General features: G+C 43.7%; 2 protein-coding genes across 7 annotated transcripts; one reads left to right on the forward strand and one right to left on the reverse strand.

The window, feature by feature from the left end:
* Window positions 1-999: 999 nt before the first annotated feature.
* On the reverse strand, window positions 1,000-37,020 carry Csnk1a1 (casein kinase 1 alpha 1). Of its 5 annotated transcripts, XR_005973364.1 has the most exons (12): window positions 36,890-37,020; window positions 36,166-36,272; window positions 24,337-24,463; window positions 23,263-23,361; window positions 20,801-20,884; window positions 17,356-17,495; window positions 15,495-15,573; window positions 14,766-14,840; window positions 13,347-13,453; window positions 11,434-11,546; window positions 6,808-9,572; window positions 5,787-6,074 (listed from the first exon to the last, which is right to left on the reverse strand). XR_005973364.1 is itself a non-coding variant. In XM_041641337.1 (11 exons), exons 1-11 carry the CDS (start codon window positions 37,010-37,012, stop codon window positions 3,529-3,531), a joined length of 1,062 nt encoding a protein of 353 aa, XP_041497271.1. In that variant the 5' UTR covers window positions 37,013-37,020; the 3' UTR covers window positions 1,000-3,528. The 5 variants fall into 5 exon arrangements, 3 of the variants coding, with proteins under 3 accessions (XP_041497271.1, XP_041497270.1, XP_041497272.1); XM_041641337.1 differs by lacking the exons at window positions 5,787-6,074; window positions 6,808-9,572 and adding an exon at window positions 1,000-3,536; XM_041641336.1 differs by lacking the exons at window positions 5,787-6,074; window positions 6,808-9,572 and adding an exon at window positions 1,000-3,536 and having other exon boundaries at window positions 11,398-11,546.
* Window positions 37,021-55,965: 18,945 nt separating this feature from the next.
* Window positions 55,966-96,786, forward strand: Arhgef37 (Rho guanine nucleotide exchange factor 37). 2 transcript variants are annotated; one of them, XM_041641447.1, is made up of 14 exons: window positions 55,966-56,082; window positions 61,716-61,832; window positions 67,198-67,394; window positions 68,340-68,463; window positions 71,585-71,732; window positions 78,766-78,965; window positions 80,471-80,601; window positions 81,057-81,161; window positions 82,069-82,179; window positions 83,665-83,994; window positions 86,169-86,297; window positions 88,804-88,999; window positions 90,473-90,633; window positions 92,199-96,786. In XM_041641447.1, the coding sequence occupies exons 3-14, from the start codon at window positions 67,209-67,211 to the stop codon at window positions 92,406-92,408; spliced, it is 2,031 nt and encodes a 676-aa protein (XP_041497381.1). In that variant the 5' UTR covers window positions 55,966-56,082; window positions 61,716-61,832; window positions 67,198-67,208; the 3' UTR covers window positions 92,409-96,786. The 2 variants fall into 2 exon arrangements, with proteins under 2 accessions (XP_041497381.1, XP_041497382.1); XM_041641448.1 differs by lacking the exon at window positions 55,966-56,082 and adding an exon at window positions 56,165-56,294.
* Window positions 96,787-121,732: the final 24,946 nt, after the last annotated feature.

A 121,732-nucleotide genomic window follows, 5' to 3' on the forward strand; every position in this document is an offset into this window, starting at 1 on the left:
AGTACCCATGTGAAAAGCAGGTGTCAATGTTGGGAAAGTGGAGACCCTGCCTGCACCAGAAAAAAAAAAAAATAGACAAGCTCATATCTACAGTGTGCAGGGAGGGGGGGAGGACTGCTGAGCCTAAGAGGTCAAAACCAGCCCAAAGAAACCAAAATCAAAGAAAGGGATTAAGAATCTGAGAAGCAGCCAGGTGGTGGTGGTAGACACTTTTAGTCCCAACACTTGGGAGGCAGAAGCAAGTAGATCTCAGAGTTTGAGGCCAGCCTGGTCTACAGAGTGAGAGCAAGTTCCAGAACAGGTTCCTAAGCTACAGAGAGACCTGTCTTGAAAAAGAAAAATCGAGCAGGGCGATGGTGGCGCACGCCTTTAATCCCAGCACTCGGGAGGCAGAGGCAGGCGGATCTCTGTGAGTTCGAGACCAGCCCTGGTCTACAGAGCTAGTTCCAGGACAGGCTCCAAAGCCACAGTGAAACCCTTTCTCGAAAAACCAAAAAAAAAAAAAAAAAAAATCGAGCCCTGGACACCCACACCACACAAATTCAATGAAACTGCACGTCTGGATCATATTTCTGATATTTGCCACGTCATGCACCCTCACATCTTGGTCATCACCGTACAGATTTTTTGTCACAGAAAGACCAAAAAAACAAAACCACAAAGACTAGTTGGAAGAGGGGTCACTTCTTACACACCTATATTGGATGTTGCAAATCTTCATGTGAGCTAAAGATGCTTTGATGGCCCCTTTTGCAATCCTCATGGCTCATTCTAGTTACAATAAACAATTCTTTATTGTCCCAGCAATTTTCAGGGAAAACAGCCTACCAGCTTAGACTCCACCGTCTTTGTGGTTCATAACTCAGAACAATCCATGCCCTGTCACAGTACACTGAGTATTTACAACAGACTCAGCAGAGATCACAGCAAAGGCAGACTATGTCACTTATGCGTTCTAAGAGCATATGCACAACCACATGGGAGACAACCAGCCTCCCCTTCATATATATTCTTTTTTTATTTTCTTATTTATACCTTCCCCAAACAGAGACATTCAACAGTAGTTAGAATGGCCATCTCCCAACATTTTAAAAAGCTGCATCACCCAGTGGGTGAACAAAGAAAAGAGTGGCAACCTAGAGTTCAGCCAAGTCAGCCACTGTGGAGCCTTTAGTGGTGAGGTCTTCCAACTTCAAAGTGATGTGTCTTCAACATATACCATCATTTTAGTGGAAAAACATAATTAATTTTGGTGAAATGAGATTCACTTCCAGACAGGATTAGTAACAGCATTCACTGAGCTTCTGCTCTTCTTGGTGAACTGTGAGGAAAATGAAAGGTAGCTAGAAGATCAGTGGGATTCCAGCTCCAGCTGCGGAAGGACAAAACACCGGAAACAAAAACATTTCTGCTCTGATTCACAAAGCTGACAGCAGTTTCCAACCTGCAACTTAGTTACAGACCAATGACACACCTTTTCAAATGGCAAAAATACAAAAAAGTGTTACAAAAATATTTCAGAAAAAGTGCATAGTCTAAGTGCATAGTAAATAAAAGCACTGAAAAATATCTCGCTAGAGAGGGAGCTCAGCCTGGAAATTTATAGCCAAAGCTGAACAGTTTTATCTTACACAAACTATACTCAAAAATAGCTTTATGAGACTGATTTCTGGCTAAAAGTATCAAAGGGTTTATTAGTCAAGAAACAAACACCTTAACTGACAAGCATGGTTAGAAAAGAAACAGAAGCTGCCACCCACCAGTCCCAACTCACTAAGCCTTCCTTTAGCTTTATGGTACGAATACATCTCTTCATAACAGAATATGGCAATCATGGAATTAGTTATTGCTGTTCAAATAAAAAAACCACAACAAATCAATCCCAATAATCTTCTCAAACACGTGTCAATTTACAATTCAGAGTATTTTACACAATAGGCTCCTGGCAGCATTTTCAGACAAATGAACTTTTAATTTATCCTGACATGCTGTAATGAATAAATTACACCATTTGAAAAATTATGGTCAATAAGTTTCCCCTTCATTTGGATCAAAGGGAAAAAGGAAAGCGGCCAAAAGAGACCATGAGGAAGCGTGCACAGGTACCTACAGAGAAGCAGGGCTAGAGGGTCAAGATCACTAACTTCACACTGTGTTGATACTCTTAGAGCCATTTCACAAGGATTTTTAAGAAAAATATCTTGTAATATAGTTATTAAACCCTTAACACTTTCACTCATATTCAAAATCAGTCCATCTGCTTGCTAGTCAGTGGCCACAGGAGTCAATGCCAAAGTTATGGCAGCTGCAGTACTGGGTATTGTGTCTGTGAGTCATTGGAAGAAAACGGAAAGGATGCTCTTCTCTTTAAGACAAAAAAAAAAAATGTTTCGCAGCAGAGGAATATAACGATGACTTGCAGTAATCTATAAAAAAAAAATTAGGGAAAGCTGGGCATGGTGGCTCGTGTTTTTAGTCCCAGGACTCTAGGGAGGCAGAGAGGGAATAAGATCTCTGAGAGTTTAGGGCCAGCCTGGTCTATATAGTGATTCCAGGCTAGCCAGAGCCACAAAATGAGACCCTGTCTCAAAACATAAAACAAAAAATTGAGATATACTTCATGTTGAGTCAGCAAGGCATTTTGTTTAAAAAAATTTCACTTCCTTACAGAAACAGTTTTTAGTTTTTAATGAACTTGTAAACAAAAAGCTCCCATTTCAAAATAAAAACCAAATCCCAGATCATACAGATGTTTACAGTGATTACATTTATCTAAGCACACACATACATGTTCAGTTGTAAGACAGTAACTAAATTTGTGACAAATATGCTTTTATAGTAGCAAGAACATTATAGAGTTAATGCAGAGTCCTAAGGATAATCTAGTAGTCGCTATGTTTTTTTTCTTAAGTCTTCACTTTAGATGCTGTTATTTCTAGCACAGGTAAGCAGGCAGAGTCTTTCAAATGCTCAAACACTGGAATCTTTGGTTGCTACCATATCAGCTGGCTTGCAAACAAGAAGCCAGCCTTTTAAAGAATGTTTTAAGTTAACAACTTGCAAACCCCAGGGATGGAAAGCCCTAAGAACACACAATTGTGAACATTCACAACCATCACAACTGTGGCTGAAGACTGTTCATGCCGTTCTTCTGAAAAGAGATCTCAAAAGCAGTATAGTTCAAAATAAAAGGTTTTAAACAAAAAAATTGGCATATGCACAATTTCTCCACCAATTCGTGTGTCAACCATTTAGTTAACTTTTCCACTTGAAAAAAAAATGCAATAGAAAACCGGACACCATGTTTCACTACCTCAGTTAATATTCACAATTACAGCGGCTACAGCTCAGGGTCAGCACCAGCAATGCTGCCCAGGGCCAGTTTATACTGAAATTAAGTTCTTTACACCAAGTAAATGGTTGTCCACAACCACTGGCTAGTGTACATATGAACTAAAAGTCTAGTTTGGGGAGAAACAAATGCTGCTCCAATCATCTGCTCTGCTGCTTCTCTTCCTCAATTCATGCCTAGAAACCTATTAAAAAACAAAACAGAAAAAGGTTGTTACAAGTTTTAAATTTTTACAAACTCCCTAAATTAGAGAACTAGGACAATAATCACATTTTAGTGGCTGTTCTTAACGTGAAAATCATCAAACCTGACCTTTCAAAATAGAGTACACAACTTTCTAATTAAAGCCATTTCCCGCTGATTTGAATGACCCAGGAAGAAATCTATAGTCAGTTACAGCCTCAGCATCCAACTTTCAGCTATAGTAGTGAATGGCTAGCTATCCAAGAGGATGTCCACTTCTTTGGGACCCAGAACACAAGCTATTTCAGAAACTCAACTGAAATGAGAAACTGGTGACATTACTGCAACAACTAGAGGATGGTTCTAACTAGATCAGAAGCCAACTTTTGTGTATACCATTTCTGGCAGAATTTTCACAACAGTAACAGTTATTCCACTTTTTAAAGCACAACTTTACTTTGTTATACCTCTAAGAAATATGTAATCTGCATACAAAAACTTTACACTGATCTTCATACTTGTTTAACTTCCACTGTTGCATTAAAAAGAAGTGTCCCTGGGCACATGCCTTTAATCCCAGCACTCGGGAGGCAGACCCAGGCATAATCTCTGTGAGTTTGAGGCCAGCCTGATCTACAAGAACTAGTTCCAGGACAGGCTCCAAAGCTAGAGAAACCCTGTCTCAAAAAACCAAACCAACCAAGCCCCCCCCCCCCCCCCAACCCCGACTCTATTCACTGACTTGTGAACTAGAAATAAGCAATGCAATGCTTTGGCACTGTTTACTTCCTGTCCTATCTTGTTGTACAGTTCCTTCTCCCATAAGCCAGGGCTTCTGCATTAAGGATGCTGGTTCTAAACGGTTCTTTATGGCTAGAGACAGAATAAACACGCCCACCTATTGATACCCTTAATAACCTGGATATCAAATAATAAGAGCCATTTTGTCTATTCCCTTCTAATCCCCCAGATGACTGAATTACATTTCTGACTATTTAACTTCAACAAAAATCAAAACCAAGCCTACCACATCACAGAAAAACCATGCTTTGGCCAGTATGTATTTCTTCCCCAGCCCACCCGCCAACACTGGTGGGACTTCCTTTGGGTTTGGTGAGATTTAGAATCTAACCCTACTACTTCTTATTACAGATGTTTTTAAGACTAAAACTGGAAAGTCAGTATCAAACATTTATAATCATCATTTTTTTTAATAAGCATTCCTTCACCAGTTAACTAGGAACTTTTCATTGGGAGGAAAACCAGACATCCTCACGTATTTGGTAAATACAATTAAGCTTTGAAGGCAATGATGTGCTTTACTCCTCCTTCCCATTGTCAACCAGGAGCAGCTACTTAACAAACCCAATTCCATCATCCTAAGAGCATAGAAAACAAACACTAAGATTATGAAATAGCACCAGCAAACTTAAAACCAAAAAATCCGTTGTGCACATGCACTCTTGTGTGTGTGTATATATACTTGAGTGTAGGCACACTTGTATTCAGGCTAGAGGTTGAAATTCGGGTGGTATCTTTCCCGATGGTTCATCACCTTGAATATACCGATGCAGGACCTTTTGCTGAACCTGGAGCTCACAATCGGGCCAGCTTTCTTTGGGGACGCTGTCTCTTACTTCCAGGTGTTGGGATTCCAAGTAGACAACCATATCTACCCAACTTAAGAGTTTTGGAGGAGCTGAAGGCTGGTCCTCATATTCTGTGCTAAGTGCTTTATCTATTGGGCCACCTCCCCAGGCACAGTAAGGCCTACTTTAAAAGGCTACTAAACCAAACCCTAATTCATCTGTAAACTGACCAGACCGCAATCTAATTCCAATTCATGGAGTAATTAATAAGTTAAAAATTTAAAATCTAGATAGAAACTATGGACTAGCTAAATACAAAGGATCTTTATCCCCATCAGTATTTGGCTTTAACTATGAAAGTTATTCATAAATTGTAAAAATGACTTTCCTGGCTACAAAAACTATGGCTCCTCTCCTTTATAATAATTTGCTGTAATCATGTGATTATATTTTAGTATTTCGTTACACTCAGTATCCCTCTACACGATCAGGTATGAAGTGGAAAACCAGCCACTAACAAACTATAAGCCAAATATAAAACAACTTAGTTTTTAATAACAGGGAAGTTCTAGGTCAAAAGTCTTTGTGGAACAGTTAGTTCAGTCTCTGGTTACAACTGTTTAGGGCTTGGTTGAAGATTAGCCTAACAATATTCCTGGTAGAATAAAGTAGTCAAATCCAGTTTGAGTTCTTCAGCTAGACAGGTCAATGGTAGGATGTTCTTTCTACCCAGGTGACATCCCTCAAATGAGCGGTTCTTGGATGGTAATCAAGAAGGAAAAACACAATAGCAGGCCTCCAACATTCAGTCTTCAACCACCACTAAGCACAGTCTCTTCCACTGTGCTTTGGTTTTTGTTTTAAAAATCTTGCAGCCTGGGTAGCACTTGTGGATCCAGAGTAAATCTTCACTGACATCAGTTAAAATGAGGAATGAACCTCTTCTTTTCCTAAAAGAGAGGGAGAGTGAAGACTATTACCAAAGTTGCAGGGTTAGTGTGACTACCCAGGAATTAAGCTACTCTTTAAACAGGAAAAAAGTGCTTATTTTATCTAACAATCATACTTTACCCCCTCAAAAAGTAATCTACAAGAAATGTATCTTTATTAAGGAATTCACTGCCAACATGTCTAATAAAAAAAATAGCCAGAATCCATTTTAAACAGGTATAGTTATGTTTTGAGACAGGTTCCTCCTGTCTCTACATACGTCTGTGTTAATGAGATTATAATTAAGGTCTACCATCCAGTTAAAGGATGTTCATACAGTAATAAAGTTTATATATTTGTGGTGGGTGTTTGAAATTTAGACTCCTTCCACAGTATAATAAGAACGAAACCATTTATTATCATCATTTATAATCAACATACATAACCATTTATAATCAACATACAATGTCATTTGTATTAAGTAACTTTTTCTACAATATTCTCCTAGGGTCTTCTGGTTATACAAGATTAAGCTAGGTGAATTAAGCTGCCAGTATGTACGAAACTAACAAATTCTGCTCTACAAAATGAACACTGAAAGATGAAAGTATTTTTGATTGCACACCGGCAATTTATGTGACAGGTTCAATTCCTCCTTAAATTGGACCAGCAGACTAAAAACAATCTGAATGACTGTCTTCTCTACCCAGATTCATTTTCTAATAGTTTCCATAGTCGCTAAGCTGAACATACCTGTTACAAAGGAATTTGTCCCAACTGGCAGATGGTGGGCATTACACAGCGCTCTCCCAGGCCTTCTGACAGCCATCACAGAACCTGAGCTGAGAGTTAACAGGCCCAGGGAGCCTTGAAGGTCTCTTGCACTTTCTTCATTTCTTTTGTCGCTCTCTTCAGTTTTACTGTCCACAATGAGAAAAGCTGACGAAAATCCCAGGTTTCAGCAAAGATTCAGTTCCCAGGTCTTCTTTGGACTGAGTGTATTGAGGGTAAGTCAGTTTCTCCAGGCATCGCTAGGTCTTCCCTTTCCTGTTTTGGGTTAAGTTGCTGAATTATCAGCTGTGTTCCTGGCAGCAGTTGGTGAAGTCAGAAAATGTTAAACTACACATGGTAAAGCCCTTTAGGCTTCTAGGGATCACTGACAGAGGTAGGTTAGTGTGAGAGAAAACACTTAAGTCTTAGAAGGTCAAGGCCACTCTCAAACTTGTTCTACTGCATCAGCTACTTGTGGGTTATCAGAACTAACTGAATTATTTAAATGTTCATAAAATATGTCTCTTCTAGGTCATAAACAAGTACCTTTCTGACAATCATCAACAGTAGAAGAACACTTATTAAATGATTGTCAAATGTTCAGAGGGAGAAGTTTTTCATCTTTTCTTTACTATACAAAGAGAAGCAAAAAATTCAATCTTAGGGGCACTTCAGCACTATAAGAAAAAGCCTAAGAGACATTAGGGGAAATCCTTTCTCTTGGTCTTGATTGGCTTTGGAATGCAGTAACTGAAAGGCCTAATGCAAAGTTATCAGAGCAGAGAATCCACCTATGATATAAGAAGCATACACTAGCTAAATGAGCACACACACACACATATATATATATTACACACACATATATATATAATATATATTTTACATATTTTGAGACAGGGTTTCTCTGTAGCTTTGGAGTCTGTCCTGGAACTAGCTCTTGTAGACCACGCTGGCCTCGAACTCACAGAGATTCACTCTGCCTCCAAAGTGCTGGGATTAAAGGTGTGCGCCCAGCATGATCAAGATTTTTAAGAACACTTAAACACTCTAAGTGGCTAGAAATTTCTGTAATATCTATGAAAGAAACATACGCTTAAAAAAATAACTGCCGAGTAGTCAAAAAAACAGAAACCCTCACAAAACCCTAAAGAACTTATAAAAAATAATGCCAACATTTAGAAGATCTTTCCAGAAGAGAACTTTTAGAGGCCTGATTGCTAAAGATTTATGAACTGAATTCATTGATATATACAAGCATATGAGATTATCATCAAAAGGGGAGGAAGCTGTATGTCTTAAGGGGTATCTTTTACTCATTTTATTTTGGTCTTTGAGAGTCTCACTATATAGCCCGAGTGATCCTCAACCAGATCCATCCTTCTACTCCCAAGTCTCGGATTAAAGGTTATGAGTCACCACCTGCTATAATTTTTTGTTTCATTTTGTATTTTTCAAGACAGAGTTTCTCTGTGTAACAGTTCTAGCTGTCCTAGAACTCACTGAGCTCCACCTGCCTTTGCCTCCTAAGTGCTGGGACTACAGGTAGTACCACCACTGCCTGGCTACTTTCTATAATTTTTGAGCTGAGAAATAATATGATGATACCATTATTGGAAGATTCCATGAGATCAAAAGCTAAAGTAGCAGAAACTAAGTATTGTTTTATACATCCTATTTTGGAACTACCTATATAATGTGAGTAGCAGAGGGTCTAAGACTAATTTTCTCATGCTTATTTCATACCACTCTTAGGGCATGTGCATTTTTCTTAGCTTTCTGTATGAACACTAAATTCACGAATGTTAAGGAGTCGAAAGTCCACCTCTTTTACTGAATATTCTGGGTAGTGGCACAGCTTGTTGTACATCTCTGTGCGGGGTCATGGTCAGGAGTCAAGTCTGGTGGTGGTCCCTCTGATGTCTTTTATTTTTTGGAGTTGGGGTCTTCCACTAGGTCAGAGCTTATTGATTAGGCTTTATAGGTAGGGCCAGCCAGAAAGTCCCAAGGTTTTGCCTGTCTCCACCCTGCTAGCCGGAGCTGGACGGATAAGCAAACCTCGTAACAGCTTGCTAGCTTTGTTGCTGAGACAGGGTCTCCGGTCTCACCATTTTGAGGTTGGCCTCAAACTCACAGAAATCTGCTTGCTCTATGCCAAGTGCTGGGATTTAGGGTGTGTGTGCCAAACACTTCCCAGTCCTTGCTGGCTTTTAAAATGGAGGTTCTAGAAACCTGAACTCAGGTCCACATTCATACAAAGCAAGCACTTTCCAACTTAGCTAACTTTCTAGCCCCAGACTGACGTATTTTAGTGGCGAGCAGTATTTTGCTCAAGGTAAAAAATAAAAATAAAACAAACCCCCAAAAAACAACAAAAACCCTCTTAGTAACCCATCCCCCCCACCTTTGAGAAGGAACACTGGTCATTAACTTAAGCAATCCTCATCTCAACCTCCCAGTAGCTAAGACTATAAGCATTCATGTCACTGAACCTCGTCTTAGAAATGTACCTTCTGAAAGCAGTCATTAAGGTATTTACTGAAAATTTCATATTTCAGAACACTGTAGGTTCATGTACATGTCATAATTTGCACGACCACTGTGTCTATTGATGTTGTAACTGTTTTATGATTTAAGTTACTTTTATGAAAAAGTTACGATACAGAAGGCAGCTTAAACTTAAGTTTAATCACTTTTCTTTTCCAAGGAAACATACTAACTCAGTGGATCCAACTTCTCGTCTTTAATACCTGGATAAAGCAGGACAAAAATTCTGCTTTTATATTGAGTAAGAAACACATAGGAAATTAGAACAATTAAACTAGGTCAAAATGAAAATACTTCTTTCTGAAGGCTGCTGAATGCCTGAAGAAAAATGTTCTAGGCCAGATGAGATTTCAATTTCAGTTCTAGAAGCTACAATTTGTGATGGATCCTATTATCCCAGCCAGCTTTCGGCAATAAATAAATAAAAGGCTTCATTTCATGAAAAAGGCAAACATAGGCATTGCTTAGTATCTTAGTTAAGAGACTCTCCACTTCTCACAAATACTTGCCACCTACTTCAACGGAAGATTACTTACACAGTATTAAGAGACAAAGGAGGCATCCAAGTCCCAACTAAAGTACAGAGGCTAAAAACACCCTGAGCAACCGCTTAGCTCAGGCCTCATCATCGAAACCCCTCCTCTGCCAAATGTTCAACTCAATCCTTCCCAAATACAGAAACACAGAAAGGAAGCCCCTCAACTTTACTGAGCTGCTGGGACAAGGATGGACATCAGTTCATTCCATTTCTTCAAATGTTCCTCAGATACTAAAAGCTGTTCTTAAAGTCAGGGTCTTATGTAGCTCTGGATGCCCTGAAATTCACTCTGTAGACCAGGCAGGCCTCGAACTCACAGAGATCCACCTGCCTCTGCCTCCCAAATGCTTGGATTAAAGCATTTGCAACCACACCCAGCCTAAAATCTATTTTCAAGTTTAAAAAAATTATTTAAATGCAACACTAAAAATACAGAATATTACTAATATTAACAAATACTAATATTTGAAAACCACATTCAGACTAGAGCAGTCTTTCAGAAATAAAGTAACAAGAAACCAAAAACCAAAGCTTACCTACCCACCACGTGCACAAAGCAGGCAGGCATCAATAGGTAAGCCCCAGAAGGGGAGACAACATTGAAGCAGGAGTTGAACTCTAAGGCACCGGGATTAGGAAGTGAGGGTGTGCTCTGACAGTTCTACTCCTTAGAAGCACTCAAAGTGCCAGAAAGAGACAGACAGACTAGCAGTTTAATGGCATTTGCCTCAGTTATCTTCAATTGGCAAGGTCTAACTGCAGGCTTCAATTTCACACTGAATGAACCCTAGTACCTAAAGTTCCTTCGCATTTCAATAAAGCACTCCTTTAAAGGATCATCATGAAATTAAGATCTGCCATAGTTCATTAGCAGAGAGAGAATTTCTGATTTAGGAAGATATGCGGAGCTTTGCAGTTAACAAGGTGCTCTGCAATTGAGAAGACAGACATGCTGAAGGCAATGCCAAGACTCACCTCTTAAAATCAGATCATGTTCACATTTTCCCATTAAATGCTAAAGCATTAGCATGCAAACAAACAATGTATAAATATCTTAACACTGTTAGTCTGAAAGTAAGTCAAAATACCATGGCTAACCAGATTCTGTATTAAAAATCAACAAGTGTTAGGTCTAGGATTTTGGATTGATTGGCAATACCATATTCCCAACACCGAATGTTTATTTTGGAAAAGGGTTAATGAATGAGTAAAAAAGATGCAGTTGTTAAAAATGACCCAAAATCCCAAGAGAAATGATATAAATACACACATATATGTATATACAAATACATATACATATATATGAATAAGGACATTTGGGTTTAAAGTTAGTAGTCAAATTTTCCAAGGACGTCTTTTTTTTTTAATACAAGCCAAATTTTATGTGTTTTAAAACCACCTCCTTGATCTAACACTGTTAGAAATGAATGAATTACCCAATTTGTATTTAATTTTTTCCCTGTAACGTCACTTGGTTCTTGGCTACTAACCTTTCATGTTACTCTTGGTTTTGTCAGTTTGCTTGCCTGTGGGGGTTTGGGCCTGCTGACCCTGCCCACTGGAAGAGGCTGCCTGCTGTGCTGCTTTCTGCTTTAACATCGTCCAATCAAATGTATAGTCGTATTGGTGGTTCAGGGTCCTGAAAAATAAAATGCCATGTTAACCTTTCAATACTGTCCAGCTTACTCACTTCTCAAGACAGTCGACGGCATTTCTTTTCCTACTATGTAGCTCCAGTTGGCCTAGAACTCTCCAAGCTCAGATCTGTTTGCCTATTTCCAGAAGGCTAAGATTAAGGGAAAGCATCACTGGGTCCAGCTCCAAGGATCCTCTTTAGAGTATTTTGTCATAAGCATGGTAACCTCTAAGATTTTTCTTCTTGTAAATAACTTTAAGTAATTATTTACTTCTCACATGTCACAACTGAAAGGAAAACATTAGCCAATCTGGTCTGGTGAATTAAATTAAAAAAAAAATTTTCAAAAAGAAAACTGCCTTTTAAATTTTCAGTGACACAAGCCTTTAACTCCAGTGTTCAGTAAGACAGTTATCTACTGAGTTCAAGGTCAGCCTGGTCTACATAGTGAGACCCTGTCCTAAAAAACAAAATCAAAGCAGAAACTTCCATAGGGGCATACTAGAAATAGAAAAACAAAACAGAACAATAAGAACAAAAAAACCCAGAATAAGCAACTACAGTGAGTCAGGTGTCAATTACCTAGAAAGATTCATTTAGCACCTCCTTGGGGAGCATGCACACGCACACAACTGGCAGCTCTGTGAGGGAGTGGTGTTAGTATCTCAGGACATCATTTCTGGAACTAATGATAACCCTGAACTCCCAATCCTACCTCTATCTTCTAAGTGCTGGAGTCTCTGTAGCCCTCTGGCAGATTCTATATTTTAATGCCCCTTTCTTTTTCTTGGGAGAAGGAACACATAATTTCAAGACAAAGTTTCTCTGTGTAGCCCTGGCTGGCCTGGAACTCTGCCCTAAGAGCTGAGATTAAACACATGTACCACCATTCCTGGCTTTTAACACTTTATTTGGTACTGAATAGGTTTCTGTATGATTGAAATTACTGTTTAACAATTTTTAAAAAACCATTTACTTCTAAAATTATTTTGAGATTAATGTAATTACATAACTTCTCCCTTCCCTTCCTCTCTCCAAAAGTCTATATAACCCTCTTTCAAATAAACAAATAATAAATAAATAAATAAATAAATGATAAACCAGACAGGCCACGCCTTTAATCCCAGCACTTGGGAGGCAGAGACAGGTGGATCTCTGTGAGTTAGAGGCCAGCCTGGTTTAGAGTGAGTTCCAAGACAGGCACCAAAGATAAACCCTGTTTTGAAGAAAAAAGAAACCATAACCATTTTTCATGAACCGCTGTTACTCTCTTTCTCTCCCTCTTCCTCCCCCCCACATCCATGAGTACAACCTGCTCAGTATGTGTAACGTTCTGTATGTTTTCAGGGCTGACTACTTGGTATCGCATAACCACCTAGTGTACTCTTCTCTGGGGAAGACAATTTCTCCTGCTCTCAGCAATCCTTAATTTAAGCTGTCATGCTGGTGAGATTTTATGGGTGCAGCTTCTGATGTTCCGAGGTTATACAATCTCATAGCCTGTGACCATTAGCCTTAGATTAGGGATTTGTTATTCTGTATATGCAGCCACTAGGATGGGGCAAAAATTATTCCTAATTATGCATATGTAAAACACACACTGGGGGTGGGAGGAGGAGCAATTGTACACGAGCAAATACCCATGAAGGCCAGAGGTTATGTGATCCTGTGAAGCTTACAGGTAGGTGGTTATGAGCTGCCCAACGTGTGTGGTGGGAACCAAATCTGAGTTGCCTACAAGATCACTATGCTCTCCTTAAGCCATCTTTCAGCCTCTGCAGCCACTAGGGATTAACAACTGACCTGAAAAGGATGCGGAATAGCTGCCTCAGATACATGTAATCCGGAGCTTCCTCAAAGCGCAGCCCACGACAGTAATTTAAGTACATGGCAAATTCTGCAGGAAACCCCTATTGAGTCAACATTTAAAAAAGTGAAAAACAAAAACACCAAGTTAGGAAAATCAAAGGAAAATACATGTCCTGGCTAGTTTCTTTTAACTTGAGAAAATGCCCCCAGCAGATTGAATCATTTTCTTGATTTAACGATTGCTGTAGGAGTGCCCTTTCTCACTGGGGAGTAAGCCATTGAGCAGCAGCCCTCCACTGGCTGCTTTAGCTCCTTAGTCCAGGTTCCAGACTTAAACTCCCGCTGACTTCCCTTAGAGATGAGTACGGCCTGAGAGTTCTAAAATGAAACAAAAGCCTTCTCCCCAAGCTGCTTTTGGTCACAGTGCTTGTTACATAACAGCAATAGAAACCCTATGACAATAGTGAAAGAAACCACCTTTTTCTATAGCACAATTCAGAATTTTTTTTCTGCAGGTAATAACAAAAACAACTGATTTTTTTGTCTAAGAAAATTACTAGGGTAATTTTTCCCCTACGCTGAGATCGGATGTCTGTTAATGTAGGATTTGCTTCTTTTGCCAGGCGGTGGTGCACACCTTTAATCCCAGCACTTGGGAGGCAGAGGCAGGTGGATCTGAATTCAAGGCCAGCCTGGTCTACAGACTGAATTCTAGAACTGGCTCCATCACTACTGAGAAACCCTGCTTTTTTTTATTTTATTAAAGTGATTACTTTTTACTTTATGTGTGCACTACATATGTGTATGGATACATGTGCTATAGCATGCATGTGGAACAGAACTTGTGGGAGTTGGTTTTTTCCACCACTTATCTCAAATATCAAACTGAGGCTATCGGGCTTGATGGCAGGTATCTTCTCACTGTGCCATTCCACTGAACTTTATACGAATTATTTTTAAGACTTATTTATATATGCACACTGTACCTGCTTCATATGTGTTTGGTGCCCAAAGAGGATAAAAGCAAGAAAAGTCTGGAGCCTGAGTTACTAGTGATTATAAACCACTCAATGTGGATGCTGGCAACTTAACTTGTACCTCCTGTAAGAGCAGCAAATACTACTTTTGTTTTTTTGAGACAGGATCTCTCTACACAGCCCTGAACTCCTGACTCTTGAGTCTGGAATGCTGGGATAAAGGCACAACTATGACACCACACCTAGCATGGCACATGCCTTTGAGCATGGCGGGGTGTCTCTCCAGTTTTTATTTACTGAGACAAGTCTTACTATTCAAACTCTGGCTGTCTAGACAGATCAGACTGGCTCTGCCTCCCAAGTGCTGTGATTAAAGGTGTGTACCCCCACACCTGACCGTGTGAATTATTTTTGAATATTCATTATGTACACTTACCTTACACAAAACTTCAACAGGAGTGGACATCTTCTTTTCACTAATCTTTTCATATTTCTGTTTCTTTGTTGCAGCCTGTAAAAGGTAGTTCACAGACAGATTTAATCTTAAAGAAATGCAGTTGAACTCACTAGACAGAATATATAGATTCAGCATGTGAGAGCCAAGAAAAGAACACATGGAATCAAGTCCATAACGGATAAAGTTACTCACTAAAGAACTGAGCACTGCACTATTTTCCTTTAAAGGTTTAAAATAGCCATTAAAAATTCTACATTTATTCTACACACTCTCAAAAGCACACTTCAACATCACAAGCCCTATGCTTATGATGCTTTTATCTAGATTAAGGCAGGCTGTCACCAATTAGTACCAGCACAAGAACACTAGCCTTCAGGTTTAACAATTGCTCTTAACTAATTTCTTACTGAAATGGTTAATTTATTCCCCCAAATTAGAGGCAACAGCAAATTAACTTTGGCTGAAACTCAGATCTGGAAAACACTTTAAAGGACACTTCCACAGTATTTACTTTCTTTTTACTCTCCCCTTTCAACGGTCCTTCCCCTGAGATGGAAGGGTTGGTTCTTTACTTATGAATGCCGTCTAAGGTTGCTCTTAATCTTCTGGGCCCAATACCACTCCCCAAGTTCTGGGATCACCTGTCTCATATTTTTCCTTCAGAAAAGATACACAAAAACAATCCCCAGTAATTTGAGTCTGATTTACCTTTAGCCCTTGCCAGGGCAGACTGGTTCTATTAAAATACATCAAAACATATCCTAAAGATTCCATGTCATCTCGGCGACTAGAAAAGAGAATGTTATTTTATGAACCAGATAGTGAAAAATATAAAAACTAAGTTCTGTACATATAAGAAACAATGTTCACAAATGACAATAAAGACTACTGAGTGTCTTACAAAATTAGGTAATTAGAGTATTAAAATCCAAAATGGACTGGTTAATTACACAAGGTTGTCAGAGAATTTAAAGAACAAAAATATAGCTAGCTAACTCTCTAAAAGCTAATGACTAATGAAAAACAAGTAGTATGAGATATCTTAAAGTTTAACTCCTAAAGATCTTCTACAGATGCTGAAACAAAAAAAAGCTAAGCTCACAGGTGTATACACACTTAATGCACATGCGCCAAGAGAAATAAATCCAGTGACAGGAAATACCCTTTCCTGGGCTATTTGGATAGGTAATATTTTAAGATCCACAAAGTGAATGTAATCAATCCCTGTACATCTCAGAGTATTCAGAAATTTACTACTTCTCTTCCCACATTTCAACCCAAAGACAGCACTTTTTGCGTTGTTTCTGTTAGTGAGGAAACACTAACCAAAAATTAAAAGGAACTCAAAAACACCACCACCACAAAACAAAAACAGGAAGACAGATCATGGTCTACCAATCACATTTTTGGTTTATTACAAATTTTTATTTGTCCTGAGATTGACTTCAAACTTAGACCTAATCCTGTCAGACTACCAAAGCGCTGGGATTACAGGCATGAGCCACAAAGCTCAGTACTGTTACAGTACTTTCCTTGTGAAAGTGACCCATGGATCATCCCCACCCCTTGGAACTCAAGTTATTGGAATACGGTAGAAGAATGGAGTCATGTAAGGAGAATTCAAGTGTTTTTAAGTAAACAGGAGTACTGCAATCTCAGTTTTCTTCAAAGACATGGAACTGTTCTTGGAATGCACTTTTGTCATCCCTCCCCACCCCTCCTGGGTAGGGGACAGGAGTTTATTCAGATTATTCATCACAACTGGCTATTGTTTGTTTATATGCCTCCATGGAAAAACATTTTTGCCATGTGCCGCTTGTGCGGTTTGTGTCGCTGTGACTGGATACTTATGTGACTTATCTTAAACCTCAGAGTATCAATTGTCCGATGCCTCTGTATAAAGCTAGCTACTGCATGAAAATTTAGTCTACCCCATTTTTAGGCTCCATTCTCCCAGGTTCACACTGCCAACTCCAGTGATAAGCACAAATCATAACACTAAAATACACAACGCTGAAGATCAGTACTTAAAAAAGTAGGTATATGTGAAACCGCAGATGTCAATACTAATTATGTTTCCAACTTCCATGTTTAACAGGCTTTTGTTTTTTCATTTTTTTTTTTTAGATAAGGTCTCACAATGTGGACCCTGCTTAGCTAGTACCCGTCATATAATCAAGAATGGCCTTGAATTCTTTTTTTTAATATTGTTATATTTATATATTATTATTTATTTATTCATGATTCTTTAAGGCAAACACCCACTTGTTTGTCCTGGCCTTGAATTCTTAACAGTCATCCTGCTTCAGTCTCCTACAGTTAAGACGGCAGGCATGTGTCACCATACTAGACATTTAACTCTCTAGCCCAGAGACAACTTTCAAGAAAGAAAATAAAAGGTGCCATTAATTTAGCTGGCTTTTCTGCACTAGTTAAAAGCAAAAGGTACAACAATAAGCAATTTCTTAATCCTCAGCCAAGAAGCATCCTTAAGACACTGAAAAACTTTAATACAAACTTAAGAAAAGCCATCAACTGCTTGTTCCCACGATGGATTTGATAGACTCACCTCTGTTCAATACCCAGATGTGCATTGATGCTAGCGTATCGGGCAGTGCCAGTCAGATTTTTATCTTCTCTGTATGGTATGTGTTGCCTTGTCCTGTTGTCTCTGTACTTTTTGGCCAAACCAAAATCAATAAGGAATAACTTTAAAAGAAAAACAAAGAGAAATTAGGCCTCTAGCCTTTTTTTTATTAAACAAGTATATCCAAATATCAAAATGAAATATAAAATGAACAGATAATAGATTTAACAGCCCAGTAAGACTTTACTATTCTTCACAAGTAACCCCCAACCATTATCCTTATTTATGTAACTTGACGTGCCCAGTTCTTATACACATAGCAGCCTGTCTTCACACAGTGAGTATGTGTGTGTGTATATATGCGTACACACACATGTCCCAAGGCAGAGTTGTCAAGAACGTTGTTTAACCACATGAAATTTGAAAGCCCGTTTTTAATGGGTAAAAAAAAAAGCATGTTCCAAAATTTTTATGTACAAGCTTTCTGGACTCTTTTCTCTCAGAGGTCACTCTTCAGTATGCTAATAAAAGGCTATTTATTTAAAGGACATAATCCTCGAAGTCTGATAAAAATAAACCATTTTTAAGATAATAAAAAACAAGAGCACGCACTACATTGTTTCGTAAGATATCTAAAAAGTATAGTATGTTCACCCGAATAAAAGTACAGCATTTAAATTAAAGTGGCTTTCAAATCATCTGTTTAAACGAGTTAACCCAAAGCCACAGTCGCATTTTAGGAGAAAATGTTTACTTGTATATAATCTATATGGTAGCCAGGGAGGAAAAACAGCACATTTTTTTCTAAGTAATTCAAATTTGATCTACAAAACTGAATTTTTAAAAAGGAAAACTTATTTTTTGATGAAAGGCAACAAAATTCATTCTTTTACCAATGTATCTGAAACTAACTTTTATACAAAAAAACCCTACTTGCCATAATATACTAAAATCCTATCATCATTATCAAGCTTGACATATCTGTGTGCAATGAGACTACTGTGTCTCTTCTAATTACACCCACATTTTATTATTTTTGTTAAACCATTATATTGGTCTCTTTCACCAATACAGAATCTGATGTTTTAGAAAACTGCTATGGTAATCTTTTAAAATTCATGTTACAAGTAAACAAATCATCTATTCATGTTAAGATCAGTGAGGCCTGGTGGCACATGCCTTTAATCCCAGCATTTGGAAGACAAAGGCAGGCAGATCTCTTCTTTCAAGGCCAGCCTGGTCTACAAGGAAGGTTCCAGGCTAGCCAGGGATACATTAAAAAAAAAAAAAAAAGCCTGTTTCAACAAACAAAAACCCTGCTTCTGCCAGCTATTATGCCTATACTTTCATCTGGTTTACTATAAAAACCAAATTACTAGTGATAATATAGGTGGACAACAAAAGCCCTGTAACTCTAATATTAAACTCTCTAGCAATCAAGTTGTTTAGAAATACAGGAAAGTATTTTAATGCATTTAGCTCACACTGCACATTGCTCTTAATATGAAAACCAGTTATCAGTAAACAAGCACATAGTTCTGCAGAATAACACTGAAAACAAAAAAACAACAGAGAATATTAAGTGTGAAGGCACTGAAAACAATTCCTAGGTCATGGAATTGGATTACTCCCTTCAGTTCTTCAAAGAGAAGGGGAAGTGTGCTAATGTGGATTATATCTGGCAGCTGCTACTCAAAGCTAAATCCCCATTCACAACTCAATTAGTGGATTCTGTGTAAACAACCAAAGTTTCAAGAAGCTCAGTACTCAAAAATGAGGAAACAGTATTAAAAAACAAAACCAAAAAACCCAAGCAAAATACTAACTCCTCAAATGCTCCAATCTTTAAACAAACTACAGAAAGAAAAAGAACCAAACAAGGAAAGTCAGTGCCAGTTAAGCAGAAGGGTTGCATCTGCAGAGACTCGGGCAATTTTCATGACTGGGACAAACTACCTTTCTGAGAACTTGCATTAATTATTTGCAACCTAACTAGCTCGTATAATATAAACAGAATAGTAAAGCATTTTAGATTATCAAGCTGTTATGCTACAAAATGTAAGCAAAATATACAGATGAATGGGTAAAACTGAGGCTATTAAGTTTTTAAAGTTTCTTCCTCTAACGACCAATTTAACTTATGCACTCTTACTCCACCAAGATTTAGCCATAGCAGTAAGCTCTGTTTGGAATTATTTTTAGAGAAGGTCTCAGTATGCCTGGGTTACCTGGAACTCCCTGTGTAACTAGTCCTGGCCTTGAATTTGCTGTGATCCTCCTCCTCCTACCAAATTACAGACATATGCCACCACACTCAGTCCAATGGTTGGCATTTCTTTTCTGGGATAAAGTAACTCTTGAGTACTTGAAAACCTTTGTGCAGGAGGAGCTTGCCCCCTGGAGAGTACTGAAAACAACAAAATGCAAAACCAAAGCAGAGGCAGTGCAGAAAATAAATGAAAGGTAATTTAGGCGATTAAGCCAGATTGCTTATTTCTTCAATTTTGGTTATTTATGCCAATATTGTCTTCTCAAGGTACGTGGTATCAAATTATAGACTTGTGGGTTCCAGAAGCACCAAAATTCCCATCCTAAAGTAAATGTTCCTTTGTCTATAAAAACTCATTGGATCAAGCTTGATGGCATACACCTTTAATTGGAGGCAGAGGTAGGATGACTCTGAGTTTGAGAGCAACCTGATCTACTTATCAAGTTTCAGGCCAACGTAGGGCTAGAGACCAGGCCTCAAAATAAAACCAAAAACAAATTCACATGGAGGGCACAGCTACAATTTCTAGAAAAGTAAAAGAAAATGTGATTAAATTACTGGGTGGTTTAGCCTGCCCAAATCTAAATCGGGTTATACATTCAGGTAGTTTGTTTTTTCCTTCAACTCTCACTATTCTGTTATAAATACACTGTCTTCTAGTCTAGAGTGTATAATCCTCTTTAAGCAACCACTGAGAAATCCTAGATGTGAACTCTGACTTCTACTTACCTGAGGCTCTTAAGGAAGGAGAGAAAAGTACAGCAGAGCAGTCAATATAGCACATGAGACTTAACTGTGGAGTAAGCTCTCCAACTCCAAACACATTTTTAAAGCTAGTCTATCTCGTCTATTTTTAAAGTAAAGGTTCCAATACTAAACTAACAGCATTTCCTCATATCAATGCTGTCAATCTAAAACAAAGACAATCTTATTTTCATTTAAGTTTTCTCTAAGCTTTTTAAAGTTTTAAGCAAAAGCCACAAAAATATCTTAGTAATGTTACATGTTTGCCAAGTATGTCTGAATAATGCCAACGTAAGAGGTGCTTGAGCAAGATCTATATTTTCCAGAATTAAATAAAAGTAATTCAAACGAAACAATAAGAAAGAAAAGCACATGACTTTGGGGTTGAGGTTGGAATAGGAGACAGTTTCAGACCTGGTTTAATCCTGAGAAAGATGGGTCCTGAGAAGGACTAACAGTCATGCTTCTTTTCCTCTTCCCCACTGGAGATTCTAAACACTGAACAGACAATAGAGGTGGCAGTGCATCAAACAGTATTGCGTACATTGCAACAATGGCCGGCGCAGACAGGCAACACCGAGGCATTAGAGAAAGAACAGGGTAGCCAAATGCCATCCTTCTTCCACCAAGCACTGTAGCTTCTCAGTTTCCAAATAAAAATCATGAGCTCAACAACATGAATTCTAGAATACTTATGTTTTTAATGCCACTAGGACTGTGTCACTGCCTGAAACAGGGAGAGCAATGGTGACATTTGGCGTTTTCATTTTTAAATAAAAAATGGGGAATTTGGATCTGCAATCTTTATCACATTCTGCCCTTCCCCCAAAAAAGAATGAATGGGGGAAAAATCTTCAGTAAGGAAGAGGTAGAAGGCATTTAGTCACCTTAAAATTTATTTTTAAAAGCATGCAGGGCCGATTACTGGACGAGATGAGCAAATTCACTAAGATTGGAGTGGCTACTCCTAAATATCAAATTCAGAACAATTTTCAAGTAAGAAATTTTAACTTCAAAAGCCAAACTCGGAAGCTGCTCCCACCCCATCAAACCTGATCCCCCGTGGGTATAAACTACTGGTACAAGCTGACTGAAGGAACCAGTCTTACACAATGGGCAATTTCAAACTACAGTACAGAAAACACCAAAAACAAAAACAAAAAAAAAAACAAAACCAAAAACAAACAAACAAAAAGCTACAGAAACAAAACACTAAAGTGTTCAAGAGAAACATTTACATTTGAATCTTATATAAAAGACTACACTTCTCTCCAATAATCTCTCTGAAAACAGCTCCAGATAAGCAGTGCCACAAAAATCATTTGACTAACTGTACGGAGTACACAGATTCTAAAAAAGGAACATGGAATCCAAGACATGTATGTGATTAAGACAACTATTCATAAGGGGGGAGAGGAAGAGCGTGAAGTGTTACTACCTAGGCCACTGTTTAAAGTGAAGGCAAAAACCATGTACTTACTGCTCTGTCACTATGCAGGACAGGGACCACATAGGGGTAATGGGTGTTTAGGGTAAGAAAACAGGAAGGAGAGGGCCGGGAAATGGCTAAAAGAAGAGTCAAACTGCCAAAACTGTAGGAGAAAAATATAAGGCCAAATTTTTCTTCTAACCCATTACCAGGTTTTAGAATTTATAACTAAGAACCTGGCTGCTTCAAAGAGAGAAGCCACATTTCTTTAAATGAAATCTGGGAATGCAAGACAAATTACATGGCTGTAAACCCTTCAATATATTGAAGTTCAGTGAAAAATCTAATCTAAAACTTGGTCAGACCAACATTAACAAGCAACACCAGTTCTAATATAATGGCTCCAAGTTGGCATTCATACAGGCAAACAAAGGTAAACATTTACAGCTGGACCTAAAACACCACATTCCCTAACTGGTTAACAAATGGGAAGTTTCCTTCCAAAAAAACCACAAAAGAACAAAAAGAAAAAGAAAAGAAAAACAAAAACAAAAAAAGCCCCCTCCCTCCCCACAGTTGTCCTGAAGTTGAGAATTTCTGAGATCATCCGATTGGAACATGCTTCGTGCATTGCCAATGCTGCCTGTCTGCCCGAGCTCAACATTGAATGAATAAAGAAAGCAATTCACTCAATAAAACTAAGCATTGCAGACAAAAGTTCAATATCATTAGTTTCTAACTGCAATCATGCGTCACTACAACCTAATCACCCCGTATACAGAACCCATTGTCAGAAATCCCCAATAAGCACTCATTTAGCTATATGAATATTCAATCACTCGTCACTATTTTCCTGTAACAGCATGGAGGGTGGAGAACTCACCCAACTGGGAACCCAATTAATAAAGTGTAAGCTACTTTTGAAGCAGGCTCAAAAGTTATTCTTTTAAATACTCCAATCCAAGGACTAAAGAATTCTCAGTATCAACCATGCTCAGCCAGCAAGGATTAACGCCATAGTGACAGATGGGTCAATGGTTGCCATACTGGCACAAGCACGTATATTACAAACCCACACTACTTTATAAAGTCTATAAAGTTAGAATCTGATTTATACCACTCAAGAAGGATTAAAGGTAAACGTTTTCACTATTTAAGTGAATGAAAACTAGATACAATTGTCCAAGTTAAGTACAGATGATTAAAGCCCTTGGAATTTCATATTTTCACATAAATAAGCTAACCTCAGTGGGCTAAGTTGGAGAGACTATATATATTTCAAGTCACTAAGTTAATAGAGTTAGCTGATTATCCTTCTAGCACAATCTCTTAAGCAGATTACAGCAAATACAATTACTATGGCTTTTTAAAGATTCAAAAATTTATCAAAGTAATTCATATCAATATTTTACTCTTTGTTCTTTCATGCCAAGAGCAGTTAACTAACCTTATTACAGTGACGCCCAATACCCATTAGGAAGTTATCTGGTTTAATGTCTCTGTGTATAAAATTCTTTGTGTGCACATATTCAATCCTACTGATCATCTGAAAAAGAAAAGGGATAAAAACAGTTAAGTGACAAAAGCAGCAACTCAATTTCTCAAGTACTCCAGTCTTTCAATTAATGACAGCACTAGAAAAACAAAAAGAACAAAGCCCCTTATTTCAAGCATGCTGGCTACCAAGGCCTAAACTTTTGTGGTGTTTGACTTGTTCTGTTAGTTTGTAATGATTTTAAACGGGCTGCTGAATGTGGTGATACTCACCTTTAAAAGCCCAGCACTCAGGAGGCAAAGGCAAGTGGATCTCTATGGGTTCAAGACCAGCCTGTTCTACATAGTAAAAAAGAATAATTGCTATATTGCAAGAAAGCCTTATAGTCCTTAGCAATTTTTTGCTAATGATACCACAGAACCTCGACTAGATATTTTCTTTCTCTTTTTGACTTTCAGTTCCTAGAAAGGACTATTCTACTCTATTTTTCTCAGTGGTAAACCTAGGGAATTTGAAGCCAGGTTGGGCCACAAAACAAGGCAAACTTAGGCATTTCTAAAATGCCCTAGTGCTGCTTCAATGCTATTATTCATGCTTCAGACTTTTATTACTTCAAGCATTAGTTTGGCTAAAGCTTCATCTTTAGTTACTCTGGTACTTTATTTTAAAAAAACAAATAAAAAATTAAGCTCTTTGTTCATCTGAGTAGGATCTTATATAATACCCAGGATGGCCCTGAATCCAAAACCCCTCTTCAGTCTCCTGAATGCTGGGACTCTAAGAGTCTGTGCTACCACGTACAGTAAAAATACAGAATGCTGCAAGTAATAGTCTATTGCCTGAGGAACACATTTCTAAAGCACACCTGAACAAATATCCTACACTACTGTAAGACAACAAACAATCCTTTTATAATTTTTTTAAGAGAAATAGTGACACATGGGCTTACAACAATGTGGTCTGTGAAATGCTGACCATTATACAAATAACTTTGCAGTTTTTTTATTTCTGTCAAAGTTCACACACCTGGTCAGCTAACATAAGTACAGTCTTCATAGTGAACCTTCTTGAACAGAAATTGAAGAGATCTTCAAGGCTGGGCCCCAGAAGATCCATGACTAGCACGTTATAGTCTTTTTCTTGTCCATACCACCTAATAAAAACAAGAAATGGGAGAGTCAATGCAAAAACATTATCACTTAATACTTCTAAGATTACAACGTATTCCTTAGGCATGGAAGCACACACCTATAATTTCAGAGCTTGGGACATTAAGAGTTGCTAAATTTTAAGTCATAGTTAGCTAGGGAGATTCTGGCTCCAACAAGGAAATTTACATTTTTTAAAAAGGGAACCTTTGCACTATTTACAAGACAAATCCAGTGGTTAAATATACTGCTCAAGAGTAACAAGACCCTTTCCCTCCCACACGGCCACTTCCTAACTACTCTCACCATCATAGCAATTTTAAGCCATCTGCATCATGTCCTGACCTTGGACTAACTTTGTAATGGAAGAACTGACTCCACCAGCTGTACCACACCTCAGAAAGGCCTCTTGTCATGTCATTACCTCCCAACTCCCTCCACATCAAACTCCCCTTCAATTATTTGTCCTTCTTTGAAAAGGAATCACGTTTTGCTTAGTTTAGTTCTTCAAAAATAGCATAGACACACGATTCTATTTATCTGTTAGAGAAAAATTACTTTAACTATGTTATACTGTACATATATAAAAATTTTCCTCAATAACTCAAAATATTAACTTTTCTTGTGAGGACTAGAAATAATCACCATAAATTTTTTCACATTTTGATGTCTATAAAATTCTTCCCAAACAATATGAGGCCAACCTGGTTATATACAGCAAGTCTGTTTCCAGAACAACTAAAACTGGAGTAAATTACTTAAAAGCCTAAACTGGCTTAGTTTCTTTGTTAACACCAATAGAAGCTAAAGCCAAGAAGTTACCATATTTGGAAATATGTATTAAAAAAACTCAAAAGGAGGGAAGAGGCTTTTTTTTTTTTTTTAAATCTGTGTTAAAGGTAAAACATCAGAATGTTGGCCAAGCCTATAACCTTAGTGTTCAGGAGCCTGAGGCAAAGCTTAAGGTCAGCCTAAACTATAGGGTGAGTTGAGAGCCAGTCTCAAAAGACCAAATCTCTAGGAAACTACTTAAGTGTTTTAATGCTATTTCTTCTCTACAATTTTGCTCTATTATGTTGTTTTACTGATAAATAGCTTTTTTTTTTTTTTTTTTGGTTTTTCAAGACAGGGTTTCTCTGTGGCTTCGGAGCCTGTCCTGAAACTAGCTCTTTTTTTAAAAAAATATTTATTTATTGTGGATACAATATTCTGTTTGCATATATGCCCGCAGGCTAGAAGAGGACACCAGATCTCTTTACAGATGGTTGTGAGCCACCATGTGGTTGCTGGGAATCGAACTCGGGTCCTTTAGAAGAGCACGCAATGCTCTTAATGGCTGAGCCATCTCTCCAGCCCCCTGAAACTAGCTCTTGTAGACCAGGCTGGCCTCGAGCTCAGAGATCCACCTACCTCTGCCTCCCAAGTGCTGGGATTAAAGAAAGGCATGCACTACCACTGCCCAGCAATAGCATTGGTTTTAAAACATCAGTATTAACAAAAGAACATGAACATTTTCCTAGAAAATATAGTTTACTATATATATATATTTGTCCTGTTTTGGAGATAAGGTTTCTCTTTGTAGCCCTGGCTGTCCTTGAAGATCCACCTTCTGACTGAGATTAAAGGTGTGCACTACAGCTGTCCAGCTGGAATCTTTTCTTTCCTTTTTTTAAAAAAAGTTGCTTAACTAGTGGTCCAGATACTCAATGCTATTATCCCTTTAATGCCATCCATCAGAACTGCAGGAGATTCCAAAAGTGACATTCAAGAGAAATATAGATAAAACCTCAAATCGGCTGGCTCTAACTTCTGACCTTTACTAACAAGAGTCCACATTCAGGTACCTTAGTTAATCTAAGTAAGAGAGCATTAAACATATAGTATACACTTGTATGAAAATGAGATCCAGCAGTGGCAGTTCTGTTAAGGGGCTAATTATTCCTGTCTAGATTTGAAGTTAACTCCACAGTAAAGAATTCACATCTGGTACTGTAAGCTTGGGTAAAAGTCTGTGGCTTGGGAAGGCACGGGCCCTACCTAGTGGGGAAGCTTCCACGTATATTGCTAACTGGAGACTCTGTGCCTATCTAATGCCTTCTAAATATTTTTGTTTATGTCCACTCACCAGCGCTGCTGTCAGCTGTGGTTAGAGGATTCTTTAGGCAGTAGATTATGTGCTTACTATAGAAACTTCTAACAGTCAAAGCACTGAGATAACAGAACTGTTGAAAGGCAAGCCTTAACTGGGATTTCTATATCCTGCTCTGCAAGGCTTGGGGAGCATTCCAAAAGAATGGAGGAAAGGGTAGAAGGGCAGAGTGCTGTGAAACATTTTCTTCTGGGCGTAATGTGTCTATTGTACCCTCAAATTCTCATTAGTTGTGACTATCAGCATAAAGTCTGTACACCACTCAAGCTACTGCAGTTATTAATCTGACGTTTATAGTCGCTAACAAGACAATCAAGTAATATCTTCTTTCATGATCATCTGTTTACTATGCAACAAGAATGCCAAATAAGAAACACATGTTTAAGAAAGCAAACATTTCAAGGATCCAAACTTTAGAAATAAGGTGATCATTAAAGCATAGTTAGAGAGTCTGGTGAAAGGACGAAAGATTACAATAAACTAAGTAACCAGTGTGGTTGGTATACACACTGCTACCTCATTTTCTTCACAGGTTAATTCACTGAAAACCCATTTTATACCGGCTACTTTTCCCATTTTTGTTTCTTGGCTGGAATAATAGATTCTAACCATACTATTTAGTTTGTCGTTTGTCAAAAATGACAATGACTGAATTTTTTTTGCCAGTTTTTGTCATTACTTTAAATATTGCTAAGTGCTACTATGGGACAGAATGTAGACAACTGAACATCAAGAAAATTCAAGCAAGTATTCAAAACAAAGCAAAAAAAATACACATCTTCATTGGGAAGTGGAAAATCTAGCAATCCTCTGCACACCAATCAAAAGTGATTAATAATCACTTTCTTGGTGCTGTAGGTCAAACCCTGGGACTCCCAGAAGCCAAGCAAACACCCTACCTTGCATAATACTGAATTCTGATCCCCTGAAAGAGCAACATGTACTCTTGAGCTATCTCTCCAGTCCACGTGGTAAAGATCTGAGGAAAGGCTTACTTACTTCACTAGATTCAAACAACTTTAACAGGGTTTATCCTTGAATCTGACTGTGCTAGCTAGTGTTTTTTGTTGTTTTTGTTTATTTTACACAAGCTAGAGTCATAAGGAAAAAGGAACCTCACTTGTAAAATGTCCCCACTAGACTGGCTTGTGGGCAAGCCTGGGGCACAGTTTCTTAATGTAAGAAGGCCCAGTACAACCCAGCTGGTGGTCCTAGCTACAATAAAGCAGCCTGAGCAAGACAGCATTCCTCAACGGTCTCTGCATCAGATTCTGCCTCTAAGTTCCTACACTGACTTCCCTCAACTGTGCTATGGAACTGTAAATAAAATAAACCCCTTCCTCCCCAAAGGGTTTACTGGTCGCGGCGCTTTGTAATAGAAATAGAAATAGAAACCCCTAACTTATTAGATGAAAGTAGCTGAGGGCTTTTCTGGTAGTCTTACACATTATCCTCTTACTTTGTGCCCTTATGTTCAATTTCAGTTTGAGATCTAGACACTGTTCTCTTTGTTTTCAGAGGAAGACAAACTTACTGGTACCACTTGCCTGGCTCGTGACACAAGTTCAAAAAAAAAAAAACCCACAAATTTTGAAGTGTGCCTATTTTAAACTTCGTACACAGTAAGCACTCATACAGGAAAAAGCCTTTTATTATCTATAATTTATTATAAATTAGTGATGTAAGTACGCTTATAAGTTCAAGTGTGTTACGTTAACCAAGACAGTTTCAGTCACTAGAGATTGAATAGCAGTTAATAGTCATTTAACTGGAACACTGATTTCACTAAGTGGAACTTGGTGTCAGGAACAATTTAAATCCAGTGTCAACAGATCCCACACAAACAATCCAATCAATTAAATACTAAAAGGCATAAAAAGAACAGAAAAGAGAAGACTGGCATGGTAGCACACACCTTTAATTCCAGAACTAGGAAAGTTCTGTGAGTTCAATACCCTATACTACATGATCCTTGTTCTCAGTGAATGTGAAGAACATAAAATGGAGAGACATTCATATAAAAGCATGCACCCCACTCCAGGTTCTTCCAACATTTTTACCAAGCACAATGTATGAGACACTTGTAATATAACTACTCAAGTTTTTCAATTTCAGATAAGAGCTGACAAGACACCATCTTAGAAGTTCTCCTGTAAACGTTTTTCTTCTACATTTAAATACAACACAAACATGGGGCTAATTTATACTACCTCTACTTCATCCACTGTCGACATTTTCTTAAAGAAAAAAAAACAGGTAGCGATGGCGCACACCTTTAATCTCAGCACTCGGGAAGCAGAGGCAGGTGGATTTCTGTGAGTTTGAGACCAGTGTGGGCCCCGTCTCCAAAAACAAAAATAAAAGCATGCACTACACTAATACTGAAAGCAGCAAACACTCTTCGTGTTAGCCTAGAAAATTAAAATGCCCAACATAGTAGTAAAACCTTGGGATTAAGTTAAAGAACCTATAAGTTTTAAAGAAAAGGTCTCACTACATATGGCCTGGAGTTCTGGTATTACATGTGCGTGCCACCACACCTGGCTCTAGAAAACTAAATTTCAGTGAGACAATGGATTCTTTCTAACTGTATTCAAAGCAAAAAGAGCACAGCTACATTTTACTTTGTAAATAAATCAGCAATTAGCTTTCGTCCTGTCTTAGTCTAATACATATTGGAACCGAAGACCATTAAGAAACTCAAGAACTTAACTCTATACACAAATACTTCTAAGATTTATTTCTACAGCTGGATTAAAAAGTTAACACATACAATGAAGGCAGAGTAAGTACCTTTATAGTCACAAACCATGCTAAGAACCTATTAAGACCTAGTTCTTTCCCTCACAGCACTGTAGGAATGCACAAAAGTGTTTGTGTTTTTTACATGTTTTAGATACTTTCCCCCAAGCCCCTCCAAACGATTTGGTTGCATGAGGTTACAGTGTAGTTTCTAGCACTTCACTGCCTAATACTACATCTTGTGAGCACATAAATTTAAAGAATCCATTGATTTTGTGAGACGGAGTTTCTCTGTGTAGCTGTTTGTCCTGGAACTGGTTCTGAAGATCAGGCTAGCCTCAAACCCAGAGATCCACCTGCCACAGCCTCCCAGGTGCTGAGATTAAAGGAATGAGCCATTATGAGAGACTGAGAGATACAGGTCCAGAAAACATGTGGATAAATTAGCTGAGCAGAGAGGCAGCAGCTATTAAAACCCTACATAGTATAGTAGGGTTGATCCTGTATTTTGACACCAGAATCACCCTAGAAGGCCTTAAATATCTGTCATATACCAGGTGTTATTTTCATATGAAACTTCCAACTTACAGGATTGTTATAATAATTAAAAGAGATGAGTATATAATGCCTGGATACTGTTTGACTCTTGTTCTTCCTTTTATTTACTTCTCCATTATGTTCATGGATGTAGTGAGTGCTAGGGACCACAGAGGAGGGTTGCACTCCCTGGAGCTAGAGTGAGTTATCAGCCAACAACATATGTGCTGGGAATATAATTCAGATTTTTTTTTTTTTTTTACAAAAGTCAGTCTTAACTAATCAGCAATTGGGGGGGCCTTTCATATAGCTCAGGTTGTCTTTGAACCTCCTGTCCCAACCTTCCAAGTATTTAAATTACAAGCATGTGCTACCATGCCTGGTTCTTTTAACTTCTTGCACATAAAAGGAAAAATATGCAGCCACAGTGAAGTTTATCAACTATTCCCTTATTTCTTTTCTTTTAAATATTTATTTACTATGTATACAACATTCCTTCCATGTGTGCCTACAGGCCAGAAGAGGGCACCAGATCTCATTATAGATGGCTGCGAGCCACTGTGATTGTTGGGAACTGAATTCAAGACCTCTGGAAAAGCAGCCAGTGAGTGCTCTTAACCACTGAGCCATCTCTCCAGCATCACATTCCCTATTTCAACAGTGCTTATCAATCCTATAAATAAAAAGGAATTACACCTCAAAACAAATCACTGTATGGTATACATCAAAGGTGAGAAGCAGTATCTTTTATCATAATCCTATCAACTTATATAAAACACGTAAAAGCTGGAACCCATTTGGAAGCCAGGAGTGGCCATGGCCTTTCAAGTTAGCTGCCAGGCAGAAGCCAGGTTTTGCCAGCCAGGACTACATGAAATTCTGTATCAAAAACAAGATAAAACTATTTGGTCTAACAAAATCTTTTATCTGAAAAGCAGCTAACATTAAAAAATTATGGAATTCTAGGTTCAGATACAGTTTGGTTTTTGCCTTTTCCATTTTCTTTAGAAACACTCTTCAACCAATCCTTTACGTACAGTACTTTCAAAGTCCTTATTAAAACAGCCACAACAAAAATTTAGAAACAAATCTAAAATTTGTTGCATGCCTTTAATTCCAGCACTTGGGAGGCAGAGGCAGACAGATCTCGAGTTTGTGGCCAGCCTGGTCTACAAAGCGAGTTCCAAGGCAGCCAAGAAAAACCTTAAAAACCAGCCACAACACATCTCATTCTCACTAGTCATAAGACTAGGGAATGGCGATATTCTGGGTCCTCCATGGGAGAAAACAAGCTAGAGATGTCAACCAGCAGCTGTCCTAACTACATCAACTATGCTGTTAGGTAACTTCTACAGGGTATCTACCAACCCGAAGGCTTTGCTATTACTTTGTTTTGAACAGTCTTTCATTAAATTTAGAAGAAATGACACACAACTACCACAAAAAACATTGTCACAAATTAAGTAATATGCATATGTTAATTCTTTCATCTCAGTAAAAAAGTACATTTGTCAAAACTAATCCAGCCACACATTAGCATTTGGACATTTCACTATATAAATTATACCTAAGATTTCAAAAATTCCATTAAACCACAAATCAGTTTACAACTAGCTAACACTGGCGGTCACAACTATTAGGAGCCACTGAGGTTGCATTATAAACAAAACAGTAAGCAGGGAACATCACTTTAAGTATACATTCATTCACTGGAAACTATGAAAACATATTCATGTAACCTACTTAATAACCCGTTTTAAAGATTCAATAGTAGGCAGCGGTGGGGGAACACCTTTAATCCCACCACTCAAGAGGCAGAAGGATATGAGTTCAAGGCCAGCCTAGTATATAGTGATTTCCACACCACACGGTGAGTCTCAAAGATTCAAATTCATTTTAGTTACAACAAATTCTAGATTTCTTTTTTTTTCTTTCCAGACAGGTCTGCTGTTACCCAGGCTGGCCTCAGCTAATGTTCAAGTGCTTAGATTATTGGTATGAGCCACCAAGCCTAGCTATATTGTTCTTTGGGATGCTTGTACTTAATTTAGTCTCCCATATGTTAAGCATGTGTTTCATCAACGACTCTTCACCTCGAAGCCAATTTTTGTTTTTTTGCTAAACACTATGTGGATGGAGGAGACAGGAGAATTGTGGATAGTGAATGAAGCGAAAATATGGCTTTCTTAGTATCAACTAGAAAGGTGTGGTGAGTTTGAGCAGGCCGGGTATGACCTTGACATCAAGGTGATCATGGCCCTCGGGACAACTAGGAGCCAGAGAAGACTCTTCAGAGACCCAAGGTTTAACTTATGAGTAAATGTTCCTTATTCATCCCTCAGATTTTGTTCAGCTCAAAAACACCGTCTACTATCCCATAAATGCACAATACAAAGCATTTCTAGAACATTGGTAAATTTAGTTACACTCTGAAGGAAGCTAACGCAACAGTTTCCTTTTACAACATCTCAACTTTACTCACAAAGACTTCAGCTGTGAAAAGGATTAACTAATACTTTGTAAATACTTTCTAAAATGGTGGTGGTGCACGCCTTTAGTCCCAGCACTCTGGAGGCAGAGGCAGGCGGATCTCTGAAAGCTCAAGGCCAGTCTGGTCTTGAGTGAGTTTGAGGACAAGCTCCTAAGCTACAGAGAAACCCTGTCTTGAAAAAGGGAGGGGATCAAACATAGGAGGCAAGAACATTTCCCCATACCCAACTACCTTCTTACCATTGTATGTTTTTCTATAGTTAATCTAAAAGTTGCCAGAGACAGATGTGTACATTTTGTGAGGTACTGTTTCATAAAATACCACGTAAATATAAGACTTGGACATAAGTACCAAACTCTGGGGGAGGGGGGAATGCTTTGCAACTATCATCTGGATACAGGCCTTAAAAGTCCAAACCTGAAAGGTCGAAGAATAACTAAGCAAAAGACTTTAAGTAGAGAAGAATCCTGTTCACACCAAAAGTTCTGTCCTAAAAAGCAGGTGGCAATGAGTTCTTTTCCCAGCAGAATAAATTTCCCAAACATTTCTTCTGGGGGGGTGGGGGGTGTAGATCTGTGTGAATGTATGTCATATAGGAGTGCAAATGCCTAGACAACAAAGAGGGCACCAGATTCCCTGAGCTGGAGTTAGAGGCAGTTATGGAAAACCCCTGATGGGTAGTGGAAACTGAACTGTCCAGCTCTCTGGCCTTCCCCAACATTTCTATTGAACATTCTTCCAACCCCAACAAAACTTAAACATTAGTCACATTCTTTTTCAACTGTAGAGACGGAAAGTTGATGAACCTCAAAGAGGTTTAAAAAAAAAAAGCAACTGGCGATGGTGGCGCACGCCTTTAATCCCAGCACTTGGGAAGCAGAGGCAGGCGGATCTCTGTGAGTTCGAGACCAGCCTGTTCTACAGAGCTAGTTCCAGGACAGGCTCCAAAAGCCAGAGAAACCCTGTCTCGAAAAAACAAAAACAAAACAAAACAAAAAACAAAAACCTGTAGATCACCCTAGGTTCAAGTACTCAAGCATTCAATCTAATTGTTCCGCTAAAGAGCTCTAGTTTATATAAATTGTTTTTCCTTTGCAGAGTTAATTCAATTCAGAGCTGCACGTAGAAAAGGAATGTAAAGGCCATGGTAATTCTAGGTGAGCTTCCAGATGTCCTGGAAGCCAAAAGGATTAAGTTTCTTTTTACACCATACAACCAGATGACATACTTCACTCTTGGTTATATCTCTTTCTAGGCGGCTGTAAGACCCTCAAACTACACAGGAAGAGGGAAGCCACCCACCTGTGGAGGCCCAGTAATTTTGATCCTGTCTTTTAAGATATACCAGAATATCTTAAAGCTAATCTTATAAACAGTATTGTGTGTATATAAACTCTTAAGTATGAAACGGGGATGTGTACGATAGGTAAAAATTTGAGCTTTTAAATTACTATTAACTAATGGACAAAACATTATTCTAGTTACCTAAAACTAGCCAGCCAACTTGCCTGAATATTTTCCAAGTAAATATTTTAAACATTCTATGCATAAGTGACACAGAAATGCTGACAAATATACAAGAATGGGAAAATGTTAGCACAAAAAAAGTACTTTGGAAATCTTTATCTTTTGGTGCAAAAAGTGTCCTTTTATACTTTTGTTTAAAACCAACAAAATAGCCTGTCATAGTGGCCAGCATTAGAAGGAATGACAGTAGAATCTTGAGTTCTTGATACCAGCCAGAAATATACAGTGAGATCCATTTCAAAATAAAAAGGAAAAACTACAACACACTGTGTTTCTATGTACCTGTTCTCCCATTGCTAACAAGTGTACACTTTCCCCACCCCTCCCTAATTACATTCTGTCTTAGGAACCACTCCCAGAAGCCACTCTATTCTTGGATGCCCTCCCCAACCAGTCCACCAAGCTTGCTTCCTGAAATCATCTCCTTTCCCAGGAAGCCTTATTTAAAAGCCAGGTTAATCTATTTAGCCCCACCCACAGAAAGCTTACAAAGGCCATAACTCTCTCTGCATTCACCATTGTATAATGGGCACCTACTAGTCTGTTCCCCTGTTGATTTATTCATCTGCTTATTTAGTAAACTACTCATTGCCCTTAATGATGGTCTTTAAGGCTACCTGACTAAAGAACACATTAGCATTGGTTTTGCATTGAAAATGCAGTGATGAATTTTTAAATTTATGAACTTCCCAGCACAGGGTTATCCTAAAAGCATGACCAATATGTGAAATGAGCCAAACACAAATAACCTGACACAAACTGATTCTACTTGTTAAAAAAAAACAAAAAACAAACAGGAAAAACAATAGTAATGGAAGCAAATCAGTGGAGGTCAAGGGCCCTATTTCCTCCCATCATATTGTATTTCAGGGACCAAAAACCATTCAAAAACTCAAACCTCCTCCAATTTCACTTTAATCTTTGCAATAAATCTGGAATTTTCTTTGAAAGAGCTCACTTACAAATGACCAGTGGAGTATTTCTCACACAGCGTCTATATTAAAATGTCTGTCCTTTAAATGTATTGTTATTTAGATTGAAGGTAATTCATCACTCAATTCAGGATTTAGGAAAAAGAAGCTGGGTATGACAGTGTACTCCTTTATTCCCCGTATTTGGGAAGAGGCAGGCAGATCTCTGCGTTCAAGGCCCAGGCTGGTCTATTTAACCCACACTAGGCAGAGAACAGGGAAGAGGAGAGAAAACATCATGTAGCAGTCCACTTAATCCTCAACTATGACTTTTTCTGTAAATGTTATCTTTGACCACTGCTGGAAACAGTGAGGTTTAATTTTAAAAATAACATTAATAAAATTAAATACTCGAAAGAGCAGTTTTTATCATTATTTCTATTTACCAGTCACCCCCCAAATTTTCCTTAAATGTTACAGACAAAATAACTCAACAGGTTGAAGCTACTCAAACTGCTACTAAGTGAAGCTTTCTTTCATAAAGCTGACCAGATTTCAACAGTTGGTGCTGTTCTGAACTGCCTTTGCCATAGCCCCATAAAGTTTTTAAGAACCGAAATATTTCAGACATTACCATTCACAAAAGCAAAAACTAACGAACACATTGGCAGGGATATTAAGAATTTTAGGTCAGCATAATTTAACAAGTTATGTCGCATCAACTAGAGATCATACTCTGTTATGACATCTTCTTCCCAGAGTCTCATGGCCTTATGGAACTTAATTCTTGGCTTTTCAAGGGTTTATCCATTTAAGGCTGCTAAAGGGAAATCAAGGAAGCTTAATATGTGAATCCAAGCGAAGAAAAAGGCAGGAATATGGGGGTTGAGTCACGTCGTTCCGCCATTTTCTAAGCGGAGGAGGAAGACATGTTGGAACAAAAACACAACAAAAGAGCAGCCATTTCCCAAACCAGTTCCGATAGCAACCCCAACAGACGAAACTCGGTCACATCCGCACCTTCAAAACCACTTCAGTGGACAAACGTACGAATTACAAAAGTGTCGCCTTAAAGACAGCAAGATCCCTTCCGCGTAGGGATCAAAGATGACCTGCATAGTTAACTGAAAATGAGAGCCACGGGAAGCGGAGAAATGACAGAAACTAAATGCAGTAGCACACAAAATTTCAACTAAGTCGGAGAACTAAAATTTATTCAACGATTATGGTTAACTGTGGAACCTGGGGAACTCAGCACCACAACCGATTCAGCCGGTTTCATTATCAGCCTCAACCCCTTTCACCATTTCGCAATTCCCTCTGTGATCAACTGCGCTCAAAGGTGCTTACCGTATGTGAGGGATGCCAACCCCACCTTGAAGAATCTTATACAATTTGCTCTCGTACAGCAACTGGGGATGCCTGGCCTTCTGGGATTCTAGCTTCACTGCCACTTCCTGCAGAGGAAAGGGGATGATGGCATCAACATCCCTACGGATTCAAACTCACTTGGGAAACGAGAAGAGACATTAGCAATGTTTGCTTCTAGTCGCCACTACAAGGACGTGAGAGGATGGGGAAAGCAACCTTCACTAATTACAAAACAAGCCAACCAGCTTCAAAGGCTTTTTCCTGGGGACAATGGCGAACCTTCCATGTCCTCTCAATCTAAAGTGAATGAAAGGATTCGTCCAGAAAACAGGCAACCTTGAAACGTAAGGCGAGATTTTTTAAAGAAGGAAACTGTTCTAACTGGAACAAGAATCCCAAACTAAAAAAATACAAAGACTACCATGGCGATTACACGACTTCGCCCTACTTCTTAATTAACGTTAAAAAGAGACATTTTGGACAAGTTGGGAAACCTCAGAGTTTATCCAGCCCTTCTATCGCGTTTTTCCTTTTTAGGGAAATAGTGGGGGAGGTTGCTAAGCCAGGAAAGCTGGCTCGCTCTAGACTCCCCAGTGCGTGCGTGCGTGCGTGCAGTGGGATGAGGCTTGGAGTACTTAGGGGGGTTGGGGGGGGGGGACAACAGCCCAGCGTTATCGTCTCCCTCCCCTCACCGGGTGATTACCTCGCCATTGGTGATGTTGATCGCCAGATAAATGTCCCCGAAGGAGCCAGATCCGATCTTCCGCACCAGTTTGTATTTCCCTCCGACGATAAATTCGGCTTTAGAGCCGCTGCTGCTCGCCATCCTGAGACGCGAAGATGGAGGCGGGGGCGAAGCCCCGACACCTCTGGGGAGAGGATGGAGGCCTCCGGGTCTGTTCCGCCCGGTACAACTGCGGAGCGCGGCGGGCAAGCGAAAAGCGAGGCTTTGTTGGCGTTACAGGGGCGCGGAGTCGGCTGCGAGAAGCCGGATCGCCGCCGCTCGCTGAGGGGCCGGTTCGTGAAGAGTGGTCGCGGCGGCTGACGCTCGGCCGGTTGCTTTGGGGCGGCCGCCGCTGTCTCGCGTCCGTGGCGACGTTGCGGGCTGGGAAAGGGGCGCGGTGAGGTAGGGCGGCGGTACCGATGCCACCACTGCCGCCGGCTCCGGCCCGGACGGACCCCGTCACTCCGCCAATGCCGCCATCTTGTTCCTCCAGCTCCAGCCAACACAAAATGCCCCCAGTCCCTGGGAGCCGCTTCTTCACGGCGCAGAGCACTCTGGGAAAGGGAGCTCGGGCGCTCTTTCGGTAGGGTGGGCTGCGAGACGGAGGGCGGAACCGGATCCGCGAGAGTCGCAGCCCACGCTCCAAGCGTCACCCCGGCACCGCCCAGCTGCGCCTGCGCGCTGCAATGCCTGCGGACCGCGCAAGCCCGGTACGGCCTGCCGTCTTTCCCCAGCCCGGGCTCACTTCCACTTCCGGCCGGCTGCGGGTCCACTCTAGCTACCTGTTAGTCACTTCTGGCCCCGAGGCTTGTCTTGGGCTGTGCGTCTAGGGAGAGCGTTAAGGAGTCACCTTTTTTCTTTTTCTTTTTTTTTTAAATTTCAAATGTGGCCATGGAAGCTTCTGATCTCCTTGGGAGTTGAGTGTTGACCATTATTCCGCGTTTGAGGTGGTTTATAACCTTTGATCCTTCTTCAAGTCCCTCTCTGGCGCCGTCCTTTTCCAGCCTAGCTTCTGCTTGGAAAGAGAAAAGCTGCGCTGGGCGAGCTGGGTTCAGGAAGTGGCTCAGGTTTTTATCTGGCCTAGTTGATTACTAATAATTAGAGTTCGGGGCTCCGTGGAATGTTGCGAACTTCCCTCCCCTACTCAGAACCTGGAATTGGTCTCCCCCTATGAATACACTTGGTCTGAAAGGAACAAATCTAGTAGGTGCTTCATAATATTATTACTAACATATGATGAAGAGAAAAACAATAACAAGCCGGGAGATAATGGTGCACATGCCTTTAATCCCAGTACTTGGGAGGCAGAAGCAGGTGAATCCGAGTTTGAGGCCAGCCTGGCCAACAAGCTAGTTCCAGGAAAGCCATGGATACGCAAAGAAACTCTGTCTCCAACCCCTCTCCTCAAAATAAATAAATAAATAAATATAAAAATGCGCACAGTAAAAATTGTTGTACCCATCCCCCAAAGAAAGTCGCGTTTTAGTATGTAAACGGCACAGATTAACTATTAAAAAATAAAAGTGGGGCCTGGAGAGAGGCTCAGTGGTTAAGAGCCCTGACTCCTCTGTCAGAGGTCCTGAGTTTAATTCCCAGTAACAACATGATGGTGGTTCACAACCACCTATAATGTGATCCAAAGCCCTTTTCTGTCATGCAGGTATACATGTAAGTAGAGCGCTCACATACATAAAACGCATAAATCTGAAAAAGAAAAACAAAATTGACGGCATATAAACTTAACAAGGTATTTGTTTAAAGTAAAAACTGATAAGACAAGCAGGACTTGACCTTATTTTCAATTACAAAATTTGACTGAAAATTGAACGTGAAATTATAAAGTTTACAAAAGCCCTGTCGATTGCAAGGAAGCATGATGATAGCCCTAGGTTGTAAAAATGTTAAGTCAACCCTAAAATGAACTCATCAAAATGAAAAAAAAAGATGTATTTTTTTTATTTTGTGTGTGTGTGTGTTTGCATGTTTATGTGCACCACATACGTGGGTGCCAGAGAGAACTGCATCGCCTGAACTGGAGTCACATGTGCCTGAAAGCCACCTAATATGGGTGACAAAAACTGATTTCCGGGTCCTCTGCAAGAGTAGTAAGTGCTCTAAACCACTGAGCTGTCATTCCAAACCAAGGGAAAACGGGAAAGAAAAAAAAAAGCCTTAAATGCCATGTTGAAAGCTGGTACAGTAGTGAGAAACAGAATCCATCTAGGATTTAACAAGGAGTTCTGAAGTATAAGAAAACCAGGGTTGGTCATAGCTTCCATGGAAGCTGAGAAAAAAGGAGTCTTGCTGGCAGTACATAAATGCTCAGTTGATGTAATAGGGAGAGGACAAAGTGGCCCGAGTTAGTGATTTTTTTTTTTTAAGGTATGTGTGTGGATAGGTACAAGTCTAGCAAAGCATTGTGTAAACTTACAGAAGTGCAGTTCTCCACTTCCTAATCTAATTTCACATTGTACTTTATTGAAATTCTTCCTGCCGGGCAGTGGTGGTGCACACTGTGGGGGGGACAGGCAGATCTCTGAGTTCGAGGCCAGCATGGTCTACAAGAGCTAGTTCCAGGAAACAAAGAAACCCTGTCTCGAAAAACCACACACACACACACAAATTCTTCCTACATTTGTGTCAATAGCATACATTTTTATAAAATGATGCTGATGGGGGTTGGAGAGGTGGCTCAACCTCTTGCAGCTGTTTTAGCAGACCCAGGTTTGGCTCCCAGCATCCATATGGTGGCTCACAACCATCCATAACTCCGGTTCCAGAGAATCGGATGTTCTCTGGGCTCTGGGTGCTGCATACACGCAGATACCCACAGGGTGCACAGGTATACATGCAGTCAAAACACCCATACACATAAAGTAAATCTTCAGAAATGGTCCCGATGACACCATTTTTTGATTGTTTTTTAAACCCTTTATTTGGAAAAGTTTTTTTTAAAAAATGTCAACATATTTTCTCAAAAAGGAATTGTTATAAGCCTAAAAAAAAACTCACTTCTGGACCTGCTAGTCTAAATAACTTTTAGAAATGCTTCTGAGGCTCTATGATTTTTACACAGACACGTGTAAAATAAAGCTTATATATGTGATTTAGCATGTGTTATTTGTTTCCAGAATATTGTAGCCACTATTTCAGGACTGACTAGGTACTAAGTATTGTGAAATGAATGAGTGGCCACAACCTTTGCAGCTGGGATTTCTATTGTATCTAATAATTTTCATTTATAAGACACAGGAAGGCCGGGTGGTGGTGGCGCACGCCTTTAATCCCAGCACTCGGGAGGCAGAGACAGGCGGATCTCTGTGAGTTCGAGGCCAGCCTGGTCTACAAGAGCTAGTGCCAGGACAAGCTCCAAAGCTACAGAGAAACCCTGTCTCGAAAAACTAAAAAAAAAAAAAAAAAAAAAAGACACAGGAAGGGCAAATTTGGGGGGTTTTGGTTTGTTTTGGTTTTATGAGACAAGGTTTCTCTATGTAGCCCCGACTGTCCTGGAACTTTATAGACCCTGCTGGCCTTAAACTCAGAGACCCACTTTATTCTGCCTTCCAAGTGCTGGGATTAAAGGCTTATGCCACCACTGAGGCTGGTTGTGTTTATTTTTAGTGTGGAAACTGTTTTTTTAGGTGTGACTCAATGTATTTTTTTATTTATTTATTTGTTTTTATTTTTTTTCAATGTATTTTTTTTTTAACTCCTGTATCATTCTGCGGAAACTTTCATCCTAAGTTACTGAAGACTTGACTTTATTGGGGGGGGGCTGTTATTTAAACTCAGCATACTCTTTAAATGGACAGCAGCTTTGTGATTGATGGAGTTCATATGTGCCAAAATATAATTGCTGGCACTTATCAGATGAATTCACTATCATTACTTTGAAAATGAATAAAAATTTTAGGCTCTGGGGAAATTTACAGACCAAGTTTGATAACTACTATTTCAAGTACAATTTCCAGAATGCTTTCCTACATATTATTTGTGCCCTCCTATGATGAACTGTCTTGCCACAGGTTACACAACGCTTAGTGGCAAAGACAGGACTGGAACCTCAACTTAGCCAAAACAGAGAACTTTTGGGAACAGTAGAACACAAGTTTGGACAATTGTGTCCCAGTAATTACATCTGTGTGTATTGACCATTCTAGAGCAAGTGGTTACAAATTTTTAAAGCCAGCGTTAAGAAAAGTTCTCTGGTGATCAGAGTGTGTTTTGGGTAAAATAAAGAACCACAAAAAGCTCAGGTGGGTTCCAAAAGGCACAAGCCACCTGTTCATGTCTAGGCTCGCAAACCTACACATCAGTAGGAAAACGCAACACTTTTCCATCGAGCACTGTCCCAGGTGTTGACTATTAAACACCCCTGAGTGCGGTCAATATCAGATGCAGGAGTCAGAGGAGTGATGAGAATCATGAGGGAACCAGAAATGCGCTTTAGGGTCAGTCACAACCCTTTCTGCTGGTTTCCCAGTGTTGGACGCTGATAAACAATTTTATATTTCTTCCTTTTCTCAGTTCTTGTTCTTTCCACTACACTGTTCATGGGGTTCTGTTAAAAGTGGATTGCTATGAGATACTGTCTTCTGTATATGACAGGAAGTCGCTTCCACAAAATCTTAACAATATGCTCACTTACACAAGAGCAGCCCAACGACAACACCGGTTCACACCCAACGTGGATGTGGAAATCTCAAGTCCCAGTGTCTAGATGAAAGGCAATTCATGGCTACTGAAAGAGAGGGACAATCAGTATTCTCTGAGGTCATGCTCCCTGATAGGTTATTATCCAGTCCCAAATTGTGGTCAACCCTAAACACATAAGAGCAACACTAAGTAGGTACAACAGGTGGTGTGTGTGTGTGTGTGTGTGTGTGTGTGTGTGTGTGTGTGTGTGTTTATATAAGAAATCATAGCCGGGTGGTGGTGCATGCCTTTAATCCCAGCACTCGGGAGGCAGAGACAGGCGGATCTTTGTGAGTTCTAGACCAGCCTGGTCTACAAGAGCTAGTTCCGGGACAGGCTCCAAAACTACAGAGAAACCCTGTCTCGAAAAACCAAAAAAAGAAAAAAAAATCATAAAGTTGAGAGGGAGTGTGGGTGATGGGGGTGAAGTTGGAGACGGAGATGGGTAGAAATAATGTAAGCGCAGTACACAGTACTAAAAAAAAAAGTTTCAGAATTATATTGAATAGTCCTTTACACTTAGACTATTTTTGTAGTTCATGAGGTCCTTACTTGCCAGAGGGCGCTGAGCTTGGCAAGAGCGCCTAAAAGTTCTTCTCACTTATATCCATTGGGCAAATGGCACAGATGTCAGACCCTCCTATTGCCCTGCTAACCCTTTCAGCTCATATACAACTCACAATTTGATATTTTTAAAGATTGTTTAGCATTTCAAGGATATATGTGTGTACACATGTTCAATTTTCTTTCTTAAAACTATAACCATTTTGTTAATTTTATCTTGAGACCTGTGTAGTTTTCCTCTTAATGATTCGTTGTGTGATAAGGCCCCATATACCTGGGTTTCTGCAGTGTCACTTCTAATGTCTATGGAAATACATATAGTATTGATGGAACATTGAACCAATCCCTATTGAGCGACTTTTGTACGAACAATGCTATAGTGATTATTACTGTAGCTAAGTATTATCACGCAACATCAATTGGTGAGAACATATTTCTAGAAATACTGCTGGCCTAAAAACTCTTGGTAGCATAATCAAACAGGTTCAGCAAACTGATTTTTTTGATACCATCTGCACTGATTCAGTTCACTCGAGCTATTCTAGCTGCTCGCTTAAATTTATAGTCACACATTTAAATTCAAATCTTTTCATTTTATCTCTGAAAGGGAATGTTAGGTCTTCTTTTCTGACTAACGCGTTGGTAGAAAAACCTAATGGATTTTAATTTTGTAACCCCTTTCTTCACCTGGTTTACGAATGTGCTAGTGTAAATGTCCCCTTTAACACAAATGAGAAGACTAAGAAGGCATTTGCTCTCCTTTCGAGAAGCAACTGAGTTCTACAACGATTTTGGCTCACTTGAACAGGACAGGAAAATGAGTTTGCTGGGAAGGAATGCAGATCAAAGAACCTCAGTAAAGGGCGAGGATGGTGGCTAGTGTGAAGCACACCTTTTATCCCAGGGGCAGGCAGATTGCTGAGTTCAAGGCCAGCCTGCTCTGTCGAGAGAGTTCCAGTTCCAGGATAGCTAGGGATATACAGAGAAACCAGCTCTGACTCTTTTTTGTTGTTGTTTTTGGTTTTGGTTTTTGAGACAGGGTTTCTTTGTGTCACAGCTCTAGCTGTCCTAAAACTAGCTCTGTAGAGCAGACTGACCTTGAACTCATAGAGCTCTGCCTGCCTCTGCCTCCCAAGTGCGGGTATTAAAGGCTTAAAGGCGTGTGCCACTTCCGCCCAGCTCAACTCTGACTCTTTTTTTTTTTTTTGGTTTTTTTTTCAAGACAGGGTTTCTCTGTGGCTTTGGAGCCTGTCCTGGAACTAGCTCTGTAGACCAGGCTGTTCTCGAACTCACAGAGATCCGCCTGCCTCTGCCTCCCGAGTGCTGGGATTAAAGGCATGCGCCACCATCGCCCGGCTCAACTCTGACTCTTAAAAACAAAATCAATCAAACAAAAGAACCTCAGTAAAGACTTATAATGATGGCCTTTACTTGTGATGGACACATTCAGGAGTTGAGGCAAAGATGTTGCAAGTTTAAGATGTGGGAAACATAATAAGACCCTATCTAAGTATATATATTTAATTGTAAAAAAGAATACACTCATGTAATCTCTCACATTTTGCGTGAGTTCATCTTCCTGTAAAAATAAATGTATAGCTAGTTCAGTAAATATATTTATATAGATAGTAGTATGAGGAGCAGAGTTCAAACTCATAGTTCAAAACTTCTGTAAAAGCCAGGCAGTATGACAGGCATCTGTAATCCCGGTGCTTTGGAGGCAGGGAGACAGGATCTCTGAGGCAAGACAGCAAATCAAACTACTCAAATTGGCAAGCTTTGGTTGCAAGTGACCCTGCCTCAGGAAATAAAAGTAGAAGGCCAGGCAGTCAGGGTGCTTGGCTTTAATCCCTGCATTTGGGAGGCAGATCTCCTCCCTTATCTACACAGCTAGTTACAGGACAGCTAGGGCTAGAGAAACTCCGTCTCAAAAAACAAAGACAAAATTCAGGTGGCTAGATCTTCATCCATGATTTTCAACCCTAAACCGTTGGAAAACCGGATCCTCCATCAGGAGCTACAGCAGCAAGTAGAAATTAGAAGGGATAATGAAATATGCTTCTTTCATGATGTTTAAGAAAGACTGCAATTATAACTTAGTTTTCTGTATAGTTTTCTCTGGGTGTAGAAGAGGGACCTCTAAAAATCCATTTTTTTTTGCCTACAAATATTGCTTAATATAGAGGGAAAGGAGAAAATGACTTATACTGCTCAACACAATAAAATAATAAAATTCAACAATGAAGGTTCAGTCAAGTCTCTCCCTTCCTTCTCAGGACTATGAAACAATGCCAGAGGCTTTGGCTTGTTTGTCTGAAATGAATGTCCTGCAGTACACAAAAGCTGGAAATACACACTGACAACAAGAAGGTGAACCGCATTTCATCCCCACTGACTAAAGCCAGGACTGGAGCCTCGGGATAGTAAGACAATGTGTTGTCATTGGCTAACTTTCTCTACCCTATTCCCATAACTCTGCTTACACCGACCTGACAATATTTAGATTACCAAATTATATTTTAATATTTATATGGACCATTAATCCCTGAAAATGTACTACCCGGCACTTTGGGATGTTTGCTAGCTATTTCTTATCGGGAAGACTATTCTATATTCTAGAGTTTCTGCAATTTCTAGGTGCCTTTCTTTTCTCAGTCCCTCTTCTCTTCCGCTGCATTGTTCACCAGCAAGGGCATGAGGCTGTGTTCCCGTGACTCACAGTTAACTCTCGCAATCCACTCTTCTTTGTGAGACCACATTTGGAGATGCTTGAGTTACCATTCCTGAGAAGAGCTGGTCCTAAAGCCACATCCTGTTAACTCCCAACTCTCCCTGCTAGTCAGGAGGCATTGATGTTTATTCACAGGAAATGGAATAATGGGTCCATTTGGTGCCAGCAAAGATCAACAGGGCTACCATAAGACTGTGCAGTGAGCAGAGCCAACATGGTACTCTGTGTGTGTGTGTGTGTGTGTGTGTGTGTGTGTGTGTGTGTGTGTGTGGTGGTTTGGGTTGTAGGACCCTAATCCACCAAGAAAAAATATCCAATCATATTGAATTAGTCCTTTATACTTAAAAGTGGTTTGTACTTGACTAACTCCTCACTTCCTGTTGTGAGTTTATGACCTTGCTCATAATTCCTAAAAGTGATTCTTACCTATGCTGTCTCTGAGGACAAATGAGAGACTTTCTGCTTACCTGGTTAGACTGTTTAGCCCACGGGGAACTCACATTTTAGTATTTATTAAAGGTTACTCAGAACTCCAGGTTCTGTTATCTTTCTTTCTTATTTTACTATTGGTCCCCCTCACTGTGTCAAGGACCCCAGCCCTCTGTATTTGTTGAACTAGGAGATGTGAGAGCACTATGTCTCGTCCATAAGCCTCACAGAAATACATGCTGTTGTGGCTATTATTAGACAATTCAGCAAACCAAAGGTGACATTCTCTAACCCCCTAGTGGGAGGAGATAGGCTGCCAGCTCAAAAAGGGAATGCGCAATTATCGTTTGATGTCTGAAGTGAGAAAAAGCAGCATTTCCACAACTCATTTTTCATGTGGACAATTCCTGTTGCCAAGGTTCTTGTCGGTGCTTAAGTATGTCACAGGAAAGAGAAATAAGTCTTTTCCAGTCTCTTCTGAAGGCCTCTCAGCCTTTCTTCTACTCAGTGTGATAATACCGGGTGTTCACACGGCATTTACGAGGACTGATTTTTTTTTTTTGTGCATGCTGCAAAGTAAACCATTACTTACAATACTGCATTCATTTTTTTTGTAATATTTACAGAACTTCATACTATATATATTTTTTTCTTTTTGGCAAGGTCTCACTAGGTAGTGGCTGACTTGGAATTTACTATGTAGGTCAGGCTGGCCTCACACTCACAGAGATGCTCTTGCCTTTGCCTCTGGAGTGCTAGGATTAAAGGCATTTGCCACTGCATCCAATCTATGTATAATATTATTTTTTGTACATATTATCTTATGCCATAAATAGTGTATGTTATTTTAAACAGCATATTATTTATGGCGCTATTATTACTCTCATACACATCATTCTATGCCCTAGGAAAATACTTTTTTTTTTTTTTTCGAGACAGGGTTTCTCTGTGGCTTTGGAGCCTGTCCTGGAACTAGCTCTGTAGACCAGGCTGTTCTCGAACTCACAGAGATCCGCCTGCCTCTGCCTCCCAAGTGCTGGGATTAAAGGCGTGCGCCACCACTGCCCGGCAGGAAAATACTTTCAATGTATCAAATTTTCTGATCGGACTCTTGAGGTGCATCTTCTATTTGAATTCAATTATTTTTTCACATCAAAGAATATGCTTTTCATTACTCAAGCACCTCCATTTCAGAACATACAAAGGACTGCAGAACATACAAAGGAAGGAAACTGCAAATTATGCAATAATTGAGAGAAACTACAAAAATAGACATCTAAAGAGATTCTCGAAATAAATACAAAAGGGAATCAAGAACCCACGCAACGTCTTGGTTTTCAACATTATACAATACTGCCATCTTGTGGGTATTTAATATAGCCAGCCTTCTAGGACATGCACAATTAGGTTGCCTAGCTTTATCCAAAGTCAAATATTAAATGCACAGATATGGCCATTTACAGTCACAGCGAAGAAAATAACCGCTGAGGATCTATCTGCATAGTGTTGAACTCACTTTGGATTCAAAACCAATGTTTATAAAACAGGGAGGATGAAAAATACTTGAGAGCACAAAGCAGGGCAGTGCCTACCCCAAAGAACCCTCTCTTCCTCTGAACGCATTGCCATCCCACTGTATCATAATCACTGTGCAGTGCATTCTGTCTCTCAGGACACCATGATCGATGAGAATGGCTATCAAGTCTGTTTGTGTTTTGGGACTTAAATGGATGGACAGAGAGCAGAGGACCAAGTCAAAGCCACTGCTGAGCCAGTTTTCTAGGTTTCCAGACCAGCCGGTACTCTTCCCCCTCTATTGCAACTACTCATGAGTAACAAAAGCGTACTGGTGACTGAGAGAAGCTAACACATACTTGACCTTCTCGGTGTCCACTCAGAAGGGTAGCCAGTGGGCATGTGTATGGGGCGGCAAGCACTGGGTTTACGGAGTACCACTCTGGGCCAGCCATGATACCAAGTGATAAAGCTCTAATCTCCCTGCATTTAGGAGGTTTCCAGTCTAGACTTAGACTCTACTACCAACTAAATGGAGGCTTTTATTAATTGATGAGGACATCTTATCCCAGGATAAGGCCTAAGATATGTCATTTTGTCTGCAGCTTCAGAATTAATAAATAATAATAAACTCAATTCCACAAAATACTACGAGGCAGCTACATGACCACTCCACTCTGCAGCATTCTGAAGTTTATACTTTTCTTATACATTTTATTTTTTTAAAAAATATTTATTATGTATACAATATTATTCTACATGTATGCCTGCAGGCCAGAAGAGGGCACCAGACCTCATTACAGATGGTTGTGAGCCACCATGTGGTTGCTGGAAATTGAACTCAGGACCTCTGGAAGAGCAGCCAGTGCTCTTAACCACTGAGCCATCTCTCCAGCCCCTATACTTTTCTTATACATTTTATTTTTTAAAAAACATTTATTGTGTATACAATATTCTGTCTACATGTATGCCTGCAGGCCAGAAGAGGGCACCAGACCTCATTACAGATGGTTGTGAGGCACCATGTGGTAGCTGGGAATTGAATTCAGGACCTTTGGAAGAGCAGGCAATGCTCTTAACTGCTGAGCCATCTCTCCAGTCCCTCATTTTTTTTTTTTTGTCAGTTAGGAAAGACAGATTTAGCAGGGTATAGTGCTGCATGCCTTAATACCAGCATTCAGGAAGCAGGCTGGTGGATCTCTGAGTTTGATGCCAGCCTGGTTTATATAGTAAGTTCTAGACAAGTCGTGGCTATATAGTGAGACCCTATCTCAAAAAAAAAAAAAGACATATATGTTTTATACTGGATTCACACAAAGAAACTGATGGGGAATCTTTGCCAACCAGTTATCTTTAAGTGCTGGGACCAAGTTAGGGGGTGGCTTTCTGGGCCCAGGTGCCTGCTCTCTGTGTGGCTCCCTTGTAGCACAGCTATGCTTGGACTTCTCGTTCCTCTTTTGTGAGTTTTCCCCTTGCAGTAAATAAAAATATAATTGGTTATTTCCTGAATCGAGTTAACTTCTACAGGAAACTGTGTCCCAGAAGAAATACTAATGAATATGTCCATAATCAGAAAGATAATTAAAGGGGCCAATTGATGAAATTTTGAGATCCGTTGCCCTGTCACATGGCAAGGGCCACTTTACTCACTACTAGGTTCCAACAGGACTATTTGCTGAGAATGGGATAGCATTCTACTTCTTTTATGAATATGTGTACACATATACACATAACTTCCAATTATGTATAGCCATGTGCCTGCATCTTATGTATGTTTTAATTACAATGACATCTTTTTATAACTCTAAGTTGGTTTGTGTGTGTGTGTGTTTTGGCTGCATGTATGTCTGTGTGAGGATGTCAGGGCCCCTAGAGCTGGAGCTACAGACAACTGTGAGCCACCATGTGGGTACTGAGAATTGAACCCGGGTTCTCTGGAAGAGCAGTCAGTGCTCTTAATCACTTGAGCAGTCTCTCCAGCCCCAAATAACACTAGTTTTTTAAGATTTTTTTAAAATTCATCATATAGTGTTCCGTCTGCATGTATGCCTGCAGGCCAGAAGAGGGCGCCAGATGTCATTACAGGTGGTTGTGAGCCACCATGTGGGTGCTGGGAATTGAACTCTTGAGCTCTGGAAGAACAGCCAGTGCTCCTAACTGCTGAGCCATTTCTCCAGCCCTTAAAATTTGTTTTTTATTTAGGAGAGAGAGAGAGAGAGAGAGAGAGAGAGAGAGAGAGAGAGAGAATGTGTCTATGTTTTTGTGTGTCTAAGTGAATAAATATTACATGTACACGGCCCAAGAGGGCCAGAGAAAATCACCAGAGACCCTAGAGCTGCAGTTAAAGGCAGCTGTCAATCACCTGACCAGAAGCAGAGAACCAAATAAGGTCCTCTGGGAGAACAGAAAATGCTCTTAACCCCCGCCTGGTTTGACCACTGTTTGATTGCAACAATAGGACAACAAACTAGAACAAGCTGTTTCAGGTTTACCAGCCCCTTCTTCAAAGAGCTGTGTCTCTTTTTATTTTATTTTATTTTATTTTATTTTATTTTTGGTTTTTTGAGACAGGGTTTCTCTGTGGCTTTGGAGCCTGTCCTGGAACTAGCTCTTGTAGACCAGGCTGGTCTCTAACTCACAGAGATCCGCCTGCCTCTGCCTCCTGAGTGCTGGGATTAAAGGCGTGCGCCACCACCGCCCGGGTTTTTTTTTTTTAATATTTATTTATTTATTTATTTATTTATTATGTATACAACACTCTGTGTGTATGCCTGCAGGCCAGAAGAGGGCACCAGACCCCATTACAGATGGTCGCCGGGAACTGAACTCAGGACCCTTGGAAGAGCAGGCAACGCTCTTAACCTCTGAGCCATCTCTCCAGCCCCCCCTGTGTCTCTTTTTAGGGGGAAGAGTATTCAGATGCCAAGATCTAGGTGCTGGCTGTGCTCATTGTCCCTGCTTTGTCTCTATTTCTATGAATTTAAATAACATTTTTTTTTCCTTTTTCCCTTCCTCTCCCTCCTCAATGGATATACTCCTAATTCCTGTGCCCTGTTCCTTCTTAACAATCAGAAGTTTGGCCGGGCAGTGATGACATATGCCTCTAATCCTAGCATTCGCGAGGCAGAGGCAGGTAGATAGATCTCTGTGAGTTCGAGATCAGCCTGGTCTACAAAGTGTGTTCCATGACAGCCAGGTCTACACAGAGAAACCTTGTCTCAAGAAAACAAACAAACGAACAAAAGACAAAACAAAAAGTCAGAAGTTTGGCTCTCTTCATCCTTAGTGTATTCAGTTGTTTGCTCAATGATTAAATGCCCAAAGAGTAGTTTCAGAACTGCTAATTTATACTACTGAGAAAAACAAACCTACTGATTAGCATTTATTGAAAATGTTTTAAAAAGATCTGCTTATTTTATTGGATGTCTGTGAGTATTTTGCCTGCATGGATGTATGGCTGTGCATCATGCACATGCCCAGTGCCTGAGGAGGTCAAAAGAGGTCACCAGGTGCCAGAAACTGGAGGTACAGATGGTTGTGAGCGCCCTGTGGGTGCTGGGAATAGACTGGGGTCCTCGGAAGAGCAGCTAGTACTCCAGTACTCTTAATCTTTGTGGCCATTTCTCTAGTCCCTCACATTGAATTCTTTATGTAAAATAAGAGTATCCAGTTTTCTTTTTTTCTTTTTTTGGTTTCTCTGTAGCTTTGGAGCCTGTCCTGGAACTAGCTCTTGTAGACCAGGCTGGCCTCAAACTCACAGAGATCCGCCTGCCTCTGCCTCCCAAGTGCTGGGATTAAAGGCGTGTGCCACCACCTCCCGGCTATGACTTGGGTGCCACAATCCACAGTGACTGGGGCCTCTGGCTGTGGTAGTATCTTCCGGGGCCCCAGTGATGAAGTTCACCCCTATGCTATCCTCTTTAGAAGTCGGTGTCACAGCCACACTTGGGGTGGGAACCATCTACCAAAAGCAAGGATCTACACAACGGTGTGCTGTGAGCTTTGCCAGGGATCCAAAGATCTGGGAAACAGTTCAAAGAGTGGGCCTATCACAAGCAGAGGGACCTGCTCAACCCTTTCCTGGCTCCTCAGATTATCTGCGCCCCTCTGATTGGCACCAACTGAGTGTTTATTGTTGTTGCCATTGTTATTATTTGTTTTTGTTTGTTTGTTTGGGTTTTGTGGGTTTTTTGGGGGGGGTTGGAACTATTTTATATCTCTATATATCTGATATTTTAGGAGGAAAGGGCTGCAAATGGGGAAATTGGAGAAACTCTGTTTAAGATTCAGGCTTTGAGTCACAGACCCTTAATCCCTGAACTCCAGAGGCGGGGAGGCAGGCTGACATCTACTAGTTCAAGTTCCAGCCCAGATGAAGAGGACTGTAGCTAATAAATTTTTTCTTTCTTTCTTTCTTTCTTTCTTTCTTTCTTCCTTCCTTCCTTCCTTCCTTCCTTTCTTTTTTTCTTTTCTCTTTTTTTTTGAAACAGGGTTTTTCTGTGTAGTTGTGGCTGTCCTGGAACTTCCTTTATAGACCTCAAACTCACAGAGTGAGTTCCCAAGTGCTAGAATTAAAGGCAGGCGCCACCACCGCCCAGCTTTCTTTTTATCTCTTGCAGGTCACTGATAAAATGCTTTCTCCTTAGAAACACTCTCCCTAACGAGATGCTTGGCCTTGATCATTAGTTTGACAGGTTCCCAGTTGCCTAGGAAGCATGCCTTTTAGGTGTGTCTGTGAGAGTGTTTCTAAAGATGAACAGTTGACAGGGAAAGACCTGCCCTCCTCGTGAGTGGCACCCTTTAAGATGTGGCCCAGATATAAAGAAGTCTAAGGAAAGAGCAGTGTGAGCCTGCCTGTCTGTCTTTGCTGCCGCCTTCCTTTGCTAACATCAGAATCCAGCATTGTCAGCCTTCCGAAGTGGGTTTGTTACCAGCGCCTCTCTAGGGTACTTTCAGGCTTTTTTTTTTTTTTTTTTTTTTTGGTTTTTCGAGACAGGGTTTCTCTGTGGTTTTGGAGCCTGTCCTGGAACTAGCTCTTGTAGAACAGGCTGGTCTCGAACTCACAGAGATCCGTACTTTCAGGCTTTTAACCCTAGATAGGGACTTCTGAGACACCCAGCTTTGTGTACAGAAACCTTTCATTAAAGGGATGTGTTGTATACATGATCAGGCTCAAGTCCATGCTGCAGGCATGAGCGGGTTCCACAAAGTGGCCCAGATGCTTACTGTTCCTCTTCCTGCTGTAGCATCTTCTACCCCCAAGCATGTGCCTTCATCCTCAAGAGATGTGCGGTGTCGATTACTGAGGAAGAGAAGACTGGGCCTGGTCTATAGATGGTCCTGAACACCATGCAGGCACTGCCTGGACATGGACAGCTGCCGTATCATGGTGTGTGCTGTGGCTCCCATACAAAAAGCTCCCGTACCATAAGGGCTCATGTTTGAACCCTTGCAGCATCCCCCACCACCCGTGGTGCTGTTTGGGAAGTTATAGAACTTTTAGGAAGTGAGGCCTTGTTGGAGGGCTGGGGAGTTACCGTGGACCTTGGGGCTTCGTAGCCTGGTCCCACTTCCTGTTCACACTTTGGTCTCTGAGTGTCACCTTGCTTCCCTGCCTGCTGCCCTGCCTTTTCAGACAAGATGGACTGTATCTCTCCAAAACTGTAAGCCACAAACAAACAAAACCCTTTCTCCCATGAGTTGCTCTCGTCAGACTATTTTTATCATAGTTACTATAAAGACATCATGAAACCACACTTTTGTTTTTATTAGGGAGGCAAATGGACCCTAGAACACTGATCTCCTCTGTGGATTAATACACTGAGTTCAGAGAAGGGGCTATTGGGGTGGGGTCTAGCTGGAGGGATGGGTCTCTGTTCTCTCCCTCCCCCTCTCCCTCCCCAACTCCCTTTTCCTTTCTCTCCTGGTTTCTTGGAGGTAAACCGCTTTCCTTTACCATGAACTTCCTCCATGACGCTTCTGCCTTGCCATGGGCCTAAAACTAATGCACTGGACAGCCATTGACTTAAACCTATGAGACCATAAACAAATCCGATTTCCTCTCTTGAGCTTTTTGTCACAGCATCATCAACAACAACAAAACCTTAACACCCAGTTTATCTTAGAGTGTGATGCAAGAGAGAGGGGGCAGCCGGGCGGTGGTGGCGCACGCCTTTAATCCCAGCACTCGGTAGGCAGAGGCAGGCGGATCTCTGTGAGTTCGAGGCCAGCCTGGTCTACAAGAGCTAGTTCCAGGACAGGAACCAAAAGCTACGGAGAAACCCTGTCTCGAAAAATAAAAAAAAAAAAAAAAAAAAAAAAAGAGAGAGAGAGAGGGGGCAGTGAAGAGAGGCAGGCAAATTCATAGAAGTATCAGTTGACTGTAGTGAATTCGGTGCTTGTTTGCAGGATGGCAACTGAGTCAGCTCTGACAGCTCCTCCCCAGAGTCAGAGACTGGCGATGGGAGAGCCACACTGCCAGAGTTCAGCAGAAGAGCAGAAGCATCCTTTCTGTGGTGTGGCTTCTTTGTGGGTCTGATCCCCTACCTCGTGGTTCTCAACCTTCCTAATGCTACAACCTTTTCTTTTTTTTTTTTAAATGTTTTTTTTTAAAATTATTTATTTATTATGTATACAATATTCTGTCTGTATGCCTGAAGGCCAGAAGAGGGCGCCAGACCTCTTTACAGATGGTTGTGAGCCACCATGTGGTTGCTGGGAATTGAACTCAGGACCTTTGGAAGAGCAGGCAATGCTCTTAACCACTGAGCCATCTCTCCAGCCCGCTACAACCTTTTCATACAGTTTCTTGTGTTATGTTATGAACCATAAAATTGATTCATTGCTAACTCATAGCTGTAATTTTGCTACTGTTATGACTCTTTAAGGTAAATATCTGATATGCAGGATATCTCATATAGGATCCCCAAATGGGGTCATGGCCCACAGGTTGAGAACCACTGATCTAGCCTGCTTTCATGGCCTGCCTATGTTTCTAACTTGATTCTTTACCCTTTCCTTTAAGATGCATTATTATTTTTAAACCCTGTGTGTGTGTGTGTGTATGTGTGTGTGTGTGCGCGTGCGCACGTGCATGCACAAGAATATATGTGTGCACACTCACCTACCTGTATGACTCTGAACCTGTACACAGTAGCATGTGGATGCCAGAAGAGGGCAGCAGATCCACCTGGAGCTCGAGTTCTAGATGGTTGTAAGCTGCCAATGTGGGTGCTGGGAACTGGAAGAGTTGCATGCACTCTTAACTGCTGAGTCACTCAAGCCTTCTCTTTAGACTTTTCTAGAGATTCAGTGAACTCCCCGAGGAGTTTTTTAAATTCCATTAGCCGGGCAATGGTGGCGCATGCCTTTAATCCCAGCACTTGGGAGGCAGAGACAGGTGGATCTCTGTGAGTTCGAGACCAGCCTGGTCTACAGAGCTAGTTCCAGGACAGGCTCCAAAGCCACAGAGAAACCCTGTCTCGAAAAACCAAAAAAAAAAAAAAAATGTATTCCATTTCTGCTTCTGTTAGCCAGTATCAGTTTTTGCTACTACTGAAGACCATAGCAGCCTAACTATTCCATCATTTCTAGATATACTTAACCCCAAAGAGCATGATCTTGCAGTGTATAGTATCTCTAAATAAATCCATGATTATTTTGCAACTGGTTTTGGAGTTCTGTCTGGGTTCCGTGTCAGTCTTGCGTGCCTCAGGAAAAAGGAGAAACAGCAGCAGATAGGGTAACTGTCCTTTGATTCTCAAAATACGTGTTGTCCCTATCCAAATTGCATCTCTCTCTCTGACTTTCACAATTCTTAGTTTGTACTCTTATCCACCCACTCAACAAACACTAGTTCAGTGCGAACTGTATCTATGGCAGTATGCCAGCTACTGAAGAAATCCAAAGATCAATGAAAAACAATCTTGAGAATACGCTTTTGAATTTTAAATGAGACAAATGCATTTTTTTTTCCAGTAGGTAAAGTTTAAAGATTGATTGCTCTTGGAGAAAGAAGTACAGGAGAATCCTTTTTATCTTTGGGTTTTATCTTTGTACGAGGGGGGAAGTGATGTTTATGTCTTTGTAAATGTTCGAGAAATCATTATTTAAAAAACAAAAACCCAGGCCAGGTGTAGTTTGCCTGCCTTTAATCCCAGCACTTGGGAGAGGCTGGCAGGTTTCTGTGAGTCCGGGACCAGGCTGGTCTACATAGTGAGTTCCAGGTCATGGCTACCTAGTGAGATGCTGTCTTTGGATAAATAATTCTAGATAGAGCCGTCCCCACACACAAGCTTAGGTTATCCGGATAAAAAATGTTTTGTCAATTTCACAGTAATTTGCATTTCCAACTATGAGTTCGATGTCTAGCACAGGAGGCTATGGTTACTGGGGACCCTGTCTGTAGAATTAACCTCTGAGTTTTCGGTGCCCGGAAGGGACCCTCGTTCACTGTAATATGAAATAAAATATCAGCATGGCCAAGAAGAAACCACTGGCAGCTTTGTGTGCTCCACGGATGGAATTCACAAGTCCCAGCTAAGGTTAGGTTTTAGTCAACTTGACACCAGCTAAGGTTATCTGGGAAGAGGGAGCCTCAGTTGAGAAAGTGCGTCTATCGGATTGACCTATAGGTAAGTCTGTGGGGTTATTTTCTTGATTAACGATTGCTGTGGGCGGTCCCAGCCCTGTGGGTGGTGACACACTTGAAGCCCTGGGAGAAGGCAAGCCAACAGCATTCCTCTATGGTCTTTGCTTCAGTTCCTGCCACCAACTTCCTGCCCTGCTTGAGTTCCTGCCTTTGTGTACTGTGATCATGATACTGAAGTCCTCTCCCCAAATTGCTTTTGGTCATGGTGTTAAAAACAGCAATAGAAAACAAACTAAGACACGGCCCTCGAGCTCAGTGATTCGGGTACCAGCACTGAGACCCTTTCCCAGGAAGAGGGCCCACGAGCAGACTCGTCACCCCAGTGCGGTGGGAGTGGGGTTTTGAGCAGTCGGGCAGGTGAGTTGGCAGGTGGAGCGCTGCCCCGCCCTCAACCCGCGGAGGCGAGGCCCGGGAACGCCCTCTGTCTCTGGGTGACTCAGGGAGCGCGCGGCAAACAAACTGGCCCCAGAGTGGCAACTGACAAAGGCGGGGGGCGCGCTCTGCGCGTGCACAGCAGGCAGCGGAGCCTCCCAGAGCCCTGCTGCCCGAGCCCAGCGGGTGCAAGAGACACCGGAGGGCGCGTGCGCGGTGAGTCCAGCCCGGCTACAGGATGCCGCCAGGACGGCTGCGGGGAAACAGCTGCCGGACAGATGGGGAGCGCGAGGTGGGGGGCAGAGAGGCGGGGTGCGGCTGGGTCCCAGGTCCCAAGGTGCTGGGTCTCCAGCCTCTTAAGAGCTCAATCCACCCGATCCAGGTGGCTCCACCGCGCCCCTTTCTGGGTGAGAAACAGGTCCAGGAAGGTAAGCTGGGCTAGAGCAAATTACTGTTCTGTATTTACTTATTTTTTTTTTAAAAAAAATCTCGTTGCCTGTGTCGGATGTGAGGCGGCTTTTCATAAGAAGCCATTCATTAAGACAAAGGAAAGATTCAAACAACGGCAAGGAATCCAGGCTAAAAACATACTTTTGAGTAGATTGGCAAGGCCGGGGACGAAAAGATCAGAAATCCGAGCTGGATTGAAGAGAGTGTTGGCCCGGTAGAGAAGTGCTGTCAGAACTGGGTCCAGGAAGCGAACTGAGGCTCCTGAGTGCTGGCCAATTTGAGGTGGAAAAGCGCCCCTTTGGCGCAGGTGCGCACTCTTGGCCCTCTGGAGGTCAGTGGTCCCGAGGAATAACTGTCCACTGAACATTCAGGGCAGAACTTCTGCGAACAGTTCGTTCCATAGCAGAGAGGGAGCCGGTGCCAGAGTAGGCAACCTTCTGATCTCCCATGTGAACTGGGAAGACCAGTTCACCTTTTTCCAGGCCCAGTGCCTTGCCCTCCACGTTGTTTTGAGTGGAAAGCCTGGTTGCTTGGCACGCAGTTCGTGCTCAACAGAAGGGCTGATGCTGATAATCCAGTCAAACACGGCTGTGCCAGTTAGGGACGACCTGGAAAGAATTGGACTGTTTACAAAGTAAAATAAGATGAAAACTTTAAAACGTGTGTACATGAGTTGGGGAGATCGCGCAACAGGTAAAGCCCGGCAAGCATGAAGGCTTGACGTCGGATGCCCGACACACACTTAAAAGCCCCACTCTTTGGGGGAGTCTGTAACTCCAGCCCAAGCGGTGGAGGCAGGCAGAGATAGAGTTCCTTGAGGCTTGCTGTCCAGCCACCCTAACCAAATAGGTGAGCTTCAGGTTCAGTGGGAGATCGCCAAACAATAGGGTGTAGAAAGACCAAGGAAGTTATCCTGCCAGGACCTCGGGCCCCCACTCACATGCACCGCCCCAAAGACAAAAATGTACCCATGAAAGTAGAATAAAATCAACGATAATAGTGACTTGCAAAACCCAGCACGTACCTTGGCGAGAGTACCTTATAATTGGCGAGAGTACCTTATAATTGGCGAGAGTACCTTAAATAAGGGTACAGTGTTGTACTCCACTATTTATTTGTTGATTGATTGATTGATTTTTATGAGACAAGATTTCTCTGTAGCTTTGGAGGTTGTCCTGGAACTCGCTCTGTAGATCAGGCTGGCCTCAAACTCAGACATCTGCCTGCCTCTGCTGGGATTAGAGGCATGCACCACTACCGCCCGTTTCCATTCACTATTTTTTAAATACTTGTATTTATTTTAATTATATGCATGTGTGTGCCTGTGTGTGGGTATGAGCATGTGAGTGCAGGTACTCTCTCAGGTCAGATGCCTCCTATCCCCATGGCTACAGGTGGTCAGGAGCTGCATGACTTTGCCAAGGGGAATTGAACTCGGGTCCTCTGGAAGAGCGGCAAGCATTCTTAATCATTGAGCCCCTTCTCCAGCCCCTCAGTTCACTATATGACCCAAAGTCAAAACTGCAAATGGAAACCACCAGATGTTCTAACAAGGATGGTTCTTAAGCATTGCTTGCCTCTTTCAAATGGGGCCAGAAACTTATGGTGTGTTTTTAAGTGAGGGAAAGAGGACATGAACTGGGACCTGGCAACACCGTTCTTGTTCAGACACATGGGCTCATTGAATTTCTGCCGGGGCACAGGATTCACCAGCAGCTGGCTCACATCTCCCTTGGCTCAGCGGATTACTGTGGTAAACAGTGCTTTGGTTGATTCTGCTCCAGCTCAAATCAATGGCTTTTTATTTAACTACGGAGGAGGGGGGTGTGTCCGAGTGCTGTCCCCAAAGCATCATGGCATTTATCAAGCTTGCCGCGCCACAGCCTGGCATTTGTTTATTGATGGGCTGAAGAACTTTGAATCTGTGGACCTGGGATTGTGAAGTCACCGTCTGGGCAGATCCACAGGTCTATAAAAAGACCTGTTCTTTAAAAATAAAAAATACCGCATGGCCTCCTTTCTCTACCTTTCAGCCTTCCAAGGAGAGCCAGAGAAGGGTAAATAGCTGTTGCTGTTTAATTTGGGTTAAGACACATACCACCTGTCTGCCCATGCATTTACAACGAGAAGGAAGTGTGTGTGTGTGTGTGTGTGGGTGTACGTGCGCGCGTGCACTGTGTGCATGTGATGTATTTGCTCTTTCCCACCTTCGTATCCCTGTTTTCTTAACTCACAGGGGTCCTTTTTCTTCGACATGATTATTTCTGTACTTGTACTACGGTTTTGTTTCACAGTTGTTTTTTATTTTTTTATTTTTATTATTTTGTGTATATGGCCTGCAAGTATGTCTGTGTACCACATAAAGCCAGAAAAGAGCACCAGATTCCCTGGAACTGGCTTTAAAGCCAGTTTTGAACTGACACATGGGTGCTGGTGATTGAATCCAGGTCCTCTGGAAGAGCCATCAGTGCTCTCTAAATAGCTGAACGATTGCTTCAGCCCACAGTTGTTTCTAACACTTTGAATTTTCTTTTTTAAATTAGACCTTTAGACTTCAGCTTTAGGTCCTCCATAGAGGACCATCTATAGCAAAAGGCTTCCTGTTTCAGCAAAAGGCTCCTCCTTGTCTGATGACAGTGGTGTGTCCCCCTATTCTTCCCTAAGGCCCACTTACTACATTCCCAGCAGAACAGAATTTCTCAAGAAATGATCTGTAGAATATTTGCATCCAAAAACTCCTGGACATATGCTAAAATGCTTCAGCCCAGGCCACTGACTCAAAACCTTTTAGGGGAAGTTCTGTGCCTAATACGTGTGAGTTTCTGAAGATTCTCATTCCCTGTGGTTACCTGTGTGCTGCAAGCGGTGGTTAGGTGGTTAGCGTGGAGGGCTGTGCCCTCTTGTTTCCACCCCTCTGTGGTGTTTACTTCTATGATGAGCAATAGCCTCATTTGTAATTTAAATATTAACAATTTAAATAGCACAACTTTAAATTATTTTAGTTTTATTTTGTAATTTTATACATTTAATATATAATTTAAATTTAAAGATGTTGTTCAAGAAAATATATGGGTGGCAGTTAAGTGCTTGAGCGGGTACTCACGGTTATCAACCTCAGAGAAGTGAAAAAGACTGTGACCGTGTCAGTGGTGACCAGGAAGCAGAGTAGATGAGCTCACACTGCTAACAGACATGTCAACCGGAAGACCACTTTACAAAGTGCTGAACATTTCCGTGTAAGTTAAGGAACCCTACCATGTGACCCAAACCTTCCACTACCAAGTCCAGCTCTGTAGTAACAGAGGAAAAAAATTAGGTACCAGGAAACAACCAGTTGTTCATCCAGTATGTTGGTGACCATATCATCATATTGTACAGACAAGCATATACCCGTAACATGTATATCCACAGCAACGTATGTATGTCCATAGCAGAATATTATGTACCTGTGAAGGTGGTGAGGTAATACTACATGCTGCTGCTTGGTCAGATCACAACGTAAGTTTTCTGAGAGAGAGAGACAACCATAGAGAATACATAACGTCTGGTTCCCTTTGTATACAATTCGAGGGGAATTGCTATTCCTTTTCTGACCTCGGATTCTTCAGTGTTTTCCAAGAAGAACCAAAGATTTGCATAAGGTCATATTAGTCTAACTCTGCAGGCAGCAGTATCCCTAGCAACTAAGTCACGGTTCTTTGTGTTCATCCGCATCATTCAGTCAGTTTATTATCAGAGCATGTATTATGTGCTAACTCGAGAGCAGACAGTAAGAACATGCTAGTGAAAAAAATAAGACACGATCCTCTGACCTGGCAAAGTTTGTATTTTGTTGAATGAATCACTGTATAATAAAACAAATAAGTAAATTTATTATTGAGGACAGGCATGATTCTTCAGAAAGGGCATCAGAGTCAAGAACACTGGTCTAGGTATTTTTTTTTAATATTTATCATTGTGCACGTCCACATTCACATGTATTAATGTTTGTTTTGTGCATGTTTCTGTGTGTGTGTGCTGGGCATCCAACTCAGGGCCTTGTACAAGCTAAGCATAAAACCTACCCCTGAGCACACAGCCCAACCCTCATTCCCCCCTTAAGATTTTATTAAAGATATGTCTATTTTTAAATTCTATTTATTTTTACTTGTATGAGTGTTTTTGCTGTATGTGTGCCTGTACACCCCATGTGTGCTTTGTGCCTGAGGAGAGGGGACATTTATCTCCTGGGATTAGAGTTACGGACAGTTGTGAGCTGCCCTGTGGGTGCTGGGAATTGAAACAAGTGCCCTGGAAGAGCAGCCGGTGCTCTTAACCACTCATTTATCCCTCCAGCCCCTACTACAGGTGTTTCTCAAAGGTGAGTACTAGCCGTCACGTTTTAAAGACCACGGTCTGCTACTGCCAGGCATCCTGTCCGGAGCCTGCCTTGCTCCTCCAGGAGGAAGGTGGAATTTGAATTTAGATGGTCTCTGAGATAGGAAACACTGGAGAGATTAGTGGATGTTGGTAAATAGGACAAAAATAAGTTGGTTTTTTTTTTTTTTACCAGTTTTTTCTTTAAGAATTAAAAAATTGATTTCACAATCTCATACATGCATACAATGTATTTTGATCATATACACACCTAACTCCCCATTTCACTCTCTCTAGACCCCACACCCCTTGCCTACCTCATGTCTCCCCGTTTTTAATACTCCACGAAGTTCAGTTAGTTCTACCTGTGTGTGCATAGATATGTAGCCATACCCCCAGAAATAAAACACCCCTCCCCAGGCCACAATCCTTTAGCTAAGGGTGGGGCTTCATGATCCCCTCCCCAACCCATGCTGCAGTGTCGACTGTCTTGCTCTTGGGCAGGTAACCCCAGTTGTGAATTTGTGAGTATCACTGGGACACATCATGTCTGGAAGACACCTTTCGCAGCACCCCCCTCCCCCCACCTCCAGCTCTTACACTCTTTCCATCCCTTTTTCTGCCACGTTCCCTGATCTCTGCAAAACGTGGGACTCTACAGTTGCTTGTCCTCAGCGGGCATTAACTTTGGCCCACTGTAAAAGGAAGCCTCTCTTGCTAAGGTTGAGAACAACACTAAGGTATGGTAATAAATATTTAGAAGGCAGTTTGACAACTTGTCTATTCAATAAACCCAAAGTTGTAGGTTCCCCATTAGGGCATATGGCCTTTGACGGGATTACAGTGCCAGGCATTAGTTCCTCCTGGGCAGACCTCAAATGCAATCAAAAATCAGTTGGTTACTCACTCTAACAGCCATGCCATTATTGCACCGGGGGTACAGCCTGCTTGGCCAGCTTTATCACTTTTTAGTGCGCATGACTGCCATTCAGTGCATATTCCCCCAGCTTCCACAATCACATCTTTTGTTTCTTCTTTTTAAGGATGTCCTGAGAGAATCACAAGACCTCCCTGAGCCAGCTTGCTGGACTACATAGACTACAGCATTCCTTTGATCTACTGATGCTGCTGACTGTCAGGAAGGGAATGAGGACAGTCTGGTATGGCCTGTCTTCTGTGGATTTTGTTTGTTTTGTTTTTAAAACCCTTTTATTAGTCTGTGCTGACTCCCAGTGACCTATTTCCTTCCAAGGGCTAAAAAAATCATTTGTTTTAATCATGTGGCAGAAATCCAATCCAGAGTGCCGTAAGCCAAAGTGGAGGGAGAGAAGAAAAATATATTAGCTCTTGTGAAAATAAAACCCCCAAAGAATCAATCTCCATTATGACTGGGTTGAGTTGCAGCCTCAGCACTCAGTCTCTGTCAGTCTCTCAGTTCTATTTTTGGGGAAATAGCTGTAATTTCAGGTTATAACTCATAGTTCTTATTACCATTGATGATGACGATGATGATAATTATTTTTCTCATGATTAGCAGTTCTGAATCCATTTACTGAGTTTGATTGGTTAGACCTAGATCAGCCGGCAAGTATCCATAGGTAACTTTTCATCCTCCTGGCCAATGATAATAACTAGCTTTCTTTCTAGCTTAATAAAAAATAGCAAATAACCAGCGAGATCTTATTGTGTTCCAGGCACCGTGTTAGATATCCGCAAATGAAATATTCTAAGAACCCCATAAGGATGGTTAGATAAGCATGCTGGGAAAGGCAACACATTGATCACAGAATCAGAATTTCCAACCAGTTGCTGGGTGTGGTGGAACATTGCCTGTGACCCTGTTGCTTGGGAGGTGGAAACAGAAGGATCAAGAGGAGTGGCTATGTGAGAAGTCAAGCCAGTTTGGGCCACATGAGACCCTGACTCAAAAAGTCTAAAAACAAAACAGTAAACAAAAAACAATTTGAAATTAGGTTTTCTTGGCTCCAGGCCTGGACTCTGAGCCGTCACAGTCCCCTCTCACACAGTCCCTTTTAGGACCAAGAAGACAAACCAGGAGCCAACAAGTCATATGCCTGTTTGGGAGTATCAATATTTCCCCCTTTTATTGAAAATAGATTTTATTTTCTCTCACATAATGTACCTTGATTACAATTTCCCCTCCGTCCCCTCCTAGTTCCTCTCCACCTCCCCTCCCATCCGGATCCACCCCCTTCCTGCCTCTCTTCAGAAAACAAACAAGCTTCTAAGGGATAGTAATAAAATAAAATATAATAAGAAAAAAACTCTACCAATACATTGGAATAGGATAAAACAAGAAAGCAGAAGGGAGAGAGAGCTTGTTCACACACTCAGGAGTCCCATAAAAACATTAAACTGGGAGCCATAATGTGTACACAGAGGACCTGTAAGAAGAGAGAAGAAAATAATTTGTAAATAAAATAGAACTAAAATAAAAAAATAAAATTTTAAAAAAGAAAAAAGAAAGCCTTGGCATTATGAGACAAGGAATCTCTGAAGATGCCGTTGGGTTTCTCTGTGGGCCGTCTACTGGGCACAGAGCATGAGTCTTAAGACTCCACTTAGCAGTGGGGCTTGAGAGATGCCAGTTAAAGGCCCTGGCTTTGCAAGCCCGGTGGCCTCAGTTTGATCCCCACAACCCACTCAGGAAGCTGGAACAGCACTCACTGGGAAAGCCGGCACTTTTGTGGTAGATGGAAGGTGGAGACGGGACTCTCTGGAAGGTCAAAGGTCAGCTAGCCTGGTGTACAAGGCCTAGCATCAAACAACAAAGACCCTGTCTCAAATAAGGTGGAAGAAAAGTCCTCTGACCTCTCTGAGTGTGCCTGTATGCAAACTCAGAAAGACAGACAGACAGACAGACAGACACATACCCACATGGATACACTTAATAGTCATAATAGGGACAGAGCTTAGGAGGTGATTAGTATAATTTTTCCAGTTTCAGACCTTTCTGAGTTTGAGAGCTGGAAGCTCCTTGTATAGGGCTGTGTCTCCTGATGCTGTAGGGGTCTCATCAACCAGGCCCTTTAGCTGGGGTCCCCCAACCCGGCCACTGTCTTCTCTACAGTGCTCTCTCTTTTACTGTCATGGCTCCTGACCTTTACCTTGGACAAACCTTCCATGAACCATCCCCAAATCTCAGACTGTAGGTCTCATGCTTTTTTTTTTTTCTTGGAAATTGAACTCAGGTCATTAGGCTTGGTGGCAAGTACCTTGCCCTCCTTCCTTCTGCTTTGTTGCGGGAGCTTCTTCCGCTCCCGCAACACTGCTTGTCTAATGGCTATATCTTGTTTTAACACAGAAATACTCGTCAGGAAATGGACATTTGCATAATACATGTATATGAAGCCTTGTTACCTTATTTCCTATAAGTTCTGCTCCCTCTGCATCTGGCTGGCAGCTCCCATGTCTCCTGGTAACTCCTTCCCCTTTTCTTTCCAGTCTCTCATGTGTATCCACTGTGTACGAAAGTATTTCACGGGTAGTGATAAATAGATGTCTTTTTTTGTTTGTTTTTTGTTTTTGATTTTTCAAGATAGTGTTTCTCTGTGTGACAGCCTTAGCTGTCCTGGAATTCACTCTGTAGTCCAGGCTGACCTCGACCTCACAGAGATCCACCTGCCTCTGCCTCCTGAGTGCTGGGATTAAAGGTGTGCACCACCACCGCATGGTTTGATGTCTCATTTTAAAAGAAACTGAGAAGTTATTTTCCAGGGTATTGTACCCAGGAGGAGTTAGAACCATGAGGAAAAGGCAGATGAAGGGTAATTGTCATGGAATGTTCTAGATCTTGGCTCTATCAGTGTCAGCAGATCAGTTGTACTGTATGTAGTTTTGCAACTGATCATGTGAGATATTGCATAAATGGCCACGTAACTTCTCTTTGTGTTTCTTTTTATAATTTAAAATTTACATTTCTTTATTGTGTGCATGTGGAGGTCAGAGGATATCTTGTAAGAGTTGGTTCCTTTCTTTCATGATGTGTATCCTGGGACTAGAACGTCTATCTTCAGACTTGGCAACAAAAGCCTTTACCCGCTGAGCCACCTCACTGGCTTCTGCTTCTTATTGCTATGTATGAATTTGAGCTGCATACCCAGCTCATAAGTTGTTTATTATTATTAATTTACAGAAAAATTGAAAAAAATCTCATTTATTCCAGTTAACTTTCAGTTTAACTTGGGCTGACAAATTGGTTCAGTGGGTAAAAGGCATTTGTCCCCAGAACTCACAACTTCCACGCTTTCCCTCAGAAGGTTTGCTATTTGAGTCTTCTGAAATAAACTGCCAATAGATCAACAGGAGAAGATCACCACAGGTGTATTTGGTCATAGTTTTAGTCTGACACAGAGGCTCCAGACTCGGAAGCTATCTGACTTTGATCCGCATGTTGAAATATGACTGGAAAGAGCAAGGCATGAGCCAGTGAGAACACACTGAATGGAGCCCCCAGGAGGCCTGCTTGGGACTGGCACTTTGTGCACAATATTTCTTCCTCCAGAGACGGGACAAGATTCTTTTGTCTTTTCTGCAAAAAAATTGCTATAAAAATTTTTTGGTCTTATTGGTTTCTTAGTTTTCTATGGATTGTCTGTGTAAATGCCCCCCAATTTAAAGACCATATTCCATGTTACTTTAGTAACTCTGTTCTCAAGATATTTTCGAACCTTCTCTAGCCCTGACTCTTTTCCATTTGCCTGGAGCCAGCTGTCAATTCTAGTGTCCCCTCCCCTTCCCTAAGGATCCCTCTGACTCTTCTCCAGCATGTGTATCAATATTCTTCATCTTTCTCATTCTTGACTTATTTCTTTGGTGGGTGAATGTTTCCCCCCTGACTCATCATTTCACAGAAGGACCTTGTTTTCTGGTAAGTTCCCGGCTGGCTGAGATTGGCTTCTGATCATTTCCTTGTCCTCCTCCACTGTGGGCCACAATGGCACCAGCTCCCTCTCACCCCTGCTCTGATTTCGTTCCCTGGAGATTTGGCTCATGTTTTTGTAAGCCCAGCCCTGCAGTTCAAGTTACATTCGTTTTGGCACCTCTAAGCGTTTGGTAGTAGAAAGATTTTTTAGGTCTTTTTGTTCATATGACTGCTCTATCTATATAGTTTTAAAATCTAGGAGTTTCAGAGACTAACCGGAGAGGATCGGGAATGTGCTTAGAAAGGAGAAATCCTGGCGACTAGAGGCTGGGAGGGGCACAGCAGGTGCAGAAGCACAGGGGTATAGAGACAAGCCCCCCCCCCCCCAGCTGGAGGGGAGAATGAGGTTGAACAGGAGGGAGCTATGAATGCTGTGGGCGTCAGGGAATGAACCAGGATCACAGCTTGCTTCAAGAACTTTAACCCGGAAGCACATCCTGGACAAATGTGAACGGGTGGCAGCACTGGAGAGAGGTCTTGGTTCAGAAAGATGGTCCTAGAACTTTTGGAAATCCCCTCGCAAAGCTGGGCATATGGTGGTGCACGCCTTTTATCCTAGCACTTGAGAGGCAGAGACAGGCGGATCCCTTGAGTTTGAGGCCGTCCTGATCTTCATAGAGTGTTCTAGGACAACCAGAACTACACAGAGAGACCCTGTCTTGAAAAACCAGAAAAAGAAAGAAAATCACCTGGCCATGATCTCTGTGTTGTATCCAAGATGGGAGCCAGGAACTATGAGGAGAAAAGAGGAGAGGACTTAGCTGATCCAAAGAAAGTCTACATCAACAGTTACGCCACCCCTGGGCATTCACCCATAATACTCCTAGTCCACACCGCCCAGAGATATGCGTGGGTTTACTCCAGTGCTTTTTACGGTAGCTAAGTTGGAAACAAGCTACAATGTCCACCAACCAAGGGATGGCATGGCTTTAGATACAGAAGGCTTCTTTAAAGAAGAACGGAATTGTGTCACACGTAAGAAAACACATGCACCTGGGGCTATCATGTGCTGTGGGTCTCAGAAAGACAGGTATCACAGGCACCCGCTCACTTGTGGGTCTTCAGTTCCATAAAGGTACAAAGAGGAGGACGTGAAAGGTAAGAGTTGAATGAGGAGGAAGTGGGATCAGAATACACGTATCGATCTACATGTGCATGGTTTTATGAACCCAGCATAATACATGTAGTATCTGCCTCCCGAGTGCTGGGATTAAAGGCGCGCACCACCACTGCCCTGCCCATAATATATTTTCAAAATGAATGAATGAATGAATAAATTATTCTGGGTCCAACTGGGTGGGGGGGGATAAAGGAAATTTCAGGTTAGCACATTGTCTGAGGCCTGGGAAATGAATTTCAGATGTCAGTGATGACCCGAGCTGTTTGTCCTCTCGTATTTAGAGACACTGACCACAAATGCCACCAGTTCATTGACTGTTTAATAAACAGTTGGCTCTGTTTGCAGCTAGTGATGTTCCAGGCAACTCGATGAGTAGTCTTCAAGCTAGGGACATCATTTCCCAGGCGACGTCATTTGGAGACCTACCTTACAAGTGGATTTTTTGCTTTGTTTTTCCCAGAACCTGTGGACATGGCTGACGTTGGAGCAGATGAGCTCTCCTCCAGGTCAGAGAGTCCTGAGCCAGGGGACAGGAGCCCGGAGGACCGGTCACTGCTCCATCAGAAGCTGGCCATCAGAGAGCTCATTGACACAGAGGTCTCCTACTTGCACACGCTCCGACTCTGTGCCTCTGACATCAGGAGCCATCTGCACCAGGTACTGATGCAGACCCGACCACGTATCTTCCTAGGAGCAGGTGCGGGCTGCCTCTAAGGTCTCTCCTTACTCCTGGGCTGGCTTGTTGGAAAGGACCCTTGGTGGGCAGGAGCCTGACAAGCCTGGATATAAGCCCAGGGCTTTATTGGTCATGCAACCTTCAGCAAGACCTTGAATGACTCAGATGTGTCCAACTTGTAGCCTAATGGCCATTTGCGGCCAAGGATAGCTGTGAACCTAGCCCAACATAAAATAGTAAAATTACTTAAAACAGTATAAAAATATCATTGTATTCTTTTGTTATTCAATTTTATAGGATTTTAGAGGATTTATTTTTATGTGTATGAGTGTTTGCTATGTTCATGTATTCCCTGTGTGTGCCTGGTGCCTGAGGAAGTCAGGAAAGATGTGGGATCCCCAGGAGCCAGAGTTACAGTTGGGAGCCACCATGTGGGTGCTAGGAACCTGCATCCTCTTCAAGAACAGAAAGTGAAGAATTAAATGAGCTATTGGATAGGCAAAAAAGGAGCAGGAACCAGGCCATAAAACCTTCAAGTCCACCTCCAATAACCTATTTCTTCCGGTAAGATAAACCCTCTAAAGGTAATATAGCCTTTCCAAATAATGCCCCCAGCTGGGGAATAAGTGTTTAAACTCATCAGCCGGGAACATTCCACATTCAAATCACAACACTAACCTCTGCCTACCTGCAACCCTCCCTCCCCCCACTCCATTCCCGGCACCATCAGCTTTCCTTCTGAGTTGGACGTGATGTCTCCTTTTATTGTAGACTAACGAGGAGGCCTAACTTACAAGATTCCCAAATCTTTCCAAACATCGCATTGGGCAGTCAGTCTTCCCAAGAACAGTAGGACCCCAGATTAGGCAAGTGCTCAGGACTGTTCCCCACCCAGTCTTTGCCCACAGCGATTTCGTTACTTCCAGCTGCCACCTGGAGATCTGGATGTCCTGTTCTCGAACATTGATGACATCATCCAAGTGAGCAGCAGATTCCTTCATGGGCTGCAGGAGACAGCCTGCAGGGAAGAGGAACAGGCGGAGCTGATTGGTAAGCAAAAGACCTGGTGTTCTCTGCCTTGCTTTCCCTGGGCTTTCCCTGGGCTCTGCTCTCAGCTTGTGCTTCTGCCAGAACTGGCTCCAGAGCCCCAGGGAAAAACAACAAAGGGGGAGTCATGGCACAGCAGAGACAGCAGGGCCCTGTAGAGTGTCTGATCCTCAAGGCCAATTTACCTCTTCCTCAAGATTAAGCTTTTAACGCACGAATTTGGGAAGATGTGTTGAAACCACGTGCTTCCCAGTTTAGTCTCAACATGGTACTGATTTATTTATTTTTGGTTTTTCGAGATAGGGCTTCTCTGTGAAACAGTCCTGGAACTTGGTTTGTAGACCACCAGGCTGGCTTTGAACTTACAGAGATCCACCTGCCTCTGCCTCCCGAGTACTGGGATTAAAGGGGTGCGCCACCCACCACCTGACTTATTTTTTATATGTATGAATATTTTGCCTGCATGCATGTCTGTGCGCCACTTGTGTGCCCGGTGCCTGCAGGGAGCCAGAAGGCATCGAACCTCCTGGAGCTGGATTTACAGAGGGTTGTGAACCCCCATGTGGGTGCCAAGAATTTAACCCAGTTCTTTAGAAGAGTAGTAAGTGCTCTTGATTGCTGAACCATCTCTCTAACTCCTATTTTTTCTTAATTAACAGATTTTATTTTTTAGAGTACTGTTAGGCTTATAGAAAAAACAACCACGTGCCAAGAATCAGAATTATCCCAAACATTATTGCTTTCTTATAATTTATTTATTTTTATTTCATGTACATTTGTGTTTTGTCTGCATGTGTGCCCTTGTGAAGGTGTTGGGTCCCTGAAACTGGAGTTACAAACAGGTGTGAGCTGCCATGTGGGTACTAGGAATTGAACTTGGTTCCTCTGGAAAAGCAACCATTGTTCTTAACCACTGAGCCAACTCTCCAGCCCTCCTCTAACCTTAACTTTGATAAAGTCATCTTCTCTTATCCCTAGAGTACCACTCCTATTCCTTTATTCTTCCCACCCGTTCCACCTGCTCCCTATACCTAACTGGTTTCGTATTTAAAGACACAAAACACTTTAGGCTATGACCCTTCTCTGTGCCAGTGCAGCTTTACTGTAGCTGCTATTGAATGAGACTTAGGTGAGACCCCAGCTCTACCCTCTCCCATGGCTTCCTGCCACCACTGGAATACAAAACCGAGCGCCTGCCACCCTATTTACTCTGATGCCCCATGCGGCTTGGCTTTAGTGTCCGTCAGTTACCCTCCCTTTGTGCCTGGCCCACTCTGCTCCAGACATCCCAGAGTCCGTGGCTGTCCTCGGGCCAGGGTCACCCTTGCCATTGCCATCCACAAGCTTGGGAGCTGCCCCTCCACTGAGGTTTCTGGGGCTGGCTACTTCTGCTCTCTGGCAGATGGTCACATTATCTGTGGAAGCCTTCTTCAGGGAGACAACCTCCTCCACTGCCACCACCCAGTCTTTGATGTTTATTTGCCTTTACTTTGACCCTTGGAATATATAATCATCCCGTGGTTTCTGTAAGCGATGGTTTTCCATGACACCCCGCCCCCTCAAGTAAGTCCCTTGTATAAAATGACATAGTATTAACGTAAGCTTTCTGAAGTTCTGTATACTTGAAATCCTCTCTAGACCAGTCACGACATTTAGCACCGTGTAGGTGACATACAGAAGATTGCTATACCGTATTGTTCAGGGAATGATGACGTCAAGAAAAAAAAGTCCTCACGTGTTCAATACAGATACTCTTTTTCTTTAAAGCAATGTTTGATGCAATTTACCTGTAGGACAGAAGAATTTTTTTTAAATGACGTAAATAGCTTTTTAGCTAGAAAGGGCATGGAAATGTTCCATTAATATGTGAGGCTTTCAACCTGCCAATCATCAGGAAATGAATATTGAAACGACAACAGGCCAAAGCAACTGTTAAGATGCCTCAACATTCAGGAGGTGGAGGCAAACGGGTCTAAGGTTGGCAGAAGTATTCAAGGTCGTTAAAAAATTGCTGGAAGTTCTGTCCTAATTCAAAGCCAAAACTTTAAATGAAACCCAGCTTTTAAAAATGAAACTCAAGTCAAGCAGCTAATTCTATTCACTTATTTTAATTTTTTATTTATGTGTGTGTGTGTATGTGTGTATGTATGTCACATGCGCTCAGGTACCCCCAGAGGCCAGCGGAGGGACTGGAGTCTCTGGAGCTGGAGTTGCAGGTGGTTGTGAGCCACCCAGTATGGGTGCTGGGATCCAAGCTCAGGCCCTCTGAAGGAATGACAGGCGCTATAAATTACTAAGCCATTTCTCTAGCCCTCTCAAGCAGAAAAGTCAGGTGCTCTAACCCAATGCAATCCAAAGGCACACTAATTTGGTACACATGGAGGGACAGTAGAAAAATAGCACAAGTATTTGTTTTCCAGAACTAAATCCTAAGAGCAGAAGGCTTTGTTCAAACGGTGAGGATACCCGCAGCGCCGGTGGCGCAGTTGTCTCTAAGCTGAGCCCAAGTGTGGCAGGCAGTGTTCACTGGAGTTGTGTGGCACGCTGATTCCAGTAGGGCCAAGTAGGAATGTTGAGTGCTCAAAACCAAGGCTGCAGCGACATTTCATGATGCAACACAAGTGCGTGTTTCATCACAGTTCTGCTTTAGAATTAATCTCAGGTTGCCCTGTGTTTGGAAACTTTTCACTCTTCCCAAACATTTCCAGACCCCACTTTCAGGTCTGCAGGCAGCCCCATCTGGGGTCGTGACCTACTGTTTAAGAATGAACCTGGCCTCAGCCTGGAGGTGGTGGTGGCCCACACCTGTAATCCCAACACTAAAGCAGAGGCAGAAGGATCTCTGCGTTTGAGGCCAGCCTGGTCTACAGAGTGAATTCCTGGATAGTCAGAGCTATTCCACAGAAAAACCCTGTCTCTAAAACCGAAAACAAAAGAAGAACCTGGACGGTTACTCATCCACTCAGCAACTTTATGAAACCTGAAAAATAGCAACAGGAGGGCTAGATAACTTGTACTAGTGACGTGCTGGTAGCCTCCCCACCGAGCAGGCCCCGCCTCCCCACTCCAAGCCAGGGACTTGCGCACTTGCCCCTGGTAACTCTTGCTGCTTGTTCGCCATCAGGTAACTTATTCCTAGAATTCCACGAGGAGTTTGAACACATCTATAAAGTCTACTGTGCCAACTACGACCAAGCCCTGCAGCTGGTCAAGGCGTACCGGAAGGAACCGGAGCTGCAGAAGGCCATCCAGGGCATCATCGAAGCAGCAGTGTGAGTAACATGTCCAGGGACAGTTCAAGTCATGATCCTGCTTGGGTCTGCTCGGGCTGCTTCGGGCCTGTGCCAGCAGCCAGGCCTCTATACTGCCAAGCAGTGCTCACACAGTCTCAGACACGGTTCCATGTCTCCTGTGTCCCTGTGCGTTTCCTGTCAGTTTTGGATAGTGCTGTTTTAAGTGTACAAGTAGTTACCAATATATGATCTTATTTTCTCTCCTTTCTTCTCCTTTTTTTTTGGGGGGGGGGGGAGGTGTCTTTCAAGACAGAATTTCTTTCTCTGTGTAGCTCTGACTGTGCTGGAACTTTCTCCGTAGACCAGGTTGGCCTCGAACTCAGAGATTCTCCTGCCTCTGCCTCCCGAGTGCTGGGATTAAAGATGCACATCACCATGACTGGTTAAACTTCTAAACAGAAGCCAGTACATCTCTTTCCTGGAGATTGACCCTCGGCATACTCTTCCACCAGGTGGTCATGCCAATTTGTCTGACCCGTGTTGGAGGGTAGACATTGGTTTGTTTCCGTTCTTTCAATATTATAAGTGGGGCTATAGAATTCTTTTCAGGATCTGCAGTCATCTTACTGTGTCACGAAGTACACTTTTCAGAAGTGGACTGGATAGATCAGAGGGGGATATGTGTGGAGAATTTCGTTAGTTAAAACCTCCCCTACAAAGGTCCATTTAGACTCCTGTCAGCAGCAGGTGCCTGTCTCCCACGGCCTTTCCAGAGCCGCGTGCCACCAAACCTTAGGATGCTTGTGTTGGGTTAGGTCAGGATGAGGTCTTTGACTTTTCCTTTTATCTTAGGGCAAGTTGGCCATTTCTTTGGACATTTAAGAGTCCTTTATGAATATTTTCTTGTGAATCTGTTTCATTTCTGTGATATTTTCTATATTAAGAATTTGTGTTTGTGTGAAAAATAGATTTCTCATGCCTTTAATCCCAGTGCTCGGGAGGCAGAGGCAGGTATATCTCCGAATTGGAGGCCAACATGGTCTACAGGGTGAGTTCCAAGACAGGCAGGGCTGCCCAGAGCTACTTTGTCTTAATAACAACAAAACCCCAAACAAAACAGGTTTCTAATTGCTTATTTGATTTATTATTGGTTCTCATCTTTCTTTTTTCCTTCTACACAAATTTACTAGTCCTTTTTAAAAAATTTTACATTTTTTTTGAGAATTTCGTGCATGAATGTTGTATTTGCATCATTTCACTCCATCTTTCCCTGCCTTCAGCTCCTTCTGGGTCTCATCCAACTTCCTCTCAAACTCATGACCTCTTCTTCAATTATTATTGTTACAAACACATATATGCACATATATATTACATATATACACACATGTAACAATATATATGCACATATGTATATCCTACTGAATATATTTAGTGTTGCTCATATGTATATGAGCTGAAATTATATGTATAAACAAGGGCTGACATCTTGGGATTGGATAACCTATCAGGTGACCCATACCTGGAGAAGTTTGATTTTTCCCTCTCTTAGCAGTCATTACTTAATTCTAGCTCCTTATATAGAGGTCAGTGCTTTTTTTTTTTTTTGTTAAAGAAGCCAAGGCAGAAGTGTTGCTACAACTTCAAGGCCCTCCTGGGCTACATAGCAAGACTATATCTCATAAATCCAAAACTTGACTGGGCATGTTGGTGCACATTTTAATCCCAGCATTCAAGATGCAGAGGCAGGAGGATCTCTGTGAGTTTGAGGCCAGCCTGGTCTACATAGGGAGTTTCGGGCCAGCCATGGTTATGTAGTAAGACCCCTTTAAAAAATTTTATTTAAAGATTTATTTATTTATAATGTATACAGTGTTCTGCTTTTATGTCTGTCTGCAGGCCAAAAGAGGGCACGAGATCTCATTACAAATGGTTGTGAAGCACCGTGTGGGTTGCTAGGAATTGAACTTAGGTCCTCTGGAAGAGTAGCCAGTGCTCTTAACTGCTGAGCCATCTCTCTAGCCCCAAGATCCTTTTTATAAACAAAACAAAATGCTAAAAAAGGCAGCAACAATGAAACCCCAGAATCAACCACAAACCCCCAAACAAAATTTAAAAGGTTTGTCAAGTGAAAATTGACAGTCGGTTTTTAGAAACCAGAGTGGTAGAAGGAGAACAGAGGAGTCATCTTTACCTCACTCAGGTGTTCCTTATGCCCAAGGGAAAGAGTGCTGAAGAGGTGTGTGCAGTGACGTCATGTCCTGTGCAGCCTGCCAGCCTGTCTCACCTGCCTTGTCTTTCTCTCACTTTTCAACCTCCCTCCTTCAAAGTCTCTCTTTCAAGCACCAGGTCCTAGGTCCAAAAAAAAAAAAAAAAAAAAAAAAAAAAAAAAAAAAAAAAAAAAAAAACGGGAAAAAATATTTTCTTCTCATAGGTTTGGAAAAGGTAGGCTTTTGCAGGGCCATTAGATATGTTTCTATCTATCAGAGGCAGATCACAGAAGTCAGGGAAGCTAGGGCCCAGTGTGGGACGAAAGGGAGAAGTGGAGATTGTGGGAAAAGGGAAGTGACAGACCCTGAATCAAGCCTGGCATGGCCTTAGGAGATTGTTGCTGTCAGTAGCTGTTAGATAACCACCCCAAACAATGCCGGAAAACAACACTGACCAGGCCGTTAAGGTGTCTCAGTGAGTAAAGGCAGGCTGTGGTTTGAAAGAAAATGGCCCTTATTAGGAGGTGTGGCTTTATTAGAGTAGGTGCGGTCTTATTGCAGGAAGTGTGTCACTTTAGAGACGGGCTTTGAGGTCTCATATATGCTAAAGATACCGTAGCCCAGTGTCTCAGACAAGCATTTCCAGTTGCCTGCAAGATGTAGGACTCACAGCTAGTACTCCAGCACTGGTCTGCATGCCTGCACCATACACTCCACCATGATGATAATGGACTGACTCTGAAACTGTAAGAGAGCCACCCCAATTGAATGTTTTTTCTTTATAAGAGTTGCCGAGGTCGGGGTGTCTCTCCACAGCAATAGAAATCCTGACTAAGATAAGGCACTCGCCTGCCGCCAATCCTGACTGCCTGCGTTCACTTTCTGGAATATAGTAGAAGGAGACAATAGAGTCCCACCAGTTGTCCTCTGACCACACACATGTGCTGTGGCTCACATGTGCCCAAATGTTTCCAAAGCAGCAGGAACTTCAATGGGACACCTCCCATGAGTCCCATTCTCTCCAGCCATGCTAGAAGCAATGACTAGTTGACAATGAGGCTGTTTGTCCTGTGTCTGCAGGTCTGGAGCCAGGCTTGCACGGTGTCAGATCTGGCTCAGTCCCTTCTTGTGAGAGTGATTTCACATCTTAAACCCAATTTCCTTATGGGTCTGATGGGAGTCCTAACGGCACTTGGTGGTGCGTAGACACACGGCACAAGGGACACTAAATGTGTCCCAGCAATTCTAGTCAGCTGGGCAGGAACTGTCTCACGCTGCAGCTTTTCGGTCTTGTCAGTCCCAAGGCCTCCTTTTATAACAAATATGAAATATATTTATCATCCTGCAATAAATCCTGGAAATAGACCCTACCTCTATATATGAACTGGGAAAAAGTCAATATAACAATATAACAACGATATGAAGGAGGAAGAAAAGGAAAGCATTTTCTAGTAATGTGGGTTTCAGTGTGCACTCGGGCACAACAGTCCTAGAAGCTATGAGGAAGCACTCAAAAATTAGCTCGCTTCTCTGGGTAGTAAGTTAGTTTGGAGGTCAGAAAAGAAATTCCTGAGGCTGTTCTGCTTCTGAAGTACAAGAAAGCGAGGGAACAGAGGGTGTGCGTACCCAAGGGTGGCAACCCACAGGAATGGTAGTCGTGACTTCCCCGGGTGTGAGGCAGAGAAGATAGTGGCTCATGGCCTGGGAGGTAGGAAAATGCAAATAGCCTGCATCTTATCTCTAAAAGATAGTGTATAAAAAATCTAGTATTAGCCAGGCGGTGGTGGTGCACGCCTTTAATCCCAGCACTCAGAGAGGCAGAGGTAGGCGGATCTCTGTGAGTCGAGACCAGCCTGGTCTACAAGAGCTAGTTCCAGGACAGGCTCCAAAACCTCAGAGAAACCCTGTCTTGAAAAACCAAAAAAAAAAAAAAAAATCTAGTATTGTGTCATGTGACTGGACAGAGTCTGAGAGTCACACAAGCAATTCGGTTCTTGAACCCACAGTACATTTTGAGGCCCCGTTTAGGCTCTGAGTGTTCAGAGGGACGTGTGAGACCCCAGCTACTCTCTGTAGCACAGGTCTGTGTGCAGGGCCTCGCTGTTCCCAAATAGTTCTTTCTTTGCTTCCAACTTGTGGATCAAGACGTGAGCTCTCGGGCTGTTCCTGCTGCCGTGCCATTGTCCCACCATCATGGATTCGAACACGCTGTACTTGTGAGCCCTCAATTTGTTGTTCAGTAAGTTGCCTTGGTCTCGGTGTTTAATCACAGTAGTAGAACAGTAAGACAGTGCCTCGAGAGTCCCTGTGATTCCTGAATGTGTTCTGACGATTTCACCTTCATGTAGGTTAGCATTCAGGGTAGCCTGCCCTTTAAAACAGAAACGCAGACCACGCAGGGAGCTCTGTACTGGGGAGGACCTTTTGTGGGTGGTGAGGGAAAGGAGGCTGAGCAGAGGTGGAGCAGCCCTGGAAGTCAAAGTTCTAGAAGACTGCCTGGCATAGCAATGTTTGCAGAAGGAAAACAGCCTCTGGTTTCCTGTATCAGCTAGTCGTATTTATTTTGAATATAAAAGTAATATTTAAATAATACTCAAATACATGAAGTCCATTCTTTGTTGGCTGAGGGATTACCGTCCTCTGTTATGTTTTCTTCTGTATAGTTACAGACAGATGGGTAGAGAAGCAGGTAGGGGATGGTGTTGTTCTTAAAGAGACTACTGTGCTATTCTAGAACTTTTTAATTGTAGCTGTGAATATTGCCTCACAGACCCTACTCACCCACTCTTTTATTGATGGATTTTTCTTTTCAACCATGGAGTAGCTGAACAACTTAACTCTATCCTTGTTTGTCTGAGCCAAGATTTCTATAGGTAGACATTGTCTAGGCTGGGGTTGGTGGAGCAAAGGATTTGTGTGTTTCGAAAATTGCTTCACTGCCCAAGATCTCAGCCAGTGACACTCCTATGAGTGTAAGAAGCCCTCTTCCGTCACCACCCCCCCAGTCTTCTAGGCTATCATTCTGGTCTTATCGTCTATATGTTTTCCTCCAAGTTACTTTAAGAAGGCTACAGAGTCAGGTGGTGGTAGTGCAGGACTCAGGGAGGCAGAGGAAGACGGATCTTTGTGAGTTCAAGGCCAGCATGGTATACTGAGTGAGTTCCAGGACAGCCAGAGATACACAGGGAAACCTTGTTTCGAAAAACAAAACATAACAGAGAAAGAGAGAGGGAGAGGGAGAGGAAGGGAGAGAGAGAGAGAGAGAGAGAGAGAGAGAGAGAGAGAGCCACAGATGTCAGCAACTTTCATCATTTTGCCCTGGCTCCTTCATGACTTTAAAAAAAAAGAATGCTGTTATCTCTTTAAGAGCCCCTTGGCCTCTGGTTTGTACTGTGGTGGCAGTTGTCCCTGGGAGGCAGCTGGCTCTTTCCCGTGGAATGTCAATCTAGAATGGAGTTTCCAGAATGCCTGCCCACAGTTATCTGAGCTCAGGACACCCCTGGGGAGAGCAGATGGACAGGGCAAGCATAGTCCACCCGCTGCCATCCTGGGCTCCCACCTGCCATGTCTATTCTTAGCCTCTGAGCAGTTTCTTTGCAGAACATTTGGTCAGGAGATTTTCCCTTAGGAAGGAGTTGAGGGCTCCATTATAGAGTGCGGATGGCTGGTCCCTGACATCTGAGTTTTGTAGGAGGCACACTGAGACAATTAAGGGCTGGAATTCTTACACGCCTGTTGGAGCCACTCCCAAGTTGCCCTTGACCTAGGCAATCCTGATGAAACCCCAGACGTCCAGCTTTAGGAGTCTGATGGTCACCTGGGCATCAAAACCATTCCTCACAGTGCTTTTTAAAAACCATTTTTTTAAAAAAAAATAAAAATTCCAAACTGCAGAAAATGAGGATGACATGATGGATACCTACTACCTTAAATGAGAAAGAGTTGATATATAAATGTCCTATCTATTTTTATGTTAAACTATTTAAAGGAAGCTATGAGTGTTCCCCATATAGTCTAAAAATTATGTTCCCATGGTTTTTCAAAACATTTTTTTAGATTACAAATTTCACACTTATTTGTTTAGCGTGAAAGCATCTCTCTCTCTCTCTCTCTCTCTCTCTCTCTCTCTCTGTGTGTGTGTGTGTGTGTGTGTCTGTGTGTGTGTAGGTCACAAGACAACTTGTGGGAATCAATTCTCTCTTCCATCATGTGAGTTTTGGAGGTTTACTCAGGTCCTCTGGCTTGGTGGTAAATCCCTGTACCTGCTGAGCCATCCCTCTGGTTCTCCAATGTCTTAAAAGCAACGACCTATTTTGCTAAGTAAAATATGAACTGGATGACCTCTGAGAGTTGATCTTGGGACATTATCTGAGTAGAGATATGAAGTCACAGTTGAGGGCAGTGGAACATGTGAGTTTGGAGCCCTGGGGAGAAGAGAGAGATGGAAATGGGGGCTTGGGGTACATTAAAAGCTATTGGAGGTCACCAAGGGGGCATATGGAGGAAAGGGGTCTCCAGAATGCTCTAGCATCTGGCAGAAAGAGTAGCTTATGGAATGAGAAGACACTGGACGCAGGGTCTCTGGGTCCTGCTGAGGAAGAGGATGTGGTCAGCACGTTTGCTGCTGAGAGGGTGCACGAGGCTGACAGAGCACTTGGGTTTTGAACAGACCGGGAATCAAAGCCCAGGAAGGTCTCTGCCTGCCTGATATCTAGACACCATGAGATACAGAAAGGCCCACAGGGAGAGAGTGGACTTCCTGTTATTACACTGAGCTAAGCGACAGAGCTGGGCCACTACCGCAAGCCCTCCCCAGTCCCCTAAAGGATGGTCTTTACCTGCCTAATAGCAACCTTCTCCCTCAGGCCTCAAGCTGGACCTTCGGGTCTCAGTTTCTTACTTGTAATTCCTCTGCAGAGGATTACCAAGTACCCCCTCCTGCTGCAGAAAATCCTGGAGAACACTCCCACAGATGCCCGTGCCCACCCTGTCCTTCAGAGAGCTGCCTCTGCCCTCCAGGACGTCAACAGCAATATCAATGAGTACAAGATGCGCAAGGAAGTGGGTAAGGACTTGTGCTTCGGGGCACATCAAGGGCAGCAGTTTTAGTTCCAAAACTCATCCTGAGATTCCTTCATGCTTGTCTAATAAGTGCAAGGCCCTGGGATCAAGTTCTGTCACCACTGGGAGGTAAGGTGGTGTGTGTGAATGTGTGGGGTGCATCCGCTGCTTCCGTTGCTGCAGTAGATAGGTTTGCAAACTGAAGCAGCATCCATGCATCCAGAAACTCGGCTGCCCACTGACGGCATGATACTGGAAATTTAGCTCATGTTTACTCTTTAAAAAGTATTCATTTTTATTTTGTGTGCGTGGGGTGTATCTGTGCACCACAGACTTGCCTTGGAGGCCTGAGGCAGCTGTTGGGTCCTCTGGAGGTAGAGTTATAGGTGGTTGTGAGCCACCATGCATGTGCTGGGCACCAAACCTAGGTACTCTGGAAGAACAGCCAGTGCTCTTTTCTCTCTCTCCAACCCTCATGTTTACTTTTAAAATAATTACCTCAAATTCACAAATATCTGTGGGGCAGAGCGTGATACCTCTGTGCACATTACAGTGTGCAATGATCAGACGGAATGGTGGTCAGTATAGATTTTGTTTGTTTGTTTCGTTTGGGTTTTTGTTTTTGGTTTTTTTTTTAACCTGTTTCCCTGTTTCTCTGTTTAACCTTGGCTGTCATAGAACCCACTCTGTAGACCAGGCTGATTCAAACACAGAGGTCTGCCTGCCTTTGCCTCCCAAGTGTTGGTATTAAAGGCGTGTGCCAACACCACCAAGTTAAGTATATGTGTTTTTTTTTTTTTTTTTTTTTTTTTATATTTTTGAGACAGGGTTTCTCTGTAGTTTTGAAGCCTGTCCTGGAACTTGCTCTGTGGACCAGGCTAGTCTCGAACTCACAGAGATCCGCTTGTCTCTGCCTCCTGAGTGTTGGGATTAAAGATGTGTGCTACCATCACCCGGCTGTGTTTGTGTGTGTATGTATATATGCATGCATACATATACACATACATACATACAAATACATACACACACACACACATATAAACTGAGGTCAGTCCAGTTAGTTCCACTTGAGGGGTAAACAGTGTGTCCAGTTTGCTTGTCGCAACTGGATCTTAGGAAACAGAGTTCAGGTTTCCTCCCATGCTGGAGAGGGTAGAGGTGCCCAGTGAGGAGAGGGTTTGGTTGACCTTAATAAAACTGGGGAACCCCAGAAAAGTGTCCCCTTTACACTTGCTGTCTTAGGTGATCCTCTCAGTAATCCTGCAAGATGGGAGTCCTCATGTTACAGGAAAGGAAACTGGGGCCCCAAGGAGAGAGCAGGCAGAACACTCTTCACCCAGAACTCATTCCTGGGACAAAGAGGACCCGAGTACTGGATTTCCCAGCATTTACCGTTCTGCTGGATGTAACTTGGTGGAGCAGAGTTCCAAGTCAGGAGGATGTGATGCTGTTTGCTTCCTGGGTCAGCCTCAGTCACCCACAATGTCCTTTTCTTTGGTGTCACCACAGCTTTAAAGTATACCAAGGTAGAGCAACTGAGCCTTCGGGAGCGGCTGGCCCGCATCAACACGCATACTCTTTCCAAGAAGACCACCAGGCTGAGCCAGCTGCTGAAGCAGGAGGCGGGGCTGGTACCCAGGGTGAGTGCGTGCTGGTGGGAGGAGATACAGGGACGAACACAGGGTGAGGTACCTTTGAGCAGTGAGGTGGCTGAAGCTGCGAGTGAGGGACCACAAAGAGGCACACCACTTGATTCACCAGTATTGGGGGCCTCTTTGCTTATAGGAGAGCTAGGCTCTGGGCTTGGGCAGAGCGCCAGTCTGAACAGTTCCTCGTAGCTGCTCAGGCTGAGTGCTTTACTTCTTCCACAGCGGCAGTGGTGGAGCCGCAGGGTTAAGTAGGCATCCTTATCTCGTTTTCACACAAAGAAGCAGAGGCTCCCAGAGGATGCAATGTCTGCCCACAGCCACACAGCTAGGAAGCAAGTGAGCTCTGTGACGAGGTTATCCCTCCTGAGTTCCCGAGGTAGGGAAAACAGCTGCACACTGCCCCCGTGTGGATCTTCTGACCCTCACATGGATGGCTTTCCTTACAGACAGAGGACAAGGAATTCGATGACTTGGAGGAGAGATTCCAGTGGGTGTCTCTGTGTGTGACGGAGCTGAAGAGCAATGTGAGTGCTTACATGGATAATCTGGAGGTGAGAACCCTGCGGAGTTCGAAGGTCAGACCCACAAGCTGTAGAGGTACCAACTGCAGAGACTCTGGTGTGAGGTGTTAGCCAGGAGGGCTGGCGAGCACACTGTGACCCATAGTCACAAAACTGGGGGCTAAAGACAGCTTCTCTCGCCCCACTGGAGTTCTCATGGGTAAGAGTCAAAGATGTCCTGCAGCTGGAATTACAGATGGTTGTGAGCTGCCACGTGGGTGCTGGGAAGTGAACCTAGGGCCTCTGCAAGAGCTGCAGGTGCTCTTAATCACTGAACCATCTTTCCAGCCCCTGCCCTGACATCTTTTCCTTCTTTCTTTCTTTCTTTCTTTCTTTCTTTCTTTCTTTCTTTCTTTCTCTTTCTCCCTCCCTCTCTCTTTTAAAAAGATTTAATTATTTAATTAGTTATTATGCATAGTGTTCTGTCTGCATGTACACTTGCAGGCCAGAAGAGGGCATGAGATCTCATTACAGATGATTGTGAGCCACCATTTGGTTGCTGGGACTTGAACTCAGGACCTCTGGAAGAACAGCCTCTTACCACTGAGCCATCTCTTCAACCCCAGCCTTTTCTTTTTTAATGTCTTGATTTGAATAGGAGCAGTTCATTGTCTTACAGAAAAACATTAATAGAATCTGTAGAACATGGACCTGGCAAAGAATCACCCAGGGGGCACACAGATAGGTGTGATGTTCGTGGGTCCCAAAGGAGGGAGGAGATGCAGACTCCCGCTTGGCGAGGCCCTTCTAATCCTCTAGGGTGGGCAGGAACAGAGTGGTGTAGGTGCGTGGTTGTTATGTAGAGGGCCTGAAAAACTGCCTGGGAGGTCTGCTGAACTGGGGGTTAGCAGTAAGATGGCCATGGTGGGACCTAACCACCTGTCTTCGTTGGTCCTAGGCTTTCCTCTGCTTCCGGCCACACGAATGGAGTCTGGACATTCCTGGTGGTCCTGCCGAACAGTACTGCGGTCTGGCGAGGGACCTTCAGCTCGAGGCCTTCCTGCAGTTTGTGAGTGGGATTTCCATTCCCCCCGCCCCCACCCCGCTCCTTTGATAGGCAGGTGGTGCCTCCGACAAGAGTAATATTTAGAAGCCAGGCACTTATACAATCGTCATATCCAGTAGGGAAGGGAGTGCTATTCCTGCACTTACTGATAAAAATAGCCCAACCGATGTGCAGTGAGCCGCACCCTGTACCAGGCGCCGTGCCCACCTTTTCCATTCTTGACCTCATTTGCCCCTCGACATGTGCTTTGGGGTGAGACACTATTAATAGCCCCATTCTGCTAATGGGAGCTCAGGGCCCAGAGAGCGCCATCTTCTGGGTCATTTACACAGATGAGGTCTGAGTTAAAAAGTAGCATTCTGTGCAAAACCTGTTTCAAGCAAGCACTTTACATAATAATAACTCTGAGAAGTGCCAGGAATTGAGAACCTCCCCTGGGCCGCACTCTGTGTACACTACATACCATCTGCATTATCAAACCATAAGCCAAGACTCGGCGAGGTTAGAGCAAGGCTTCTGAAGCTTTTCCACATCAACCCCATTACCTGAGGAACTTTTATGTGACCTGGATATATAGGTATATATAACGGATACCCGTTATAATTTACTGATAATAAATCGTAAGGAAGTTTATTTTAAAACAATTCTTTGGTATGCATATAATTTGAGTATTTGTTAAAAGTAAAGTCTGTGCACTAATGAGATGATATGCTGTTTATTTTATATCTTGGCCTAATACTTGATATGAATATAAGATCTCAAGACACAGAACATCTTCAAAGAGTCTCAGAGTTGATGAAAATTTTGATTTTATAATCATCAATGCTGAGACCGTCACTTCACATAAAACACATTTCAGAATTTTGGGTTATCATATATTCAGAAAACTTTTGTTGTTGGGGTTTCTGTCCTGCCCGGTTCCCGCAATCGTTAAGTCCCAAAGAAATCACACAGAGATCTACATTAGTTATAAACTAATTGACCTAGTAGCTCAGACTTCTTATTAACTCTTATATTAGCCCATTATTCTTGTCTATGTTGGCCATGTGGCTTGGTACCTTATTGGCGGGGCAGTCACATCTTGCTTCTTCTGTGGCTGGGACAGGACTACGGGCCAAGCTTTCCTCTTCCCAGAATTCTCCTATTCTCAATGACCTGCCTCTACTTCCTGTCTGTTTGTCCTGCCTGTACTTCCTGCCTGGCTACTGGCCAGTCAGCGTTTATTTAAAATATAACTGATGGGAATACAGACCATTGTTCCACACTAGACTTTTACTGTTGCCAAATCTTTTTCAACATCCATGTTCATTCCCAACCCCATGTGGATTGTGCCCCACAGTTTAGGCAGGCAGAGATTAGGATACGTTACAAGTTAGAAGTTGTCAGTGGAGGGGGCCTGGAACCCCAGCTCCCTGCCCCCAGCATCCCTCCAAACCCCTACCCTTTGCTACCTCCTAACTCATCTCTCAAGTTCTCCTCTCCCTGCAGAAGCAGCGACTGAAAGGCCTAGTTTGGGACCCACTGTGTAGCCTGGCCCGAGCCCTGGTTGGCCCTCAGAACTTGATCAAGAAGCGTCTGGACAAACTCTTGGACTTCGAGCGAGTGGAAGAGAAACTGCTGGATGTGGGCAGTGTGACCTATGAGGAGGAGGCGGCCCGGCACACGTACCAGGCGCTCAACTCCATGCTAGTGGCCGAGCTCCCGCGGTTTAACCAGCTAGTCACACAGTGGCTGGGCCAGATCCTGTGCACATTCGTGGTCCTGCAGAAGGACCTTGCCGACCAGGTCCTGCGAAGGGCAGAGAGCAGTATGGCCCTGGTAAGGCTGCTGGGACTACGGCTGTGGTAGAGCACAGTCAGGCAAGGCCCTAGCTGTTGTCAGGGCAGAAATGGAGATAAATAGGCCACTGGGACCTAGGACCTAGTGGGGATCCTCGAGATGTCTCTCAAGCCTTTTCTCCCTCCTTCAGTTAGTGGAGACAGAGGCCAGGCTGAACTCTAGGCCACCTTAGGTCATCCTGGGACTCAGGAACAAGGGAGGTTTTTCTGGGAAAACAGTAGCAGACCCATCCCTGAAGGAGATGATGAGATGGTGGCAGAGATAGGAGTCTCTTCTATCTGGTCAGGAGTAGATGTGTCCAGCTGGGTCTCCTCCTGGTACTGCTAGCAGTCATTTCCTGGCAAGCACTTGTCTGCCTGCTTGGCCCCCTTTCCAGGCTGTGTCTCCCTCAGTCCTCAGGGCAATCCTGTACATTATGTGGTCCTTTCATGTTCGAGAAGCCAAGGCCCAGAGAGGGAAAGCGGCTCGTGCACAGATGCACAGTGGACAGTAGGTTTTGATCCCTGACTGTGCAGTGATAGAACTCTGAACTCGGGGCTCAAGAGTCTTTCAGAAGGATCTATCCGCTGAAGGCAGGAATAGATCTTAAAGAGCGCTACGCAAGCCACCACCACGAGCTGGTCCGGGAGGGAATTGGCGGCGTTTCGCATCTTACTCTGGAATGTCTGTGTCAGAGCTGAATGGCTCATGAATCAAGCGTTGGGAGCCATTTCTATGCCTTGCCTTCTGTGTTTCCCTGTCAGCTGACTCCCCACCCCTGACTCTCCCTCGTCTCTGCTTCCTATCTCCTGACCTCTCCACTCTAGCCAACTCTTCAATCCAGGGCCCCGTGTCCCTCCTTCTAATACACTGCCTGAGTGCCACCGTGTCTCTTTCTACAAGCTCTCCTTCAACTGGAAATCCCTCCTCAACTGTCCCCCAGGCCTCTCTCAGTGTCTGCCATTCAGTGACAGACGAACCAGTCTTTTCAGGAAGCATTCAGAATTCGTGCTGCCCTGGAGGAGTGGGAGCTTTCTCGTCCTTACCCTCACCAGCAAAACTTAAGTCACGTTGCTGCTCAGTGCTTAGCAGAGCCTGCCTTCTGCTGGAGCAGTGGGGATCCACGTTTCCCTCAGTTGGGGGGTGGGGGGGGGCAAGGATATGAGTGGTTCCTCTTCTGCCCTCATCAGTATTTTGTACAGGGCTCTGCCTCAGGCCCAGTGTGAAAAGAATGAATTTGATTGGCTAATTCTTTGACTGTCTTCCAATCTCTCCCTTTCCTACCAGTCTGCAGTTTGGGTGGGCAGGGCTAGGAATGCCAGTCTAGGGAGGTTTATAGCCATAGGAAGTGTGTGTATGGCAGGGGTGGGGAAGGGGGTAAGCAGTCGGGGTGTCTCCTGATTGGTCTGTGCTATGGATGGCCAGGGCTTACCTAGGATTGCTACTAATCTTCCCTTGAATGTATCCAGTGGGTCATTCACCTGGCCTCACTCCTGCAGTGCAGGGCAAAAACCGTCTTCTCTCTGCAGCCCAGGAGAAAGGCCCTGTGTCCATCACAAATAAAAGTGGGGAGTCTGGCAATAACCCAGAGGGCTGGACACATCTCTTGGCTGTGGGGTCTCACTCAGTCTAGAGCTGTCTGATGAGAAGGCGGGAGAGCCTTAGCCTTAACAGAGTTGGCACCTCACGGGAGAGCTCAGAACACCCTGGGTTATAAGCAATATAAGCCATACTAAAGTAGGTGGGGTAGAGAGAACAGAATGACCTGACCCCAGGAGGGGTCAGGGCTCAAGCACAGTTACTTATAGACCTGCACTGTTGGGACGCTGCCTTTCTCCCCATCTCCTGCCTGTTTGCTTTCCTGGATGGGCTGGTTTTCAAGCAGGCTTTGTTTCTGTGTGGTGGTGGGCAGAGAAGGCCCAAGCCTGTACCTTTACTCCTCGGAATCCAAGGGAAGGGGAACGGCTGTGTTCTAAGCCTTTGCACACCGCGTCTGACAGAAGGGCCTGGCCTAAGTTCCTTGTTCTCCCTTGATCGAAGCACAGCAGCTTAGGGGACAGGACAGTGGGCAGACAAAAAGAGCAACCAGATGTCTGGGACTAGAGGGTGGGTGTACAGGCACCCCTGGGCCCCTTCTCCTGCAGAGGCTCTGCTGACAGCATCTTCCCGCCCAGCTGCCTCATTACCACGTTTCGGAGCCGGACTTCCGGAAGCTGCTGGAGGACACACTAGGCCAGAACAGCAGCCAGCTCCGCTTCGTTAAAGAGAGCTTTGAAAAGGTGCTGCCACCCCCCACTACTCAGGTAAGTGTCTCTCCTTCCCTGAAGTCAGCAGTTCTCCTGCAGTGGGGTGAGCTTCGTTCACGCCTTTCTCTTATTTCTTTCCCGTTACTCATGGAAACATTTCTTCTTGTTGTCTCTCTTTCTGTGGGGGGAAAAAACCCAAACCAAACCCATATCCCAACACACACACACAAACACACACAGGCACACACACACACACACACACACACACGTGCGTGCACATACACACACACACACACACACAGGCTATCTCCTAATCCACTTGAACAGCATACCTAGGCAGCCTGTGTTATTGTATTTTATTTTACTTTCTGTTGATTTTTTCTTTGTTTAGATAGATTTTTCACATACCTCAAGCTGTCCTTGAACTTGTTACATAGCTAGGACTTAGTCTGAGGCAGCTGTGAAAAGAGAGGGCTCCAGGAATCTGGTGACATCTGGATTTGAGAAAACTGAAAGTGCCTTGAGTCACACATGAGATGTGAAATCTCAAACCAGCATGTGACTTCTCTGAAGGGACCAGAGGTTCCGGGGATGCAGAGAAGCAAGTGGGGCAGGTAAAGGCGGTCTCCATGACTGTCAGAGGGCAGAGGGCAGCCACCTGGGGGAGGCTACCTCCTGGGACCCTCTGTTCCACCCTCAAGCTTTAGTAAGTTCTCACAAGGAGGCCATGGACTCTGCAACTGGGGGAAAGGGAGGAGACAGAAAATGCCCATTGGGAACCTCCTTTCTCTTTCTCCTTAAAATCTTTCTTGTTGGAGAAACAATCTATTCTTACCACAGAAAACAGCTGTAAGTCACGTGAAAATGAAGCAAAAAGAAGTGATCCTCTGCGCTGCAGTTTGTGGGGAGGGACACCCCCTCCCACCCTCCCTCCCCGCAGGCAGCACAGACCTCTGAGTTCTTCCCTGTTCTGGCTGCAGGCATAAAAGCCAGCAGAAGTAGGGTGGCTCTGGACAGGGGCAGTCCTGGCGGTCTTTGTGTACCTTCTCTGGGGACTCCCAGGTGCTGCTTTCCTCTGAACTGGTTGAGACTGGATGGATTTGAGAAAGAAGGCACAGGGTCTTGCGTCCCTGGTTTTGTGATTTGTAACGACTTTTTTTCCCCCCTGACTTTTGAGACAGAGCTCACTGTGTAGCCAAGGCTGGCCCTGAACTCAGAGCCGCCTTCTTCTGCCGCCCAGGTGCTGGGATCAAAGGTGTACATTCTGGTTCTTAATGCTGACTCCGCATCAACGCCAGGGCCGGGTTCTATACCCAGACGTCCCTGACAGACATGGATGTCTACCTGCCCTTTACCCAACATCTCCCTAGTCCAAAATAACCATATGCAGTGCCAAGAGTACACGCAGGCATATACACACAGTGTAAGCAGAGAATATGGTAATATATTTGCACATTTGGCTTCCCCTTGGTTTTACAAAAGGGGATATAATCATATTTGAACCCCCTCTTGGTAAAACTTTTGCTGAAAATAGTGAATGGGAAAACAACGGAGCCGGGTGATGGTGGCGCACGCCTTTAATCCCAGCACTCGGGAGGCAGAGGCAGGTGGATCTCTGTGAGTTTGAGACCAGCCTGGTCTACAGACAGGCTCCAAAGCCACAGAGAAACCCTGTCTCGAAAAACCAAAAAAAAAAAAAAAAAAAAAAAGAAATAAAGAAAGAAAGAAAGAAAAAGAAAAGCAACGGAAATGCCAGGCAGTTTGGGAAGAAACTGAGATCCTAAATCTCTCTCTCTCCAGCAAGATGGTAATTTCTGTCTGAGCGAAACTCTACTGTGTGTTTTATTTTAAAGGTTTATTTATTTATTATGTATACAGTGCTCTGCCTGCATATATACTGGCAGGCCAGAAGAGGGCACCAGATCTCACTGTAGATGGTTGTGAGCCACCACGTGGTTCCTGGGACTTGAACTCAGGCCCTCTGGAAGAACAGGCAGCGCTCTCAACCCCCGAGCCAGCTCTCCAGCGCCCCCTGCTGTATGTTCTTGCTGCACCAGTGCATCGTGTCCTTGCTGTACAAACAGTGCTCTGGTGCCTTCTACCTAGTAGGTGCCCCATACTTGTGGAGTGGAAACACTCTGAGTCACAGCTAGCTGTCCTTCATCCATGGTGTGCCAGGGGCTAGTGTGCTCCTGTATTGGCCTCTGAAGAAGCCAGATGACTAAGGCCCTGATGTACCATGAAGCCCACAACCTGGTATGGTTCAAAGACCTGGATAAGGCATTTCCTGTGGAATGAGTAGCTGGGGGTTATGCACAGAATTTGGGGCCCAGTCCTACCAGTTCTAAACTGACAGATATCCACACTTGAATTACTCGTAAGTTTCTCCTAAAATGCCATTGGAAGCTGAGAGCCAGCCATGTAGTAGAGGGTATGGTTGTCCCCATCAGAATGAACCCTTCAGTGATAGGTAGGAACGAACAAGATTCTCAGCTTTTAAGTCATGCTGGCGCCAGCCTTGACATTTATCACAAGCTCCTGTGTCTGTTCTCTGCTCTCTCAGCCACTCCTCCCAGGCTCTGAATACCAGCTTCAGGCTCTCCTGACCCGATACGGCCCCGGGAAGCTATACCAGGTGACGAGCGACATCAATGGGACTGGGACTCTGGACTTGACCCTGCCACGGGGCCAAATTGTGGCCCTTCTACAAAACAAGGATACCAAAGGCAACAGCAGTCGCTGGCTGGTGGACACAGGGGGTATGTGGACCTCTAAGCTCTTCGTCCCCTTTTGGGAGAGCCAGCTGCCAACAGCTGATAGGGAGCCATGGATGCTCTTGTGTGCCAATCTGGCTGTGCAAATTCAGGAGACAGGAGGCCAGAGACAGATGCAGTGGCTCAATCTGCTTACAGTGACTCAGTGGTACATGAAATGCTGATGCGATTCAGGCTAACTCCCCATCCAGTTCCTGGATGCTGTGCAAGCAAGACTAGCCTTCGAGAACTTACATGCTATTGGGTGATACGATGTGTGGAAGGAACTTGAATAGTACCTTGAAAAATACAGATGAGTGATGAGAAGGGATGATCGGATTCCAGCCGCACTCTCAGAATCTGATTTAGGCCCGGGACAGTAAGATCTCTACTGGTTGTGGCCTTGGGATGTGCTGCTAAGGTCTGGGGTTCATGCGTAACTGGGATGAAGGGAAGCTCTAGTGTGAGCCCAGGCTAACAACATAGCCCAGCAGCGTCTTGTAAACGTGAGGGTTGCACAGGATTCTTGTTGGAGACCCACAGGCAGTTGTTTCGCTGTTCCACAGTGATAGAATAGCTACTTAAGCACTTTTATGTGTATTATAAAAAATGCAGCTAGTTCACAAGCTCATGATGGTATTGATATTACTCCATGGCATAAGGCCAAGCTTTAGAAAGCAAGCCAGTTTTTAAAAATTGAGTGGAGCAATGTATGGTGGTGCATGCCTATAATCCCAGCATTGGGGAGGCAGAAGCAGGAGAATGACCACAAGTTCCAAGGCCAGCCTGACTGTCTAGAGAGATATAGGGACCGTACAGTGAGACTTTGTCTAAAATAATAATAATAAATTTAAGAAATAAATAAAATAGAAAGTGGTACGGTTGAAAAACACATCTGTGGGGATATAATATAAGGACATTAGAGGAAGGTTCCGGGGTTTTCCTGCCTGGGTGATCTCAGGGAGGCTGAGCTCAGTTACATAAGCAGAGGTAGTGACAGTGACACAGACTGACCTCAGATTGGTGCTGAGACTGTAACTTTACCTGGGAAGCAGGAAGTGATGGATGTTCACGATGACAGCAGCTGGGCAGCGCAAGGGTCGGTGCTGGCCAGAAGGAGCCCAGAAGGACAGCATCACCAGTAGAAGGCTGCCCTGGTCCCGAGAGCTGGGGAAGCAGCCTTACTCTGGGTGGCCACTAGAGGGACACGAGCAGTAGTGCCACCAATGGGAAACAGTTGTCACGCCAGCCCATGACAGATGTTTCAGTGGAAAGCCTCTGTTCCTGGAGGGGTGAGCCAGCAGCAGATAGGAGCAGTGAATACAGGTGGGGCGGTGGGGGGAGATCTCAGGGTTCCCGGATGATCTTGTATCGTCCCTTTAATGCTGGGAAGCCAGGCACTTGTATTTACTGCCTTCCCCACCATTGAAAGGCTAGGAAGCTGACTGGCAGCCACTGAACCTTCTCCATGTTTCCTAGGACACCGGGGATATGTGCCTGCTGGAAAGGTCCAGCTGTACCGCCATATCATCCCCAGTGAGAAGGAGCTCAGAGGCCAGACAGTCACACATGAAGACTACTGGCTTCCAACTCCAGAGCCCACCCAACCCTCTGTCCCCACTGTCCCAACCGTGACCCAGGTGAGTCTGGGAGAGGGCTGAGGGCTTGCCACCCCTCATCTGCTTACACTAGGGCTTGGATCTTTCCTCTACAATTAAAGGGTCTGCTCCTGGTGAGGTCAGGCTGTAACCAGTGATGAGTTCTTATCCTGGCCAGGGGTGGGACCCAGACGGAGGGACTTCCCATGAGAACACCAGGGAGTTAATCCATCACCCCCACCAGCAGGGCAAACAGGAGGCCCCCATTCACTCAGCATTTGCCAGGTGCCTTACTAAATGAGAATGAAGGTGCTGGACAAGTTTACAACCTGGAGGAAATGGTGATTAGATTAACGGTGTGAGTGTGTGAGTAGATGCAAGATTCCCTGCTGTGCTAAGGTCCAGAGTTCCAGGAATAGAGAGTTAGCAAAAAATATGCTAACTCATATTTTAAATTACCCATCTCCATTATCTGTGTATTTCCATGAGGCTGTGGCTTACTGGGTAAAGTTTTGGCGTCTGTCTCTGGAACTACATGGCTTCTCTTGACTCCTCCTCCTTTCTCCCAGCATTCAGTTTAGTTTCCCCCCCTTCCATCACCTAGCTCTGCTCTACCCTATCACAAGCTCAAAACAGCTTCTTTATTAACCAATGGTATTCACAGCATACAGAAGGAAATCCCACATCCTAAAGGGTAGGATGTTGTTATTGACACTTGTAGATGATAGATGATCGCAATGAGGCATAGGGAAGTTAGACAGTAGTTTGATTAATGCTCCCCCCCCCCCATTTTTTCCTTTGAGACAGTGTTTCTCTGGCTGACCTGGAACTCACTCCGTAGACCAGGCTGGCCTTGAACTCACAAAGATCCACCTGGTCTGCCTCCTTGAGTGTTGGGATTAAAGATGTGTGCCACCATCACCCTTATTGTTTTCTCATGTTCAATTTTTTTCCCCTAAATAGGAGTCATGTCTCCCAAATCTCACTATTCCAGGTTAAAAACTGGGCTGGACAGATAAACCAGCTCCCTAGATCTGCGAAGGGAGAGGCTGCTGAGGCTACCCACAAATGTGGCTGTAGGGGGTTCAAGTACACCTGTTCTACCGCGTGGTGGTGGTACATACTTTTAGTCTGAGCACTTGGGAGGCAGAAGCTAGAAGCCGGCAGATCTCTGAGAGTTCAAGGCCAGCCTAGTTTACAAAGTAAGTTCCAGGACAGCCAGGGCTGTTACACATAGAAACCCTATCTCAAAAAAAAAAAAAAAACAAAAAAAAAACCCTGTTCTGAAATCAGGCAGACCTGACTGTTTAGCTATGTGATTGTCATAATTGTGAGTTCCTGACTTTTCTAAGTCTCAATTTCTGGGGGGAAAAATGGGGCCACTACAGGGATGGCATTGTTAAAAACCAAAGCCTAGAAAACTGTTAGAACAATGTTAGAAATTACTAGCCACAGTGCTAGCAGGCATAACGTCTTCGGGGCTAAGAACGTGCTTGGGAAGTGATGTATGGCCAGCAATAAAGACTAGTGTGTGTGTGCAAGGACGATACCCTTGATGGACTGAGTTCAGCATCCTGACCATTTCCGTGTTGTCCTGTGTGTTTCAGGTGGTGGCAGCGTACCCTTTTGTGGCCAGGAGCCCCCACGAACTGAGTCTTCAGGCAGGCCAGCCTGTAACCATCCTAGAAGCCCAGGACAAGAAGGGGAACCCAGAATGGAGCCTGGTGGAAGCGAATGGACAGAGGGGATACGTGCCTTCCAACTTCCTGGCCAGGACCCCGGGCCCAGCTCCCTGGGGCTGGAGCCTGCCCTCTTAGCCCACCCTCTTTGGAGCCCCCATTTCTAAGGAAAGGGAGAGGCTTTAAGGCTGGGTGACCTAGCAGGCTTGATGCGAAGCAAATGGGGTGGGAGAGGAGAGAAGGGCATTCAGAAGGCAGGAGGAAGTGGTGCCGAGGCCTTACAGAATGCCTGGTGTGGGTGGCCACGTGGGTGGTCCCGGCATTGTCACTCATCTGCGCAAAGAAGCCACCTCCACGCTAGGACTTAGCTAGGACTTGCCGCAGCTTGAAGCTGGTCCCACCTGTGCCTCTTGCCTCTTTCATGTCTGGGATGAATGTTGCCTGTGTACCAGGTAGCCGCAGGTGTGGGCATCACTGGCTCAGTAGTCCACAGTGCTGCCAGAAGCCACCATTGCTCACCAGTTACCTTTACTTTCTTGTTTCCTCGAATCGAGCTACTGCAGACAGTGAACTGTGGAGAATCCTGCTCAGGGAGAAGCTCTGGGCACAGGCGGTTCTCCACTGGCTCTGGGAATGGATATGACCTACGCACAGTTCTGGAATGTGCCTACAAACCCAGAGGTGGTTCCAGGGAAGATGGGGATTTGAGGGTGGATTAGCAGGGTGTGTGGGGCTGATGGCAACGGTGTTTCCTATTGCTGTTTTCTTTGGACTAGGCCACAAAGGGACTTGGCAGTCAATCACAGGGGAAGCTCTGTGAGATAGGTGACTGCTGGCTTGGTGGAGAGGAATAGCTTGGTTTCCCAGTGCTGGATTGAAGAACCAGGGAAACTCAGGTAGCCTAGGTTTGCCTCAGAGGGTCTGGAAGCAGCAGAGAACCATTGTGAGGTGGATGTGGGGTCTTAGGCATAGGATACAAGTGCAGTTTTCCACCAAGAAGGAAGTAAGTCACAGGGTACAGTAAGGACAAGAGACTGAGGATGCAGAGGCCCCTTGTCAACCAGGAAGTGTGACACCCGTGCAGATATGGTCAGTGGTGTCAGGCTGGCCCAGTCCTTGGCTGGCCTGGGTCAGTAGAGAAGCAGTCCTGTCACCACCTCTCAGGTCTGTGCCAACAGTGCCCTCTTAAACCCATGCTCTGCTTTGAGGTCCAGTCTACATGGATTAACATTTGAGACATGCCCTGTTAGGGGATGTTGTTTTCTATTAACCTCAAGGAGTGTGCAAACAAGGTTAGGAAATCACTAGGTGATATAATCTCATGGGACCATGATAAATGCACAGTGATTGTCTGTAGCTGATGGAAACAGAAGCCCCTTAAGAGTAGATCCTGTTCCAGGATGACAGACCTACTGGGGCAGCGTTGGGCATAGTCACTACTGGACAATGTCCCTCAGCTGTTTCTTTAGGTCAAGAGTCATTGGAAGATCCCGAGATTGAAAAAGGTGACCCACTGTGACCTCTGTACAACTGACAAATTAGGGATCAACCCTCTTGAGCCAGAGCGTAAAACAGGTAGCTATTTCAGTGTTTTCAAGACGACATCTGACAGCTCAAGTGCCAGTTGGTTAGCTCTGGCTCCTGAAGGGCTCTTGAGAAAGACATCCCATCTGCAACGCGCCTCCCCTGAGCTTGTTAAAGCACGAAGCCTGTCTGACGCAAGAGCAAGACTCCCCAGTCCGTTTCCCAATCTCGGGTTCACTCCAAGATGTTCTCAGCCCACTTTTCCCTTCTGTTTCCTTCTCAGCCTCCTGGTAAAAAGAGGAAGAAGGGACAGCCAGGTGGCAAAGCAGGACCTGTACCTGCAGCTTCCACTCATTTTGGCTGACAGCTCACTGTATGTTGAGATTCTAGCTGGGGTTCTTAGCAAGCTGCTTGCTGCAATGACCTGGGTAGCTCTACGCTGCAGCAAACCAGGAGCCCACCTAGAGACAGCTGACGTCTTCAGGTTGGGTATGGCCATGGCCTTGGGCTTCAGGAAGGTAACCAGGTGAATGTCACAGGCAGCTGCCTTCAGGACCTCTGCCCTAGACACGCAGAGGTAAACAGAGGCAGGAAAGGGTAAGTTAGGTTGTTGCCCAGCTGGGCTTTACGCTAGCTGTCCAAGCAGGAAGCTTTAGAGGCAGTTTGGAATAGGACAGCCTGTTCTGTCAGGGCCCAGAATATGTATTTATTAAGTGCCATTAAAGGGGACCTGAACAAAATTGGATGCTCTTGTATACATAAGGGAGAAAAATGAGATACACTTAGGACCAAGGCTATCTCATGAAGGGGAAATAAAAATGAACTCAGTACATGCGGGTTATGGTTTCTCAGACCAGCAGTGAGATTAAAAGTCACTGGAGAGTGAGAGAAGGCATGCTGAGAAGATGGAGTGTGGCCTGGATTTTCTCCAGGGGACTCTGTGTAATGTGCCTTTTGCCCCCAATGCCTAGAGCCATCGCACTGTGTCTTATTTATTTCACTCTTGGGCTGTCACGTGCACGCTCACAAAGATACTTGCCTAAGAATGGAACAGAACTCCCAGGAGTTCACACGGTATCCTTGTTCCTCAAAGTGAAGACAGAATCCGTTAACCCGTTGAGATCCAACTTAGTTTAGGATGCAAGGAGATTGTGTTATTCAAGGGGAGATGAATGAATTCTTGGTTAGCGTGATGCACATGATGGGAACGGCTGGCAATAAAGAGCTTTCTGCCGCTGGCTAGTATACCGTTCATTCACCGCTCTTGCTAGATGTGAAAATGTGTCTTGTTCATTCATGTGTTTGTGTGTTGGCTGCACACCCTTGGTGCCTCCAAGATTTGGGCATTGTTGCTGGGTATACAGCAAGACATCAGCTAGATGAACTGTGTCATTTCTGAACCCACAGTCTGGGCAGGGAGGTAGACAAGTCGGCCCTCAGTTCTGAGTATAGGTGTCAGGAAAGGGATAGGGCAGAAGCTGGAGCCCAAGGGAGGTGCTGAGCTCTGACCTGGACTTGGTGACCGAGGAAAGCTTCCTAAAGGAAGTGATATATGACCTCAGACCCAATGAACACCTGAGCTTAGGTGGTCAGGAGAGCATATGCAAAAACTAGAGGTGGCAGCAGCTAGCAAAACTGAAAGACTATGGAGCCAGAATGCAGGGATGGAGGGATGTGGCAGAGGCAGTAAGAGATACGTTAGTTGGGGCCTGGAGAGATGGCCTCAGAGGTTAAGAGCACTGATTGCTCTTCTAGAGGTCCTGAGTTCAATTCCCGGCAACTACATGGTGGTGCACAACCATCTATAATGAAATTTGGCACCCTCTTCTGGCATGTAGGCAAACATGCAGACGGAACACTGTATACATGATTAATAAGAGAGGGGCAGGTCAAGCCAGCAAGGCAGAGAGTTTCAGATTGTCTATGGGAGCCACTGAAGCAGTTAAAGGAGAGAAGTGAAATGCTCAGGGCTGCAGTTTTGGGGAAATCACCTGGCTCTGGCTAGGTGCCTGATGCACCTATAGATGACGACACTTTACAAGGACAGAGCGTGCTACTTCGTTTCAGAACCTTGCAAGCCTCTGTCATGAGCCCCAAGTTAGAGGTGTCTAATACATATCGCATAGATAAGCATCACAGAAGGTGCAGGAACACTGAAACCCCATCTTTAGGAAATCCCCTCCTAACTGGAGGCATACTAGGGTCACACAACTCTCTGGGCCTGCAGAGTTCAGTACTGCGGACAACATAGGACTTGCTTGGACCAGGCTTAGAGGTGCTAAGACAAGGGGGAGACTTGGGGGGCTAAGGTGGTCATGGTGGGACTCACAGGAAGAGATGGGGGTAGATTTGGGACCTTGAAGAGAAGCAAGATTAGGAAACCAAATGAGAGAGAGATCTCCAGCTAGAGGAAGCCTGCTCTTGGGAAGCCCAGCACAGACACATCAGGGCAGATGTGCACACAAACTCACGGAGACTGTGACAGCAGGCACAAGGGCTGGACAAGCTCGAGCCAGGTGCCACCCCAACCAAGAAGCCATTTGAAATTAACAGCTGTCAAGAGAGGGGAGAATCAGAGTCAAGGGGTGGTGGCACATGCCACCATGTTTGGGAGGCAGAGGTAGAGGTGAATCTCTGAGTTCGAGGCCAGCCTGGTCTAGAGAGTGATTTCTAAGACACCAGGGCTACATAGAGAAATCTGGTTGACAGAGAAAGAGAAGGAAGGAAAAATCAATTTTCTTCAATAAAGTGACATTGGATATATCAACCATGCTCAGAAATAGTTGACCAACACAAATCAGTCTTTATGGTAGGTTGATGTTTTGTTTTTCTTAATTTTATTTATTTATCAAGACTAAGTCTTGTCAGATAGCCCTGGCCTGCCTCTGCCTCCTGAGTGCTGGGGTTAAAAGTATGTGCTGTCTTTTTCGTTTGTTTTTAATTAATTTATTTATGTTTAATTTTTTCCTTTGATTTTTCAAGACAGGGTTTCTTTGTGTAGCCCTGACTCTCCTGAAACTCACTAGGCTGGCCTTGAACTCAGAGATCCACTTGCCTTTGCTTCCCACATGCTGGGATCAAAGGCATGCACCACCACCACCCAGCTTTTTTTCCCTCTCTTTTTTTTTTTGAGGGGGCCCACCCAGCTTTTTTTCCCTCTCTCCCTCTCTCTATTTTTATTTTTGAGGGGGGAGATTCGAAACAGGGTTTCTCTGTATAACACCCATGGCTGTCCTTTGTAGACCAGGCTGGCCCAAAACTCACAGAAATTCACCTGCTTCTGCCTCCCGAGTGCTGGGATTAAACATGTACACCCCCAGGCCTGGCTTCTCTCATTTAATTCCTAACACCACCAAGAACAGGAATTTCTGCACAGGAAAGTTAAGTTTGGGGATTATGACTAAAAAGACAGATGAGTCCATTGCAATGGCACACAGGATCGGCACATGCTGGAGATGAAGTGGAGGTCGTGAGTTAGAAGCCGGCCTGTGCTTCAATGACGGGAAGAAGGAGGCAGAGAGGGAGGGAGGCAAGAAGGAAACAGATGAGCGAGCTACAGATAAAGCTGGGTGGTAGAGTGCTTGCCTAGCATGCACAAGGCCCTAGGTTCTGTTACAGGAGGTCCTCCCATTCCTCCAGCCTATCGCAGCTGAGATAACAGCCCATTGGGGCGTGGTCTCTCTCCCTTTAAAAAAGTGGCCACTTCCCTCTCCTCTCTCTCTTCACTTCCTGCTCCGCCGGCAACTAGACTCCCTTCCTGGTTGCGCAGAGGGCTGACGGTGATCTGTAAGTTTTTTCCTCTTTAAATAAATACCACCCTATTAATCATAATTCCAAACTGGTGTGGCATTGTTTATGACTTACGCCTTCAGTTGGCACCCAACGTTTGGTTTTAGAACCTCTCCTTTCCCCGCTCGGCTGCCGGCAGCGAGTTCGGCTTGGCGGGAGCCCTCCCTTCCTCAGCCGCCGCCTGTGCAGCAGCGGCCTTAGCCTCCCCACGTGGATTTAAACTCCACAGGCCCGCGTAGTCTCTGCCCGCGTGGTTTGCTCTTTTCTGAGTCGTTTTTAAATCTCCCTTGCAAGCACAGCTCTTAAGTGGTGCGAACCAGAGCACGCGGTTGCTGAAAGCTGCAACCCCTCAGGGTGACTCTGTCACGTGGAGGCTTAAGCGGCTTCCAGGTTGCTCTTCTCTACCCCTGGATTCTGGGTTTCTGGTTCCATCTCTGGAATTGATTTAATTACATTTACTTTGTTGAGCAACTTACATTTTCCAGTTTTTAACAAATACTAGGCGGACTCTGAAACAGGACCCTGTTTTCGTCGCAACTTGGCAACAGTGCCACCTGCTGGATAATAGGTAATATGGGCAGTTTTCGTTTCCAACGCGAATTTTACTGTTCTGGTTACCAATACAATGGGTTATATCATGCAAGGTTTATATGACTATGAGGATAACTTAATTTACTGGTTACTAGGTTTCAGTATTCTTTTGCATATTCTATCATTTAGGAAGATCATGGCACTCCTAAGAACCATACAATCTTTACTAGAAACTCATGCAGGTCAGGAGATTCAGGATTCAAAAGAGACAATAATAAAGACAATAATAAAAAGACTTGAAATGATTGAAGAAATAATTGGAGCTGGTGAGCAGAGTAATAAGGCACAAGGACAGGATACAATGCCAACACCAGCTATTAGAACTGGCTTACCCAAGGTTTTAGCGGCATACCCTATACTTAATTCTGACAAAGCGTCAACTTCTAAAGGCTCAAAGGGAGTCAGAGAAGCTAGATGGACGCCAATAGCAATGAATGATCTAAAAGAAATTAAGCAAGCTGTTGTTAATTTTGGCTTGCACAATGCATATGTAAAGGAAATGATAAGGACTTGGGCTTCTAATGCTAGAGCTACCCTCCATGATTTCCATCAGTTAGTGTCTGCAGTTTTAGATAATGGACCTTCCTTGATGTTTGGAATTTATTTCAGAGAAGAATCCAAACATATGGAACAGCAAGGAAGAGCAAAAGGTGTCGAGGTTTCCCAAGATCAAATTCTTGGTGCAGGAGAATATGCTGATCCACAGGTCCAAGCTCTTTATGATGATGAAGTACTGTGTCTATGTCACCAAGCAGCTTTAAATGCTTGGAATAAAATACAAGATCCAGCAAAAAGGGTTGAATCATATACCAGAATTAGGCAGGGACAGAGAGAACCCTTTATTGACTTTTTGCAAAGATTAATTAAGGCTGTGGACATAGGGGTAACAGACCCAGAAGCTAGACGAATACTTCTTGAATCTCTAGCTTTTGAGAATGCAAACATAGAATGCAAAAAGATAATTGGGCCTTTAAAGTCTAGATCAGCACCTATGGATGAATGGACTCAGCATACGATGAATGTTGAGACGTTTAGCTATAACGATGAATCTTGGGTAGAAGAAGCGATTTCCACAGCAATGAGGAGACATCAAACTGCCAGGTGTTTTAATTGTGGTAAATTAGGACATCTGAAAAGGGATTGCAGGCACAGAATTTCTAGGAATATTATCTCCTCTGGGAATGACAAAAATAGGAGACCTAGGCCTTCAGGTATATGTAGGAGATGCGGTAAAGGCCGACATTGGTCCAACGAATGCAGGTCAACAACAGACAAACAAGGCAACCTGATACCGTCGGGAAACTCCTTGCGGGGCCTCTCGCAGGCCCCCAAGCCAACAGTGGCCCAGTCATTCCCAGTCACAGTGGAGAATGTGCCTCACCAAGAAAATTAAAAGCTCCAATTTCTGCTGTAAAAAGTAATACTGGTCTAAATGATGAAATACATGTGGAGGATGAGTCAAAAAACCCAGTAGGACAGAGTAAATGTATATTTTGGCAGACTTCTATTAATGATCAAAGACCAAAGCTAAGAGTCTGTATAAATGGCACTTTTATTGAAGGCTTATTAGACACAGGTGCAGATGTAAGTATCATTACCCCAGAATCTTGGCATCCAAATTGGCCTCTTCAAGAGGTATATGTTCAGTTCCTGGGAATTGGAACCCTATCTCGTGTAAAACAAAGCACAAGATGGGTTGAATGCATAGGGCCCGAAGGGCAAATAGGAAGACTAAGGCCATATATAGCCAATATTGCCATAAATTTATGGGGCCATGACCTGCTATAGCAATGGAATACCCAGATTAACATTCCTGTAGTTCCAGGAACTCATGATTCTGGGAAGGATATGATGAGGTATTATGGAAAAAGGTCACCAGCCATTCAGGCTGTACAAGAACATACAGCAAATACCAAACCTTTAGAGGTACCAACAGCCCTACCTTTAAAATGGCTAACTGAGAAGCCAATATGGATCAAACAGTGGCCTCTAGCTGAAGATAAATTACAGACATTGGAACAGCTGGTGCAGGAGCAACTAGATGCTCACCACATTGAAGAATCAACTAGCCCTTGGAATTCTCCTGTGTTTGTTGTAAAAAAGAAATCTGGTAAATGGAGAATGGTGACAGATCTAAGAGCTGTCAACAAAGTAATTCAACCTATGGGTCCACTACAATCTGGAATTCCTTTGCCTTCTCTGTTACCAAAAGGATGGCCTCTTATAGTTATTGATTTGAAAGATTGTTTTTTCACTATACCGTTACAAGAAAAGGATAGAGAAAAATTTGCCTTCACAGTGCCTACTTATAATAATTCTCAGCCTAATAGGAGATATCAATGGACTGTCCTCCCACAGGGTATGTTCAATAGTCCTACATTGTGCCGATATTTTGTAAGTAAGCCATTGGAAATAATTCGTAAACAATTCCCCAAGTCCATAATTTATCATTACATGGATGACATCTTGTTATCTGATTCAAATAAAGATACTTTAGAAAGGATGTTTGAAGAAGTAAAGAAAGTCTTGCCTAGATGGGGATTACAAATTGCCCCTGAAAAGATTCAAAGAGGAAATTCTATTAATTACCTAGGTTACAGAATAGGGTTAGAGAAAATTAAAACGCAAAAGGCACAAATTAGGAGAGACTGGTTAAAGACTCTTAATGACTTCCAAAGATTGTTAGGAGACATTTCCAGTCTACGACCAGCTGTTGGGATAACACCTGATCTAATAGTTCATTTAAACAAAAACTTAGATGGTGATAAAGATTTGAATAGTCCAAGAAAACTGACAGCTGAAGCAGAAAAGGAACTGACAATGATTGAGGAAAAATTACAGGAGGCACATGTGGATAGGGTCAACCCAAATCTTAGCTGCATCCTAGTCGTATTGCCTTCCAGAATTTCTCCTACAGGGATTCTAATGCAGAGGGAAGATATTATTTTAGAGTGGATATTTATACCTAATAAACCAAGTAAAAAATTAAAAACTTATGTGGAAAAAGTCTCTGAATTAATTATAAAAGGTAAGCTGAGACTTCGTCAACTAGCAGGTATAGACCCAGCAGAAATTATAGTGTCTTTTACTACTGAAGAAATAAAAAAGTTATGGGAAGACAATGAACCGTGGCAAAGAGCTTGTGCTAATTTTTTGGGAGAAATTAATAGCAACTATCCCAAAAGTGGTAGACTTAACCTCATAAAAAGAACTTCTTGGATTCTTCCTAGAATTGTACGTGATGCTCCAATAACTGGAGCCCGTACGTTCTATACTGATGCAAATAAATCAGGGAAAGCAGGTTACAAGTCAGATGAATTGAGTAAGGTGGAACAAAGCCCTTATAATTCTGTCCAGAAGGCAGAATTATATGCCATTCTTAAGGTGCTAAGGGATTTTAAAGAACCTCTTAATATAGTTACAGATTCACAATATGCAGAAAGAGTTATCTTGCATATTGAAACTGCTGAATTTATACCAGATGACACAGAGTTGACTTCATTGTTTATCCAGGTACAAGACATAATCAGGAACAGGCTTTGTCCGATGTACATAACACACATCCGGTCCCATACAGGTCTGCGTGGTCCTCTAGCCCAAGGCAACGCTGAAATTGATCAATTATTGATTGGAAGTGTGTTGCAGGCCTCGGAATTTCATAAGAAGCATCATGTCAATAGTAAAGGCTTAAAGAAAGAATTTTCCATTACTTGGCAACAAGCTAAGGACATTATAAAGAGATGTCCTACTTGTTCTTTCTATAATCAAACACCGTTGCCTGCAGGGAGTAACCCAAAGGGCACTAAGAGAAATGAAATCTGGCAGATAGATGTGTTCCACTTTATGGAATTTGGTAAATTAAAATATGTACACCACACCATAGACACGTATTCAGGTTTTCAATGGGCTACTGCCCTGAGCTCAGAAAAGGCTGATTCAGTAATCACACATTTATTGGAAGTTATGGCCATCATGGGTATGCCTGCGCAAATAAAGACAGATAATGGTCCAGCATATGTATCTAAGAAAATGAAACGCTTTTTTGATTATTATAATATAAAACACATTACAGGTATACCAAATAATCCTACAGGTCAGGCAGTTATAGAAAGATCAAATTGTACTATAAAGGATATGCTGAACAAACAGAAAGGGACCGAAAATACCCCCAGAAATAGATTACATAATGCTTTATTAACCTTGAATTTTCTTAACGCTAATGAGAAAGGAACGACAGCAGCAGAAAGACATTGGATAATAGAAAAGTCTGCTGAACTAAATCAACTGATTTATTTCAAAGATGTGCTGACCTCTCAGTGGAAGCCAGGAGATGTGCTACGTTGGGGAAGGGGTTTTGCTCTTGTTTCCACAGGAGAAGAAAAATTGTGGATACCATCAAAATTAATAAAGTTTCGATTTGAAGAGGAGAAACCTCTTGGAAAGGAGAAATGACAACTCATCCACAATGATGATATTCATACAGGTGTTAAGAAAAACATATAGAATGGGGGCAGGGTTCTGTTCTTATCTCCACAGGAAAACACTCATCTTTGAGAAATTCAAGGGACCCTGGATGTTTGGATACTGACAGATGGAAAAATACCTGCCCAGTAGGAAATATCAAGAAAACTGAATGGGTTGTGCAAGTAATATTAAACCATATTTCTAAATTTATAAAGCTGGTTTTGAAGTTGGACTCTGGCTCAGTCCCTCTCCAATTCCAAGCCTGTTAGTAAGAGAAAAACCCAGAGTTTCTGGAGTTTCTGTCTCATGTCAAGAGCCATGATGTGGGACAGAAAGAAATATGAGTTTAGAAAACATCTTTGCTTTTCTTCATATCTATCATACTTTTCATTGAATATATCTATCATGTCTTTCATTGAATATATATATATATGTCTATATATGTCTATATATGTCTATATGATCAATGTCTAAGTTTTTCATAATGAACAATGAGTTTTTCCTGAAGTGACATTTGAAGTTTCCAGGAAGAAGATGGGGCCCCATAACAACAACTCCACCTGGTTGATATGACGTCATGATACTGATAGCGCTACTACAAGACCTGCTTTGGGTACCAGCAGCACAAGACAGTTCCAACTTGGTTAGCTGAAATGGTGCACATCTTATACAACATTTTGACCAGACCTGCACAAAATACTCAGAGACTAATGGCAATTTTAAAAGACATTGATCTTGAAATTTAACCATCATTTTACTTTCACAGGATCCCCAGAAAGAACGTCGCCCCCATGACAGCTGGAAGTAATTCTAGAGGACGACGTCCCCTCTCCCAGTAAAGTTTGCCCTTGGGTTTAGGGACATCATTTAGGGGTTGATTATAATTAGTATACGATTGAGGGTTGGGGGAGGAATTTTATAAGCTCAGGGATCATTTTGAAGAAAAAAAAAGAGGGATGATGGGATAATAGATTTGTAATTGTGAGTTACTGTTTTTAGACAAATATATTGGTATAGATTCTTGTATATTGATACAAAGTTAAATTATATTGACTATCATATGCATGCATGTTTCTACCTCTGTTTAAAACATTTTTATGTATTGACATATATTGTATTGATATATATATATTGTATATATTTACCATATTGCAGTGTACATTTCTACCTCTGATTAAGATACTTATATAATGTTTGTGTATTGATATTATTTACCTACTGCAATGTATATTTGTACATTGTCTATATTTGGAGGTCATTGTCCTCATTTGTTTCACAGTCGTTTATTGTCTTAGTCTTTAAGTTAGATAGATATTGAGAATTATATAGACTAATAGTCATCTAAGTTTGGCATTTATAATTAGACTAATCAGGTTCTTTAGATATATAGAGATTATACTCAGTATAGATAGATAATCTTCAACTTCTTCAAAGAGCTGTAGAAAATGGCCTTTAATCTAACTCAGAGTTTTGTGGTAGTGAGACACAATTGCTCCTGGCAACACCACTCTATTCCCGAGAGAATGTTGAGCACCAAAGACACTCCACCTGGAGCCTTTCTTTTTGGCAGAACTGGCGTTTGGGCAAAGAAATGCCCATACCTCAACCACTGACAGAGATACAGAGCATGCATCAATGGATAAAACAGGACTGTCATATCCTGCCAAGACAGGGTAAGATAGTTTTGAAAAGTTGCTTGCCTTAGAAAATGGTATGTCAGTTATGTTAGGCCTTAGCCAAAGTTGGTTGCTTCAACGCTGTTAATGTGACTTTGGGTGATTGCCTAGGTAGCTAGTTGTCTCTGTGATTTGTTGCATGTTTTGGAAGTTGTTTTACTGAACTTCCTAATTACCCAGGTAACATTATTTCCCTTCTCAGATCTTCGATGGGGTTGAAGACTAGATAAATGTAGTTACTTTCTCTCATGACTTGACCAAGTTATTTATTATACAAGACCTAAGCTAGTTAGAATAGGATATTTGTACTTATTGTATATAATTTCATAGTAGGTTTAGAACTCTCTTATTTAAACAAAAGGGGGAGGTGTTACGGGAGGTCCTCCCACTCCTCCAGCCTATCGCCGCTGAGATACCAGCCCATTGGGGCGTGGTCTCTCTCCCTTTAAAAAAGTGGCCACTTCCCTCTCCTCTCTCTCTTCACTTTCTGCTCCGCCGGCAACTAGACTCCCTTCCTGGTTGCGCAGAGGGCTGACGGTGATCTGTAAGTTTTTTCCTCTTTAAATAAATACCACCCTATTAATCATAATTCCAAACTGGTGTGGCATTGTTTATGACTTACGCCTTCAAGGTTCAATCTCCAGCACTGTTTAAAAAACAAAAGGAAATTTAGTGAATGGATTGCCCAGTATCCTAGCCACCCAAGATGCTGTAGCTGTGGACCCAAGTTCTTGCATTACTCCTTGTCCGAAGTATTTGGAGCTGCTCTACCAGAAGAATCTCTAAAACAGCTTTTCCATACTAGCAACCAGGTCCCAGTGGCGAGAGCTGGGGGTCCCTAGAAAGGAGTTGCTACCTCCCAGTCATTTGGGGGCCTAGGGGGGAGGCTGGGCAAGTTGGAGGCCCCCAATAAAATTCTATGGAGACTATGGCAAATGCATCTGTTGACTGTCTAGGCCCTGGACTTGGTTCTCTTCCTCTTCCTGCTCCTCCTTCTTTAGTTCTTTTGAGTCAGGGTCTTTCCATTACACAGCTCTGGCTGCCCTGGAACTCACTCTGTAGACCAGGCTGGCCTGAGACCCAGAGATCTAGAGCAAGTTCCAGGACAGCCAGCGCTACACAGAGAAACCCTGTCTCAAAAAAAAAAAAAATAAAACAAAAAACCAAAAGAATAACTAAAAAAGAGGTTTTTTTGGATGGGTCAGCAGTTAAGGACACTTGTTCTTGCATAGTTAGATTGCCAGCATCCACATAGTGGCTCACAACCGTCTGTGTCCAAGGAATCTGACATTCTCTCCTGATCTGAGGGCACACAAGTGGTACACATATATATGCAGACAAAACACTCACATAAAATAGATAAGTCTAAATTTTTTTAAAAAAATTAAATGAGATAATCTTTTTAAAAAAATCTTGGTTTTTTTTTCTTTAAAGACAGGGTAAGGTGTTCTGGAACTAGCTCTTGTAGACCAGGCTGGCCTCGAACTCACAGAGATTCACCTGCCTCTGTCTCCTGAGTGCTGGGATTAGAGGTGTGTGCCACCACCACCTAGGCCTGAAAAAGAATTTTTAAAAAAGAATTAAATGAGACAAAAAGAAAGGGTTTGAATGGTTGAATGTTGATGCTAATGGAGAAAATATGTGAATTGTGACCACCAGGGGGCAGCAGGGCCCTTCTATTAATAAATGGAGGTTTTGGGGAGGCACTCTTGGGCTCAAACTGAAATGCCGATGCAGGTAGCTGGGCTAGTGAGGCAGAGAGAAAGGCTGGGGGCGGGACATTAGGGAAGAGTGGGGACTGCATTGGATTGGAGCTGCCTACCACATCTGAAGCGTTGCAGCTTCCTGGCTCCGAGTCAATGGCTGCTAGCTGCATCTGTGCGCCACTGGCGGCTTCAGACTGGCTGACTTCTCAGACTAAGCCAGAGGGCGGAGGTTTTGTTAGGCTTTTATTACTTTTGCTTGTTTCATTTTGTCCTAAGCCAGGCTTGCCCCTCGCTTGCAGCAATTTTCCTTCCTCAGCCTCTGAAGCACTGGGATTCCAGGCGTGCGCTGCCATGCCCAGCCTTGCCCTCCTCTTCATATGGAAATCTCTATGTGGTCTACAACAGGCCCACCTTTGTACCTATGACCGAATGTGGGTTGACTGTCCTGGGTGGAGGATCTCCCCGGAAGAAACAGGGTTGTGTCTTGACTTCTCTGGACATGAATTTCTCTCCCTTGGATCTTTGGGACGTGTGGGTTCCCCCTGGTGTCATTCCTCTTGGTTACTACTGATGTCAGTTTTCTGTCAGCTCCTTGCACTTACCAGTGAGGGCCACAGAGAGCTAGTCACCAAGGTTCCCTGAGAAAGTGAATGGCGCACCGATAAATCCCCTTTCCCAGCGCTCGGCTCATCTATGCTCAACCACAGAGTTGTCATTGCCGAGGGAGAGCTTGAGAAGAGATGGAGGGAGTTTATCAAGGTTGAAGGGCCTGTTTGCCTCCGTGCAGGAGGCCTAGTAAGGAGGGATGGCCACACCCCTGTGTAGAAGCCCCTGTCTGTGTGCTTGTCATGAGTCCTCAGGAACTGGGGTCTCTTTGGAACCTGGGTGGCGTCTGAGCTCTTCACAGTGGCTGCAGATAGAGGCCATCCCTGATTTCCCAGTGGCTCAGGCACAGGGAGGGCAGAAACTGCAGCCATGCTTGCTGAACGGCTTGCTCCCATCTTCCTGGTTTCCTGCGCTGGCAGGTGTGAAACATTTCCAAGGCTCTTTTTGCCCTCTGCTCAGCTGGTAGGTTGGATCCAGGGGAGGCCCTGGCCGGTGGGAGGAGCCAAGGTAACCCCTGCCCAGAGAAGGTTATCTGCTAGAGGGTGGTCTTTCCTGTGCTTCCATCTCCTGGCCCCTGGCCACGCTGCACAGGCCTGGCTAGGCTGCCAGTGTCTGTTGGCTGGCTTCAAGTCCTGCCCACCAGTGGGTCTCTCATCTCAGGGGTCCTCAGTCCAGGTGTTCAAATGCCATGCTCTTGTTAATTGCTGGACTGTATCTTTCCCCTGTAAAATCCACCGCCTGTGTTAAATTCCTCCTAACTGCAAGACATAATAGAGTGGGTTCTGGTTTCTGCCTAGACTGATATAGCACAGAAGCCAGGTTCAAGGAGAGCTGGGTCTTCAACTACTTGGGCTTCTCAGAGACCCCATCCTATGAGAGCCACTGGGGACCTTGACCAATTTGGCCTGCACTGTCCAGGGCCAAGGGAGCATCGTCTCTCCTCACCTGGAGCTACTGATGTGCCTTAGCTCCAGACAGCTGAGTAATAACTAGAGGAATCTGCTGAGCTGGTCCCATCTGAGCCAGCTGAGCCTATCACGGCAGGGCCCCGAGTAGACAGTCGTGAGAAGACCCATGGGCCACGGTATCAGGGCAGGAATGTGGGTGAGGCCAAGCTCTTGAGGAAAGGGACAGGAGGAACAAAAGTCGGAAGCCATGGTGTCTCCAGAGGGGCAGTGAACCCCAGGTCTAGGAGAAAGGGCCCTAGAGACAGGGCTGCTTGTCTTGATTCAGGGTCTCTGACTCCTGGGTCAATCAATAGAGAGTCAGAGCAAACCAGCATGTTAGTAGCCTTAATGAGCTCACAGGGCTGTGGGGAGGGTGCATGAGGGAATCCACGTTACATGATTAACCCAGGTCCTGTCACATAGAAAGCTCTGAAGAGCAGCACTTAAAAAAAAAAAAAAAAAAAAAAAAAACAATCTCAACAAACCTCAACAGCAGCCATGGCAGCCAGCCCCTGTGGAGTTCTTCCTGTAGGTACCCCAAGAGACAGGCATTGGGATTGAGCCCCGGCCTCTCCCCTGAGGCAGAGCCGAGCCCAAGGCTACGGATCTATTTGCCAGAGCTGGAAAGGTCGGGTCAGGAGAAAGAGCAGTGAGAGCTGGAGGACACTGTGACCCTTGGGCACTCTCCCGAGGGATGGGGAGCAGCAGGTGTCCAGCAGACACAGCCGCAATGGGACACTTGGGGACAGGCATCTCACGGTGTCCAAACAAGACAGAGGTCAAAACCAGGTTACAGCATGGGCAGCCGGGTTTCAGGCTTTGGGCCAGAGTTCAAATAAAAACCTACAGGGGACGGAGGCATCTTAGTGACACCACCGTAATGTTGGGAGATAGTATTGAGAAAGGGGTACAAGCAAGGGACTTTGTGCTGGGCCTTGGAGACCCAGCCTGGAGCTGCGCCCAAAGCCTTGCATCTGGGGAGAGGTTGGTTTTTAGAGCTAAGGGAGCTGACTGGGGGAATGGTATGGGAATAAAGAAATGGAGCCACCAGGAGCCCTGATTTTTTTCCTTTGCAAGCTGCTTGTGTTCAAACCCCGACCCACAGTTGTGAACTGGGTAACCTCTTTGAAACAAATTACTTAATCTCTTATAAACCTCATTTCCCCCTTTGCAGATAAGTCACAGGGTTGCTGAGATGTGAAACTGAATAAAGCATGGCAGCCCTGGGCAGCGTGTCTTCTCTGCATAGAGCTCAATGCAGAGTTGATCCCTGGTCACCAAGCCCTCTCCAGCTTCCCCTCCAAGCCTCACAGGCTCAGAACCCCACGTTGTGCTTGGAACTAACCTTGGCACCTTCAGCCTTTCCCATGATGCCCCTGTTCCTTACCACTTACTCTGCTAGGCTGCACGAACGTTTTCAAAATGGAAAGCAAGTAGAAGTCTCCAGAGGCCAAGGGTGGCTCCCCTGGGAAGTAAGTGTGTCCTGTCCTCAAATGCTCTAGGATTCACGTCAGCCATCTTGGATTGTTTCTGCCTTTGAAAAGCCTCCTCAGGCTGCTGACGGTGCAGCTGTACGATTTTGCTGTTGTGGTAGATGTTAGGGAGAGCGCTTCCTTTCCCCTGCTTTTTTGGGGCTCTGATTTTTTTTTCAAATTTCTTAACGTTTTTATTTTGCTTTTTAAAATGTCTTCTTTAAATCAGTGGGCTAGAACAGCAACTGAGATAAACACACACATGCACACACATATGCGCGCGCACACACACACACACACACACACACACGCTTGGAAAACTCTCAACATCTATACATCTGTCCTTTGCCCCTTACATACTCCTAGCCTCATCTTCCAGGCTAGAGATTCCAAAGTATAGCACATCCCTTAGGGACCATGTGTCCCCCTGCCCCGCCCCCTCCTCATGAGAGCCACAGTCAAAAATCACCATGTCTGGATTTATTTCTATAGTTCATATCGTGAAGATATTTTTCATAACTTACTGAAATATGCCTCTAATATTTATTTACTAAGGTTGAATACTGAATTATAATTCTTGCACTGGCTCCACCCAGAGGGCGCCATACTTCTTTAGCTCTCTGAAAGTTAGAACATTTGGAGATGCCTCTCCCACACCAGGGCCCCCAAGTCACACAGTCTTCTCCTCAGCAAGCTGTCCATGCCACTAACCAGGGCCGTGCTTCTGGTTTCTCTCCATCTCGGTTCTCTATACGCAATCCTTCAGTGAGTCCTTTCGGCTCTCCCTTCAAGAGCTCCAGAGATCACTCCGCAACCCTTCCACCCGCACCCGCTCCAGTACTTTCCCCAACATCTTCTCCTTGGACCTGTGTAGTGGTCCCTGATGTCCTTTGCCTCCTCATGTCCTTCATCTACGACCCACTCCTCAGAGAGCGGCCAGATTGATTTCTTCAAAAAGGTGAACTAGAGGATGCCTCTCCTCTGCTTAACCGGAACACAATCCAAACTCTCTTCTCTGTTGTGGGAGGGTGACAGGCCCAGCCCACAGTGTCATCCCTGTATACCGTTCTCTTCTTGCTCCCCCTTATGTGGCCTTGATCCCTCCAAGCCTAGCTCTGACTCGGGACCTTTGCATTAGCTGTCCCCTTCCCTCACACAGTCCTCCCACTGAATGATCCTGAGTCAGGTGGAGGAGCAGTGAGCTGGAGGACACTGTGACCCTGGAGCACTCTTTCCAGGGATGGGAAATGTAACAGATGTCTGGCAGTCAGGTTGATCACTCAGTCCGAATGTCCCACTCCACCCCACACACCCATGAACTATCAATACAGAACAGACTACTTTTTTTTTTTTTAATTTGCTAGTAGTTGTCACTTGTTTGTTTGTGGTTCCTCTGTTAGAAGACAGATCCCCAGGGCTGGAGAGATGGCTCAGAAGTTAAGAGCATTGGCTGTTCTTCCAGAGGTCCTGAGATCAATTTCCAGCAACCACATGGTGCTCACGATCATCTATAATGAGATCTGGCGCCCTCTTCTGGTGTGCAGGCACACATGCAGGCAGAACACTGTATGTATAATAAACACATAAATCTGAAAAATTAAAAAAAGACAATTTCCCTGGAAGTAGGTGCATTATATTTTATTCAATGCCAAATTCAAATGATCTGGCATGTAGGCTTATACTGAAAAATTATCCATCATTTGTCTGACATTCAAACCTAACTAGGTGCCTTGTATTTCCAATGGCAACCCTTCGCAAGGCCCGTGGGGCCGTGTCTTGAGATCATGCTCCCAAGGGAAAGAAGCTGGCACGAGACAAGGTGAGAGGTGAAGCAGAATTCCTGTCGGAGTCTGACGTCATCTAAGTCAGCTATGCTCCTGGCTTTCCTACGGTTTGTTTTCCAGGTATCAATAAATTGTCTTGCTGATTAAAAACATTCTCCTGCATGTCTTGAGCATTTGTGCATTCCAGGAGCTGAGCCACGTGCTTTGGATACACAGCTCATTTATGCTGCTACCTCACAGTGATGCTTAGGATGCTACCACCATACTCTCTCTCCAGAGGAAGAACCGACGACTGGGGACTTTAAATAGCATGCCACAGTGCCAGAGATGCTAAGTAGCAGAGCTAGAACTGAGCCTTGGGAGTCAGATTGTCGTTGCCAGGGCTCTCGGCTACTCCATGGACTCGCTGTTGCTCGAACCAAGGAGATCCAGGCAGTGGTGGTACATGCCTCTCATCCCAGCACTCTGGGAGGCAGAGGTAGGTGGATCTCTGAGTTCAAGACCAGCCTGGTGTACAGAGTGAGTAGCCAAGGAAGTCTTCATGGCGGTCGGATGAAGTCACCTCAGCAGAAGGACCTGCTCCAAAGTGGGCTCAGGACCAAGAGCCTCCAAAGGCAGGATGGCATATGGGCCTGGAGCCAGACCATAGGTCAAATCGAAGTTCCCCTAACCCACTACATGATTTCAGGATACGTTCTTTAAGTAGCTAGACTTGGGATGTTATGATTCTCCCTTTCTCCCTTAAAATATTAACAGACACTATGAGTTTTGCACCCAGCAGACTTTGGTGGGTGAACACGGTGTGGGAGCGTGTTAACTAGGATTTCACACCTACCATATACAAACATTGTACCGAGCACGTCATACACATCTCAGCCTCCATGACATCAGTGTCATGTAGGGATCGCTGGCTCCCTTTTAAAGAAGAGAAAACAGACTTGAAAACTTGAGGCAACCAAGTTACCAGAAAGTCATGGAAAGAGGTCCAGAACCAGGATCTCGGCTCTGCTCTGTGGTTGTGTTGGCTTTGATGAGGCTAGAAAGTAGACGGTCGCATGGGGAGCCTTTCCTGTGGGTGGAGCTTTGACCTTTGACCAGTGTCTTTCCTGGCATCCTCATGTCCCTTACATATGGGTCTCCACAGTTTTCAATGCACCGTTGTCCCACATGATGAGTGTGAAGACTTCCAAACTGTGAAGGAGTCTTAGAGGCCACAGCCGTGTTGAAGGCCATCTGGGAGTTAAGAATAGCGCAGGATTTGAACACACCTTCATCTGACTCCAGTCTGTCCATTGTACCCTTAGAGAGACTCCTCAGAGCATGACATCCCTCTGATAGAGCGCCAAAGTACCGACCTTTTCCCTCCCTGCTCATTAAGATTGGGTTTCATGAGGGCTCACGTCGGCTCCCACAAGGCCTGTGTGTATTTCCCACTTCCAGTCCATCTGCCTACCTTCTAGTCTTCAGAGGACTGCCTACCTTCTAGTCTTCAGAGGACACCGCTAGGGCTGCCCCAGATATGCAGATTTACTGTTCATCCTTTTCAGGACTCTTGACCGTGGCCATATGCTCTGGCTCCTGTTTTCATTCCCTCCTCGAACTTTGCCTTGTGGCTGAGCAGAATCGTCTACACTGATGCCTCTGGCCTCTTCACTACCCACTCTGGCATCTGAGTAAAACATCTGTATCCCCGCTTTCCCACTTTGAGCTCCTTTCAAATCTCAGTAGTCATTGCTTCCTCCAAGAAGCTTTCCTTGCTCGGCTTAGCCGTTCTTCTGCTGCGCCTGTCTAGGAGCTCTTCTTTTGTGGTGAAATTTTCCTTTAGGATCTCTCCCACTGAGCTAGCTCCACAAGGACAAGGGTGTTTGTCGTCTGTCTGCCCAGGCTGCAGCCCTGGTGCCTGGCATCTTATCTGGTACATGGCAGGTGCTTGGTGAAACGCTGCTGAGTAAATGAACAAGGGCCCCACCGTCAGCATTTACCACCACCCACCATCGGAGCTGTATTTGCTGCACCTAGGCTCCCAAACACATCCATTGCACTCAGGGGAGGAACGAGCCACTGAGTGACCGAGTACTATGGCCCAAGCCCCCACCCGGCCTCATTTGTCTTCTCTGGGCTCTTGGGCCTCTTCCTGCTTCAGCACCTTCTTGCAAAGCAAGAAGGATCTCGAGTTCATGGCTGACTGTTAGGGGTCTTGAGTGGAAATACTACCTTTCCTTCACCTAGAAGACTGTCAGGCTGCAGAGGCCTTTCTGGCTAGCAAGGGGAAAGAGAGAGAGAGTCGGGGCCTCAGCCTCATTTCAGAACGGCCTCAATCGGCCCTGAGCTGACTAATAAAGTGTGAAATTGACTTCATCCTCCACCAAGTCTCCCCAGCCAGCCCGTCCCTGTAGCATCTCCTTGGGCTCCAGCAGATGCGGCGCTACTGACATCTCCTCCGTCACTGGCAGACTAGAGCGTCATCAGTGCCCACGCAGCCCCAGGGCCCAGGGCTCTGCAAAGCCGCAATGTTATTTGGCCAGAGGCCAGATGAGGCTTTCAAAGCCAGAAGCAACCAACCAAGGGGAGTGTCTGCGGTGCCCTTGAGTCAGCCATCAGCTCCTTCCGTCCTTGTTTACTCTACCGCTATAGGCTTCTTCGGCAGGGTGGGGGCCAAAGGGAACCACCTCCAGAGGCTGGTGAGAGGAGATTAAGGGAGACCCAAGTGCCTTGGGAGGTGATGCGTGTGTTGTCCTAGCACATTAGAGACCACTGGCTCTGTTTGCCTTATCCACTCCTGTTGAAGATTTGCTAGGGAAAAGAGATTCCATGGCTGCACTATGTCTTAATTCCCTATCTTGCCTATGGATCAGAATTAACTGACAAGGAAAGAAATACATATTGTGAGACTCATAGCACTTTTTGCCTGCTTAGAACCCATTGCTTCCTCTCTGAGGAGAGCTTCTATGTTTCCTTAGGGAGGCATTCCTAAACCCCTAAATTCACATGGTTTCAGGTGAGACCCTGACTGGTTCCCTGAAATTTGAGGGGATAAGTGTGTCCTTGACATGGCCAATCAAAAGGAAGGTGACAGTCCAGGGCCAGAGCCAGTCTGTATCAGGAGAAGTCCTAATAACAGGAGAGAGAGAGAGAGAGAGAGAGAGAGAGAGAGAGAGAGAGAGAGAGAGAAATGCCCTCCTCCATCAGAGGTCCTAAGCTGGTGCCCATCAGCTTGGAATAGCCTGCTGAGAAGGGAGCCAACATAGAGCGAATCAGGACAAGAGGGAGGGGCTGTTGACAGACACAGAGAGACAGGCTGCATGCTACAAGCTGGTTGGATCCAGCCTTACTTTAATCTTTACAATAAATTCTGTTTTGTTTTTTGTTTGTTTGTTTGTTTGTTTTTGTGTTATTGTTGTTTTCCCTTCAGATCATTTGGCTGTCACCTCCGTCCTATTGAGTTTTGACTCCTTTAGATGAAGTTGAGAGTCTTGTATTTCTCAAGCAAATTTTGCAGGAAATCCTGAATAGTTTTGCTCCAGGCTGGGACTGATTAAAAGCCCAGAACAGGGACCAGTAATAAGGCTTAGTAGGTGAAGGGGCTTGCCACCAAGTTTGAGGACTTGAATTTGATCCCTGCATCCCACGTGGTGGAGGGAGAGAGCGGATTTCCACAAGAGTTCCTCTGACTTCCACATATAAGCTGTGGTACCTGCCCATTTACTCATCCGCCCACGGGGGGCACACTTACTCATCCGCCCACACAAGTAAATAAACACAATAATAGAAAGTTTAAAACAAGACAAAACAAACTCTTAAACAAAGCAGGGCTCTTCAAGAAGGAAGGGGACCAGCATTGCTGGGAGTGTCTGTCTGCCCTAAGGCTCTGCTCCCTCTTCTGGGGCTTTGCCTTAGTGTGGTTCTAGAGGTGTTTATTTGGTTTAGTGGCTCTTGTAGAAGATTTCCTAGGAAGAGCAAAGGATGCTGTGGCCAATGTTTTGAAAGTACTACCTGGGAGATGAAGAAAGTTTTAGGAAGTGGAAAACACTGAGACATCTTTAAATCATCAGGGAGTGGCCTTCAAGGAGATTGTGTGACCCCAGTCCCTTGTCTCTTTTACTTCCCAGGGTGAGTTGTTTGCTGTGTCATATGCCCCAACCATGGCATGTCATCACAGACACAAAGCAATGAGGCCAATTGATCATAGACTGATACCTCTAAAACCATGAGCCCATATAGACCTTCTCTAAGCAAACTGTTAGAACAACTTGGGTTTTGTTTGTTTTTCAAGACAGGGTTTCTCAAGACCTGAGCCAGAGACCTCTGCCAGAGCAGGCCTGAGTCAGAGACCTCTGCAGGACCAGTCCCAAGTCAGGGGCCTCCACATGAGCAGGCCTGAGCCAGCAACCTCTGTCAGAGCAGGCAGCCACCAGAGTCAGCTACCTCAGCATGAACAGGCCTGAACGACCACGGGATTACAGAGTGACCCAGGAGCGCTGAGCAACCTCTAGGAATGTTAAGTGACCTCTGAGGTGACTGGAACCACGACCCCGAATACACCACAAGGAGCAACCATCTGAACCTTGGATCCACTGGCACCTGGAAGATTGATCACCAGAGACACAGCCCCAACTACACCAATCAGAGGAAAAGATGGGTAGACAAGGTAAGAGCACACTCAACACCACAAAGAACAACATGACACCAACAAAAACTAGTGGCCCTACAACAGCAAGATTTGAACACCCCAATATAGATGAAGCAGAATAAAATGACCTAAAAATAATTTTAGGAGAATGTTTGGGGCCCATAAAGAGGAAACGAAAAATTCCCTCAAAGAAATGGAGAAAAAGACAAACAAAAAATTGGAAGAAATCAACAAATCCCTTAAAGAAAACCAAGAAAAAGTAACCAAACAGATGAAAGAAATGATTCAAACTTGAAAACCACAATTAAGACAATAAAACAAACACAAACTGGGGGAATTCTGGAAATGGAAAATAGGAGAAAATGATCAGGAACCACAAATAAAGAGCAGAATACAAGAGATGGAAGAGAGAATCTTAAGCGCTGAAGATACAATAGAGGAAATAGACTTATTGGTCAAAGAAAACATTAAATCTAACAAAAGCTTAACACAAAATATCCAGGAAATATGGGACACCATGAAAATACCAAATCTAAGAGTAATAGGGATAGAAGAAGTTCAACTCAAAAGCACAGAAAATATATTCAACAAAATCATAAAAGAAAACTTTCCTAACCTAAAGAAAGATATGCATATGAAGATACAAGAAGCTTACAGAACACCAAATAGACTGAACCAAAAAAGTCCCCATCTCCATATAATAATCAAAACACTAAACATACAGAATATTAAAAGCTTCAAAGGAAAACGGCCAAGTAACATATAAAGGCAGACCTATCAGACTTCTCAATGGAAATAATGAAAGCCAATCAAAGACCTGAATATCAATCCACATACCTATGAACACCTGATTTTTTACAAAGAAGCAAAAAATATAAAATAAAAAAAAGAAAGCATAGTCAACAAATGGTGCTGGCATAGCTGGATATCAGCATGTAGAAGAATGAAAATAGATCCATATATATTGCTATGCATGAAACTCAAGTCCTATGGATCAAAGACTTCAACATAAAACCAAACACACTGAACCTCATAGAAGAGAAAGTGGGAGGTACACTTGAATGCATTGGCACAGGAGACCACTTCCTAAATATAACCCCAGTAGCACAGACACTGAGAGAAACAATTAATAAATGGGACCTCCTGAAACTGAGAAGCTTCTGTAAAGCAAAGAACACAGTCAACAAAACGGCAGCCTACAGAATGGGAAAAGATCTTCACCAACCCCACGTCGGACAGGGGCCTGATCTCCAAAATATACAAAGAGCTCAAGAAACTTGACATCAAATGAACAAATAATCCACTAAAAAAAATGGGGTACAGACCTAAACAGAGAACTCTCAACAGATGAATCTAAAATGGCTGAAAGACACTTAAGGAAATGCTCAACATCCTTAGCCATCAGAGAAATGCAAATCAACACACCTCTGAGAATCCATCCTACATCTGTAAGAAGAGCCAAGATCAAAAGCACTGATGACAATTTATGCTGGAGAGGTTGTGGGGTAAAGGGTGTACACTCCTCCATTGCTGGTGGGAGTGCTGGGTATAGTAGTCTGGAATGGCATCCGTGGAAACAGCCTAAATGCCCCTTGACTGAAGATTTGGTACATTTACACAATGGAGTACTACACAGAAAAAAAAATGATATCTTGAAATTTGCGGGCAAATGGATGGATCTAGAAAACATCATATTGAGTGAGGTAACCCAGACCCATAAAGACAAATATAATATGTACTCACTCCTAAGTGGTTTTTAGACATAAAGCAAAGAAAAACCAGCCTACAATGCTACTGGGTCCGGCTGAGCCTGATGCCAGAAAACTCAGGACATTTCAGTCACATGAGTCACAAAATCTCTTTGATGATCCATCTCCCTTGGCGTGCTGTCCTTGTAACAAAAAAATGCAATGGAGACAGCGGGTGACTTTGATGATGCTTTTTTTGTGACAGAGGCATGGATGTGTGAGGGCTGTAATGAGTGAGAAGGTTAGAAAGTGAGGCGGGACAATCCTTAATGGGCCACCTGATCTTAGAGATCATTGAGAATGTAGTCTTTCCTGAGGCCGGGTGAGCCTGGGACTTGCTAAACAGGCTCTTAACTGCCCCAAGGAATCCATTCAAGTTTCCAGAGCTGCTGATAAGGCTGAATTCTTGGCCTGCAGCAGGACCCATCCTCCAGGGACACTTTGGCCAGAGGAGAGATGGTGAGTTCTGTCTAGCTGAGGATACTCTGCATGGCTGAGGATTGTCTGCATACTGAGGATATTCTGCATGTCTGGGGATATTCTGCATGGCTGAGGATACTCTGCATAGCTGAGGATATTCTGCATGTCTGGGGATATTGTGCAGGGCTGAGGATATTCTGCATAGCTCCTGGAAGACTGGGAGCTGTTTGTATTTATTAACTGGGATGATACAGATGTGGGGAGAACTGTATCTTGCAATGAGGATGCCATTCAGTAGATCCATGTTCCTCTCAGACGACTTAGAACAGGACACAGGCTGGCCACAATGATGGGACAGATCTCTGCCTCTTCACACAGATTGACTTCTCTGTTTCTCTCCGTGAGTTTATTACTTTCACTTTAATTTACCTGCCTGTGCACGTGAGAGTGAACTGGGTTCTGCAGCCCGGACTCAGGGTATCGGGCTTCAGTGGCAAGAGCTTTTACCTGCTCGGCCATCTTGCAACCCATGCACAGACCCACTTCCATTAATACAGCCAAAAACACCGACTGCTTTGCATTTAAACAAATATCAAACGTGTTGCTTCTAAGTCTCCATGGTCATTTCAGGTGTTCTCATCTTTCTCCCATCTGGGGAGAACCGTCCCCACACTTGTCTTCCTTTAGGATGCCAGGAGTCAGAGCTCCTTTCTTGGGAAGTGGTGTGGTGGCCAAAGAGAGACAAGAAAACAGCATTTCTTTCATCATTTTGACTATTACTGTTACTGAATGGCATCCAAACAAGCCACAGGCCAGGTCACACAGGGCACTCTCAGGATCGCCCTCTACCCTGTTACCTGGACAACAGTGTCATGGCCCCACCAAGGCCCCGTGGGGACAACATTTCACCCACAGACTATAACTCCTTTCATTTGCATACCCTCGTGGCCTTGGCGATCTTTCTCTGAGGTCTTCACTTGAGTATCTGACAATTAAAGTGTACCCAGGACAGGTATAGGGTCACCCCTTCCTTCCAGCTAACGTTAAAACACAAAGGAAATTCTTCCTAGCCACAATCTTGCTTATTTACGAATATAGCATGATGTCAGAGCTAGTCAGTGATTTCCATCCTCTGACATAGTCAGCCCTGAAACACCTCATAGAGCCCCTCAACATGCCCCTTCTACTGTTTTTTACATTCATTTTTTAATGGGTGCTTTGCTTGCATAAATGTATGTGTGCCATGCGTGTGATAAGTAGTCATGCAGGTCAGAAGAGGACATTTCACCTCTTGGGACTAGAATTATAGATTGTGTGAGCCACTGTGTAGGTGCCAGGAATCGAACCTGGGTCTGCTGCAAGAGCAACCAGTGCTCTTAAAAACTGCTGAGCCAGTTCTCCAACACTATTGATAGATGGGACTGAAGTGTATACAGATTAAGTGACCTTCCCAACACTACAAAATTGGTGACAGTTCAGGACTTTGAAACGGAGTCGTCTGTACCCCTAAACCTGTAAACAAGGGCTGGCACACATTTTCTGTAAAGGGACAAGTAGGATCTTAAACACTGAGGGTAGCTAGACACAGTCTGCCATAGCTGCTCCCATTGCTGTCATGGCAACATATATGTGCGCTCGTGTGCTGTGTGCTACTGCAGGTCTGGTTGCAGCCTTCAGATTGCACGAGATGATCTTCTCTTGACTCCTTTCCAGCTGTTTACAAACATGAACCAAATGTGGCTGCTTTTTGTTCCGTTTGTGTCTCACGCGGTCCTGCTGCGCAGATTAGTCCAGCCTCCACCACGCAATCCCTTTGCCTCAGCCTTCTGAGTTCCTGGAATTACAGGTTTAAAATGCCTTCTCCACTCACGTGCTGTGCATGTGTGGACAGCCCTGCCTTGTGCTGTCCCAGATTCTGACACTTTCCTTTATCGCCTCCATTTCCCAGCAATGAGTTGAGGAAGTTAAAGACTTATGCAAGGCATACGGGGAGAGGCGGGGTCAGACTTTCTAGCCATTGGCCTGCAGAGTCAAGAGGGCTAGCTAGGCAGGCAGGAGGCTGGACTCAGCTCTGCCTGGTCTTCCTTAACTGTATCCGTCCACCAAGAGCTGGCAGAACTTCCTTGCCTACTCCAGGAACTGAGGACAATAGCCTAGGGGTGTGTGTGTGTGTGTGTGTGTGTGTGTGTGTGTATGTGTGTATGGGGGGGGGGGGATGTTGTTGTTTGTTGGTTTTGTTTTTCTTTGACACAAGTCAGAGTTAGCTGTTAAGAAGACCTCTTAATTGATAACATCAGATTGGCCTCTAGGCAAGCCTGCGGGGCATTTCCTTGATTGCTGATGAATGTGGAGGGCCCAGCTCATTGTGGGTGGTGCCACCTCTGGGAAGGTGGTCCCGGAGTGTGTAGAAAGCAAACTGATCGAGCCTGGAGGAGCAAGCCAGTAAGCAGCTCGCCTCCCTGGCCTCTGCTTCAGTTCTGGCCTCCAGGCTCCTGCTGTGGTTTCACTTGATGATGGACCGTAACCTGTAAACCAAGCTGATTTTGCTCGTGGTGTTTAGCATGGCAATAGAAAGCAAACTAGATCAGAGCCCCGGGACTTGTAAACAACATAAAGGCTCAGTGTTCCGAGTCTGGAGCCCGAACCCCAGCAGAGTCCAGAGGTTGCTTTGCCTTGGTCCAAACTTGTCAACTACTGACACTAAGTGAGGGAAGACTCAACGGGCCCCCAGATGTCTGTGAAAATATCTCAGCTCTGGCCTGGCTGGGGAAGGATGGTAGAGAGGGAACAAGAGCAAGCAGAGGGCAAAAGAAGAGACAGACCCAGAGGCACTAAAAAGTTGAGAGTTGCAGACACCTGTACACCTATGCACGCACACTCAGGCACACACACTCAGGCACACTCATATAGAGGTCGTTTAAGAACTGTTTTCTCAACCAGGCATGGTGGCTTATGCCGATAATCCCGGAAGTCAGGAAACTGACAGGATGGTCACAGGTCGACGCCAGCCTGAACTGCACAGGAAGATGCTATCTTAGAGATGAATTGTTCTTTGGAACCAGAACTCGGCAAAAGCAAAAACAAGCCATTACTGCAGCCAGAAACCTTCCTGCTTGGTTTATTGCTATTTTTCTTTTAATGTCATTCAAACCAATGAGCAAGGTCCTCAGGTGAGCAGTGCAGAGATCACTTACCTGAGAAGGGATGTGGGGCTTAGAGAGTTCCAGAATCTTGCTCCGGTAGCGTCAAGTTAAGGACTAAGGGGGAACAAGGATAGCAACACCCCATTCTGGGGACTAGGGCAGTAGCCCGGAGTAGACCAATAGCCTAGCATGCATGAGACCCTGGTTTCTACCAGCAAAAGCTCAAAACCTGATCACCATGACAAAAGGGGTGGGGCTGGTGTGGTGTGCATGCTACACACACACAGACACACACACACACCCCTACCTAAATGGATGGATAAATAAATGAATAAATAAATAAATAAATGTAATTTTTTTTTGTTTTTGTTTTTTTTTTTTGTTTTTCGAGACAGGGTTTCTCTGTGGCTTTGGAGCCTGTCCTGGAACTAGCTCTGTAGACCAGGCTGGTCTCGAACTCACAGAGATCCGCCTGCCTCTGCCTCCCGAGTGCTGGGATTAAAGGCATGCGCCACCACTGCCCGGCAATAAATGTAATTTTAAAACAAAACAAAACTCCCAAAGACTCCTGGATCCCAGAGCAAGACGTGCCCCGGGGACACCGCAGTGACAAAGGCTTGTATATATTAAATGATCTTCCCCAAGTCACTCAGTGGCAGATGGTAACTTGAACCCGAGTAGTTTCCACACTTACATGTGTGCTGAGGGTCAACAAGCTTCACATGAGTGAGAAGCTCTTGACTGGGGGTTACACAACTTCCATTCTTCCCCTGAAGGACACCATGCGGGTGTCCATTTCCTCTCGTCCCTTCAATAAGTGTGTTCCTGAAGTGTTCTTGACCAGGAACTGACAGTGGCATCTTATGGACTGTGCAGTTCTTGTTCTAGTAGTCAAGCACAGCAGAAAGCCATGAGATAGACTCCAGGGCAGCTGGATAGACTGGAGACAAGAGGAGACTGGT

This window comes from Microtus oregoni, unplaced genomic scaffold (assembly GCF_018167655.1).
Source record: "Microtus oregoni isolate MIOR12 unplaced genomic scaffold, Mior012 000069F_ref0000032, whole genome shotgun sequence".
NCBI classification, from domain to species: Eukaryota; Metazoa; Chordata; class Mammalia; order Rodentia; family Cricetidae; genus Microtus; species Microtus oregoni.

What these genes read in the sequence shown, in the direction of transcription:
- Arhgef37 (XM_041641447.1), top strand. Translation starts at nt 67,209, where the DNA reads ATGGCTGACGTTGGAGCAGATGAGCTCTCCTCCAGGTCAGAGAGTCCT. An exon ending in GGCATCATCGAAGCAGCAGT is followed by an intron (nt 71,733 to 78,765) that starts GTGAGTAACATG and finishes CTTCTCCCTCAG; the next exon opens with GCCTCAAGCTGGACCTTCGG. An exon ending in TCGAGGCCTTCCTGCAGTTT is followed by an intron (nt 82,180 to 83,664) that starts GTGAGTGGGATT and finishes CTCTCCCTGCAG; the next exon opens with AAGCAGCGACTGAAAGGCCT.
- Csnk1a1 (XM_041641336.1), bottom strand. Translation starts at nt 37,012, where the DNA reads ATGGCGAGCAGCAGCGGCTCTAAAGCCGAATTTATCGTCGGAGGGAAA. An exon ending in TACTTATGTTAGCTGACCAG is followed by an intron (nt 23,362 to 24,336) that starts GTGTGTGAACTT and finishes TTTCTTTTTCAG; the next exon opens with ATGATCAGTAGGATTGAATA. An exon ending in CTTTCTCAGGATTAAACCAG is followed by an intron (nt 17,496 to 20,800) that starts GTCTGAAACTGT and finishes TTTCTTTTAAAG; the next exon opens with TTATTCCTTATTGATTTTGG.